Source organism: Pelecanus crispus, chromosome Z (genome assembly GCF_030463565.1).
Source record: "Pelecanus crispus isolate bPelCri1 chromosome Z, bPelCri1.pri, whole genome shotgun sequence".
Taxonomy (NCBI): Eukaryota; Metazoa; Chordata; class Aves; order Pelecaniformes; family Pelecanidae; genus Pelecanus; species Pelecanus crispus.
The window spans coordinates 4,181,294-4,325,472 of record NC_134676.1 but is presented as its reverse complement, the minus strand read 5'-3'; the positions used below and the strand labels follow the sequence as shown (position 1 = coordinate 4,325,472).

The window sequence follows — 144,179 nt, the reverse complement described above, 5'->3', positions numbered from 1 at the left end:
GATAAAAACACATCAAAGTTACGGTTTCCCTGACCTGATAACCTGCTGTGATTAAAATGTACATTTACCGAAACAAGGATTTGCTTTGGAGGTTGGCACAGAGGTTCACATTTGTGTCCTGGCCAAAATCTGTGGTGTCTGTGCAGTGAATCTGGTTTGTCACCATGTAAAAACTGGGTTATTTTGGTTTCTACTGAAATCTAAGAACTTTAAGTTTTTAGCAGCAGATCCCTGAGGTAAGTCAGACCCCAACTCCTGCTGTGTGCAATAGGCATTGGATGGCCACTACCTTTAAGGTCTGGCCTGGGGAAGAGCAGAGACTAAAGATACACATGTCTATTGTGAAGTTCAAGTGAGGTCCCACCATGAGAGCTGGTAAACCAAATTCCAGCCAAGGGACAAGAGAGCAGCCAGGGGCTCGTGGGATGGACGCTGCAGATTGCTCCAGGCACACACATCATTCTGCCCCATCCCAGTGCCACATGGAGGGGAGATGTAGCCCCTCTCCACCTGCTGATTGCTCCTGGATGGATGAAGGTTTTGACTTGTAGGGTCAAGGATGAGCATCAGCATTAGTCAAAATCTCTCAAAAGTCTGCAACGTCTTTGTGTTGGGTTTTCAGCTTGCAGATCTCTTCAGCAATCTGTCTCTGGGGGTTGGGAAACTCCCTTATAGGAAGACTCCTTGAAAAGTCTTTTGAAAGACCTCTATAATCATTAATAATTACAGTAATTTATTACCAGCCCTTTTGTACTCTTACAAAGCTCGCAAGATCTTCCCCATCAATTTGTAACAGTTCTGAGAGATAAACGCGTTCCCTGGAAATCCTATAGAATACAATTTTAATTTAAATATCTTTTCCAGTCATAGGAACTGGAAAGAAAACATCTTTTTATTGTTATGCTTAGTGTGTATATATTAAATATCTGTTTAGATCACTGAGTGTGTAGACCCTCTGTGCAAAGCAGATGTGAAGTCTATACCTGTCTGTCATATGGATATGAAACCCTCTGTAAAAGGTCAACTTGACAGAAATTAATGAGTCACTGAACAAATTCAAAGTTTCAATTTTCGATTAAAAAATAAGAAACATGACAAAAAAAGTACAACCGAAGGTTTGGATTTTATGTAACAACATATAGATATAAATTGGAACAGGATCAGAGAAAGACTCTGAGTATTTCCTCCATGAAGTTAATAAACCCTGCATGAAAAAAATAAAATACAGTAATGTTGTAAAGAGGCAGTGCAGTTTGCTAAAAATGTGGTTGATATAACGCATTGGTGTCCAGTTTAAACACACAGATAAAGTGGAGTTCAAATACACATGGAGTCCACTTACCTGTCCTTTTGGGCCCAATCCTGCACTCCATCAGCCTCTAAGTATTTCAGTCACTGAAGAAAGGAATAGAGTCTCTTTAGGAATTTAAATAGGTGAGTCAGATCATGTATGGAGATAATCTGCCAGGATATTATTTATTATTCACAACACTTTCTTTTAAACTCCCCTATTTCCTTTTATTTCCATTCTTTGTATCCTGTTATTAAGGAAAAGAAAAAGTATTTATCATGCAAAGGGGCTGTTTTAAAGCTTTCTACACATATCTATCTGACTACTAGTTATAAATGATCGCATTTGATATTATTAAATGGATTTTAAAATGTATTTATTCCCATGCCCTGGCCCTCATTTGCAGATTGAAATATTGGATACTGAACATGAAGGTGAACATACCCTTTTTGCAAACAAACAAACAAAAAAGCTCATTTCCTACCCCTGGTATCAAAATGAAGCTAAATTCAGATTTTGGTGATCCCAAAATAGATCAAGATTAGCATCTCGGTTTCAGTGGAATTGCATGGAGTGGGGCGTATTCCATACAAGGTCCTGTGCATTTATTTAATTTGCTTTTTTTCCCAGCTGCCATCATGTTAAAGGGTCTAGACCGCCTTCACCTTAGATGTACTTTACCTAATTTACATGGTGACACGGTTTTGTCTGTGCACACGACAATAACAAATCCACTAGCTATAGAGCAAATAAACCATATGGGAGGGGAAAGTCCTGCGTGCGGAGGATGCTGCTACAGCAAGGAATCAAGATGATCTGGGCTGGTTATTGTTATGATTTTTTCTTTCTTTCAGAGCTGGAGATCCCCTAGCAAAGACCTGGAAGCAGCCTGAGTTTCCATGCAATAAAGCAGCAGTGAGAAAAGCTCAGAGTAATTAAGTGGCTGACGCACAGAAGAAGCCGTTACAAAGATTTGACTAAATTGCCCATTCATTAGTAGCACGGCATGGAAGGAGAATTACAAATAGACAATAGAGCCTGCAGTAATTCAATCTAACCTTGTACTTACAGAAAACAATGAGATAATGAACAGAAAAATTACCAGCCACATATTGCATTTCGTTGAAGGGAAGAAGGCGGGGAGGGGGGGGATCGGGTTGGGATTGGGGGGATGGATGGATGGAAGTGGGGGGTGCTGGCGAGAGCGGCCTGGCACATGTAACACTAATGGCATCGCTCAAGCTGAGCAAACGTTTCTCCAACACAATCATAGTTCTCAGTCTAAGGGCCTCTGGGGAGCTGAGATGAGGCTAGATCGTGAACAAAAAAATGTAATTTATAAGGCGTCTGTGGACTGGAATTTATCATCGGATCCGCTCACCGCCGCTCAATTGATATGTAGTTGATTTCAAACAACACCCCCCAGGCGCCCACAGGGAACATTTTTTAGATTTTACGCTTGGATATATCTGTTTAACTCACCATTTACCAAAACAACGGCTGATGACAGCACAAACAAGTCACTCTGGGAAAAAAAAAAAATACACACACATACACACACGCACGCGCTCCCCTAGATAGGACTAAACCATGAGCGTTAGGGCTTTGCTGGGGGTATGGGAAGGGAGAAAGGAGAGACACAGGCTGAGCTTGAGGTGTATTTTGCAGGGAAGACCACTCAATTTTTAAGCCTACGTTGGAGCTTCCCGCTGGTCTTTTTTGCATTTGCTTCACCAGGCGAGCATTGGGCATTGGTTGAGCAGACATCGGGGCTGGTGGCTCTGGGAGGGGCCTGTGGGGTGAGGTGACCCTGGGGTGGGGGTTCAACACGATGGGAGGTTTGCAAGCACAGAAAAGGGTGCACACGGCGTTCCTTGCCTCAACAGCCAGGTGTCCCAACATCACAGTCCTGCTCATTCCTGAGGTGTTCTTGAGGTCCTCCTGGCACCAGGGAGAGGAACTGGGGCGCATCGGTGGGAGCATGGAGAAGAAAAGTTATCATCCCTGTATTTTGGTGCCACCAGAGATTCAAAACCAGCATCTTCATTGTATAAGGGATCTCATTGCCTGAGTTAATAAAGTGCTGCTACTTCCCATCTTGCAAGAGAACTTGTGAAATTCCCACAGATGAATTTTACGATGAATAACAAGAAATCTCCCCTGACTAAGCCGGTTCATATAATAAGTTTCTGTTGCATTTACTCTCCCAGAGAGGAAAAACAATGCTGACCTTAAACTATTTCTCCCAATTCCCTCCCAACATTGCTTGGAAGCCCTGGACTCAAGCCCTCTGTGGTTCCAGGTGCTATACAGACACACAGCCTGGAGGTGACCCTGCCCCACAGAGCTCACAGAGAAACCAAAAAAGGGAATTTTAAGAAAAGTAGGTTTTTTGGAGGTATCAGTGAAAGTTATGTTGTGCCACACCACAAGAAGTTCACAACAGTACGTTACCTTCTTCGGGATGCTCATTAATCAATATTCAAAATAAATACCTCAATAAGGTAAAGAACTGGTGTCAACTGGAGAAGGCATTTGGCTGCTCTACTGGGATAATTACTGAGCATGGAAGAGCCTCTCCAGGGGCCACATGTGAATTAAACAGCTGAGGTGTTATGGGGCAGGTCTCCCCACTGATGTCCTGTTCTTGTACACCGCCAACACAGAGCAAACCCATGTCACCTGTAGAGTAGGTAGGTTTTGGGGGTGCCCTAGGAACTGCTGCCTGATAAGGGATGGTGCAAGGGCTGGATGTCCACCAGGTGTGGGGAGCAGTTGGGAGGAATCAGAGGTGATGCAGGGTAGGAAGGAGCTGGGGTGGGAGGGCGTGGGACCCGGTGGGGACAGATCCATCAGCTGTCCAACATGGACTCACCTACAGCATGGGAACAGATCCACCAAGCAGCTCAGCAGCGCCCAGCCACCGGTCAGTCTGCCTGTTAGACATCACCCAAGTGCAGTAAAACCAAAGATCATTAAACAAAAAAATTGGTTTTTGAAAGGCCACAGAATTAACACTAAAGCTCAAATCCACAAAGTCAGTATCCTCTTGTCTGTATGTATTTATTTCCCGCTTACTTCTGGTTTCCTTCACGATACCAGCTGGCTTCAAGAGGGCTCTGCCATTTTCACCAGGCAGTGAATTAGTCCCTCTTTGCTAGGTGGAAAATGGGCCTTCCCGATCCCTGTAAAGGAATGGGCCATATGGATCAACCACAAAAGTTCTTTCAACTAATCAAAACCAAGAATTGCTACATGGCTCCTTAATACTGGTTGTAAATGACAGCAATTTCACCTAAGCACTTTCTCACCTAAGACGTTTCCTCCACAATCCTTGAAACGTATTTTACAAAATATTTTCTGACTTATATAAAATCTCTCCCTCCATACTGAAAAGTGTGTGAAAGGGAAACGACATATGCAGCGCAGGAGCCTTCTATAACCGATGGCTGCGGAGGCAATTAATATTCTCTCACTGCACAAAGGCTTTCTAATACTAAAGACAACAAATGATTGCACAGGATCCAAAGGACTGTGGTTAGAGATGCTTAAAATCATTTGGAATAAACATTACCCATGGCAAACACCATGTAACTTTATGAGCCAGATAAGAGCTTTCAGTAGGAAAAGCAAAAAACCCAGCGTATCAAGCTTAGAAATACTGCCTTGGGTTTGCTTTGGTTTTTGCCTCCCTTCAAAGCAATACATTTGCAAATTATGTTCGTTATAGGTTTTGTTGTGTTCTAAAAGAAAGTAGGTTCATGGCTGGATTTGTGGCAGCATGGTCTATCCTGCGTCTTAAGCTGGAGCTTGCAGGGTTTGCTGAAGTTTGTGTCATCTGAAATCACTGGGTCTGAACACTGGGGAAATCTGCGTTCCTGTTCCCAGATAAATGTATGTAACACACCCAGCCTAAACTCCCTCCTCAAAGGCATGGTAGGGTAGGGCATGGTGTCAAAACTTCTCTTCTGGGTTTAACTTTCAGAGCCCAAGATGAATGCTAGCTCTCAGTTAATGCAATAAAAGTGCAGGATTCTGTGTAAAAATCGATGAATACCCAGTGAATTTACCCAGTATATTGAGTAACCAGTAAATAGATTTGTACTATACATAATTTTCAGAGAAACTTCAGAGTAGTATTACTTCCATGTTGTCACTGTCTAGCCTGGTGTCTTAAGGAAGCCTCTGTTACCTTACTCTCCATGTGTGTGTCTCCATCTAAGTGTTTTCCTGATACATTTTTTACTGTATTTCTTTTTTTCATCTAAAATTGATAAGACAGAAATCTCTAAGACTGCACAGTCTTTATGAATTACATGAGCACAAGCAGGCTGAGGGCAGAGACCTTCTGAATATGGGAAGGCTGAAATTCATATCTTAGAGGACCTCAAGAGAGCCAACATGAGAGACCTTACAAATTCCTCCAAATACAGAAACCTTTTAGTTATGTTCATTCCCTTTTAGATATCAAAGACTGTCAATCACAGGACACACATCCACAAACCACCACATTTCATCAGTTCTGGTGCCAATGAGATAGTTGCTGTTAATCACCTTCAGAAGACACAGGAGAACAACTCAACTCTAACCAAAGAGATTTCAGACCTAAAGATGAGGAAAGCCCAAACTCACCAGTGATGAAGAAGCATTGTTATAGTTTCAAATGTTCACTTTTAATGTGTTGAAAGCTTTGTGCAAAAATTGTGGTCCCCAAACCCACAAAAACCACTTTGGACAAGGCGAGGCAACCATCTGTAGACGTATGGTGCTAGAGCTTGCAAGCTGATGTGGGGCGTTGGGATGTTGGGGCACCTCTGTTAACATCTTGTACTGGTGATGGGACACAAGCAGATCTGGCAGGATATGTACACTCTTGCTTTTGTTCTCACTAATGACTTGCAGTGATTTTTTTTCTTGGTAGCAGGCCAAAAAGGAAACTTAGCCCTTACCCAGGACAACCAAAACCAGCTCTGAATGTGGGTCACCACATTGGCCCAAGTCCACTGACCTTTATCAGAAGATCGCAGGGATGTCCTGTACCGATTCCTGCCTGTGGAGCCCAGGCAGGACCAGACCCTTTCACCACCAGGTTTCAACTGTGGGATCATCAGAATGGACATGGTTTAGTTTAGTTTAGTTTAGAATTGGCAGTGTCAGGTCAACAGTTGGACTCAACGATCTTAAGGGTCTTTTCCAACCTAAGTGATTCTATGATTCTATGACCTCAGCAAATCTTTTAGTGTGCGGTATGATGTCTTTGCTATGAACATCACCTGAGTTGGGGTTCAGATCACCTCTCTCCACTGACCCTGATCTTGAGTTAGGAGATAAAATGGCTTTTGTTATGACTTTCCCTTCTAAGTGAAGTAGATGGAAGCGCAGCGTTATGTCAGCCGTGGCATGCCAGCAGCGCAACTATTTTCACCGTGGCAAAATGCCTTTTTTCTTTCCTCCTGGATTGTGCAGTTCCTTTGACAAGGAAGGGTAAAGACCCTCCAGGGTTCTCAGAGAACATCAATATGTTTTGTATTTAATGTGCTGGCTCGGTTACAGCAAATTAAGGAGAGTGGGCCCGGTACAAGATAATGCAGCCTGCAGTTCCTCACTCCCTAGCCGAGTGGTATACATTGAAAATGATACTCCAGTGTGGAGAAATACTGCACATTACATCCCCCTGCAGTAACAGAAGAGACATTAGGCAAAGCCCTGACTCTTAATGGTACACATCAGGAAAACATCTGAGCTTGGGCCTTCAATCACAAACGCTGCAGGATTTAAAAATGAATAAACTTCACATTGTGATTCTCTTATTTATCCTTTATGCAAATTGTCCCTGGGAGGACACATTATGTTCGCTGCATGGCACGGCGCAGACCCACATTAAAGCGTGGAGGGCCACTCTTATGTAATGTGCAATCCTCCCAGCCCCTTCGTGCGGTTTGTGGTGCAAAGAGAAACAAACACACAAACAAAAAACCAGCCTCAACCCCCAAACCTAGAAATATATTCCCCATTGACTGCTGAAAATATCCCAATATTAAGCAAAGAAGCGGCACAGAAAAATCCTGCTCTCTTTTCCTGGTTATCGGTCTGTGACAGAAGGAGATGGCAAGACTGGAAAAATCTCTTTGTAAATTAAAAATATATAAGCAGGAGAAGCAAATATTTTAAACTCCCATATCTCTACAAGGTAGCAGAAAAGTTTGCTTAGACAAATATAATGCATTAATTCATATGGCCGCAACCCCTTAAAGCCAGCCGGTTAGCTAACCTTTCTGTTATTAGCTCCCTCTTCTCAATGGGACAGAGACACAATAGCGTTGATCGTCATTATTTTTCCTAGGCAAAATCTCTTGCCCCCTTCAAGCTTTTCATTATTAACACAAATCTTCCACGGTGTCCTTGAACAAGCATTCGCAAGATGACTGGATGGCAGAGAAGCAAACAGCCCTACACGTGAAAAAGGAATGGGAAGAGAGTTCAGGGACTTGGCCACAAAATTAACTGCTTCAAAAGACACAGGGAAGACCTGTTAAGTAGAGCTCCAAGGGCAGACTGCCAGGTGGGTCAAAACACCATAATCACAAATCCATCCTCTTTAACATTATCTGAGCAATTTCCTAATATGCATCCTGCCTACCCAGGCTAGAGCAGAGCAAGAGAGGGGTCCTGCTTTTAAAGTCATCTCTGTTCTAGGTAATTATGGCTGGCAAATAATCCAGGCTGAACAAACCTGTCATGTCAATGAGAATATACACCAACTATGATCTACGCTTCTGTAAGAGCTGCTTCTGAATGCAAAGATCTCATTCAGCCCGTTCTTCTCCATCCAAGTCCCACCCCAAGTAGATTCTTGGAGGGAAAGGGTGCATGACATAGGTGGCAGGCAATGGGTATGGGTATTGTTGGTAGACAGCCGGCTGAACATGAGCCAGCAGTGTGCCCAGGTGGCCAAGAAGGCCAACAGCATCGTGGCTTGTATCAGGAATAGTGTGGCCAGCAGGAGCAGGGAGGTGATTGTGCCCCTGTGCTCAGCGCTGGTGAGGCCGCACCTGGAATACTGTGTTCAGTTTTGGGCCCCTCAATACAAGAAGGACGCTGAGGTGCTGGAGCATGTTCAGAAAAGGGCAACAAGGCTGGTGCAGGGTCTGGAGCACAGGGCTGATGGGGAGTGGCTGAGAGAGCTGGGGGTGTTCAGCCTGGAGAAGAGGAGGCTGAGGGGAGACCTGATTGCTCTCTACAACTGCCTGAAAGGAGGTTGCAGTGAGGTGGGTGTTGGGCTCTTCTCCCAAGTAGTTAGTGATAGGACAAGAGGAAATGGGCTTAAGCTGTGCCAGGGGAGGTTTAGGTTGGAAATTAGGAAAAATTTCTTTACAGAAAGGGTGGTCAAGAATTGGAACAGGCTGCCCAGAGAAGTGGTGGAGTCCCCATCCCTGGAAGCGTTCAAAAACGGGTAGATGTGGCACTTTGGGACATGGTTTAGTCTAGTCTACTCTTGATTGGCTTAGAGTAGACTTGGTAGTGTAGGTTAATGGTTGGACTGGATGATCTTAGAGGTCTTTTCCAACCTAAACGATTCTATGATTCTATGATTCTATGATCGTGTCCTACCTCTGTGCATGGGGACTTTTGCTGCTGGTCAGACCGTAGGGCAGATGTGTCTCTTGGACACACTTTTCCTCTTGTCCTCAGCCTCTTTCATCATGTCTCCAGTAGTAAAAACTGGTATCAAAGGCCAAACTGCTGTATCCTATATGATAAATGGGAGTGAATATCAGAAGTAGTGGGGCCCTCCTCCCAACCTGTTCCTGTACCCCCATTTTGATCTTCATTACTAACAGCACAAGCTGCCAACTGTATGGACGTGAAGTCAGTCCCCAGTTATGCAAATGCTTCCCTGAAATCACTGTCCTCCGTTATTTCATCAGCTTTACAGGTCCACCAGCACTGCTCTCAGAAACGAGAGCCTTTTCTGCAACCCTCCACTGCAAATTTAGAAAGTAGATATTTGTCATTTATTTACTGGAAAGTAGGATATTTATGTCTGGACAACCAGGAATCTGGATAGTGAAAAATCAGCCAAGTAAGGAGATGCTGTGGTTCAACATGTGGTTTTATAGAAACAGTCTTCCAGAAAAACCTCCTCTGCTCTTTGATGAGACTGCTTGATGGGTTGGTGAAGGCAATTGCAGCGATTACCTGAGAGTTTAGCAAAATATTTGACTTTTCAGTACAACGTTGGTTAAACAAGCTGTGCCATAAGCAGCCTGGAAACCTGTTTCTGGAATCCCAGTTCCTGGGAGTAGGATATTTCTAATTTTGCTCTTCTGCACAGATTCTTTGGAGCATTTTCAGCTCTAGCTGAATATTTAACAAAACTTGTAGGAACCAGAGGCTGAAGGTGAGCAACAGATTCAAAAGCTTTTATAGCAGGATGAGTGGTTCATTTGCAAAAGTCTAATTTCCTTAGGAATCCAGGCCAAAAACATCACAGAACATTAATAGATCCAATCCAATAAATAGAAAAATATTTCTGATGTATCTCAGAACTACATCTGGTCAGGAACTGGAACCTCAGCTAGACAGACCCTTAGTCTGAGCCGGCATGGCCATTCTTTGATTATGGAAAATAATGTGAGAGTCTTAATTTTGCAGATAGCAGCAAACTGGGAGGCATTTCAAGGACCTAATGAAAAGGGCTACCAGATACTTGCCTGGTACAGCATTTGCTGTGGCCTGTTGTGGAGAGAAAGGTGGTCAGAAATACAAATGGCTAAGGAGAAAACAAGGTAAGGATAAATTGCCAGGAGAAATATAGAAGGCCGGAGACTAGACTCTATCTTTGCCAACCATTACCTGCCATCAGGTTAAAGAAAAAATATGCCATCCTTTCACAGTAAGATTTTTAACTATGTTGCTTAAGGAAATGAGGCTCATAACTTCTGAAGCTGTTAAACAGTTTCAACCAAACATGACAGAAGGTTAACAATCACAAATATATTAAGTTCTTGTAAATATTCTGGGGGGGGAAAAATAGCCAGTTAAAAAATAAAGAAGGGCATCAAGTTGTGCTCTTGTTCCCCTAGAAGAAAGGCCCAAGATGAGCTCAACTATATTATTAGACACAGACAGGAAACATGCAAGTTTTGGGAACACAGGTTTCAGAAGTCCTGCTGCTCAAGAACCAGGGTAAACGCAACCCAAGAAATCACAAACAAAAATGGAAATTTTTCATTAAATATTGTTTATAACAACATGCAGCCTACACAGCTTGAGAGCTGTTTATATATGACATAAAAACCAACAATATTTGATAGAAGATGAGGGGCTGGTTTTTGAAATTCACTGAATGGAGAGCCATCTCAAAAAACATTTCATGGCATTTTTAATTTTTGGATGCTACTCAGACATCTGAAGTGACTTAAATCAAAGTGGGGGGTAGCAGTGCAGCAATTCCCCAGCAAGGGCTGGATTCCCTGAACTTGGGCTGTATTGCATACCTGCCCAGCGTGATGTAAATTTTGGAAGTGCAAAGGAGCTGAGTGGTTCCTCAGGCATGACAAATTTTGCGCTCTTCTTCCCTCTTACAAAGCGTTCCTAGGTTACAAGTTTCTCCAGTGTATTTGTGAATCAGAATTAGCTGCTGATGTGTTTTGCACTTCATAATTTTAAAAAAAAAAAAAAAAATCTAGCTTGTCCTTATTTGTCACGCCTGGCTTCCTTAAATCACACTGGATGCTCAAAGTCTGCCCGAGCTCAAGGGGAGACAGATGAGCTCATGGAAGGGAGGTAATTTGCACAGAGCAACCGTATTTAGCTCAGGTTGCACAAAAATTGGAAATTCTGGGGAGATGGGAGAGAGTTGAGAGGAAGCATCACATATACTGAATTAACCTTAATATGCATTGATATTTTAAACACAAAAGGTTGACTCAAACCCATTGACCTGTGAGTTTCCATACTGCTGTGGTGGGAAGCGGTGCAGGAGAAGGCTGCACATGGTAGACCTGTCTGGATGTGGCAGACTCACCCTCCCTTCGCTGGTGGACATTTTTGCTTCACCCAGCTCTCATTGTGCAGAAAGCATAACTGCTGGCTTTCCTTTGTGGGACTCTTCATAATTTCTTTAGTAATTTTAATCCTATTTTGGATGCTTTGTATGCCATCCTTTGTTGCAGTCTCTTCCCTAGCAAAAATCAAGCATTTTCCATGCTATGGGAGATTTGTTTTTGTCTTAAAAGAGGTAGAAGGAAACCCAAGGCATCACAACTGAATCCCCAAAACATTTTCAATTCCCATGAAACTTCTGACATATATTAGCAAGAAACCATAGCTAGGAAATACCGTAGGTGCTCACTTTTCTGCTGAACAGTCTCCAGACAGCCAAATTCCATAGCATAGCTTGAGGGCAGCACCTTCTCCAAGGCTACTGTTCTGCTGCTGACATGGACCCACCTGGGGTCAAGAAGAGCATCCAAGGTGCTGGGAGGGTCCCATGAGGTGGTTTGGGCACCTGGAGATCTGGTGGAATTTCTGCCCTGACCCACAGGTAGGGTCTTGCCCTGCAAGACATGGAAGAGACTTCTTGCTGCACAGGGATAAATTAATTCTCCAAGGTTAGGGTGACTCTGCAGCACAGTTTTCATTGTATAATCCAGAGTAATTGCCTCCCACATCTGAAGGGCCAAAGCAAAGGCTCTTTTACCACTGTACACCCCATCAACACAAAGGACTAGCCTCTCACTTGGCACCCAGAGGTGACAAATCCCTCCTTTAGGGTCCTCTCAAGTCCTTCTCTGAGGAAACACAACACAGCATCAGTCACCATCCCCCTTTCCTCCAGACAGCCTGCTGGAGACATGCCCTTTATAGCCTTTCCTCCATTTCCCAGCAAGCTTTGCAGTAGTATGCAGAATGAGATTGACAAAGAAAACCCACCGGTATTTTTTTTTTTCGCCAACAGGAAGGGCTGGGCAAATACGGTGGTAAGGATAGAGCCAAAATGCAAAAATGCTGAGAAAACCAGAGATTTTGAACAGTAAGTGTTCTCCAACAGTGTGATCTCAGATTTAAAAAAAAAAAAAAAAAAAAAATTGGACAAATTTCCAGAAGCCCTATAAACCTAGGAGAAAAGTAAGTATGCATGACATCTTAGCACCTCCTAAACAAGCATTGACACTAATCACCCCACAGACACCCTTCCCCCATGCCCAGAAAGCTCTCTGAGAGCCTCCAGCCAGAAGGAGATGCAGAAACAGCCTTGATAACAGCCCAATGCCAAGCTGTGCCCATAAGAACTTTTATCTTACTCCTGAACGACTTCATGGGCAATACAGTTGCTTGCTCCTAAGTAGATAATGGGAGTAATTTAGCTTGCAGTTAATCCAGTAAAAATTTCCTTAAAACATCTGGGGAGAAAAGAAAACCTCATTCATTTTTAAGTAAAACCTAAAATAACCGGTTTTTTCCCCCCTTTTTTATTTTAATTTCACAAAACGATGTCTTTAGTTTTGCATCTACAGAGCAGCACTTGCTGCGGTGTCCTCACAGCGATTAGTAAGACAATCTTCTGTCTGTTCCGGGTGGCTTTGCATAATTGGGTAGCTCTGAGTTATCTGTAATTTAATTATATCTATGAGTGAAGTCTTGAGTGCTGGGGAGAAGGTTCAAATGTCATCCAGGTAATGCTGGACCTGAGCCCTGGTGCTCGCAGGGAGGATGGTAGAACCTGTGGTGGGTTAAACCCATTCTAAACACAGGCCATTCCTATGAGTAGTAAATGTGATTTTGAAGGGAACACTGTGCACACCCTCATTGATCTCTTCCTCTACAACTTCAGGTTCCTACCAAGCCAACAGGAGCTCATCCCCTTGCCCTGCTCATGTCCAGGAGTTCGTACAGTTGGTAATGAAGAGGAAATCCTGCCCCGGCGATGCCAGTGAGACTGGCTGTTTGCTGGCCTCTTGGAGCCAGCGCGGTGCTGCATTTTTGCGAGCAATGCTTTTAGTAGTCAAACATTACAGAGCTCTCTCTGGTTGGCTTTTGATTCCCATTTAAGAACAAGCCACTCCAGCAAATGGTCCTATTGACCCACCTGAATGTTTCACTTGCTCCGTCCTGCTTAGATAAAGTCCCAGAAATGTTCTGTGAAGTAATACTTCCATGGTAAATATTTAAAAAAGGGAACGCCTCTGGCCCTCCGTGCGTTCTCCATATATTCAAGATAACTGCGATGCTTTATTTTGGGAATGGAAAGTCTGTTCTTCTGCCCATCTCCTTTCCCCATTTCAAACTCCTGTTATGAACTAGCTTGCTCTTCTTATGGGACCATTAATGATTTACTGTTGCAGACTGCTGAGTCAAAGCTGGTACGTAGAGGGCTGTAGACGTGAAGGCCAGTCATGCAATTTAGCTATCACCTTTTAGCTAAATGGAGCCTTGCTCTCTTAACAAACTGATTCACAAATGGAGAAGCTGATGCTGCTCCAGTAAAAGCATTTCCCATCCTGTTTGTTTTTGCTTTTGCTTGTTTTATTTTAGTGAGGTAAGAGTGAGCCAGTGGAGCCGAATTCAAGTTTTCTTCAGACACTTGATTCTGAAATGCAGTTTTCACTCACAGCTGAGGTGCAATTATTGTGGGATATAACCAGAAACTCTGCAACCCAGTGAAGCAGAGGTATGGACAAGACACCGAGCAGGAAATGCTTTAGCAAAGTTATCCAGGAGTAGATACAGGCTGAGAGTAACCAGCTGGGCTGCAATAAGTCAAGGTATGAATATAAATCCCATGTTGGTGAGATGTGCAAAGTAGGCAAGCAGCAATTCCCTGTACCTTAATGCAAAGGATGTCAAGAAGTCCCCAAGCTCCAGAGCTGACCTAAGGACAGCTTATGACCTCCTAACTTGTCATTATTATGCAAATGTTTATTTGTTCCAGGTTTCAGCTGATAAAATTCTTGGTCAGTAAAAAGATGTGAATGGGCCAAAGGAGTGAGTAAAACAGGAACTGGGAGGTTGTTATTTTGTTCCATTACCTGCAGGCCATCTCCAAGCAGCCTGAATTATGAGATAGGTCCCAAGCAAGTGCTGAGTGACATCTCTTACCCTGGACATTTATTCCCTTCTGCTTTGGGTCGCTGCTAAGTAATTTCTCTATTTGTGGCTATGCTGCTAAGGACATAAAGCAGCAGAAAGCAAGGAGAGAGATGGATAGTTGCGGAGCATTTGGGAATCAGGCTTCTCTGGTCAAACGTCCACTCTGACACTTGGACTAGTACTTTAATTTGGAGAGAGCATCTGGACCGCAAGCAGAGCCCCAACAGTCAGGAAGCTGCGCTACACAGAATGCCTCATTCTCCAAAACCATTTATCCCTCCCCCTCCACCCGCCATTAGCCAGAGAGGACAGGCTCCATCTACGTGGTTGACTTGCTAAAGTACCTATTGCGCCTAAACCTGCCAGTATACATGATGTACGACTCACGGATAAGTATGCAAACACACTGGCAGAGACACCTGGACCTCGTAGTAAACAGCACGCTGCTAAGACAAGGCAGATGCTAGGTGGAGCAGAGGATGCTCCAGCTAAGGCAGCAACAATGAAATGGGGTTATTGCCTAATCTCGTGATTAGCGCACGGCTCCAACCAGTGTTGTCCGGCTTCAGCCCGAGCCCTCATTTGTTTCAAGTTGTTTCAGGCGGGTTGTTGTGTTGGAAACCTTTCGATTAGATTTCTCCAGCCAGCCCGGTGCTCTTATGGGAAACAGTGGGAGATCATTCCATGCATGGGAAAGTGTCTTTGCTCAGGGCAAAATGTGCTGGTTGGTGAACCGAGCTGCATTGCCTTTGTGTCAGGATGATTTGAGGGCAATGTTGAAGCTTTAACAATGCAGAAAATAAATTCATATCTCTCTGTGCGTCTTTCTGTGCACACATTTGTGAAAGGGGGAACTGCCAAACTCAAAACACAGAGGAGCAGGGGAGGTTTTATACAAAACTTCCGACTGGGTGGAAAAGCATGATTGCTCTAACCCTTCAGAGATGAGGCAAAGAGAATAGAGGATCCCTGTATTGGAGGCCACCATGCACCAGTAGTTCTAACCAAAAAGGAAAAAAAAAAAAAATCACTTCTTTGTTGGCAGGGAGCAAAAATGCACAGCCTGAACCCTCACTCAGCAGGAGCAGGGAAGGGAGGAGGGCAGCCCTCTGCAAACGGTGCAGGGATAGCAGCAGGACCAGCCCTCCCCATCCACCGCAGGAGCACCACTGGGTGCTGTGGTCCCTCAGCTTGGTGGCTTGGTGAGGACCAGCCTTGGGTTGGTCAGCAAGGACCCTGCAAGATCTCCCAATAACTGCTTTTAAGAAACGGCCACGACTTCTTCACCCACATCCTCAGCATCATCAGGAAGTCGCCGAGGACCATGGTGTAGCCTGCATCTATTTTGGGGATGCCAGAAATGGGATCAAACCCTTGTTGATGACTTTTAGCAACCAGAACAGGGCCAGAAAGCAGCGTACAGACCTCACTCTCATGTTAGAAGACTCAAGAGCAAAGAGGGCACTGGTGTGAACACAAGCCATACCACACTTCTTGCTCTGGGGGCTGGGGAGCAGGTCTGGCCCACTTTACTTACTGGTAAAGACACAGCCATAAACCTCAGTGATGCTAAAATGATTTACACCCTCTGTCTACGTGGCCTCTGGCCCTGGTCTATAAGAAGAATCTCCTGAGGTACATGGTCAAGTTTTCCTTCCTTCCTTTTTTTTTTTTTTTTAATTTTTTTTAAACCTAAAGTGAATATCCTCTGTAATGATTTTTTTTTTTTTATTATTATCCTAGTTGAGTGGTATGGGGAGAAACAGGGGGAGGGGTGCCTGTGTTTTTCCTTCAGTATGAGCTCCTAATTCCCATCCATGCTAATGGGACTGGCACGCATGCATCAAGGGGAGAAGAGACCCCTGAGGGTTCACAAAATATGCAGATGACTGGTTTTTAATGAATGCAAAATGTAAAACAAAAGAAGTATCACAGTCAAGCTGCTCATGCATAATAAAGTCACAGTGAAAAGGGAGCAAATAAATAGAAAAGTCTTCTTGGCTATAACCATCCTTAATATGCAATGGACAATTGGGAACAGCAGGCCTTCCAAAGCCCACATCATCAAATAGCAAATACATTTTGGCAACATGAAACCATCTACGACAGCATTTCTCAAGTTCCGTCCCACCAAGTTATGGGAAAAATACTCAGGCCTCTCCCAATGTATATTTTTTAGGGGAAGCGGGGAGGTCTCCCTGAGGAGGCTGGAGAGATCTGGCAGGATATTACAGCAGGGCGGTGGAGTTGAAGCCTGCAGAGAGGGGCGGATGCTCATTTTGCCTTGTTTTGGGAGGGGTTTCACCAGGAGTTCGTGGCAGAGCCATAGACAGAGCAGTCACGCTGCAGGGCAGGATGAAACAAGGGAGTCATCCCACCAAAGTCAATGCAATTTGTTCGCTTGCTAATTTGATGACATTCTGGGCAGCAGACTTAATTAGACGTAATTTGAGAAGTCCAGCATGGGAAGCTGCTCAGAAGGATGCTGCTCCCTCCTCCTCCTCCCCTGAACAAGCACATCCCCTCCTTAGCGTCTCTTTGCACTGCACAGAGCCCCTTCTGAAATGGGACTTCATGTCACTGTTGCAACTAAACACACACTTCCATGTTAGCAGTGTTATTCAGCCGGGTCCAGAAATCCAGGTCGTGCCTCCCCCTCTTTTTGTGCCAGCCTCCAGTCATTGGATCCTTATTTCCCAGTTTGACCTGCATTCTCTATTGGTACAACCCCAAACGCAAAGTCCTGCTCAACCTCAACCCAGCTGGGACAATTCATTCTTCAGTCTACTTATAGCAGCTATATAGCACGGGAACACCGCAGTCTTTGGGCTTAGCTTTGGCTTTTTACAGGAATGCGATTTTTTTAAAATCCAGGGCCTGACTCAGACATGACTGCTAGAGGTTCAATACATGTTCAGGTCTACTCTGCTCTTTGCCTTGCCCCTAACTTGAGGGAGTGCATGGCCACCTAAAAAAACCCTTTTCTCAAGAGCTTCCTAGGGAGCATCAAATGCTCAGATGGAGGGTAACATGGCCAAACCTCTCTACAGCAATAGCACTCATCACATAATAAAAGTATTGGTGAAAACACAAGGAAGGCACGCCACACCAAAATACAGTACTGCGGAGCTGTAGTTAGTAAACCTCAAAATAAAAAATGAAACCTTAAAATAAAACCCCTAATAAAACCATTTTCAGCACTCAGAAAAATCAGAGAAATGAGAATATCTGTGCTCTGTACCAGGCAACTAGGGGAGAGATTAAAGAGAACACATGTATAAATGTCATTAGCATGCTAGCAGTGATATAAAAAAACCCTCCAACTTTTAAAATAAATGAGCTGCTACAAAATAAACTACCTTACGACAAAATGTACGTAGGGGATATACAAAGTAAATTAAAAAACAGATTAAAGCAACATCTGTATATTAACATCGTCATAAAACAGCATAGTAGTAATAGCAGTGGCATGCAAAGGTATTATAAAATTATAATCTATCCAAGATGTTATGTCATCTTAATGAAACTGTACAGCCAATACATCTCAAGTATTATTCCTTTATGGTTCAAAAACATCCTTTGCTGCAGCTATGCAGAATCAGGCCAACCTCAGTCCTGGTGCAAGGGGCACGCCTGCTCACGGGCTTGCACAAGTGATACCCAAAGGTCAGCACAGCCCACTAGTGCAGTGATTTGCCTTCAAGGCACTATTTTGCCTTTACAAATCCCATTTTGCCCTATTCTTATTGTCCTAATTTGGGAGACAGAGCACAAAAACATCTATTTGTCTTTGAGCTTGCATTAGGGCTTGCCCGTAACGCAAGCAGGACGTCAGCAAAGTCCCCCTCCACAGGTGACTTCTGGAGAGGAATTGGGCACAGTTTCCATCTCTTGGCAGACATGGTTTTTCCACTGTATCATATTCTGACATACCCTTCCACTGATGTCGGTGAGCTGAAGGCTCATGTCCATTGGTAAAAACTCACAATTCACAGCCTTTTCTGTCCCTTTCCTCGCCTCTCCCTGCTCTCTCCGTAAAGAGCTGCAGTGTCACGGATTTTTTGCTTTACAAAATTTTCACCACCGCTTGTTGGTAAAGCCTGTTTCCCAGCATTTCCATGACATCCAAATGAATGCTCAGTGATCTTATGAAATTGTCTTTCCCCCAAAAACTACATAGATTTTGAAAGTATTGTGCTGCTTTCTCGGTGGGATTTGCTATTCCAGGTTTCCTACCATTTCACTGAAAAACTAAGCGGACGTCTGCAACATTGAGATGAGGGTTGCCTGGGGCAAGGGGGCTGAAAGTTTTGCCATTCGTCTGGTTCTCCTCGAACCTTGGTCCTTACACAAGGACCGTGTCAGACGGGGGAGGCCTTCACCTTTGCTTGTTTCCCTGCTTAAAATTTGGTAGAATAAATGTCTTGGATTTCCCATTTTGAGGGGAGTTCCCCATAGGAAGAGGAGATGGAAAACACCGCATGGCATAAACGGGAATCCCTGTCTGCCAGGGAGGAATCATGGGCAGACTGAGCCTATCTGCACATGACTGACTTGGTCCCGTATAGGAAACATACTTGCCTAGATTCAACCCACCTAAAAGGAGGTGCTTACAGGAGACAGCTCACTTCGGAGCATGGCTGCCCCGTCTCCATCTCTCCTTGATAGAGACAGACCTGCAGAGAGCAACTCAGTCTCCCCAAGCTCCATGTTGCCCTGAAGTCTTTCACAAAATGCCTTCAGTCTTTCACCAAGTGCCCAACAATAATGGGATTTATTGGCATGGATTTATGAATACACCTAAAAACCTCAGCATTCCCATTTACTTAACTCTTATCACCAGCTTAAAGCCACCTACAAGTTGCCATGGGAGAGTTGTGGACACTTACTATCTGTTCCTGTTATTTACCAGCTGAGGTACTGAAATAGAAATTTATGTGAGTTCAAGAGAACCCAGAAAAATTTACAGATTAAAAAATGCACCAAGACCTATTGAATACAAAGGCTGGACCTGCGGCAAGGGAGGTCCCAGAGCCAAAGGGTTTTGGAGGCTGGGAGAGCATCCCAGGGAGGCATCTCTGCACGCTCACCTTGTTCCTATATCCTCCCCAAGGCACTGAGTGTTGGTCACTGTTGGATATTGGTCTGGATTAATCTTCAGCCTGTGCTCTTTTGTTCTTGTGCTACACCCTTACAAGCAGCATGGCTAGCCAGCAAGACGGCAAAAACATGCTCATTCTGCACTTGCAACTTCCCATTAATTTTCCATTACACAACGCTATGGCAGTAGAGGGCTAAGAACGTCTCGCTGGATTAGGACTAAAATCTCATAGATATTATTAGCATCACATAGCACAAGAGTCTACATTTGCTGCTATCACTAACTTAGCACATTAATGACTTATGTAGCAAGGCTAATGCTATAAGAATTATGCAATATATATATCATAATTGCTGAAGCAACTGTGCAAGGCTAATGAGAAAGCAGAGAGCCTGCCTATGTGATACAAGCATGGAAAATCCTGATCCCATGTGCCTACTAGTCTTTACTAGTGACTTGTTTCCTTTCCAGGTGCCTTCTCCCTTGCTCCCAGAAAAAGAGCTGGAGGAAGGGGAGTGAGCAAAAAAGACAGCACAGCAGTAGGTGGGTGAAAGGGGTTGTATATCTCCTGGAAATGTGCTTCTGCACGGGTCTCGCTTGCAGCTAATTCTCCCTAAGCTGTTACCTGCAAAAGTGGGCAGAGGTGGGAGAAATGCTCCGTCTTTGAGGAAATGTGGTTTGGTTTCACCTGTTGCCCTGTAGTCCTGTGTTGGCTGGGGAAACTCCTCCTGAGCTGCATTTGGCTCAGCAACCAGCTGGAACGTCTAGGGTGGACACAGGAGAGCTGGGGAGGGACAACAGTCCCATGAGGATCTGCAAAAGCCATGAGTGATGGGGCAGGGCTCATGTCCAGCTCACGCATTAACTTTAGCTGCTAAAGCTGCTTCTGCTTATGACAACGTATTGAACCCACCTGCATGTCATGGCTGCAAACCTTGGCGAGGAGCGGAGTCGTAGCAATCCGTACCGACAATGGGAAGATCCTCACCACAGCAGGTTGCTCAGGCTTGGGCAGAGGTTTGTCTTTGGCTGGCAGCTGAGCAGTCTCAGTCAGGCTGCTGTTTGCATTAGGTATGGAAAGTTGGAAAAGCAAAGTGCTACTCACTTAACAAGAGGATTTGAATCCAGGATGTCTCCTCTTCACTAAAAGGGTGGTTGCGAGCAAACCTTGCAGATGGCTGTAACTTGGCTCACTGACATTCTGCCCTGTGGCGGTGCCTGCTAAAAAAGCACATTTCCAAAGACTCAGCAATGTGACTGTTGTTACTACCAGGCAAGAGAAACGCAGAGAAACCACCTCTCTCAAACACAAACCCAAGCTCGCAACACCAGTGGAGGGGAAGCACCCCGTTGGTGGGCTCAGTCACTCCAACACCTCCTCCATCTGCTCTTCCTGCCTCTGCAAAGACACGCACAGCCACGCGGCGCATCCCAGCCTCATCCCAACATATCCCCCTACAACCCAGAGCCTCTTTTATAAGACCTGCTGTGTGTGAGTGCCACAGGTTTATTTTTGCACAGCTCCCTGCTGATTGAAGGACATACTGAGAGCTCAACCAGCCCAGCTCTGGCTTTACCCGCGGAGCCATGCCCTGCTCATACGCCATCCACTGTGGATTTTGTGACTGTCTCTGAAGCAAATCTCTCTGCTGGTCTCTGTTTTGTTGGTGTTTTGGTTGTTTGTTTTTATTTTAATGCAATACCTCAAGCGAAATGCAGAAGTTTTAATAAGAGAGGAACGATCATTCAGTGGATTTCACTGCAGTGGGAAGAAACCAAAAAGGAGGGGTAAAAAATGGGAACATTCATAGCTTACAGCAAGGGAAATGAAATATTTAATAAGCAAAACGCTGTATGTGCAAGGAGGGCTCCCCCAGCCCCCTGCTTTCTTCCTTGGCAGAAATTAAACAACTTTTACACACCACGTAGTCTTCAGTACAGTATGCTAATGATGTCCCTGATGCCCTCTTCATCTGATCAAACTTAATTGTCTGTGTCAGGCTGCCAATTAACAAAAGGATCTCCTAGAGTACCAACTTCCAGAGCTACCTTAAAGGTTAATTGAATCATGTAAGCCCAATGCTCTGGCGGACTCAACTTCAGGATCCTATTCTAACCAGGGGTCTGTAGGGGTAACAAATAAAGGAAAAGTTTAATTGCTAAAGCAGCCAAATCTAACAGTCACATTAGGAAAGAAATGATCTTTCACAGCTCTCCCTCCCCTTTTTTTTTTTTTTTTTTTTCCAAAGCTTTGAAATAATCTTGGGCTTTTTATATATTTCAGGCAGTTTCTAGATTTCACTAGCAGGGGGTAAATAGGAAGAACCAAATTTGCTCTTCGATGCATATGCAAACTGGGTCAGAGAAGATACTCAGGTAAATCCAGAAGTGCAATTTATCCTTTTATTCACCCACTATTTACTGAAATGTTCCCCTGCCAAATACAAAGCGGCAGTGGGTGGAGGGTCACAGCACAAGAGCTGCGGAGATAGAGAAGCAACAAGCACTGCCATCACTGGCATCAAAAACCAGCTAAAGGGTATCCTTGTTTCTTCTCCATCTGCCTCATTTTTCAAGATATTCATTATTACCCATTTCTGATGGTTTCCCACTTTTTTATAAACGCATTTTTAAACTGCTTGTCTTGCCACGAAAAGAGTGTTATGGCTATTTCAAAGAGCGTGAACTGAAAAACAGAGTGCCCATAGGAAGTCTTCAATTAAAAAAAAAAAAATACTATGAATGTGAAATCACAGCCTGGAGCTGGGGTCCCCTGTTCTTTTGGGAATATTTACTTTTGGGAGAAATCCTGCCACTTTTGGACCAAGTGCGGCATCACCCCTATTTGCCTTGGTATGCCGGAGCTGAGGTTTGAGGTTGAGGAACCCCTGAACATCTTATTTATCTGGTCCCAAAAGCCAAATCTGAGCCCTTTGGGGCCTAGAAGTATACAAACCTACAGTGGAAGTGGTGAGAAATAAAGGAAATCTTAATATTTTCAAGAGTCTGAAGGGAGTGGGTTACAAGGAAATAATGAAAAAAAAAATTAAAACAGGCTGGCAAAGCTGAGCCCAAACTGCAGTATCATGGATGAGACAACTAGGGGGTTGGTGGAGGGGGTACCTGAGCTGAGTGTGGTTTCAAATTAACTCCACAAGTATGCAAACAGTCTGAGGACCAAGCAGAAGAAGACATCGCTGAAGAGGTAAGAAATAATATGATAAAAAAAGTCAAATATCAAACAAAAATACCTTGCCAGCAGGATTTTATGAGGCATCCGATGACAGTGTTTGGCAGAGTCAGCTTCCCTGGTGTCCTGGGTCTCCCCATGCTTCTCCCATCTTCACCCCAGATGTGCAGGAAAGTGGCCGATACCCTTTTTCCATAGCTGAAAAACCGAGGTGCAGAAGATGGCAGTGCCAGGAGCAGCAGAATTGTGATGGGACAGGGCTGGGGACCCATACCCCTGCCCACCATCCCTCCAGCCATCTCACATGAGGGGCTGGTTTCACCACTCCCCATGTGGAGGGGTGACCTGGGAAGGGATGCAAGGATGCTCGTGGACCATGCTACCCAACACCTTGGTGAGGATGGGTTTCCCACAACTGCTCTGGGGCAATTCCCCCATTTCCCCCAAAATAGCTCAGCAGGTTGACACGTCTTGGCCATCCCCCAGATGTCCCTTCACGTCCTGTACCATGGGTGAGTTGAGCCAAGTAAAATCCACTGCATGCACCAGCAGAAAAATGCACTGCTCAGGAGAAGCAGACGAACTACCACAGCCAAGAGCTTAGGAATGCATTTTAAACTGCAAAGTCTAGGAAAAAAAGGCTGTAAAGCTAACAAAGCTAACCCATATACCCATGGACGATATGATCCCAGGGGTATTTATAGAGCATTTATTCCTAAACTTCTTTTATTTGCAGTTTGACCTCTCCATCTATTTTTCATTTAAATATATATCACTTCAATAGTCTAGACTTGGTAAAAGTTCCCCTTGCTTAAATATTATGCTCCTCTTACACTGTAACACTGCCTTTTTGCTCATAAAAAAAATAAAATTAAAAAAATCACTGCATTCATCTCATTTTTCTGTTTTGTCTTTTCCAAGGGTACTCCGGCAGCTCTTGCGCTCTCTTGCAAGAGCTCTCTCCCCTCCCACAGCTGCGCATCGCGATGATGTTGGCGGTTTGCACTTAACTGACATTGTCTGCATGTGAGCAAACAGAAGCAGACACGACCGCCCCTCTAACAAACTCCTGCAAACTGATCTATTATCAACGGCAGGGGCCTGCTGTATCGCTGGCGGGCACAGTAATTAATTTCCATGCATATCATTGCCAGGATCGCTTACTGATCCAGGGAGCAAGATCAGAGATGTCACACCATAAATTGAGTCAGAGCCTTCACCTCTGTGTTCAGCGTGCAATTTTACACGCGCTTGACAAAGTAACAAACAGGGGGTAAAAAAGGCAGCAGTTCCCCAGGGTGATGGACGGGGGGAATTGGCCCAATAAATTGTTCCCTGTAAAAAGCAATGTTTTCCTCATTAAAAGGCAGTGAATTCTCTATTGCTTTTCATTAGTTGTGGCCTTGCTAGACGTGAGGTTTAATTGGCAGTGTGTTTACAGGACGCCGGCCCCAGAGGTGAAGGAGACAAAGAGGCTGAAAAGAGATTCTTATTTATTAAGGAGAGGTGACAGGCAGCCGCTTAATAAGTTTTTGTGCGAGTCCTGGAAGAAGTTGCACTGTGAAGAATGGCTGTGCAGGTGTAACCCCTTCTGTGCCATTGCTTCATCCGTTTTTACCATCGGAATTGAAAGTCTCCATCCTTTCCCTTCTTGCAAGGATAATACAATAAATAATACATTTTTTAAAATAATAAGATAATAATATAATAAGAAAAATAAACTTGCATTGGTTTTAAAGGCCCTGGTTGACCACTCCGCTCTCAGATTCTTTTGAAATACTGAAGCAACCTTCCCCTGCTTGGTGTTTGTAAGAGAGGATGTATTGGGATTACCCCGCTGCTTCTTATTCACAGGAGGGGAACGGATGCAGGGTCAGTCCCTCTGCACCCCGGTAAAGTGGGAAAAGCCCAGGGAAGTAGAAAAACATCCCTGTGCAGAAGGACGGGCCTTTTACAGCTGTCCTCTACAGGCTGCAGCATCAACAAAAAGGCCCTCAGCACCCAGCAGTGGCACAAAACCAGCAATAAAAAAAAAAAAAACCAAAACCCCAACCCAAACCAAAAATTCACGTACAGGAGTGCAAGGATTAAATTAACTCAAATAGAAAATGAAAAAAGGGAGGTGCTTTCTACAAGGAGAGGAGAGGCACAAAGAGGAGAGAAGAGGCTCTCCCCGTTGATGTCCAGCAGAACTGGTTTTAGCTACAGATCTGAGCTGAATGGAAGAAAAAGGCTATGACTTGGCAAGCAATGTTATCTATGACACTTTTCCCACCAAAAAGATACACCCATCCCTGAAAATTATGCATAAAGTGAAACAAATCCACATTTTTTTTTTGGCAAATTCCAACTGTCTGCCTACCTATAAAAATACAATACTGGAATTTTGTAGTGATAAAACACATGAGAAAAAAAAAAATTGAAGTGCCACAAGTTCTTGAAAAAAACAGAAAATCAGAGCATCTTCCTGTCTAAAGGAGCTTGAATGTTACAGTTCATCTCAATTTAGCAGAGAAACCCCTATGTTTACCACACAGTGTTTTGAACCCCATTGCCTGTCAGCCAAGATGTTTTTGTCTTGCTTCTTAAGAAGCATATGTAGATGTGCATCTCTTCAGCACATCATCTTCCATGCTTTGAACTGTCTCCCCCAAAGAAAAGGATTTATCATGGTCTGCATGAAATCTTGTAGATGAAGAGCTATACATAAATAATTTCACTCTGTTAACATGGGTCTTTCCTTCCGATCGTTGGATGGGACATGAAATGAGATGGATGGGCTGGAGCGGTGGTACAGACTCTGCCGTGCCGGCAAATCCAGCTTGTAGAGCAATTTGGGGTCCCCTCCCTGGGGTAAACAAATGGAGGGGCTCAGTTTCTGGGTGCTACCTAAGGTTGCAGATGCTTTATGTAACTTAAGGAAGCAAACTGCAAATAACAGCTCCAAACGATATTGCAAATCAATGCTCCAACACTTATCCCCATTTTATATTTGCCTCTAATCAACGTATTTAAGAGCAATACGGCCATCCTGGCACTCTGCAGCTTGTTGTGCTTACAAGAAATACTGGTGGAATGGGAGCCTTAAAATTAAGTAGCATGGAGTGTCCAGTAATTAATTTGATTTTTACATCCATGCTTTATTTAATGCAACTTTAAAACTATGTTAGAAGCTGGAATTGAGCAATGTAGCATGAAAATGAACTGGCCAGGTTCCAAGTGAGGCAGGGATTAGCATAACGTTAAATGTTGAGTGTTGTCCTCATCACTGAGCTCGAGGGGGGGGGATCTGATGGACGGAGAGTCCATCCACGTGCCTGTCACTGTACACAGAGAGATCAAAGCACAGTGCTATGCCATGAAAAAAGACCATCTCTGCTCCGATCCCAACAGAAAAGAAGGGAGACAAGGAAGCAAAGACTGGGCTTTGACCAGAGCTTGGGAGGAGACTGGTGTCTGGATGGGAAGGCTGGAGCACTAAGTTTGGGTTCTGATCTGGGGACCATCACACCTGCACTTTGCTCTTCATGATTCATGTTGCATTTGTGCCTTCAGGAGCTGCTGTAACAGTCCCTTTCCCCAGGATCAAATAGTTTAAACTATATTTGAGGACGATTCCTATAGGAGCTGCAACGTCCATCTGCTACATTCAGGCGAGCTGACCCCGTAGCAGCATCACTCCTCTGATTCCCATCATCTTACAGTTGTTCTGGCAGTACAAGTTCTTCAGGCTAAAGTTTGGGAGTTGGGGGACTGGTGTTCCATGGAGCAATGCAAAAAAAAAAAAACCAAAACCCAAAAAACAAACCCAAAAAACCCAGAAAATCTGGACCTTCAGAATAATTTTCAATCCACAGAAATCCAGGATAAATAGCAGCCAAATATTTCTTACCCCTCACGCTTTTCTATATCAGCCTACACAACAGTTCTTTCAACAATCTGTGAAACTTCACCACCATCTAAGACTATCTGGATGAAGTTCTGCAACGGTCAAGAAAATGAATTTTTTTTCCACTGAGTTCAGTGGGGTGGCTGCCATCTCCCCGAGCTCAAGCCACGTCTGGCACAACCTGTTTCTCCAGTCTGCTCCATTTCTCTTTCAATGAAGTGCAGTGAGAAGAGACTAAGTGATGGGAAAACTCAGTCTTGGTCTGAGCAGAAAATATATAAAAATTGGAACTGTTTTACTTGGGTAAAAAGCAGCCTAAGGAAAGCTGACAAAATCATGTACCTTCAGCAGTGATTGGCAGATTGGACAAAGCAAACCCAAGCATTTTTTGAGGAACACATCTGCCGTCTCTAGGAAAAAACTCAAATCAGGATGCATTTCAGTCCCTAAACAGAGATTTGGGGCTTGAAGGATATGAAAAACGACTCTGCACCACAATAACTGAGGAGAGACCTTAGAAACACCCAAATTAAAACCTGAGGAATTTTTGCTAAATTATGCCATCAGGGTATCCCGATTTGGTGGCAATGAAAGGAATGGCTGGGAAGCAGGGCTGGATCTGTGCAAAACGGTCCTCAGGAGTTATCACCTGCAGCTTTTCAAACCATCTGTCCCAGCCTTGATTCAATGACTGGAAAAGGACGCAGCAAAAATGTTTATCGTTCGCAGATGCCACCCCTCAAGAAAGACATGATGGCTCATACTCACGTGCAGGTTAAGGAGCTGGAGGGTTTAGGGATGCCCGTGTTCAAGCCTCCACCTCGACAGTGTAGGAGACAAATATTTCTGCAAGAAAACCAGGAGTTACAACAATAATATAACGTTTTAGCAATTTCTCCTAGAGTTTGTGTTGGTTCTTTAAGGTAACTGTGTGTGATCAGTTCCCAGTTCTCTGATACCTTGTGTGTCCCTGCTCTGCATCTTTTTGGGGTGTCGTCTTCTCCATGTCTTACCAGATGTGAATGTCTTTTGGGAATGATTTGGTCTGGTCATTGCTGTTGCTGTTTGCTGGTAAAGCACCTGATCCTGAGAAGTTGGGTGCTGTCAGATTTGGGGCCAAGGAGGCACCGGTGCTAATAATCGATGAGCTAGGGCAGCCAGGACCTGCTGCCTAGCTGGCACTTGGGACTGCGCCTGTCCACCACGGATGCTTCTGCCACAGCAAAACCCAAGACTCAAGGATGAAGGAACATCTTAATTTAAAAAGCACAGTCCCCAAAGCACAAGGCAGTGGCACTGTGATTGCACTTGGTAGTGAGGTTGTCTCAGCTAGCAGGGCTGGCTCATTTGCCCCCTGCCTCACGGCTGGCCTGGCAGGTCTGAGGGCTGTGTTTCCCTCTCCTCTTGCTGAGCACAACTGCCAGAGCCACCCAGGTGTCCTGCCTTGCTCACTTGCCCCTAAGGAAACCTTGCTTCTACATTTCTTGTGATCAAACATGGGGGCTACGCAGCGCTGCAGTAACATCCTCTCCCTCTTGTCCCACCTTCCTTCACTAATGTTGCTTCTTCATTCCTTGATTACATTAAATTCCTGGCCTTAAATTTCAGCCTTTCAGCTGCTTTTGACCTTTTAAAGCACAGCAGTGTAACATAGAATCATAGAATGCTTTAGGTTGGAAGGGACCTTGAGAGATCATCGAGCCCAACCGCCCTGCAGTGAGCAGGGATTGAACCTGTGAACTTGGTGTTATTAGCACCATGCTCTAACCAACTGAGCTAAACCCGGCTGGTCATGAGCAGATTTAATGGCACAAACTCTTCTGAAGACATTCCTACGTACAGCTTTGCAAGGAGACCATGCATTGAGTCCCGGCCCAGCAAGAGATGACCCGTGGATGGGAAAGCCATGAACAGGACCTCACCGTGTGCCATCCAGTTGCGTGCCAGCAAGCCCTAGCACAGCGTACTGGCCGCGTGTCTGCGATGGTCCACCACAAGCCCAGCCTAACCCCCATGATTGCAGTCCCATTGCCAACCCTGCTCACGCTGAAGCCAGCAGCAGCACGTCTCCGCTCTTTGGTTCCAGCCGTTGGGTTTCCTATTCCAAATTGTAAGAATAAAACCTTAAGGTATTGAGTACATAAAACGGGCCTCACAAGCCATTACTGCAGCATGTCCAACTTTTATGCACTTTTTCTGTAGCTCATATGCGTACTTAACGGCCATTAATGTTAATGTTAATGGGCGTTACACTCCAAGAGCAGCAGCAAAGGCCCCGAGGAACGGCAACCTTTATAGCACTGCTGCTTTCTTTACAGAGCATGCCCTGGCTTAAGGTTATCGAAAACTCTTCAGGCCTTTCTAATTGCGGTGAGTGGGTTTCAAAGCCAACAGGAAAAGCATTCGTTGTCAATGGGCAGCGTTCATATTATTGCACTGTCTCCAAGTCTGATGCACATTGCAGTATATCACAGGTAGTGAAGTGGAAACCTGGCATGTGAAAATCCATCAGTCATTGAGAAGATTGTTTCTTGTGGACACCTGGATGGAACCCGTGATGGACATCTTGTGGACCTTTCTTCTGGACACCTTGATGCCTGCTTAAAAAGAGACTTTTATGGGCTTCTTGAATAGCTAGAGCATTTTCTCCCAGCAGCAGCACAGTTGCTGATTGTTGGCTGATGCATGGGAGCCAAATTAAGTACACGACAGCCCCAGTGCTGGATGCATGTGACAGCGTATAAAATGTTTTTCTAAGTTATTTCTCCCACCACAAGGGGCTGGTTATTTTCACTCCATTCTTGCCCACGGCCCAGCATTTGTTGCTCCGCGTGGGTGATCTGTTCTCCAGATCTTCACGCTGATTTTAGGTTTGACCTAACAGAGTGAGAGAGGAGAGCAGGATGGTTCCTAGATCTGCAATCGAGCCCCTTCACTGGTGCCTTTGCAAAAAGCAGAGCCTCGCAGCAGCCTTCCAGCAAAGTGTGGCTCCACAGCGCACCCAGGCATCACCTTGCAAAACATCCCAGGGCTGCACCCAGCCTGAATGAAAAAGCAAAGCCCACCAGCACCACAGAGATCCTCCACTGCCCCTTTTATTCCCGTTTATTCACAGGATGTTCATTAACTGAATTAGGAGCAAAGCAAAGATACTGCTGCCTGTGCACAGGCCTACCTGCCCGGTGCTGTACGTCAGTGTTTTCCTTGGGAGAGCTTAATAATCCAAAGGAAAATCTGTATTTACAGCTGGGGAAGAGGGAATTGCTGTCATCCGCCATGACCACCCAGAACAGCCAGGACCGAGCCGATGAGAAGCCGACGCTGCCTCCAAGCTCGGCTGTACCCATGGGTCACAGAGGAGCGCAGAAATTCCCACCAGAGGCTTGAGAGGGAAAATAAACAGGTCCTTTTTATAGCATTTACCAAACTATCCCAGCGCTTACCAAAATATCCCAAGTGTCAGCCAAAGGGGCTCCGGCAAGAACAGCCTGGATCCGGTGCAGTGGGACGGGACGAGGGAGGTCAGGGTTTGGCCAGCAGCTCCATCCCGGGGCTTTGCCAAGGACATCTCCTTTGTGGCTACTCCTGGGTGAATGGAGTTAAAACTTTCTCACATCAAAAGGAGAATATCCTGTGCTTAATACTAAGATGCTGAGGGATTCCTTGACATCCAGGAAAATGCTTTTTTTTTTTTTTTTGCTTTTTTTTTTAAACCAAGAGAGAACACTATCTGGGTTTTTGGGGGGTTTGTTTCTTTTTTCCCCCATGTCTCTGAATACACCCATTAATGTTTAAGGACTTTTTTTTTTTCTTAACAAAAGTTTTAAGACAACAAGCACTAGGATGGCTCTACACTGCCACCAGTAATGAAAGTCAGGCTTGCCAGCCGGGAAGGCGGTTTAACCCCTTGGTGACACCTAGCCTTTTAATTCCCTTTGAATAGGCCTGATACAGTTTTGATGGAAAACGCACCCGGTGCATGGTTCAGAAGGCTACAGAATTGAGAGCTATTAAATACTAAAAAGACAAGGTGAGAAACAATTTGCAAAATCTCCTCTTTTTATAGACTGCAGCTATTGAGAAAAATTGAGTAAATTCCCCAGCTACCAAGACTGCAGTCTGTTTCAAGATTCCATCAATTTTTTACGGTACAATCAATATTTATGAATCCCCAAAGAAATGTTGCAAAGAGAAACATGGTGAAACATTTTCCATGCAGTTGCAAAGATGTAACACGGGGACCTAAATAACTTTTAAAATAATCTCAATGACAATCAAAGTGCCTTACATAGCCAATATGGTTTAATGTCAGTGTTTATATTAGCTCTCTTCTAAAGAATAGATGGAAAAGAGAAAAAAAGTAAGGAAAACATTTGCAGTTTAATCTCTCCTGAAGAAGACATTTTGCTATAATAAGTATTCTGTAATTTGGTGCTTAAAAATTCAAAGGAAGTATTATATTGAAAGTTCTTTGATTTTTTTTTTTTTTTAATGCATTAAAAACATTCACCATCATGCAAGCAATGGATTTTTCAGTCAGCTGGAAAAAAAAAAAAAAAAGAATTCTATAAAAACTAGGCAAACAAATCCACATTCCTTTAATGGCTACTTTAGGTTTAATATCTAAACTTATTTAAATAACTCTGAACCCTCCTGCTGAGAAATATTGAAAGTAATGGATTCCTTTGTGTGTAATCTCCATTTACATGTAGAGTTTAATTTCCCTCTGGGCTGAACCTGTGTAAAACTTGCCTTGAAATGTCCCTCTGTAAAAACACAATGTTTAGGGGGATGCTTTTTGTTTTATTTAAAATTTATTTTGCGCATTAAACGCAAACAGCCAACTCGCCTACGAGCTGCCAAAATGGTGACTGCGGTAGGAAGTTGAAAAATCAGCGATCGTGAGAAAGGGCAGTCTGCACCCCAGATGCCCTGAAGTCCACCCAAAAGCAAGCTCAGCCCCGCTGTGCTCATCACACCAGTGGGACCGGTCTCTCCGGTGATGCTGGAACCTCCAACCCCGCTGTGGAAGCAGGAGGAACAGTTTTGCTACGACTTTTCTCCAAGGAAGTCAGAGAGAGTTTGCTTTTTGGGTGGAGCGATTACAAATTTTAAGCTTCTCCCTTGATATTTGGATATCCTTTGGCTTCTTCACCTCAGTCCTGTCCCACCTGGCGCCATGCAAATTTTAGCTGTAAATGGTCAATTGTGCACGTTTTTATTTGATCGCCATCATGCCTTAATCTCCTTTTTCTTCTTTTTTTTTTTTTAACTCAGAGGAGACAATGCTAGGAGAGATCCCTGTTAATGAAACAGTAACTCAAAGCATTTAATTACCTAAAACAAAGTCTTAGCTTCGATGTTAATATTTTATTTTTAAACATTAGTGGGGGATAAAGAAGTAAGGAAATCTGATGAATTTGCAAAACACTTTCAGTGAGGCTTATTTCCCCAAATTAATCAGGCAAGTTGCAGTCCCAGCTATTTATAAGTCTAGTTAAGTGTTGCTCCCTTGTGAGGTGTCTTTTTTTTTCTTCCCCTCCCACACTTACTGAGGTGTCTCAGTTATTCAGCCTCTTACCTAGATATCTCATCCGGGGGAATCTCGGTGGGAAGATCTGGTATCTGATCTGCTTCTATATTTAATAGCGTATTTCATCATGGGGGAATATTTTACTGAAGCAACTCCCTTGAATTTTTTAATTTTTTTTTTTTTTTTTTTTTTTTTTTTACAGAGAGCTACATTCAAAATAGCAATATTTTAAAACATATTTTTGCTGGAAAACATAAAAAAAAAAAAATTTCTTCTTCCAGGAGGATTAAGCAGGATCTGCTGTAGGGAGAGGGTGGGGCAGCAGGAAAAAGGGCTTGTCCTCAGAAAACTTTGGAATGTTATTTAATTTAAAAAACCCAAAACCAAACAACAACAAAAAAACCCTCAAAAAACCAAACCAACCTCTGAAATAAAGGTACCTGAGGATGGAGATGATGAGGGAAAACATCCACAACAGGATGACCCATGGGTGCTGCACCACGATGGAGATGGGGACACCCCAGCCATCTGCACGCGCTTCTGATAAACACCAAAAAGAGTTAAAAGATCAAATGCTCTTCAACCCCACACAGCTCCCCAGTTTATAAAAATATATATTTTTTAAAATGACGCCCCTGCTGGGACAAAAAAAATAACAATAACACTACAGACTGGTTATGTGACAGAAGCCCCCCTTCTCCACCCAGGCATCCAGGGATGACTTGGCCAATGTTTAATGAGTTTACAATGTTACGCACCTCTTTATCTTTTAATCCATCTAATCAACAAAATTTCAAACAACAACAAAAAAAAGATGAAACAACAACAACAAAAAAAACAATGCCCCCAATTTGTGTTTTGTTTGACTGCGAGTAATATTCATGTCTGCATGAGGATGGCATGTAATTAACATGTCATAATCAAAATGACTAAGTTTGACACATTATAATCACTGCATGGAGATTATAGCATAGCCACAGGCGATCTGCACAGCCTATCTTAATATCATTTGCATAATGAAAGCATGGTGGCAGTAATAGCTTTTTTCTCTTGTTATCATAATTTCACCCAGGGCTGCAAAGGGCTTTGGTACTGTCAGATGTTGCCTGTTAAAAGTCATTGCGAGTTGAAGACTCCAGTCCAAGTGACCTAAGTATTTCCGTGTGAGCAATCGCCGTGTGGCTGCATGAAAATACAGTAAGATGAATTTTTTCCCTGCGATTTCCCAGAAAATGTGTGCTTAGCCTGTGTTTTGGGGTCCTGATGGAGGATCTGTTTCTCACCTGCAGAACTGGGCTGTGTTTTCTGAGCAACCCCCCAGATTTCCCATGCATTGGGAATAACAGGGCATGCTGACACAGCACCTTCCCTGAACACCCACGGAGGGTGGATTGATGGTGATGCTCCAGCCTGGCCCCAGCATGCCCACAGAGGATGCTGGTGATGGTCCTTCGCTCTTAGCCACCCACCTGGAACAGAGGGACCACGTCCAAGCAGCTCGTCTGGCTCAGGCCACCGACCGCAGCTCTCCAAAGAGATCCCAGGCTGGAAGGCGATCGCTCACCCTCAACGGAGAGTGGCACGTGCTCTGCAGACCTGCACGGTGAACCTGCACTGCTGCAATCTCCTTAGCTGGTTCCTATCTGGTGCTAAGAGATCAGCACTGCTTGCAAAATCAGCGAAATGTCTGCAAAATCTGAAGAAGGAAAAAACAACAAATCATAAAGGCTGAGAATTGACACCAGGTCTCACAGAGCCGCTCAGATCCATGTCCTGTATTCCCTAAGCCAAAAGCAGATATATGGTGCAAAGGGCTGGTAAGGAGCACCCCGCTGCCCCTTGGCATGCAGAATGGGTGGCACAGTGCACAGGGCTGTTCTTTAAACCGCAGTCCCGCTTTTGGGTCAAGTAGCTTCAGACCACATTTTGGCATCTCAAAAGGTCCCATCGTGGGAAGAGAATATCCCAGCAGCTCCCAAATTTTGTCTGTCCCCCAGAATCATAGGATGGTTTGGGTTGGAAGGAACCTTTGAAGGTCATCCAGTCCAACCCCCCTGCCATGGGCAGGGACATCTTCAACAGGATGAGGTTGCTCAGAGCCCCGTCCAACCTGACCCTGAATGTTTCCAGGGATGGGGCATCTCCCACCTCTCTGGGCAACTAGACCCAGCTGATGGCCACAATGCCTCTTCTGCCTGGCCAAACCAAACTCCTACGGACAAATACCCAATACAGGGATGCCTTGGAGCTGGACCTTGATCTGGATATGAACCTTGTGCCTTCCAGTTTTACCTTTGCTCTAGGTAACGCTTGTAGAGCTTTGTACTTTTTCAGGAGTTCACTCGTACCAGTAATTCTGTATTTTGTAACTCACAATATCAGACTTTTCTATCATTTCTATATTGTTCCAGCCAGTATACAGTCCAATCACATTAACACACAATAATCCTCTGGCAGACATTACAGCATTAGGAATTACAAATTTATCTTATAATAAAGAGTGTTGCTGTAGCTTGTGTAACATAAACATATATAATCCTCCCAGATACACTCAGAAAAGTTCCTGCAGAATTTGGAAAAGACCAGAGCCAACAAACTAAGTTATTTGTGCAGTGTCCTAGCGTCTGGGTAAAATAGTGTCATATATACAGAATTATCTAAAATTATTTTAGCATGGTGTGCTAAAATGATTATGTTAACTTATGTTCAGGTAATAGACTCAAACTGTTTGCTGGGATCCTAGCAGAGATACTACGTTGACTCTTTTTATTTAAGAGGAATTTTTATCATATCCACGTACAAAGAACAAATGTGCTTTGTGAGGTAATTTTTAAATTGCAATGGTATCAGTTAAAAGATCAGCAGTTTTCCCTAATCTGAAATTACCCAACCAGATGTACAGGTCTGTCTGTACTAAACCTATTTGTCCTTTAAAATACCAGCCTTGAGTATTCACCCAGCTAAAAAGACAGGACATGCAACATTTCCTAAATACTAAGAGAAATTATATAATTTCAGGACCAGCAAAGTGAATTACAAAATAAAATGCCCTTCATGGAAAAAATCTGCCAGTAGCTCCTTTTCCAGTATCTGCCCTGTGTGATCAGTTCAGGCTGGTTACCACCTTCCACTTCTTATGTCAGAGGTTCCAATGTTGCCCCATGCCTTCTGATGCCCATTCAGGTGTCTGAGGGCTCTGTAGGTTCATGTTGAAGGAGCAGGACCCAAGACAAAGCTCCATTTTTCTGTGCAAGTCATACGGTAGCTGCCATGGGACAATGAGAAGCACTGAGGGATGCTCCTGTCCCCAAAATTGCAGCCCCTTGATGCCTGCAAAGAATATATATTTCCTTGTGGGCAAGTGTCTGCATGGCATCATCCCAGCTCATTAGGTGGGGACCCTAAACTAGAGTTGCCCCAGCTGACAAACCAGGAACATAATGGCCTTCAAGACTGAATAATGCATCTTCTAAAACAACGAGGGTCCTTCAGAATAGGCTCAGTGGGCAGCTTGGTGATACACCTGTGGGACTTCAGGCTACTATAATCCAAAACTGCTTCTGCTCTAGTTGTGGCCACCTCATGGAGACCTCACAACTAGTTGCTAAAGAGTAAAGACCCTCAAACAGTCCCCCATCCTACGGACCCCCATGTCAAACACGCATTGTCCTACAAAGACCCATTCTTCTCTATCTAGCCACTGCTTTTTCAAACTAAAACATCTTTTGAATGACAGAGATACAAATTCTCATGTCAATCATACGTTTGTCAGTGACATCTAACACAGAGAAATGCCAGCCTATGTCTAGCGTCCTGGTAATTTTTATGCTATTTACAGCATATTTCTACCCTGCTGATGTCTGGGACATCTACACATAGATTATAAAATATTTATCTTCTCCCATAAAGGGACCAAGGAGCCATTTCCAGCCTAATTCAGAATCTCTTTTTGTAGCAGGCTCAGTGACTGTGCCCCAACAGATATTTATATGACAAAAGCACCTGGAGATCTTGACTGAATTGCATTCCACTCCGAAGCCCTGTCTCATAAGAGGGAATTCATGCTCCAGAAAACTGGTATTTTAAACCAACAAAGCCCTGAGATGGAAAGCAGCTGAGCCAAGCTCATAGGCTGTTATTAGAGCAAGTACCAGGACCTGGATGGGGCAGGATGCTACCAGGCACCCTGGGCCATACCCTACACTTGTCAGCCAGACATCATCTCATAGAAAGGCTCGGTGAAAAGCGCCATGCTGCCTCTGCAATTAGGATCATCCCAGTCCTCTGCTGAAAATACTGTGCTGTTTTCCCTTCTGGGTTGTCCCGTTCCCATACCCCATTAACAGCAGTAGACTATCAGGGAGCAGTGCCTTGCAACGCGCATCCCACGTTGAACGCACCGAGGTTTCACGGAGGAGGATGCCTGGACTCTGCAAACCTCAGCCCCGTAGGGCTGAGACACGGCGAGTGAGGGTCTCGTCACCAGTTTGGCTTCTCACGACAGAAACGACGGTGTGCTGTGCTCCCTCCCGAGGCAGCCGCCTACCGCTATCGCTGCAACGGCTTCTTAAATTCCCGTTCTTAAGTTGGACTAAAGTCAAAGCGCATCTCGCTGTCATAATTCCAGTAGTTCATGTGTTTTCTAATCACATGTTTTATGGTTAGCAAAAATGCCCCATGGGAGCTGATTAAAGGTTTATGAGAACCAAGAAAATCTGATAGGATTTGGTTTGAATCCGACCAGTTTTTTAAGTTTCCTATCCATAAGCTTTTAAGTACTTACAAGCCATTATTTCTGTCTTTGATGCAGTAGGGTGGTTGTTTTTCCTTTTTTTTTTTTTTTTTTTTCAGAGGGAGGCGGGGAAAAAAGCAACATAAATCTCAGAGCAGAGATTTTTAAAATGATTATCAGATTTGGGTAAGATTTATCTTCCTCTTTAAAAAAAGCTTTTCATATTCACAATATAAATGCATTAGCACAAAAGCAGTCTAAACTCACATTCAGAAAGACACAACCCTCTGATATGGAGCTTCTTTAGTGGAAAGTACCTGAAACATGAAAGCAGCTTAACTCTTTGCCTCCTGGGTCTTCCCCCAGACCTTGCCTTGGTTATAGCCAGAGATACTGAAAATGTGATATTTCAAGCCCTATGATGTTGCCTCAGTGGAAGGTCTTTGTTCGTCTATACCAAGGGTTTGCAATGTAGCACTTACACTGGTTGCTAGTGCACGTGATGTTGGGATGTCTTCCAAACCAGTTCCTTCTTTCCAGTAATATAGCCCAAGGCTTTTCTTGGCTTTGGATGGGAAATGTGGAAACACCACCATTTCAGCCTGTCACTGCAGTTGGGCAGTGCAACCAGCTCCCAACCAAAGATGGTTGGTAAATATTAATTCAGAGACATTGGCCCTCCACCAAACCCTTTTTTCTTTTTCTTCTTTTTGCTTTCTTCTTTCTTTCTCTCACTCAGTAGGCTTTCATATAGCCGATGGGTCTTGCTGTATGTGATGGGTTACTTATTTTCCCTGACAGTCTTGGGTGCCTCCCTTCTGATAGCAATGAAACACATTTGGTTCCTTCCAACCAAAATTATTCTGTAATTTTAAGACAGTCTATAGGAGACAGACTGCACGAGCCAGGAGGCTTCGAGTTGGACAGCTGATCAGTTCACAGCAGTAACATGGGGTCAGGATGCCTTGGTTCTGCACCCAAGCTCTTCTCTGAGCAGTTTGAGGCAAGCTTCATTTTATTTCACCTCATTTTTTCACTTACAGAGGAAGGGGTAAGAGTGCTTGGCTAGTAATACTGGTGAATAAAGACATTACAGCTGCTGAAGTGGCAGAATCCAAATCCACCTATATTATACCTATTTTATATGTTTCAGTGCATGGTAGATAGAAAGGCTTGCTGGCTAGTTTTGATCTCACCCACCTCAATTGCAATCAAGAGCAGCTTCATGCAGCTTCGCATTGGAAGCAGCCCACAAACATCAACACCAAAATTCTCAATTGAAAAGTGTTTTAACAAAAAGTAGATGGATGCAGGAGCGATATCCAATGCCAGGTACATGACAAAGAGAGAAACACCTCCATAAATGTTCAAAAGCCTTTCTCAGGGTCTGCAATACTGTCCCCTGATCAGGAACTGTTAATTTGATGTAAGTTATTAAAGCCAGATTTCTAGTGGGCATCTAGCAGGTCTTCATGATGAACAGAAATCTCTAGTCCCATAAATTCCTTTTTTTCCCCCATAAAGTGTTTAGTCCCATCCTGGTAATCGTGTGGCACAGTCTGCAAACTTCCACTTGTGCTGCTGCAGAGGAGGGCCACGACACTGCCTGGATGCTTTCCTTCTCCCTCCATCAGTGTGGGAGGGAAGGTTTAAAATTAATAGCAAAAATCACAGGGGGAATATATTTCCTCACTTGACTGGCATTTATTCCCCCCCCCCCCCCCCCCCCAAAAAACCTAATCCACCAACAAAAGCGTGCTTAAGAAAAAACATAAGACAATGGTCTCATAGGTGCACCTGGAAACATGCATTTCTGCAAAACATGGTCTTACCGTCCCTTGGTGTGTACCACTGCTCCCAGGCTCCTGTTGGTGTGTACAGACGTTTTGGGAATGGCAGCACCAAAGGAGGCTGGGTTCAATCTGCGTCATTCCCAGCATCGAAGATACAGAAATATTGAAGCTGACGCACACTCTATCCTGGCATTCAAGAGAGAGCTATGCTAACTTCTGGAAAATAGAAGAGCCCCAGGGCAGGCTAATAACAGCACTACTTAAGAATGTAAGACAATTATTACCTCCAACTGTGAAGGAGTCTGAGTAATTAAAAAGGGTTCTTTATTTTGATTAAAAAAGATTCCTTTCAGTCTGTTTGAATCTTTAGTAAAAGCCCTGAACGATATTTTTAGATGCCAGAAAAGAGACTCTGCAATTGATGCAAGATGCATAACAAACTCATTTGAAAAATTCTCCTATTATCATCATATTGTCCAAAATCAATTAATTTCTCATTCTTTCACCGACATCACTTCCTGGAGACAATGCAGGTCTAACCCAAAGCTTCCGAAACCTTCTTTGAATTAACAGAAATCCAAAATTAATTGGGTTTAATTACTATAAATTTCCTTCCCAATAAAATCTCAAGAATTTCCAATCATGCTGATTTATTTGAGTAATTAGAAAGCCATTCACAGATGTCACACTGTTAGGTAGTGTGGATAATGCGGGGTTTGCTTAACTGGATCCTGAGACCACAGTGCTGTGAAGAATGACAACTAAAAAAACTCCAATAAAAAGCGGGAGATTAAGGGAAGGCGAATGACACAACCTCAGGCTGTGCAGGCAATGCCAGCGGCTTCCCGCAGGAAACTGCCTTCCCTCCGCCATGCCTCCCTCTGTCTGCTGCTCCAAAAGAACTTGCTCTGGTCCTGGCATTTTGCACCAGTAGGTCTTGAGGGGCTTTGCAACCACCCCTGTTTTACAGAGAAGGAACCCAAGGCTCCTACAGATGAGGGGTTTAAACACGGGTCACCCAAAGGACAGGGTCAAAGCTAAAAGAAGAGGTGCACTGAAGTTTGCAAAATTCTCAGGGGGTCAGGAAGGTCCTGCTTCTCCACAGGGGAAGGTGGCGCAGACCCAGCAGACCCCGTGTCCTCATGGGCATGTCCTCATCTCGTGAACCTGTAGAACAAATGGGACTGTGTTTTCTTGCAAAGGTATTTTGCAAAGCAGGTGGATCTGTGTGTGTGCTGAGGTGGAAATCATCCCACCTACCTTCAGACACCGATGACTGTGCTGCTGAGAGCTGGACTGATCCTTCTGTCCATTTGGTGGAGAAAAACAGATTCATAGGGGTGACTCTTCTGACCTCATAGCGGTCCTTGTTTTTTCTGTGGAAAGGCTGAAGGATCAGGGTGAGTCTGAAAGAGACCCTTAATTTGGTTTTTCTTCCTACCTCTTCTCAGCAAAGTGAACCCTCTGCTCAGCTGGCAGCCAGGCTTTTCCTCGGGAGAGAAAAGTCCCTAGGTTTTCTTGATAGGACGAGAGGAAATGTCTTCATGTTGTGTCAGGGGAGGTTTAGATTGGATATTAGGAAAAATTTTTTCACTGAAAGAGTGGTCAAGCACTGGAACAGGCTGCCCAGAGAGGTGGGGGAGTCCCCATCCCTGGAAACATTCAAAAAACAGGCAGATGTGGCACTTTGGGACTTGGTTTAGTGGGCATGGTGGTGTTGGGTTGACAGTTGGATTGATGATCTTGGAGATCCTTTCCAACCTTAACGATTCTATTCTGGTTTTATTTTCATTAAAAAAAGAATCCAGCCACCAAGCCAGGAAATGTGAAATTAATTATTACTCTCCCCTTAATTGGTTTAGTGGTGGACTTGGTAGTGTTAGGTTAAGGGTTGGACTGGATGATCTTAAAGGTCTTTTCCAACCTAAACGATTCTATGATTTTCCTTTGTAAGAGTTCTGGGAGTTCCAGGAATTTAAAAACTTGGGAAGAATAACACAGATTTCAGGTTGTCCTTCCCTCCAAGACCGATATAACACACCTTCCCACAAATGGAACACACTTGATTTAATTAGAAACGCATGTCAGGGTCACCAAACTTTAATTTGGTGCTGTAAATATAAATAGCAGTTTATAAGAGGGGAAGAGCATATTTTTAAAGACTCAGTTGTGAGCTGAATCTAACAGCTTAAATCTGAGCTTTGAGAGTGAATTTCTCCCTTCCCCAATCTGCTCCCCCCCCCAATTATCTTGGGTTTATACATGCCAGTATTTGACTAATAACATAATATTTAAATACCACAGTAATCTTAGTACCATAATCCTGACACTCACAGGTTATCTTAAATAAGGGTCAGCTGAAGAACATCATGTTGTTCAGCCCCCCTGGGCTGTCAGACATCCTCAGCCATAAGAAAATCATCTTTACTTTTGGCCTGAGCCTTTAATGGCTCCGAAAGCTGCTGCTTTTGTCTAAATACATACATCGTGCAGCAGTTTAGGAAATAGGTGAAAAGGCTTTAATGGAGAGATTAGTGCTAGACATTGTGAAGCTGCAACTAGGTCGTAAGAGATTTCAGAGGTCAGGAAATTTTACGGGGCTTAAGTGTTTTGTAATGTAGTTTAGTTTGCCCCTGGACCAGGACATAGTAGATGCTTCAAAACTTGATTGGCATTGATTAAAAATAACCAGGCTAGTACTCTGGGCTAAGAGTCACTTGACAAACTCCAGCATGTGCCAGCAACTGCTCTGGTTTCTACAATCATTTTAATGGGTTGGGGTCAGGTGGGGCAGAAAAGGCATTTCTTGCCAAAAAAAGGCCACCAAAGTCAATGAATCAGAAAATCAGACAGTTAAAAAACCCAGAAGCTTTTTGTCCCTCTTGTATAGTCATAGTCTTCCTAGTCTTTGGTCGGACGGATTAGGGAACATCTCATTAAAAAATTATAAACCAACCATTTAAATAAGGTATTCATGGGGAAAGGAGGGGTTTAAGTGCAGAATGAGCCTTCCGTGTAAAATCAATGCTGTTAAACTCCATTACACAAGCTTTCCTCCATGCCTAAGTAACCACCTTTCTGATACCCACCAGAGCATAAACAGTGACCCCAACCGGCACCAGCAACAGCCAGGAAAAGAGAGAAGTCATCTTTCAGATGAAGCATTCTTAGAGGGTTATTTAAAAATGAATACCTCAACGACATAAGGTCTTTGTCCTCTCCATTGAGAAATGCTCTTTAACCTCCTCTGCCCAATTTCTACTCTCCCACTTTTGTATAATTCAGCAGAGGCCTTGAGTGAAGGCAACAGAGATGCACCAATATGGGTGAACATGAAACCAATGAACGTTAGGTCAGCGAGAAGCCACTGAAGTCCATCAACACCACAGATGCTGACAGCTCTGTGCATCCCTACTTACATGTCTGAAATGACACCTTGGTGCAACTTTATTTGGGTATAGAGAGCGTATGGATCATCAATAATCCATGCTCGATGCCTGAGAAAAGTAGTTCTGAAATTTGAGGAGGAACCTAAGCTGTGCTCATAGAGAATAATAATAGCACCTCTAAGAGTCCTGTTCATGTCCGAAGTTGGGTCTCACTTTGGAGTAGTTTCTCAATAATTTATCTTTGAAAAACTATGGATTTGATAAAAAAAAAGGATAATAATTTGCAACCCAAACTTGTAATGAGTCATGGTCAATCTGGAGGAAGACTCAATACTGAAAAAGCAGCTTGTGCCCCTCAGAGGAATGTATTTCACGCACCAAGGAGAGACTGATCCTGAACTACTGAGTACATGCCCCAGCTCTAAAAGAGATGAGATGCAAAAACTGACTGAGATACAAAAAAAGTGCTGTGGACAATTTGTGACTGGGGAAAACTTTGTACAGAGAGTAAGATCTCCTTGCATTTAGCATATCAAAGGAAAGAGATGAATGATTACTCTCCAACATAAGACCAAGAACCTGTCCTTCTCAGGGAGAAAGTACAAGATACTAGGCAAGATCTGCAAATCTACCAGGACAGGCACAACAAAACCCACAGCTGGAAGCAAAAGCCAGGAAAATCGTAGCATGGCATTAGAAATGATTGGTAATTCTAAAATTAATTAACCATGCATCAAGTAATAGCAGTGTACCAAGGGATATGGTGGATTCCCCATTGATTGATGTCTTCCAGCCAAAAGCGTGGTTGCTTCTCTGGAAGACATATACTTCAGGCAGACACAAGTTCTTGGCTCAATCGGGGGGTCACTGGACCGAGATACAGAGCAAGCCAGACTGGCTGATCCATTCTGGCCTTCATAAATCTCTGAAACCCTTCCACAGGGACTTGCCGTGGGATGCAAAAGATACAAAGGCTAGGGTCAAAGTATTGGGTCAGCCATGTACATCTTTGCCTGAGACTTCTTTCCCTCCTCCCAGCTGAGTGAAAGCAATGGAAGCTGTAGCCATCAAGCTAAGGGGCAGTTTGTTAAAAACACTGATAATGCACTTCCAGTTCTTTCTTCGGAAGAACATGCGGTTTCTCAATGTGTGAGGCCAAAAAAGATGTGTGGCCCAGTGCACTCTTGACAAAAGCATAGATTCACTGAAGCTTGCAATTAATATTTAATACCAACAAGTCTTCTGTGATGCTGTGTGGATGTAAATAAGTGGAGAGAACGTGATATTTACCCCACTATAAAACATTCATGAGAGCTAAGCTATTTACAAAAGCTAAATACGACACTGTATTTACTGTAGGTCACCTCCTAGGGTTAGAGATGAAAAGTTTTTGGTCTAATGGAAAGTAACATAATACACCATAATAACACAACCACTGTCTCGTCTGCAAAGAAATATCTCCTGGCTCCTTCTTTCTATTGCAATTACAGGTGGGTAAAGCCACTACAGGGGAAAAGAATAATAATAAAAAAACAAAAGAAAAGGGTGCCTTAAGGAGACTCAATACCTTGGGCTTGTTTTACTGCGTGCTGTCCTAGCTCATTGTCGAACGTTGTCATGTTCATGCAGGAACTCAGGTCAGTAGACGGGTATGTGGGATGACTTCACTTTAATTGAAGTTACACTATCCCAGGATTGCAAATTAAATATCAAAGTGCGTTGAAGTGATCTGGGGCTTTCCTTCTACTCCAGTGTAATTCAAATTACCTATGAAAAGGTTGCCTTGTATATACCAAAACCTGCAATCAATATACATGGTTAAACAGGACTGTCAAAACTTAAAATGCCAATACGCTGGGAGTGAACTCACTGATGCACGTCTCATAGCATTAGGCTCAGGATTTATAGACCAGTATAGTTAGGAATTTGTTTCCACAAACTAACACCCACAGCAGACCCCCCACCAGCCAGCTGCATTATTCACTATAAGTCTCAGAAATCACCAAAGAATTGTCAAAGCCAAAGCAGAGTCCTGATTTAGGAAGCATTTGGGTGAAGTTGTGTTATAAAAACTAACAAAAAAATTGCTTAAAGAGACACATTTATCTCAGAAGTCTGGCTTTTTGTTTGGTTTGACATCCAAAAGCAAGCTGAAAAATGATGTGAGTAATTTCTAAGGTGATAAGCACTTTTGGTGGAGCAGCAATAAATGGAAAAAGGCAAGGAAGCTTCAGTCTTCAGTGCTTATGAAAAGAGAATATATGTTATTGTGAGCAAATTAGAAATGGGTCAATGCCAACCTACCTCTGTTTACCCCTTACACACCTGAGTATTTTCCAGTTCATGACTTACAGATACCAGTCTTCAGCCCTTTGAAATTTTTCCAGGGAAGGAAAAATTAGGATGGGTTGTTTGTTTACCATGAATTTAAGAGATATGAAAGTGATAGACAGAGTCAAATCTAAAAATAATAGAACAGTTCAGTTGGAAGGGACCTACAACGGTCATCTAGTCCAACTGCCTACCAAGTCAAGTTGGGACTACAAAGATAACTGCCGTGTGCCTTAGAGAGGATTTTGAGAAAACAGTCATTAAAAATGGAAGTAGTAGCTAACATCTCCCCTCCTTCTCACCAGCAGGAAACCTCCAAGTAAAATGGGACCCCCAGCACATATTTGCCAACCCCCCTTTCCCTACAAATCCTTTCCCCGCAGCTGCCCCAAGGTGTGTTTTTCCAATGGACAGCAGCATCCCAGTGTTGCTCTAGACACCACCAAGTGTCTCCTCCTCTCACAGTTCCTGTGTGAGACCCTGCAGCCTTTCCACCTCCTCCTCCATCTCCAGTGGACTGAACCTCAGGAGCTGGAAGTGTAGTATACGCTGGCTCTATGGTGACACAAGCAAAGGGTCCACATCCTCAAAGAACCCACAACCTCCCATCCGTGTCAACAAGTCTGAAGTGCTAATGTATTTTTGGTGATCTAGGGGCAAGTGTCTTGCCCAAGGCCACTCCACCTAGTCAGTGACAGAACCCTAGAGAGTTCTCCTTGTCCAGTTATTAACTCTGCTCCCTATACAACCATCTATAGATCAAACCAGTGATGGAACTAGTGACAAGATAATGAATCAAGACAGTGGTCTTTAACTAAGGCCTGAGATCTATCTCTGGGGGGCTGCTCTTGGGAGTTAATCTTACTACTAATATGCTCAGTGTGCATACTTCAGGATAGATGATCTATGACTGTGCCATGCAAACCCTTTGTGATATCTACTTATTGAATTCCCACAGAGGCAGACGAAGTTTCAGTGTGATTGATGAAAGAGAATCAGTAAAAATAGGGAGGTCTGTGCAGTTTCAGAATTATTTTAGAAAAGATAGCTCACCCTACCCCCTCAAAATTTTCCACAAAAATTGGAAGATTACCCTTCATACCTGGTGTTTGGTGCTTCTTAAAGCATGCGCTGAGGAAGATGCCATGCTGAGAGGCCAACAGGAGAACTCCCACTATTAACCTTCTTTGCAGCCCAAAGGTGGTGTGATTTTGGACTCAACTTCAAGTTTGGTGACATTTTAGCCCACTGGCAACATGGTGCAGGAGCTTTAGGTAGCCTTGATGCTCAAATGTCTCATCCACCCCACAATGATGGAGGTCAGCTGGATGGAGTCTCAATGGATCTCAACGCATCCTCCAATCAAGAGAGGTTGGACAGCCTCTCTCTTGACCAAACTGCTAAAAGGGTGGGAATGAGGTGCCCAAACACAGGTATCCAGTGCTAGATGCCATAAGACTAATCAAAGCATCTCTAAGGGGATGGCAGATTGAAGACATGACCCCCAGGAGACACGTCTTGCACAGCAGCTGGTGATCACATTGGGTGCATTGAGGCATCTCAGATGTGAGTGAACACCTGGGGTTTCCACCTGAATTCAACTCCAGGCCCTGCAGATTGTAGTCCTGTCATTGCCCACACAAGTGCGATGACTGGGACAAACTGGGGGGACTCCTGGGCCACGAAATGGGTGGGGTTTACCTTTGAGAAGCCCAAGCCAGAGGAAACAACTCCCTGTTGAGCTCTGCCCTGCAAGTACAAGGGGGAAAAAAGAATATTCCCAGTGAAACTGTAATACCTGTTCCCTTGCAAGAATTACCTCTCAGCCACAATGAGTAGATTTGCATTGATTTGTTCCATGTGACTACAGGCAAAAAAAACATTTAGATATTAAAAGATACAATGGAGGAACATTTCCATTGGAGCAAAGTAACATTCACCATGTCGGCAGCTCCCATCTTTGCTCTTTGAGCAGATCTAAAAGGGAAGATCTGGACATTATACTCATTTCACCATGCACTTCATTGCTTGTATATTCAACCCTACTTAAATACATGTACAAAAGTGAACAAGAAGCAGAGTAAAGCTTTTGGAAACAAACTGGATAAAGCCGGGGTATGGGAATTGGCAACATCTATGGTGAAACTGGAAAAAAATTGTGACATGTGAAAGTGAGTACTTTTTCCACTCCCAAATAACTGCTGCTTCTGGCCCAGAACCAACTCTCCAGGCTCACAGTTTCACATCCTTTCTATGCCAACAGTCCCTAAAGCAAAGATCTTGGTTTCCAAAACTGACCAGTGAAACTCTGGCTACCTGAATTAGAGAGAGGGAGCAGGGGGCCCTATGGTGCCTACCTAAGAAGCTGAGTGGTCTAAAAGTTTGTCATTAGAAGCCATTTCCAAGAAGAAATGCACTTCTGGCAATACTGAAGAATTCCTCATGTCTATACTGATCACAACAAGATTTTTTTTATAAAGAAATGGGAAAACTTTTTAGAATATTGTAGTGTCTCATTTCAATTATTTTCCAAGCATTTTCATTTTGTCTTGAGACATACTTTATTTCATGTAATCTTTTCAGTAGAAAAAAAAAACCCTAATTTAAATTTAGGGTTTTTTTTCAATGAAACAGTTGTCAGACTGACTTTTCCCCAAAATCTAATTTCAAAAAGGTACCAAAATATTGTCTTTTCATCCAAATTTGGTTAAATCTGAGTTTTACAACCTTGAAGTTTTTAATGAAATGAAAAAGAAAAAAATCTTTTCTCCAACCTGCTTTACATACAAAGCAGCTCCCCCAAACTGAGATGTTCAAAAACATTGTCATTAGAAATACTTGTCCCAAGGTCCTGTTTTTGGATCTCGTTCCTTCCCATTCTGTTCTCTCAAAAGCTGCTCTGAAGCACATTTCCTTCTGCATCACTTTTCCCTACATTTCCAGCTGTAGTTTAGGAGAACTCGACTACAGACAAATGCTGTTGCTCTCATCATTTCTACACTTGTTTGGGAATATTCAGAGTGGGAGTTATTCACAAGAAAGGAGAAATGACCCCAAATGGAGTGGAGGAGATGTTTGGCCATAAGTGTTTTGAAATGTTCCTTCTAATGCCGACCCAGGGAGTTTCTCTAATTACAAATTTCTCTGTCAGCCACAGAAAAGCAACACTTCTTGTTTATGTGAGGTGAATTAATGGGATGCTGGTGAGGGTTTGTTCAGCATCTGCCCCAGCTGGGGACAGACTTTACCTGGGAGCAGCCCTTAAGCTGGGATTTCTGCAGACGAACCTTGGTCAAGCTATGGAGACACATGAACAAGGTAGTGTGGCACCTTGTTCTTACAGATAATTTGTGAAGAGATGATGATAAATGCACAAAAATTGGTTGCAGAGTGTGAAGGTGGGTGAAGTGCTCCACAGCCCAGAAGAGCAGCCCATGAGCTGGGGCTCTCCTGCCACATGCAGCCTGCAGAGATGATGTGCAGGATTTATTCTCACTGCTTTTCTCTTCTGCGTCTTAACCGCTCTGCAACACACACCAATGCTCTACTACATCCCGTGGGAGGGAATATTTCTCCATTTACCCTGTCCATCATCACCATTAGGTTCACGACTACCAAGTTTCTCATGCAATGAAACGTCATCAGAGGAGACAGGATGGAAGAGAAGATGCCCCAAATTCTAGTTCCACCTCCAAGATATGGAAAAAATCTTATTTTTATCTTTCCATTCCCATCTTCCTTGGTTTACTACCCCATACAAAGATGAAAGGGAAAGCCACTGCCTTTAAAAGGCTGACGACTAGAGCTATGACATTATGAAATTGATAATGCAAAAAATGTTTAAATATCCTCCCTGCAGAGCTGTGCTGAGTAAGTCAGGTAATCACTAAGGGGTGCACAACCATTTTATGGGTCATCAAGTGATAAAGCTAATATGCTGCTTAAACTCCCCAGGAGAGAGGTCTCATTTGGTTGTATCAGGCCATTACACAGGGCTGTAAAAAATGCAATTGTTTGATTTGCCTAAATACAGGTGAGATGTAATAAAATCCCCTTATTTGCCATCCCTTGCTGTGTTATGGCAATCTCAAAGCAGGGACTGACCTTTTTATTTGTCTATGAAGCACTATTCTTACCTATAGTACCGTAGAAATAAAACTTAAGTATGTGTATGCAGACACATAATCTATTAACGGTATGGCATGGGGGAATAAAAAGCAAGAGGTCTTTTCAAGATGAGGCCACGCAGATTGGGAAACACGATTTCCTCGAGTTCACACCAGTATCTTCAGGCTTGGGGGAAGGGAGGGAAGAGGATAGGGGAGGGCGGCACGCTCTTGGTTAAAAGGGGAATGGATCCGAGCATCCCAAACGCCAGTGCAAAAAGGTCAAAGAGTGTGAAATAAAAGCATTCACCAGTGCAGTGGGGGAGAAAGAGAAAAAGAGAAGGACCCCGAGAGCATTACATCTTGATCAAGGAATGACTGATAATATTCCAGCACACCATCTTTCAGGCCCCTCGTTTGATGACAAAGCACGGCCAACATCCCACATCCATTATCCGCTTCCCTCCCCGAGGCGAGCGCATCAATAACGCTCCCTCTGCCTCTCGATGCCGCGTCCCCCGTCTGCGCCACGGCGGCTGCTGAGGGCTGGTGGGCATTTCCATACAGCCCGCGCGCATCATTACAGCCCACCAATCTTTCACCGCTCGCGCAGCGGATCCTGCTGCTACACAGGAGCTGCGGTTTTAACCAGTTCCTCTCCTTCGGGGATGCTCCATCCATCCCAGGAGGGTTGCAGGAAGAGCACACGGGCTGCTCTTTTATCGCGTAAGGTCCATCTCTCCTCCCTTTACACCTGATTACAGGTGGTGAAAAATCTCTGGCATTTTGGCACAACCACCTTTCTTCTGGGTTTGTTTTGTTTTTTCTTCTCCCCACCTTTTAATTAACAAGCACCCTCATCCTGCCTAGTTCATCCAAGAGGGTGAACAGTTTGAATTTGAATGCGAACATCTTCAAACATCTGTTGCCATAATTTGGCTGGATTAACGGTCTAGTTTGTTCAACCATCTGCTGCTCTCCAAGAGCAGAGTTGGCTCCTGGCACACATGGTCCCGTCAGCCTGCCAGCCCACACCGAGGTGGGGATGGCCTCATCCATGCTTCGATTTCCTCCTGAAAACCAGCAATGGGCTCTGATACCCTCAGAAGTCAGGGGCAGGTCTGAACTCCTTACCTACCAACTCCAGGTGAAGATATATCAGTTCAGCTTGGGAAAGAGATGAGTTGGACACAACACTGGGAACCTGGTGTGGACCTTCTTGACAACATTTCAGAGAGGTGCTCAAGCCTGCAAGCACCAACAGTGGGAATTATTTTAGTCAATTGTCCACAGTCAATTATTTATGACAAATAATTGACCTTCCCCAAAGCTGCAGATGGACAGAGCTGCAGCTGAGGTGTTGTCAGTACGATGGAGATGAGGTAGACACCAAGCAAGGGGAACAGATTTGGAAGATGTGTTGGTCAAACCTCTGACTAGCATGAGGTTAAAAAGATCTGAAGCAGACTTGGTTACCTGCCTGGCTTCTCAGCAGCCTTGAGCGACTCCCAGAAGTTGCTTCTGCATCTGCATTTTGCATTTATTCAGGCCAAAAGGGTGCAGCTTCAGGTGTGGTGGGCATCAACATGGAGACGGGAGCCACCTGGCTGGAGCTGTAACAGAGGCAGCTCTTCCCCCTCTGCCATGCCCAGTCCAAAACTAGTTTGCCCCTACAGACTGGAGCCGGCAGTAATTCCCTTCCTCCTGACTGTTCCGCCTGTTCATCACAAGTGACCCAACAAGGTGGCTGGTGGTGGAAAGCAGAGCACACCTAAGAAAAGCAGCAGAAAGCTTTTCTTCAAATTACTGGCTCAAATCCCAGCAGAATCAGTGGTGGGTTTGAAACTAGATCAGCTAAGTTCCAGGCAGCTTCGTGAGCTGCAGGAAAAGATTACTTAGGTTCAACTCCTTTGAAAATGAAATCTCAGCAAATCAGGAAAATTTCTGTCTCACACAGAGTCTCCAATTAATTTCTGGGATAAATGGATGTGATTCCAGGGAAATCAGCTGGTAACATCTGTAATGAACCTTTGACAGTGTTACAAAATAAATAGGGATTTTTTTAGAGATGAAGCATCCACTGTAATGAGAGAAAATAAAAAAGTTCCTAAAAACATCCCAGACCCACCAGGTTTTGCTTGGGTTTTTTGGGGTTTTTTTTTTTTTTGGTTTTTTTTTTTTTTTTCTCCAGAAGGAACGAAGGGGAGCTCAGCCTGTTCCTCCTGCTTTCCCTATCACAGGTTTGCACTGCCTCAATGCCACAATCAGAGCCAGGACTCAGCCGTCACACCACCAGATCTACAGTCACCAAGTCTTTCCCCTCAGGCAGGAAAAGATAAGATATGTGGGACCGAAACCTGTGCTTAACACGGAGGGGTGAGGGCCAGACAGTCTCCAACCTGTCGCCTGCTCCCGGATGGGCTAGGAGGGAAAGGTCAGCTCCATCAAAGCAACCAGCAAAGTAAGCCAGTTAATAGAAAACCTGTTTCTAATTGCTTGCTGTATTATAGCTACACCTTCAACCACCTGAGACCACCAGGAACCCATTCAAAGCCTTGCTTCCTAGCTTACACATAAGCCTTTCATGTTTTATTATAACCCTGCCGATTTTTTGCTTTCATTTATGTGCGGGAGAAAATGGCTGCTTTGCTAGCCTCAACACACAAGGGGACTTTTTTTAGCCTTATTTCCACATACATTGCTTCCAGAAACCCCCAGCAGATCCCCTCCGGATTCCTGCACTCTGATGCTCAGCGCACAAACATCTGCGTGTGACACACCGCCAGCACCCTCGGGAGCAGCTTTTTCATCCTTTCTTGCTCCACATCCACGTGGGTGACGAAACCACACCAGTGGTCTTCGTATTTTGGTTGTGCTATTTTTAAGTGCGGTCTATTATTTAAGTCCCCTACCTTCGCGACTGCAGCAGCTGCCAAGGCGTGGAGGACATCCTCCAAGGAGCTCCTCGAGAGCTCTCCGTACCAGCAGCTCTTACCACGGCCTCTCGCTCATGTCCAAATCCATGCAACCTCATGTGACACCATGTGTGCTCCCTCTGTCCCATCCCAGCCTCATCCAGGTCCCCCATGACGTGAGTCAAGCAATGGGTCAGGAAAGGGTTGGGATGCAAAGCATGGGGAGCAACCAGACCGGCCCCAGCGTTCCTCTCCCAACTCAGCCCCACAACATTTCAGCTCTTGCCCATCAGAGTATGACCGTGGGGTTTTAACTCCCGCGTGAAGCACCGCGAGCTGGCCGTGCTCTCCTCCTCTGCCCCAGGATCCCAACATCTGGGCTACCCGAAAGCCCCATATTTCTTTGGTGGGATGACAGGTCCTGGCCAGGTGTGGGAGGGAATTGCATCCTTTCCTCAGATGAGGTCCCTGGCACCGAGCACCTGTCCCCTGCCTGATTCGCCTTTCCCTTGACAGCCTACACCTCTGACAGTTAATTCCTCATCACCGACTATTAATATTTCATAGCAGCAGTCAGCCCCGGGAAGCCACTGCGACGGCTGCTTCAGAAACACGGGCGGACCATCCAGATAGCCTGATGACTAAATGGGTTAGGGTCACTCCAGCATCACGGGGCATTTTTTTCGGCATGGGTCAAGGTTACGGCAAGGGGCACGCACCGGCAGCAGCACCTTGCCCTGAGTTTTCAGGCAGACGTGGTGGGAATGCACCGAATTACAGCCAAACCCAGCCACGCTCAGTGCTTAATCCTGGCTCAGCTGAGCCTCAGCCACCTTGTATCAGCTTTTTCTTTTTTTTTTTTTTTCTTTTCCCTGTTATTTAAATGATTTTGAGCAAGAAAGTAGGCCATGAAAAAGGGGGTAGCATTGTTTTAATAATTAGCAATTATGATCGCTGCAATATTAATTGCATATTTCCATAGCAAACACCCCCCTGGAGGGGAAAAGTGAGCGGTGGTTAGAGACCGCCGAAGCCTAAAACTGGAATTCTTGGGAACAGGGAGGGGAAAAAAAGGGAGAGAGAGAATGAACTTCTTACATTCAAGTAAATTACTACAGGGATTCCTTAGAAACCTTTAATTAGCCCTGCTCTGCTGTCGCATTGATTGGTCTGAAACTCATCAATTATTCAATGGCAGTGGCTCTTTCTCGCTCTTCCCCCCCCCCCCTTCTTTTCATCCTTTAGGTGGAAGAGCCTGCTCTTAACCTGCTGGGGCGTTTCTGTTTCCATGCCATCGAGCCACGGGCCAGGAAACTCGGCTTGATTTCCAACCTCCAGCCCAAACCCGACGGGGACCCGGTCTGACCGGGGTTCCGTGCCCTTGCCTCGCTGGGGTTGTCTCCCTAGCAGGGCTGGGATGGTTCAGAGGTGGCCCATGATGGCTTTTAGGGATCCTTCATCAGCCCTGGCTGCCTTCCAGCTCAGGTAATTGCACAGGAGCCTCCAAAAGCAGGTTTTTTTTCTGGGGACAAGGTGCTCCTCATGCCTGGCATCCCTGCAAGGTGGCTGTCACCAGAGAGAAAGAAGGTGTCACGGCTCCTCCTGAGTGAGGGCTGCATTTCCGTGTGGGGAAAACTATTTTGGGGAAAGCAAGAAAAGGAAATCCAGCAGACAGCCCTCATCAGCTCTGGCAAGATGGGGCTGACTTGGACATGTAGGTAATTTCTCCTCGGCTAAATTTGGCCCGGGAAGTTTAGAGTCACGCATGCAAGGCACTATTTGCAAGTTATTACTCCCACCACTGGTTTGCAGCTGGGAATCAGTGACACCCATCCCAAATTGGCCACTTTGTCCAAAAAAACCACAGTTTCCGCATGTTCATTTTTCCAGATGAGGCACAGCCCTCATTAGCTGTCCCCTCTCACACCAGCACTGTCCCAGCACCGCCTTGCCAGGCTGATTTATGCCATCTACCCAGTCGCAAACCCTTCCTCGGTACGTGTTGTTTGGCTACCGAAAGCACCCCGCACCTTGCCCTCCCAGCAGCAGCGAGCCACGGCAGTGGCTTGGCTGCGGGGCCAGAGCATCGCAGATGAAGATGAACTGCAACGATCAAAATTCATCCCCGGCTGCCTTGCGCTATTTAAACTGTTAGGAGAACAGCTTTGCTCCCCATGTGTGTACACATATTAGCCTGTGTATTTTTCGATCCCACTTATCCCCGGGAATTTACTCTAAAGCTGGCTTTTGGAGACCCCTACGTATGATGCAGCTTCACAGACTGCACGGCCGTGCTTTGCCGTTCAGCGATGCCGGCTCCCGGAGCAGCAGCCGAACGGTAGCGAGCGCCTGCTCACGTTAGTGCTTAGGAAAGAGATAAACTCGCTGGGAATACAGGGTGCAGACCGAGGCGGGCTTAGGTTTTTCAGGCTTCGGTTTAAACTGCAAGCCTTTCCTTGCATTTGTAACGTTGAAAAATGTTGGTTAGATATGCAAAATTTGGTTGGTTCCTAATAGTTTTTTTTTTCTTTTAATAGACGATATTTTAATTTAAGTTAAAAAAAAAAAATCCCACTCTTTAATAGATGAAATGGAGCTGTGAGGTTTTTTTTTTTTTTACTTTTCCCAGGCTGAACTTAAGTTTTCTGTTCCTGCTTTTCCCCATGCAACCATCTTTAGACTCATAGGAAGATAAGATACAAGATAAAGGACTTCAGGGGAATGAAAATCAATAGGGAAAGCACAAAATTTCAAGCCTTGACTATGTGGGTGGCTCCAAAATGTGCCAGGGGAGAAGCGGGATGGGCAGCGCTGCGGGCTGGCACACAGGCAGCTCTCTTGGGCCCAGCAGACCCCGGTCCCCATATTTGCAACAGAAGTGGAAAAACTGAAGCCATTTTCATGAGGAAGAGCCCAGAATTACTTTTCAAATGGTTACTCACCTAACTGAACGCAAACCATTATCATAAACGGCGATGAGCAGCTTTTCAGAGCGATGAATTTGTCTGCAAACGGGGTTTGGGTTTTCCCCTGTCCAAAACAAAACCCTGAAGAGACCTAAATAATATTGAGAAGAGGCAGAAAATTGGCAGCTAGCTTTTCCACGCTCAAAAAAGTCCATTTTCAATGAAAACCCCTTTGTTTCAGGGAATCCCAGCCACCTCCCGTGCCTTTTTGTAGTGCTACATTTGTCTCAGCTTCAAGGAAAACCTGGCAGGGTGCACAAATTGCCCTGGAAAATGGCTTGTCCAGAAAAGACCTCTCACCTTGTAATGGAAATTAGCTTGGAAGGGTGAGGATGATTTCAGGATAATTTACCAAGAATTAAGCTAAAAGTGGATGTGTGCGATGTAGGAGAAAAATAAAAGTGCCAAACCTGGATGAACCCTCCAGGCGCAGTGCATCTGTGCTCGTACCCCAGAAACAGCCATATTTAAACCAATGGGGAGAGAAAATCAGGGCAGAAAACTCCCTTTTGCACAGATGCTGGTGAAGATCAGAGCCACCCCAGTGCCTGTCCTGCCCAGGGCACCCCGCGTCCTCCCCACCCACCATCCGCTGTCCCATGCACCAAGTTGAACTGTTCTCCCTTATTTTCTGACCCCTGAAAAATGTTGGAGAAAAACAGTTTGTCCAACCCATAAGCAAAGTTCTTTATTTTTTTCTTTTAATATTAAGAGTTTTTAGATTAAAGGAATGTTTAATTTGACCCTAACTGTTTTACTTACATTCTTTTTTTTTTTTTTTTTTTTATCAAGACAGCAGTAGGGGCAAGGGCTTCACATTTTCAAACTAATTTTAGATAGTCTCAAAATACTGTTTTGAAATGTAAATACCCCATTTAGACTAACTTATACTGATGCTTTACCTGTAAATTTTTTGGGACACATCCCTCCCCTGACGAAACGTTTAACTTTATGCCACTTTGTGATGGTTTTGTTCACCCCAAAGTCCACCTTTTGACATGGGCATGATTTGTGTTCTCCCTGCCTCCAGCTTTCATTCGCCTCTAATACGCACCAGAGTTTCCTTTCAGTTAAGTTTTTTTTAAAATTTGCTACTGCAAACAAGGAGAGGAATGAGTAATTCGCGTTGGCAACAAAAAAAAACCAAACAAAAAATTGAAATTTAGGGTGTTATCCAAAAATAAGACTTTTGGTACCTCAGGGGAGCCCATACCCAAGCAGCGTGGATGTGCCTGGAAACCCTGGGAAGGTCGGGATGGTCCCATCGGGTACCTCAAGGTCCCCCCACTCCTACTCTCATGTTCAGGGATAGCTGCAGAGAAGTCATTGCTCTATACAGGCAAAAAAAAAAAAAAAAATCCAAACCAAACAAAACCTGAACCCCTTGCCCCAAGAGGGGGATAAGAAATGATCTATTGACTATGAATTTCATTTATCTTACCACCTTCCTCGGCTTGAGCAGTTGCAACAGCGTCGCTCGCGATGCGTGTACACATATTAGCCTGTGTATTTCCCATCCTACTTATCCCCGGGAATTTATTCTAAAGCTCGCTTTTGGAAACCCATAAGTAGGACATAATTCGGAGGATTTGATGTTCTGGTCAATGTTTTGTCAAGTAGTTATTTTGCAAGCCCTGATATAGTGGAGAAAAATGTCCTTGAAAAAAAAAAAAAAATATATATAATTTAACTTATATTACATATATGTAAAAATCAGAGCCATGCAAAACACAAACACCCAGAAGCACACAGGACATTTGGTTTGCCTATCTATGCCAGACAAGCACTTTGAGCCTATTTTACCCTAAAACAGGCACAAACGTGTTCCCGTGTTCAAGGCAGCTCTTGGAGCTCATGCCGGGCGACCAGGCACAACTGTGCCACCCACAATTGGCAGAAATGCTGCCAGTTAGAAACTTTTTTATTATGGATAATAATTTCTATCCCACTATTGGAGAGCTGGAGCGCACACGTTCATCCCATCACCCGCTACGGCTGGTGGGACACGGGGATTCTTCTGTACCCTATGGTAAAACCCAATGTATTACTATTAAAAGTCCCCATAAATATTCTTACTACAAGCTTTTTGAAAACCACTGGATTATTTTCTCTAGTTTTGATGGGAGGAGGAGGAAAAAGGTGGCAGCTCTTTCCTGGCTCTCCATGTCCCACCACCCTCATCTGCCCTCTGAAAGCTAGTGAAGGGGAAGAAAAATTGAAAATAATACTTCTTCCTCATTTTTCAAATCTTGTTTCCCTTCTTAATTTCAAATACAGGTGGGATGCATTGCTGTTTTCTGTGGATAAAGGGGAGGGTGCTCAATTTCTATCTAAGTCATGATACTACATGAGAATTAACCAAAGAGAACTGATCAAAAAATTAACCAAAAACATACTTTCCCCTTGACCAAAAAAAAAACCCCAAACCTCTAAGGTGTCTTAAGAACAAGTTGTATTTTCAGGGGAAGTATTTAATTGGATTTTTATAGGATCTGTTGAAAGACATTTGCTTCAAAACCATTTTTATCTTTGCTGTTATAATTTAAATTCCTGGCTTAAAAAAATTTCAAAAGTCAGAATTTTGTGATTTTTTTTTTCCTCCCTTTTCACTTCGCAGTACAATGTAATTGTTAGAAATTTATATTTTCAGTATTAACTTTTCTGCTATTCCTCCACGAAATATATTCTGGGGGTCCCCAGGGTGAAGCTGGGGGGAAAAGAATGGGGTATCTCAAGCCTCTCTGGCAGCTGCCTGCCTCTGCCTGATAGGATGCTGTGAAACCCCAGGGGTACACAACCACTTGCTTTGCTGGATCTTGTCCTCGATACAAACCCCAAAGCCCTGCTCTTGCTGCAGGTCAGCTAATCCTGGTAAAAAAAAAAAATCTTATACATGGGGATGGCAACAGGCGAGCCAGCCCTGCAGCTGTGGGGCAGAAATCAACCACTTGTAAATTAAAGTTCCATGGACCGAGGAAGGTAAATGCAAGCTCTTGAAATCCTTACCCCTTACCAGAGAGGAGAGTGAGAATTTATTTGTTGCTAATTTTTTTTTTTTTAAATTTATCACTAATTTTTTTTAATCCCCTGATCAAGCCACCATTGATCCCAACACTTTCCATCGGCATCACTAAAAGGTAGCTCCTTCCCAGGAATACAAGTTTACACCCCGACTGCACCAAGGATTGCACGGGCTATGGGCCCACAAAACTTGCTCAAAGGCATTTAGAAGGCTGGAAAAAGGGCCAAGAATGAAAATCATTATCTCGGCCCCCAAGGAAACCTTTTTTCCTCGGGATCAGCCTTGATGCTGCAGCCTTGTGCCGCGACGCAAGAGGGCAGGGACCGAAACTCCACCTGCCTCGCAAATTTTTTCCTTCCGCTGGTGGGTTTAAGGCTGGATCTCTACAGTACATGAGAAAAGGCTTTTTCTGTTGATTTTTTTTTCTTTTTTTTTTCCCCAGTTCCCCCTCTATCACTAAAGCAAACACCCATGCGCGCACCCCTGCCTTTAAGAGAACGCTGGTTACTTCACCCCTTTCCTCCCCCCCCCCAAATTTCAAGGAGAACGTAGAGCTCATTAAAATTTAATGCCATATGTAACAAAGCAAAATGAATATTTAATTGGGGCTTTTATGTGAAACCAGATAACAAAACTGGTTACGCACAGGAAAAAAAAAAATAAAATTAAGCCCCTCTAATGTTTGATAAAAACTGGTACTGAAGCAGTTAAGCTATTGGCAACAAGCGGCTCCTAATAAACACTCAGCTAATTCTGTAGGAAAAGCACTAATTAGAAAAGCAATAATAATCGGTGTAATTGCTCTAAATTACCCTCCTCACAGAGAAGTGTGTTTGGATACTGAAACGCAGCTGCTCCTGCTCCATCCAGGCACTCGCAGCCAAGGATGCTCCGCTTTTCTCTGCTGCCCTCTCCAGGTCCAGGAAGGTGGAGGAGCTGTCACCTCTCACATCCCAGGGAAAGGCAGGGGAAATCCCGCACCCTGGGCACCCTTGGGTGTCCCAACTTACCTGGGCTCAGCCTGGGATCCCTGGTAGCATCACCTGGATGTCACTGGCTCCGGAAACCACGGCATTGGGCTCCAGAGCTGGGATTGGGGTGGCTGAGCTGATGCAAGGTGGGTTGGTAGGTCCCTCTGGACATCCAGCTGCTTTCCAACCTTAATGATTCCTAGTTTTACTTTCATTAAAAAAAGAATCCAGCCACCAAGCCAGGAAACATGAAATTACTACTCTCCCCTTAATTGGTTTAGTGGTGGACTTGGCAGTGTTAGGTTAATGGTTGGGCTGGATGATCTTAAAGGTCTTTTCCAACCTAAACGATTCTGTGATTATTTATCTGCCCGAATAGAAATGGAGCGTAGTGGTTTGGACACATTAGACAGGCCAAGGTTGCTTTGACACTGCTTATAGCATTGTAAGCTCAAATGAGAACACAGTCCTGGGGCTTGGAGCAAGAGCTGGGGAGCAGCATCGCTCCTTGGGGCTTGCCACCCTCTCCCCATGTCTCCTCAACAAGGGGACCCACGGACACGCAGAAGTACCGAAGGGATGAAACCCACAGCTCTCAGATACCAAAACACAGCGGAGACCCCAGAGCTCAGCTCTCGATGCAAACCCAGGAATATTAACTCCTCTCCGCTGCACGCAGTGCCAGGAGGAGAGGTGGAGGAAAGACCACGCGAGGACCGAATCGGCCCTTCCTCTGCAAGGGCTTCGCAGTGTTTTATTTTAAAACTCATGGTTAGGAAGATGTGGACGCTGAGGACACTGTGTTTTTCAAGGTTCAGATTACAGTTCGATTTTGGGCATTAGGAGCCCCCAAATGCTCCCCCATGCTGTATGCAGAGCATTGAAATTACTAGCATAAACGATGCTCTCTTGCGTGATACTTTCGATTATTGGCAAATTTGTTTACGCAAACTTGAGTAACAATGAACGGAATAACAAACTTTCATTGATCGCGTGCCTGTACCAGCCGGTGAGGTTGCGCTAGGGTTGATAACCAGTGTTTTCAGAGCAGTAAATGACCTCCCCGTAAAGTAAGGAGAAATTAAAAGACAAGCTCAGAGTGACCAGAGAAGGCCCGTGTACAGCTGGGGCTTTAGCCCAACCTCACTGGTTCCCCCCAGCTACAAAGCTGAGCTCTTCCTTCACCAAAAAAGCTAAATTAGCTGCAGACCGAGAAGCTCTGCAGTTAGTTACCAACCTGCATACCTGCACGAGTGAAAACCATCCTTGACTTGGTGCTTTGGTGACATGGGTGCTTTGAAGACAAATAATCCCATCAGCATCCTCTGGTGCCTCCTCCCTGGTCTCACCTGCTTTAACAACACAGATTAATTTAATGCAACAATACTTCAACTGTAACCCAGTGACATGCAACTATTAGCTCAGAAAATAGAAATATTCACCTGTCTGGGCATTCTGCAACCTTCACCTGGGAGCTTTGCCTTTCTTGGTGCCAGGTTGGTGACTGCAAGATCAGAACATCCCTGTCCCCGGGTGACTGCGGAGCAGCTTCCAGGTAGGGTTAGCTACAACCAGCCCAAAGCCGAATTCTTGCTCGCCGATGCCAGGCTGGCCAGCACCTGGGAAAACAGCCCCAAAAATTTATTTTCTACTGGTTGTGGTCTGAATATGCATTTTGCACTGCAAAGGCCACACATCGTGCTGTGCTTTCATGCACGCTTCGCTCAGATTGTGTAGACCTTACCGGCAGCAGAGTTTGTCTTCTATCATATAAAGTTATTTTTTTATCACTACATTATTTTATGGTTTGAGCGGCTTTCCCAAATAAATCTGCATCAGCTCTGGCTGCTGCAAAGTCTTCAATAAATAAAAAGGTAGGTGGATGTCCTTGGGGTTGGGGTTTTCCAGGCTGGTGGCGAGGATGGTGCGGCAAAGCCCCGGCCAGCTCAGCTGAAACAGTCATTGAGTTCCCTGTTGGAGCTTGAATCTACAGATAGCAGACACACGAGGACAACACAAAAATGCTTTGCAAAACTGGCCCCAAATGGTGTGATATCTCGATTCACTTCACTTCCAGCAGCTCCCACGGCTGTAGAGGAGATGGTCGTCTTTTTATTTAATTTCACTCATCTCGATGCAACCATTACAGAGGAAATTATTCCAGGAACAAAGTCAAATGGTCAGAGCCGGTCCCCAAATTTTGTCTTTAAGCAGAAATGCAGAAACCTAAAGCAGTTCCTTGGAGAGGCAAATCCCTCCTGAGCTCGGTTTAATCCTCTTACTTCGGTGATGCTACTCATGCCGCACCGCAGCCTCAGAAAGCGGACAGTCACGCTCCAAGTTTCCCTGTGTAATTACGTTGAAATCCTCGTTGCTTCCATGCATGCTTCAGTGTTATTTATATTGCTTTAACGATCCGTTAAACAAATACTGTACTTTGGGAAGTGCTACTTTGCTTATGAACAGTTACAGTTTCTCCAGCGGCGCTAACCACAAGGAAGAGGACAACGGTGCAGAGCTGGCTGGGAGTAGGGGCTTGGGGCTTTTGGTGGTGTGGGGAAGGGCTTTTAACAATATTAACATAACCCTTTCTGGTTTTGTGTATTTAAAAAAAAAAAAAAATTTAAGGACATTCGGAAGGTTTTTTTTGTTTGGTTATTTTAAGAACAACTTTCTCTAGTAACCCAAATTAATTGCAACCTGATCACACTCAATAGGGGATTCCTTCCTTGTAGGATTTTCTCAACTGGAGCCCAATCCTGCAAATACTTCCAGAATTTTGGTGCATCAGACAGGCTTCAGGCAATGAAGTATATCCCATGAGCCGACCTCACCTTCCTCATTGCAGACACTATGCGTCCAGCCATGCAGATTGAAGCACGTCCCATGATGACTGTGTGTTTGGCCAAGAAGGGAAGATGTGGCCCTGGCCCCTGTGGCAAGCAGCCTGGTTCTTACCTGTCCTCAGCCCTAGGATGGCCATGGGGTGGGAAGGAGCCCAAAAATGCCCTCCCAGAAAACTGGAGCTGTGCTGGGACCTTGGGAACGGGGAGCAACAGGTTTACCCAAAGAGGGTCTTCGATGCAAGAGGCACGAGGAAGGAAATCCCAATGCAAGGGAAGAGATGGGATTTGGGCGTTACCCTTCAAAGGCAGATTTCATCTAGGTCAGCAGTGGGATGCATCGGGCACAGAGGTGCCTTGCAAGTCCATCACTTCAGCCCATGATTAATTTAATTTAATTTTTAAATGGCCTTCAGTTGATCTTATTTTATCCTTCAAGTTTGCTGCACACATTAGGTGAGCCCCAGCACAAGGGAGGAGGGTGAAAAGGAACCAGAAGATAGAGGTGGGCAGAGACCAGCCCATGACAAGGAGGTGGACAGAGAGGATCTGGGGACATCAGGGGGACCACAGGGACCTCCCCCAACCCTGGCAGCATTTGGGGCTGAGACCCCACGAGCGCTGGCAGCAGCTCAGGTCTGCAGGAGTGGGGGGATGGTTTTGTGTTCCACCTAATTAGGGTGGCCGGATCTGCCTGAAACACGTGCCGGTACTTTCATGTGCCCATTCACCCTTTACTCCTTTCCAAAGTGCTCTCTTGTGTCTTAAGACCTGTCTTATTGTGTTTGGTCTGGCAGAGTGGAAAATTTAATTTTAAGCTAATTAGTTTCTAAGTTGCCGAATATCCTCAAATTACCGGGCATCACCTTTCCCAAAGGGGGAGAACAACATAACTCACCTGTATCCAACATTTGACACTGCTGGAGTCAAGAGCACAGAAACAAAGGATCCGCAATTGCTTATTGTCTTGGCTCAAAGGTCGAGAGTCGTTTATGACAAAGGTCTAATTAATAGTTTATTACCCGTAACTGACCACAGTCTCTTTTGTTGGCATTTAGTATTATTAGCTAAAGGTTTACTTTGAATGCAGAATAAGGTTATCTTTGAAATCAACTTGTCCGGCTTTCCTTGGCCTTCAAACAAGGCTGCCCTCCAGCCCGTCGCTGCCGCATTCCCTAAGCATAGGCCTATTGGTGTCAGCAGCTTTTCACCTGACACCAAATCATTGATGCGCTGTTGCTCTGATTACTTGGTCACTGAAAGGTCACATGGATATAAATACTTTTTTCCAATTATTCTCATAAATGGGCCAGTAATCATGCAAACACCAGCCAGCTCTTTAAAGCTAACAACAGCAGCCATCACCATCCAAATTTAGTATTCCAAGATCACATAACATGGGGGTTACTCCACCAGCATGCAATAGTTCTCAAAATATTATGTTGGGTTTTTTTCCTCCTTGCTTTTTTTTTCCCTCCCCTTCAGTCCTTTGAAAGGCACCAAAAAGAGAGCCCAGACATTGGGGTGTGGGCCTTAGGGGTGACAACAAGCCTCCACCCCATGGTTGGTTTCAGAAGGGGCTTTGGGTGGAAGTGGCACCCCATTTTCATGGCACTAGCCCAAAGCATCCTCTCTCCTGGCTGGTGATCCGAGCTGATAGAAAGGGTGGGGCCATCCTAAGGGGATTTGGGGAGGGAAGGGGCAGGAGGGGCTTTACACTGAGCAATGTGGCACCCAGTGGGTGTTTTTTACCTTCCGTATGTCTCCGCACAGTCATTTAAGAGTTTAAGGGGCTTACAGATGAGCATTATATATAATAGGTTGGTGGAGATGCTGCCGATTCCCATTTGAGACCTCCTGCTGTCGTCACAGCGCGTTGCGCGAGAAGTCGGGTGGGAAGGGGCTGGGCAGTGCAGGCTTGGGGCGCAGCCCCTGCCCCAGAGACCTTTCCCATGCTAAAAAAAGCTCTGACCTCCCCGTTGCTGCCTTGGTGCCATTTCTGTACATGGGATCTGCACAGGGCAGGAGGAGAGAAAAGTTACTCTAAGAAAAAAAAAAAAAAAAAAATTCTGTGCTCCCCTCACCCTCATTTTTCAGGTAACTTCATCTTACTTCTTGCCACAATATCTATTTCCTTAGTGTCAGATATGCTACAAGGTCCCAGTGACAACACTGATCAGTGCAGATGTACAGCAGATTTTCCATTTGCTGACAATTAAAAAGGATAACATAACTGGGGGTATAATAGCAAAAAGTATTAATAAGTTTAAGAGTTAAATTGGGGGTCGAACTTTTTTTCAACTGGAACATTTAAAAGCATATTTTTCCCCAACAGAATTAAATTCAAATTAAAAAAAAATATTTTTAATAGAAAGAGTTATTTTGCTTTGAGAGTGTTCCTTTGAGATATTCCCTAAAGATTTTCTTAAATCCTCCTCCTGTGACCCAAGCAGTTTGGCAGAACAGATGCTAAAAATCAAAGAATTGGAGTTATTCATCAACAAGAGTTTCAGTGAAGAAAGTTACCCCAGGTTTGCTTTAACACAACACGCTGTGGATGGCTGCATCTCCATGGCACATGGGAAGACTCACGTCCTTGCCCATTCCGGCAAGCCCTGGGAAGATGCTGGTGGTATGGACAGAAAATGCCATTTGTGCTATGCAGAAAGGTGCTTGCTCCAAATGGCGGTCACTGGTGGGTCTCATCCTTTTCCCTGAGATGTGCTTTGGTACCAAGACTTCTCCCGCTATTGATGACTTCTGTCCCTTGTAAAACAGCTCCCCAGTTTTGCTTCAGGAGCTCTTCCACTTGAACACCCCATGGGAAGCTCCTGAATTCCCCATTACATTCATCCATGTCCCATTCTCCCTCTCCTCCTGACACCTCCAGCCATGGCCCAAAGTAGCGCCCGTGGCTGAAGGGACCGCAGCCGGATCCAGCACCACTCGCCAGAGCAACCATGGACAACCCAGCCTTCAGCCATACCATCACATCCCCTTAGACAGCATCTCCCTTGCAAAAAAAAAAAAAAAAAAAAAAAAAAAGTTCTCGGAGATGCTGATTCTTGGCAGAGGCGATCCTCCAAGCGTGCTGGGCACTTCACGCTGCTCATCGCATCATGGCATCCCTAAAAGCGGTACCTAAACACCGCGCGTGGCCTTTTCCTCTGCGGGAGGGCACAGAGATGCTGTTGGTGAGCTCTCCCTGGGGACAGGCGACATCGTACTTCACCTTGGGAAGGCCACATCGCCAAACCATGCTCCATGTTTCAGAAATCCCCGGTGCGCGTTCAGCACTGGACGGACAGCAGTGCTGGCCACCACTCACCCATTCCCGGTTCTCTGCTGCCATCAGGTGGATGTTCGATTTTATTCAGGTTAAAGCTGCAAAATCGCAGTGTATTTTCCCTGGGTTTAACCATCTTGGCCACGGGCAGTAGATTCCCTGGCCTTTGGTCACACAGGCAAAGCCATGGGAGCCTGGAGACATGGAAAGATCCCTGATATTTTCCCCCTTCCCAGGAACAAGCTGATTTTGGACACCACAGGGAGCTGGCAAGACCCAACAGGCAGCACTGTAGGGTCTTGGTCTTGTCTCTACATCAGCGGTCTGGATCCAATCCCACCTGGGAGACTGGCATTATTTATTGCTCCCCTTAGCCAGCATCTCCCTTGCAAACGCCACCGCAGGAGAGGCAAGATTTAGCAGGATTTAGCACTAGCACCCACCTCGGCATGACCCCAGGGCCAGGAGATTTCCCACGCACGTTTGTTCAGGAGTCAGCAGTCTCCAGCACAGACGCCCAAGACAACACAGGGCAGGGTTTGCGTTGAGCAGGGGACCGCAGCGTTTTGGAGATCTGCTGGTGCTGAATGCGCTGGAAGTGCAGTTGCTGGCAGAGAAAGAAAAGCAATGCACATTTTAATTTCCCAGCCAGCTTTGCCGAGATAATCATCCAGCAGCCAAAAGCTACCACAGACAAGGTCCGCTCCTATCTAATACCACAAATGCATCTTCTTCGCAACGTGCCCTCCCACATGACTTCTGAGAATTGCTTCAAACCACAGCATTTGTAAAGCGTTTTGGAATTGTTTTGCACTTCCCGCAGAAAGCGGTAGCTAATTTAAAAGGTGTAAATGACTATTTTCCATGCCACAGCAGCAAGCACCGAAAACCCAGAGTATTATCTCAGCACTGAAATTTGGACAGATAGCAAGCTCGTGCAGAAAAATTTTGGTAGGTTGATGGAAAAGTCAACCAACCTGATACTGCTGAGACGCAGGATGCTGCCAAGATGTTCGGTGCTGATGCAGTGTGACAAGAAGTGTCACCTATAACCCGGGCCAATGAGTTATTTTTGTACAGTAGTTAGCGACAACGATCCCAACTCGTTCACTAACCTTGCACGGGGCTATACAAAACAAGCGCTAGATGTGCTGCTTCCCCATCACCACTGAGCGTCCACCTCTGGTGCTTTATTCCTGGATCTTCCATTGCATTTCAACCCCTTCCATCGCAGAAGTCCCCAAGGAGAGTTTTCCCACTGATGGCATCTCCTCTGCATGCTCGCTCCCTGGCTGGCCAGTAGATACTGGTTCACCAGTGGTGGACCAACCAGAAGAGAAATATCAAGCTCACTTTGCAGCAGCATAGTGGTGTGGATCTTCCTTCTAGGTGGCCCTAGAAGATCCTACAAGGCTGAGCATCCTTTGTTGAATGTGACCTAAACTGGCGAGTAGGTTCAAAAGGCCAAGGGAGGGGAGAGGCTGGACTGACAACAGCGGCAGGCACAATTGCACAAATTGAAAAGCCACAGGAGACGTTTTCAAGTTAGGCAGAAAAAACACGAAACAGCAAATCAGGATATTGAAGAAGGTATCTTAATTTTTCCCAGTAGATGTTGATCATCCACAAGTTGTGAAGCACTTGTCTTCCCGTCTTGGTGGCAAGAGGAGGTAGGAAAGCACAGTGACCACGGCGCAGGAGCCAGCACCACTTCTTGAAGCACCAGCATCTGCTGAGCCACAAGCAGAGCGTGGAGAGAGAAAGAGAGAAGCAGCCGCAGAAGCTGGCTCCTACTTTCCAGGTATACAAAGTGCCTGTGGCCTGAAAGTCCTCTGTCAGCTCCTACTTTTCCTCTGCCCCTAAAGTAGATAGGATGCTCAGGCGTTGACAAAAGACTATCAGCAGAAAGCAAGGTTAAAAAAGCAATAATTCAGCCAGTTAACTGCCATCGCTGTTCCTTCCTATCTCTGCATTCTTGATAAACAAATTCATAACAAGATTTTACTGCTCCATTCCCTGGAGCAGGCTATTAGTCTGTCGTTCAACATGCACTACCAGTCGAAGACGAGCTCCCACAATACAATATCCCTTCAGATGATCTTCTTTGCATTCACTATGATGTAATTATGCTAATTATCCAGCCAGCTTTAATATCCTCATATTTTCCAGGAGGTTTATGATCAAACCTGTTCCTTTAATTTACTTTCTCTGCCATTGGAGCCGGGGTGTTTTGATGCGCTCTGCCACACGTACGTCTCTCTGCGGGCTGTTACGGCTTGTCAAGGCCACGGGGAGCTTAGACATAACTTTGTCCCAGCTGACAAGAATTTTAAAAATCACTTCTCCTAACTAGCATTTAGCCAATGTTTGATGGCTTCTCCCATCTATAACATTACGCCGATAATGGCCGTGCATTTCAAGGTTTCATCTTTTTTTTTTTTTTTTTTTCTTTGCAGCATAGTAAATTTCCCAGGAAACCTTCACATATTTACCCTTCCACTTGTAATGAAAGCCCTGCCTGTTCGATTAACATTTATCTGTGGGGGGAAAAAAAACCCCACCAAACCCAACCTAGAAATTTTGGAGGCCAGATCCTTACAACTAGCATAAAACCGATGCATATCATAAAACCAATGCAGCGACTAAGAAGTTGGCCTTTCGATGTCTGGAATGAATCGCTTTAAGTAATACATATGAAAAATATCATTTGACATAAAAATCTCATTACCTTCCCAACAGCCTGAAAGACAGCATGGTTCAAACCCTACCAGAGTGGATGATAGAAAGTCCTTCTCGTTCAATGAGTATTAGCTTACTTAGGAATATTTTCTTTCATGTTTATAAAGTTTCAGTGCAAATGCTCTGCAGAATATGGTTTCATTAGCTCTTTCATTTCAAGTTTTGCTGTGTGCTTTCTTTTTAAAAAATAAAATAAAATCTGAATTTTCATGGCTTGGGGCTACCACAAATTTTTCTCCCTCTCCCCATTAAATGTGATTTAAATACCAAGAGCAGTTGGCCATAATCATAATAAAATAATCACACATGACCCAGATCCCTTTTACAGAGGGTTTTTTGGTGAGCATCATTTCCATATATTCCTGGTGTGTGTGTGGTGGCTTTCAGTACTTGATAATTTGAAACTGTTTTACACAAACTATTTCCTGGGTCTTTTTTCCCCCCTCTGTTACTGTTTAGCTGAATTGCCTCTTACCATTACCTGAGAAAAATTACGTTCTTTGTAATATTTTATAGATTTATTCATGGGTTGTCAGAGGCTTCGCATCGCAAGCTCGGTGGCTCCTTGCAACAGCCCCAGTGCAGCTCTGGAGACATGGAAATGGTGTGGTGATTTCTGCAGAGCCCTGACCAGCACCAGAGCTACCCACAACTGGGTGCATGGATGGGTGAAGGTCCATCACACCTCTTTAATTTTCCCCTCTCATACAGAAATACAACTCCAGAAGACTCCATGCAAGCAGGTGGGAAGAGGGGGAAGCAGCACGCACGTTCTCTATGTACAGTTGTTTCACTCACACTGCATCTTATCTTCAAGTGACAGTCTCCACCTAATCCCAGCCATTTCCCCATGCCATTAATTCAAAGGGCAGAGGGTCAGTCCTCCACACCAAACGCAACCATGAAGCTGCTCAGCCCAATGTTGCATCTGCCCTCAAGGCTTCAGAGATGGGACACTGCTTGGAGAAGATGTGGAAGATGACCCATGATGCATGTGAGAGAAGGAAGCACCTCAGTTCCTTCGACTTGAACGAGAGGACCTAGCAGCTGACCCTGGAGGCAGAGGCACCTCAGCAATATTATACCAAGCCTCAACGTACCCTTCTCGCCTTTGTTTGAAATTGCCAAATTCTTACCTTGTAGAAACAGTTGCTAATGACCCACCAGGAAGACCTTCAAGTGGAAGAACTTCCCTGACATGAAGGGTGTGAAAAAGAGAGCCTTAGAGGTGTGAGGCTTGGGGAAGGAAACAAGATTAATCTCTTGGCTGAATTAGACACAGTCTTAGACAAAAATGCAGGTAGACTCTGAAGGAACACTCTTCCCTGGAGACCTAAGCTGGGTCAGCCATGAGGAGTCAGGTTTCCCCTGTCCTCCCACCACAGGCTAAGAAAGCAGATGAAGGAAAACAGATGCCCAACCTACAACCAGGCACAGGGACAGAATAGATCTTAACCGAGCCAAGGGGGAAAACCAGGCTGCTGGCTCCACCAGGTATCCCAGAATAGTCAAGAAGCTGCAACACAGAGAGGGGGAGATTCAGTTAGCTGCTCCTAGGAGACCTCTCTTCCCTAACTCTGACCTCTGGTACTACAGGGGAAGAGGAGATAGTGAGCAAGGAGACTTGTCGGGCATCCCAGCTCTGAGGAGCAGCATTTTAGAGTCGGGATGAATCAAGTGGACAAGTCTCTGTCTCAGGAGGTCAGGGAATGGCCCAGATGGATTTCAGGGACCTCAACAGTTTTTAACCAGACGGTGATATGAAGACTGCCTCCAACCTGCTTCAGAGACTAGAATCATCAGAGCATCATCCTGTCTTCCTCAGAGCTTCACAGAAAAATAGCAAAGCTCAGGACATCAACTCCAGGAGAGTTCAGCCACGCACTCTGAAACACCAGAGAAAAACCCTGGGCATGAACCTACTGAAAAGCAGAAGCATCAATGTTTCCCGGTCACATGGGAAATAAGCAGGCTGGGTTTATTTACAATGGGCTAACCCCACATCACATGCACTTGAAATAATTTCAGAATACATCTCCTACCTTGGGGGGAAAAAAGCAAAACTCCGCTCAATTCATCTCCTAGAGCGTTCAAGGACAAGCAGAAGGGGAACTGCTGAGACAAGCAAATCCTGTTGTCTTTACACCAAACCCACAGGGAAATCGGGACTGCCTGACAGAGGAAAAGGTAATCTTTTTGATATAGCAAACAGTGGTTGACAGGCCAGAAAGCTTTGCATGAATGCCTTTTAAAACAGCCCAGAGCTTTAGGGCATGAATGTGAAATTTCTGTGTCTACCAGGACTCTATTAAGGCTACTGAAGGTGCCTGTATGAGCTACTCCAACCAGAAAAGATGGTGTTTGCTAACACTAACCTGGGGAGAGACAGGCTTTTCTTCCCAACCACCGAACAAGTCTTGCCACAGCATGAATGGTGACCAGGTGGTTGTGGGAAAGTCTGGCAAGAGAGCAAAGAGACTGCAGCTCCATCTGGGAACACCTGAAGCGAAGCTTATATATGAAACCTCATGTGAAGAACAAAGACCATGTGCCCAAGAGCGACAGACACCATCTGACCAAGGTGGTTGGCTGGGATGTCAACTGCAGAATCAAATTTAGCATAGTGGACGCCTTGCCCATAGGAAGTCAAGGTTGCCTTGCTAGGGAGTCACAAGATGCTCTAACAAACTCCATACTTGCAATAATACATGATTCAAATTAAGCTTGGCACCTACCTGAGACCACAAGGTCTTACCTGCAACCACTGTAAGGTGTCTTCGAAACATGTTTTTGTGGCCTTTTTCCAGATTCCAGCTGGCCTAGGTTTTGTGAGACCTACGGTTTTGCACAAACCATCTGAAGAGGGGAAAACGACACCTCTCAATGACGCAGGTCAAGAGATTGCTTCCCCAGGTTGTAAGACAATGAGGCTGGAGAGTTAAATAATAGCATAGCACAGACAATTTTTGGAAGAAAAGACAGTTCTGTTAGGAGGCAGGGAGAGGAATGAAAACCATGAAGGGGTTTAGAAGCAGCCTGAATTCATACAACAGCTCTGAGAAAGAGAAATGCTCACATCCAAACAGAAGTTATTGTGCCGTATGTTACAACAGCTGGAAGAGCTTTACAACTGAATGCCCACCCTATGTGGAGAGAGTCAGATCATTTTCATGTTATATGGGAGAGGAAAATTCAACGTGAGAAATATTCAGTAGAAGAGTTGTCAGAAAAATTTAATTTTGATATAGCTGGAGACACATGGTGTGACATAAGCTCAGGGAGGTTCCCTGGCCAGAAAGATGACCAGGGGACCAACTTGTCTGCTTTGCTTTTATTCAACAGTCCCATGTAATCAACTCTTTTCCACATAACGTTTAATCTCTGTCAAAGTGCCTGGCTTTTTTTTTTTTTTTTTTAATCCAAAGCAAACAAAATTTAGTGGCTTCGTTTGTGTAGATTGAAAACTATCATTAGCACTGTTCAACAAAGCCTTTCTTGATATTTTAAGTTCCTTAAAACATTGTCATCAACACAGGTACCCCCTCAGTTTTGTTTTTTGTTTAAGAGTAGCAATTTTCAAAGGATTGAGTTATTCTCGACGCAACACTAAAGCCGAGGTGCTAACTTGCTTTTGTTCTTTCAGACTTCTTCCCTCTTACAAGGAACAGGTTATATTTAAAGCCCTGCTAGCTGTGAAACAGCATGTGTCACTGGTCATTCTCACCCACCTTCTCTGTGAGGTGAGAAGTACAGATTGTTTATCAGATTGCTTTAGAAGCACGCATTGAGTTGATGCCCAAGGTCAAATGAGCTTGCCTTATGTCAGGAATCAAGGTCAGCGAGGGTCCTTGAGCCTTGTGAAGAGTAGCTTTACCCTTACAATGAGCAAGGACGGCTTGTAGTAGTGTCACATCTGCAAATTCCAAGACTACCAAGAACAAAAATAGTCGGTCAACTGATGTACAACTAGTTTCATAAATATCAACACCTGTTTCTCATCATTTTGCCTCTTTGAAGAAGATACTTTCGTATTTCAGCTGGTCAGAAGGCCAACCCCATCTTGAGTTACAGTCTGGTCACAGTACCTCCACCACTGCCTCGTTAACTAAGGACAGAGGAGCCACCCCGATGGGTCTCACTGGGCTGAAACGAGACCAATTCCACAAGCCAAAGGAAGGGGGACACGAAACAAAAAACACATCTCTCTAGTCATATACAAGTCACTTCAAAGTTTCCATGACTCAGAGCTATGGGTTGCCAGTGGTGGTACCCAGTCAAAAAAATATTGTGGCTTAGTGAAATCAGCCCGAGGCTGGAAGGCAGGAAGATGCGGTTTTAAATGCTGGCTCTGCTGCTGCAACATTGGGTAACAGCAACCAAAAAATTCCCTAGGAGTTTAAACTTATTTGAAAGTACGTAGGATTGACACACACAAGTACCTGAGGACTCCAGCAAAACAAGGCCATAAAATACTACCCTCTGACCGTACTTCTCCGCTTTCCATCTCTACACAGGCACCGTTCCTCAGGCTAACTCTGCCCCCCTTGGCACTCCTCCACACAAACTTTTAACAGATCATTTTCCCCCTACTCCTCCATAGCTGTGGAGGTTTGACGCCCGCGTTGAGAGAACCTGATGCCTCTGCTGTAGAAAAGAACCCATGCAAGCACCTTTTATGGGAGTGAGGCTGAGAAAGAGATCTCCCACTTTTTTTTTTTTTTTAACCTCTGAAATTACGATCACGTTACCTCTATCATATTCGCTATCAGTATTTCATCCCTTTTTAATCTTCACACTTTTAGTTCTTTTCTGTGGAAAAGAGGCTCTAAAGGGACTTGGCTTGTGATAGAGCTGACATTGCCTTGACCACATGAATAACAAGAACACAAAATACAAAAAAGATCCCGGACTCCTCAGTGAAAGGCCAGGTTTCCTCAATGCCAGCAAGATCACGGGACATTTAAGAACATCAAAAGAGGAGGAATAGCTCCTGTACACCTCAAAAGACGCATCTTAGAAATCATTAGTTTTAGAATTAGCTCAGTCACAGCTGGGGAAAAGTCTCATAGCCAGAGCTCCATGGCTACACACACGCCAATATTAGCATCCGATACGTGAATTTTAGGTTGAGCTGGAATTGCCACTTAAAGATCCCATGACACGGGAAGAAGTCCACCAATTCCTCCCTGCTCCCCCATTGTTTTAATCCAGCTACATGTTCTCTTCACTAGACATCTTTCAATGACAGCCTAATATTAAAGAAATACAAATGCATTTCAATACCTAGCTAACTCATTAAGCTGGCTTTTGACAAGGTCCTAGCAAACTTAGCCTACCAGCAGCCTCTGCAAGCAGACTGGAGCTCCTCAAGCCAGCATCTGAACCGCAGTCAAAAAAGTCAGTTAATCCATTGCCATCTGTCTTCAATTTGTTAGCCACCCAGTTGGACATTACAGTCCCAACATTAGCAATTAGTGTGGCCAGCGCTACCCACTGCAGTACTAATTAACAGCACATTAGTTCTTCTAAACGTACCCAGATCTTTTGACAGCACCAGACATGGGGCACTGGGGGAAGGCAGGGGGAGAAGCATCTTTGCTTACCCTAGGTCAGAGATTCAACTTCCCAAAATCCTGCTCATCCTCCCAATGTCAGGATAAATCATTCTTTCTGCTCATTTAAGTGTCTCAGTTCTCAGAGCATGTCCAGGGGAAGCACTGGATACAAACAGATCCCACAACTTCATAGCGCCTTTTGATTCCCTAACAAAGGCAATGCTCAAGGGTTTTGACTCCAAATGGTGCCCGCTCAAGCGCAAACTGGCCACAGCTCTACTGACAGCAGGTAGAGCTCAGAGAGAACACACAAGTTACGGTCATTATCATGTAATTATGGTATTACTACAGCAAAGACTCCTGTTAGTCCCCCTTGATTTCAACCAGATGATCAGAAATAAAGTCCGAGAGGGCACGTGTGAACGCACACATGACAAATGGGGACTACTGAGCTTTAGCTTGTGCCCTTGGGGATGGCACCAAGATCAGAACTGCCTTCCCAGATCCACCAAGTTCATGTCTTACCTCACACAAAATTAATAATTCAACTGATGGCTGACCTGTTTTCAAGTGCCTTCACTGGAGACAGGACACCTTTGCCACACTGTTCGGCAGCCAAACAAAACTACACAAACCAACAGCATCTGTTGATGCAACAAACTAAAAATATAATACACATTTGTCATCCAGTGTTCTACACTTGAAAATAAGCCTCTTCGAGCTTAACTGCAACTAGGCTTCGGTCCATCAGCCAGGCAAGTTTCAACCCAGCGCTCTCAATCCAAACACAAAATATTTAGACTGTTACTTACACACTAATTCCTTTCCTACCTCCCCCCTTTTTTTAAGTAGATAACTTCGAAGCTGTTTTTTCCTCCCCCCTTCTAATATGACTTCCTGCTGTTGGCAAATAAGCATTTTGGAAAAAAATCCTCTTTAATATTCTTCCTCGGGGCCTCAGAAAAGCATAGTGTTTTCCCCACATTTAACAAGCATGGCTGCTGTTTGTCATGCAAAAATCCACTGACTTTGGATTTCAGCATTTTTGAACAAAATCAGGAGACAAAGAAGTCTCACAGAGTTTCAGTAAGTCAGACTCTCTGTTAAGTCCCTAAAAAACACCCCAACCTCCCCCTTCCCAAAAACCTACAACAAAACACCTCCACTCCACAGGATGAGATGTACTATTTGCTGCTGAGGAGCACCTGAACACTCCCATGGACTGCCGGAGCGTTCTCATTTTAAAAAAAAAAAAAAAAAAAAAAAAGCAAAATTGTCTTCCCCAACATCAAAATTCATGTAGATACTACAGCAAACCTCTTCCCACAGAGGTTGTGGGCTTTTTATTGCTATTTATCTATTCGTAAGACTGCTTCTCCTTGCGGTCAGGTAACAGTCTCTCCCATCCAGTGCCAGGCTGCAGGACAAGTTGTGTCAGTTCCTCAGTCCTGAGCTCAAGTTGCTTCTCAAGGGACTACACTGAGCCTTTAGCGTTGACAACAGCAGAGACGCAAAACTAGATCCCTGCTCCCCTCAGCCCAATTTCCATTAAGCCTGCTCCTGTGCTCCAGCAACTCTTTCAGTGCTGTAACAAAAGGAAAACTAGTTTTACGATCTTTAACTAGCGGATACGTATCAAGAGCGTTCCGATAACTGGTAAGGGTGCTTTTGTGACCACGTATCACTGCTGAAGCTGAGCGTCAGCCACTCTTTCATTTTTTTTCAGCTCCACCACTTTTCCTGTTCTACTAAACCTCAGTGTTTCTCAGCCCTGGCTCTTTGCCCATTTTAATTTCATGCACTGCACAAACCTCAAAGTCCGAGTACATTATGAAGATATTTTCCCTCACATCAGTACTAACATCAGCGTTGCTAATAGCTGTGGTTTTCCCTCCCATTGGACTCTCAGACTTCAGGAGCTGTAAAAGAAAAGATAGCGTACTTGTCTAAGAAGGGGATCATTGTTCCTAAATTTCCAAGGCTTAACTACAAAAAGAGGAGAGAGAGTTTATGTTGGCATATGAATGTACACCTCAGTGCTGTATATGCAACTCTTCTGTAAACCAGGATCCTCTTAGGTATATCCAGTCTGGAGGTGGATGCTCTCCAGAGCAACCACAGTCCTTCCCAACCCACAGCCTGCCTCAGTGCTTGACAGTCTCCCATACTTCTGAGAGACTGCTTAGCTCCTCAGATGCGTGACAGTCCTCATCCAAAAGACAATTTCATTTGTTCCCCACTACAAATCTAGTTTTTTCCCAGATCCTCCTCTACCAAAGTCAATGCTCTTGCTATTCAGCAGACCGCTTACAAAAACACACAGCAACTAATTCTGAAGTCCTTTCTCCATCTTAAACAACAGACTGGGTAGTGAACGTTCATTCAACCTTCAAGTGGACTCTGTTGACCTCTTATCCATCTACACCAGCAGCAAAAACAAGCCCAAGCTTCATCTGCCTTTGCTAGCTTTGGAACGAAGCATGTACAGACGCACAGCACAACTTGGCTCAGGACCGTAAGAAGTTTCCCTAGGACCTGGACCTGAGCTAACATCCCCTCTGATACTGCACAGTCCTCCTCCACGTGGCGTTATGCAGATTTCCACCGGCTCACACATCTCAGCACTGCCTGCACCACTGTTCTGTGGCAAGATAAATTTTGCTTTTCTCAGAGCTTCAGTACGATTAAGTCTTGCTCCTCTCCTGAGAAACCCGCCCCTGCTGCCTGAGGCTTTTTTTAACCACAGGCTCCATCAGTGATTCCACAGGAAAAAAAAAAAAAAAACCCATCACACCAACACCCAGCTGTGAAAGCCCTGGGGAGTCCATGCTGAATAACCCCCACCCAAATCTCAGCAGTTTAAGCACATCTTTTTCTCAGCTTCACTCTGTGAATCCTACAGATCAACTCTTCAAGGACATGCAACACAAACGGAGAAGACGGGACTTCTGAAGTGCTTCTAAACTCAATGAGTTTTATTTCCATTCATGAATCTAGACAACCTAAGCTTACCTGTACACTATTGCATGCCCAACTGTTTTGTGTCTCTGAAGAGTTTGGAGTGTATGACACTTAACCCTGGGGAGTCTGCAATTCCCTGGTCCAGAGCACGGCTCTACAGCTTGACCTGCCTCCACTCCAGCTTCCTTGTAAACGGGCTGCACGCTTGAGGCTCCAGCCTCCCTGCCTTGCTACTCCTTGATCAGAGGTGACCAACCACCTAGACAACTCCTCTCAAAGATTAAATAAGAACCGATGGACAGCACCCACCCCTTTACCCGATGATAAACTGCAACTGCTGGCAACCTAAGTTTTATGATTTTCTATGCTGGGTGCCACAACAGTTGTTCTTGGAATTTTACTTCAAAACAAAAAGGTAAGAAAGACTTTAAAGCAAAGACAAGTTTTAAAATCAAACGGAATTCGCAGCCTCAGGTACACATTCCTCATAAGCTCAATTAATTCATGAGGCATACATAAATTTTTTATGATACCTTACTGCAGCTTTAGACAAGCAAATAGCTAGATGCTGTTAACACAGAAAAACCCAGGAGTGACAGAAGCTTTGTTTCAACTTTCACTGTTGCAAATTAAAAGAAAAAAAAAAAAAACACCAAAAAAACCAGTAGGGCTGTAGCATATATGTCCATTGCCACTTTGGATCCTATTCCAAAAAGAACAGAACAAGCAACTGGGCTTTACTGAATCCATTCTGACTAGATCTTCTGCATGGGGGAGAAGGATCAAGAGCATCAAGGTCCGACATCTTTACATATCCATTATTTGTCATTCATTTTTCTTCTGCCAACTAACTAGATTTAAGCCTGATTACAGTTAATGAAACAACAGCTAATGTAACATCAAAGGCTGTTCTCAGCTTTGAAGCCCTGATTCCAGTTTCCGTAGCTGTGACAATCTAGTACTAGAAACTTACTCCACAAACTGTGCTTTCCCAAGAGAAGAAACAGTAACCTTACTTGGAGAATTTTTTTACAGAAGAGAGATGGAAAAGACCACCAACACGACTGAAGGTTATTTTTAAATGGCCTCCTTTAATACAGTTTATGATGGTTCTTTACTAGCCAAGCTTAAGTGGTCAGGAAAACACACATTTCATTAATATTTTCTTAATAGCAATAAACTTTCAGACCAGCTGCAATTTAATTCCCTGAGCAGGTCCTTCTAGAAGCACTTTCTAATACAGCTGGCACCTTACTTGCGATATGTGCAATTCTTCTAACAAAGCCAGTACCTCACTGACTCTTCAGAGCTAGTGTTGAAGCTTCAGCGTCCCCAAAATTAGGTTATAGTCAAAATTGTTTTGGTAAAAGGAACACTGCTTCATACTCAAGTAAAACACTGTGTGGGTGGAGTATAGTGAAATCCTGTATTTCACAATATTTTAACTCAAAACCCAGCTGCAGTAAAATTTCAGTTTGCAATGCTAAAAAAAGCCGTAACCACAACGAAGTATGACAAGTTTGAAGGTTAAAACAAAACACTTACAGTTCACTGTGCCAACAATTTAGAGCTGCAGATGATTATCAAACCCCCAAATGTCACACCCTCCCACTTCAACATGAAAAGTCAAGTTGGACACACAAAAATATAAAGCTTAGTGAAATACGGTAGTTGCAATTTCTAGTTTTTACTGTGTAAATTAGTTTCAAGCTATTATTCCTAAACATCTAAGCTAAATACTTTGATAGCACCCAAGAACTTTAGGGCAGATATTTATACTTTATGCACTTACATCAGGCACCTCAGCCAACAGCCTAGGCTCTCTACCAGAGAGCAATTCAGAGCCCCAAATTCAGACTTTACCTCTCCCTGCTGAATCTGAAGTTAAACTATTTACACTGTCTGCCTGCAAGCAGTCTCAAGGAGTCAAGTCAAGTTCTGATTAAGCACAACATCCCGAACAAGAAAACACCACCGCTCTCGCCATGTTCTAGATTTGTATAACAGCACCTGGAAGCCAAAGGACTCTGTGCAAGACGCTGAAGTAACAGCGGAGAATTCCTGCTGCGGAGAGCTTACCCACCTAGATAGGAAACATGCACAAGGGAAGGGGGAAATACGCAGAGGTGGTGTTCTACCATCAATTCTCACAGTTTAATTAAAGCCGCAAGACTCCAAGCATTTGACATTGTTCTCGAAGCCCCAGCCCTGGAAGAACTTCTACATGAAACTGGGTTTTTCTTTGGAAGGGGGAGGGTTCTGAAATGTCAGCTCAGTGCATCCAAGCTGCTAAAAGGCAACTCAAAAATAATTTTTAGGCTCAGTTGTTTACATCAACTACCTGATTTTTGATTACTGGGCTTTGGCAGTACTATGAAAATCAAGCTCAGGCAGGGCTAGTGACAAGGGAGAGAGAACCCAGCCACACGGTATCCCAGTCCAAACTTAAGGCAACGGTTACATACAGAGTTTTTCCAGCTTCACGATACAGATAAGCAGCTGGCTATCCACACTTAAAGTATCTCCAGTTGAGTACTCCCTGCTTGGTAAGTATTTTATTTAACAAAACAGCCTCATAAAAAAAAATTCACTTTTCATTTGTACTTTGGACATCAGTACTTTGACTGGCAGAGGAGAGAAGAGGGATGAAGTCACATTCCTTACGTACCACAGGCATTCCACATTAAGATGCTTGAGCAGGCACTGGTCAGATTTTGAGGAAGAGCAGAACAGCAGTGGGATAAGGCAGAAAGGCACTGGATTAAGAAACAGGAGTAGGTTAAAGTTACTCAAGAACTGCCAAAGGCATTTAAATGAAATACAGGCAAGCAAACATTTCGAATGCAGATAAGTTCCCTTGTTCCACTAAGCTGTGGCTGAAACAGTAATGGCAGGAGAGAATATTTTAGTGATACTAACAGAAGTCAAGAAAAGTGACTTCTACACAGACTGAGATGGCCTTGCACATAGGCAGCACCACAGGTCCACAGATAATGTCTGCAGCGTCCTTGTACGCTACTTGGAAGCGTGCACCAAAAAAGGGTACAGTCAAGGTTATGACAATGTTCAAGGCGAAGCAAGTAATATTGCCAAAACTGAAAGAACACATACAGAGATCCACAGTAAGGAGACTACAGAATTAGGTCACCCAACTGATTCAAGTTGCAACCTGCTCATAAATGCAATGGAGTCTTTCACCCAGACAAGTCGCTCTTATCTGTTTCACAGGTGAAAGTAAACATCTGAGCTAGTAGGACGTAATTTGATTGTGATAGGAAAAAAACCAAAGCGCAACTGCTTTAATAAAACTTAATGTGGAATAGAAGTCTGTATCATTAAACACACACAGATCCAGAACATCCACGTTAGCTGCGTAAGGAGTGATTTTAACATCTAAACTACACCCTTCCAGCCACAACACGCAGGACACTTGTGCCATTTATTTGGGTTGGTTAGAATGATTCCTAACCTTCAACAGCAAATATATACAGCAATTAAGAAAAAAACCAACCATCATGAGAATTAAAACTTTTATTAGTGTATTCACATATTAGGCAAATGCAACACGCATGAAGCTTATTTCTTAGGTTCACAAGTTCTACCAATACATTAGTCTACTGGTAAAACTAGCACAAACTGGTAACTGCTTTGCCAATTTTTTTTTTTTTTAAAGGTGTCTGGCCCACTTTTTCAAGGCTTGATTTTTGGTATTGCTTTTATGCCCTAGTCATTATGGCATAAAAATATCCATCACTATCATCAATTCAGTCAACTGATTAAAAGCTGTAACACTGGCCACATTTTTGTTCTCAAAGCTAAGTTATCACTAGCTGTACTTACAAAGTACAGTACTAGTGTAATGGATGAAACAATGGGAAAAACAGACAAAGGCAATCCTGCTACTGCCACAATAACAAAAGAATGACAGACAGCTAGATCACAAGATTGTTAGTAAGATGTATATTTTTCAAGTCAGAATAACCCTTCTATACAGTTTCCCAACCCTTCCCCAACCCAGACTTATTTGTAGAATATATTTCAGAATATTTTTAATATGGTGCAGCTGTAGTGTCCAAGGGTTCACAATAACATGCACTGTCACGAAGAACCTAGAAGTCCTCCTTCGCTGGTCATACCTCAGCAACCACTATCCTAGAGGTTTTGCAGAAGCAACTACTTTTAATAACAAGGCCCATTATGACATAATGAATGCGTATGATCTGGTATGTAAGTAAGCTATACAAAGCCACTCAGATCAGAAATTTAAATTCTGTTACTGAAATATGTTAAGAAGCTGCATCTATTTAAAACCTATACGAAAGAGTCTAGTTTACCCTGGGAAAGGATTTTTCAAGGTATTTGGCTCCGAAAACTAAAAACCATGATTTTTAGCGACATCTGTTTAATGAAAAAACTACAGATGTAAGGGGTAAGCCAATAACCTTGTGTACTTAATCCAGTATCCAATGCTACGGTAAATTCTCATTCCATGAGAAAAATATGCTGATTTCAATGATTCCAGGTACAAAAAAGTCCCAAATTACATCACTGCCAGCAATACTGCTGGCAACAGATGCATCAACTCAGATGGGTAGGGAAAAGTAGACTCCTAGTGTGATGGATACTCGGAATTTATAATATGAATTCATTTTAGGCCCCATTAAGCATATAAAGTGTCTTAAGATTTCACAGATGAATCTCAAGACATTTCTTTCCCTTACAATGGAGGGATTTTCTTTTTCTTTAAGAAGGCAGCAAAAAGTTAAGCTTTTCTACAAGGAAAGTCTGCTTGTTATGTTTAGGACAAGTCGAAAACCTGCTTATATAAAAAAAATATAAAAGAATAAAGGAGTTGAGTCTTGGAATTTTATGAGAGATTTGCCCCAATCAAAAAAACAAGTTACTATTTATGGGAACTAAAATGTAGAACAGCACAATACTGTGATATTTGAGATCGTGATACATTACCTGTACATATACTTAGCTATTCATGTTATTGATAAACCATTAGGACACTCAATTATATACCCAGTAAAAACACCATTAAGAGTCTTTAGAACTGTCCCTTCTTCTTTCTGAAGAAGGCATTTCTATACACTAAATTTTCATCTAGTATCAGAGTATAGGAAACAGAATCCACAAGGTGCTTTAATTGATGAGACCTCAAGTGCTGTTTTTCTCTTTTTTTTTTTTAAAAACCTTTTGGGATAGTAAACAGTTCATGGGGACCACACACAAATACTACGACAGACGAGCTGTTATATTAAGTCTGTTGATTGGACTCGATATTTAGCCCACTGGTAACGGAGGAAGGAGTTTTACGACATGCTGGAGCAGCGTACTGAAGGGGAGCCCATCTGAGTCAATACTTTGTCCAACCATTGTAGAGGTCCATTCAGATGAAGTTCAATCCAGCAAGGAGTGCTTGTTACTGTTTGCCGCCTAGAAAATAAATAATAGCAAAGTCAGAAAGCAGCTTGGGCTGCCATAAAGTCCATCATACAATTAAATACGTTTCCATCCTTTCTACCGCACAGAAAAATTAAAAATCTGCAACCATTGCCATAACTGTCACTAAGCTTTTTTCAGACAGTCTTTGAAGAAAAAAAAAAAAGGCAACAAAAAATCCCCAAACACCCCATATCTATAAAACACATCAATAATTACATGCTTGTCCATAATACAGTGAGAATATTCTGCTCTGGAGAATAAGAACTGCAGCGTTTGTTTCAAGTGCCACACCAAAAGCCTCGCTTCTAAAAAGAAATTCAAAACTGAAGATTGTCCAACCAATGTGGTGTTCACATCACAGATAGCTGCGTGCAGCTGTATCTCAACCTTCAAAGAGCCTGCATGCATAACTGGGTTTGAATTTTGTAGACAGCTTCTGAGAAATACAGAATGGAAACGCTTGGGTCTGCACTGTCAGCCTGGCCAAGCAGCACAATATTACTGCAATTGTAAGATCTGGTTTTTTGGAGCAATTGACAAGAGAATGTAAAAGGAAACTGCTAGATGTTGTCAGAAACACTACGTCAAAACACAGTGTGTGGTTATACTGTGCTAACTGATGCTATCTCAAAGCAACACCAAACTTTATCTCCCATTTCCTGTAATCTTACACTTCTACATGTGTTTTGTACTGTAACATCCTCACACAAACAATTTAAGGAAAAATTGTGTTTCCCTTATCTTCTATATAAACTTGCCTGTAATTTTCCACAATAGAAGCCCTTAATTAAACACCATACAGAAAGCCTCAGTAAAGCTGAAGGACTGATAACCATAAAAGCTTCATTCACTCTCCCATATATCCTTGTTTCAGAGACCTGTTATTCAAAAATCTTCCTTCTCATCTCCAAAGTAAAGAAATCAGTATTGGACATACTGTGCCTGAGAAATCCTGTTATTTCACCGTACCCACTCCAGGCATGGGAGTTTTCCCAAACTAGACTGGCAGGACTACTGTTGCTAAGCCAGTTTTTCCTAGTAATTCTAGCTATCCCAAAGTCAAAGCAAGGAGCCATTAAGATTCAAAGGCAGCAGATTCAAAGGCAGACACAAACCCAGCCCCTTCATTTTTACTGCTGGCACTGCAACCCTTCGCTTTAAGGAAATCTGTTTATATAAACAGAGGAACTGAAAAGGCAGGAAGATTAAGCCAGTGAGAGGATGGATTTCAGAAGTTGTCTGTGGTTTCACATTTTCTAGGAGAAGAAAGTGGCTGGGGTCTGTGCTCTCTCAGCACTCCAAAAAACATTGTTATCTTAGCCCCGAATGCCTATGCCAAAACAAAGTGATCCAATAAAAGAACAATCTAAACCACAGGAAATATAACTCCATTTAGTCTCAAATCCTCTCCCAAAGAAGGAAGTTCATTATTCCACTGCTGTCAACTCCCCTACAATGTGTTCCACAACACACTTCCTCAAAATTTTATAACTGGTTCTGTTCAACAGCCCTGCCTTTGCACTACACCGGCAAAAAGTTGGTAAAATAGTGACAGTCACTTAGCAGCTGTCTCAAAGCTGACACTCAGCCTCTTCTACCCATGGATTTCCAGTTCATGTATCACTAAGTCTCTTTGCTGTAATTACCCCTCCTTAACTTTCTTCAGAGGATGATCCCAGCCCTGGATAGCTCCTGTGTTAACGCGAGCACTCGATTGCCAATCTGAACTTCTACCACCATCCTCAACTCAAGCCAACATGTATCAAGCAGAAAGCTTTAAGCTATTTTGTCTGCCAAGCTTATAAAATCTACCACCTTGCCATATCTACACCTCTATGCACGTATGCCATATGCCCAAAAATGTAAGTAAAGCTTTGGCTTTGCCAAAGCCTGTTCTATGCGAAATGTTTTTGACATAATAATGAAGCAGAGAAGTTTTAACAAGAATGACAGATTTTACCCTGCTTCCTGGCCTATTTTGACAATTCAGACTACATTCATATAAATTCAAGGTTGTGTTTGCAGGAGCAACCTCTTCTTGCTTTAATCACAACTGCAGCATAACCTACAAGTTTTGTGCATCAATAATTTATTAGCACCGTCTTAAACAGAGATGCAAAGGAACTAGTTCAGCGTTATGGCAGCAATCGGTTTCTGTGCTGTTCTGGCAGTGTTTCCGTTCCACTGGAGCCTTTTCAACCCTATGATCTCTGAAGGGTTTATAGACTACTAACAACCCACATTCTCCCTCCTTAGAAATAACTTTACCAAAAGCCTCCCCACTGTTATAACCCAGCGCTTACGCCACATTCACTTCGTCTCCATATAATCTCTCTGATTAAGCCTTTCTTCTGTTCTGATTTGAATGTTGTATTTAATTATGCGTAAGTGTATACACACTCCTTTTGAGCCAAATCCAACAGTTCTTTAAACTTGAGCCAGATTCGTTCTTGTGTACCTCCTCCTAACAAAGAAGTACCAATTTATTCCATTACTCAAATTTCTCATTTCATCTAATTAGGCTTTTACAAAATTGGCTTCTTTTAGCCCAGAAGCCTCCCCCATGCACTGATGCCACTGTTTACATATATATATTTCAAGAGCAGGTAAAAGAATCAAAACCCCAGGATTTACAGTGGAACCTATATGCCAGTATTCAACTTCAGAAATGATACGGCTTTTAAAAAAAATCATTATGTATTGCAATAGGGTATTGATGTGTCAGACTTCCATTCTTTCAGTGGAGAATTTCTAGAGAGGTTTAAGGGATTTCTTTAAAACCACATCTCTAGCTCTCCAAAATAATGAAATCTTTAATACCGCTCAGTTAGAAGACAATGCCTTTTCTTCCCAAGTTCCCATACTACATTAAAAACAGGCATGGTCCTCAACTACAATTCTTAGTTTGTGCTAATAGAGAATACAACTGGATTCTATTCAAAAGCAGATAAAACTATTTTTTCCACTCAAAAACCTGTTTTTAGCAGTTTTACTACATAAACACAGTCATCTTACTCCTGGCAAAGTTTTTTCCACTACAAGTTCCAAAACATTTGCCATCCCTTCAGTGTGTGCTCTCCAGCTGTTTCATTCTGCAGGAATGCACTCCAAGTGACTCCAAGTCTTTCTGTCAGGTACCATCAGCTGCATCCCGCACCACAACCTAACAAACTCCTTTTACTCCATATAGAACAGGACAGAGACCAAGACGACTGCACGTCTAACAAACAGCAAATAATCTCATAGCACGAACTGTGAAACTTCTAGATGTTGTCAGTGGTTTCACCACAATAAGCAAGCAAGCAGGACTGAGTGAGGAAACAGAACTTTTGACAACAATCCTTGCTCAACAGCTGACTTCAATGCAACACGAAAATCAGTTTACTGGTCTTTATGACTTCGGAGCTCCATAGCTGAGGGGGAGAAAAAGGAAAATATGGGTTCAACTTACAGACAGCACATCTACAATAGCAGTAAGAAGCCTGTATGTATGGCACTCAAGCCAGACAGAAATAGTGTATTAGTGAAAGAGGAAAAATTATTAAATTTAAATGCAAAGGTTTTTTTTCTTACCTGTATTCAGCTCCCCATCCTTTAACAAAACTCATTCTTATGGTACACATTCTAGTAAGCTGATAAACTGCTTCAAAACCCTGATTCACAGATTGAGCCAGAAGAGCAGCAAATTCTTGGTTATTAAAGATTTTTAGATTGCATCCTATAAAGGGAAAAAAAAAAGTCAAAAGGGTACAATCAATGAATACTTGTGTTTGCTACACAGAAGCCCGAAACTATAAAGAAACCACTTCTAGGTATCAAAAGGAAAGCAAATGTCATCCAGTGAATACATTCACTAGACATTTCTGCCTGAGACCTTTGGTAGGCTACTAACCTGGTGGAATTTTGCACACAGTTGCAGGATGCCAGCCATATCTTTGATTACAGTTGGGGCTCTGAACAAAAATTGCGCTATCGCTTAGGCACTCAGCAAAAACTTCTCCACCGATGTAATAGAGACGTACTCCCCTTCCTGTAGCAAAATTCAAAGGAACTCTAGTTATGACATGACCCAAGCAGATTAACAAACAAGGGAGTATTTTGTTTCAGAGAAGGCCAAGGTTTTTCTTTACAACAGAAACAGAAATCAATTATCCACAGGACCACACTGCTGGGCTGACAGCTGTAGCAGGAGCAGAACACAATTAACTTGCATTTTTCTCCCACGAACACACAATATTTGAAGGAGAAGCAGAATAATTTTTCATCAAGAGTGAGACAGAATTTTCTAGTCATGTAACAGCTTTTAACCAAATCCAAGTCAGGAAGCAGTGTTCATTACCAAATAACTTTTTCACTTAAAGAAATACCAAAATTGAAATAAAAGGATTAGATTCAACAAAATTGAAACTTGTGCTGTATGTGAAGTAGCACAGGCCACTGTGGCAAAAAAAGGAAAACACAAGTATACCACTTCAACACTGTCTGCTTACATGCACCCACACTAATTTCACAACCCACTGCATACCCCTTCTCTGTACTACTTTGACAAAAACAACAGGACTTCACTTAGCCCTACTACAAAAAAAAAACCCATAAGAAATCCTATTGCTCACTTTTAAATTGTGATCTTGTCCTCTCTCTCCGAGTGCAAAAAAATCTGTATGGGTTATTTCTAGCACAAGTAAGAGAAGTCATGTACAACTGATCTCCCAAAGAAAACTACTTATAATTAACAGGTCCTCTGAAGGCCATAGCTTCTCTTCCCCTTTTTCTTTAAAATTATTTTTTCAAACAAAATGCAAGCAGCTCTGTAAAAGAGTGAGAGCTCCTTACATTTTTTGGTTTTCCTCATCATTGACCTTTTTCATCAGTCAGCACAGGCATAGCCTGGGTTTCTGCACATCTAAAATTTTATTACAAGCATTTGGATTTGGCATAGAGGGAGTCAGAAGGTTCTATTAAAGAGGTTGAACTTTTTTACTAAAAGTAAAAAGAAAAAAAAATCTCATGAATGTTGCTAAATAAAAGAATTCAGAAAAAAAGAAAAAAAGTAGTTTATTGAAGAACTTCAAGCCAAGATGCTGCACTGCGGAAAACAATATTTTTTTACTAACCACTACAAAGAAAATCTTGATCATGTCGAAACAGCGTGTTATCTCAATGGCAGCTTTTCCCATTTCAGAAAAGAATTCCAGAAGTACTACCAATGTCCATTCTGCATTTTATAAATTAGAATAAACTAAGCAACATATTAGTATTTTGCAAGTGCAGCTTAAATTTCAATTATAAGCAACTCTGAATATAAATGCTACCCAGGGCACAGCGGTCCAATGAGGAGCCTGAACGCCAAAAACCTGCCCCCGGGATGCTTTGGTGCATCATCTTTTTCCAGAAGGCAAAGAACAGCAACGTGAGCAGCAGAAATCCCATACAGTTGAGTGGCTTCCTCCTGTGCCGCTCTCAGCCGACAGCTGTGTGACTGCTGCTGCTGCTGACTTAGTGACTACTGAGGAAAGGCAGCTCCTTTCAGCTCCAGCCATCACTACATCTCTTCCCAATTGCAACTGGCTGTGGTAGCAGAAGCTGCTACGTTTCTCCCTGGTTTCAGAAGTGGTGACCTCTGTGTCTTTCCTCTTCTGTCCTTAGCAAGAGAGACCAAGATCTCCTTGGCAAGCCTTGAGGCAGAAGTTCAATGGCTGGCTGCACAAGGGTGAAAGGATCCCACCACACAGATCTGCCCATCCTACCTGGATCATTCCAGCTAATTTAATGGCTAAAATGAAATTAAATAGTTAAAAGATGAGAGATTTTTACCTATGTGTCGCCTTGTCATTTCCACTGTAGCATTTCTGTTTACATTGGAAAGCAGACCTAGACAAAATCGTTCTGAATTTGATGGATCTGTAAAGCCATCTACGGTCAGGGAAGGCTGTGATGCATGGAAGGTTTCTCCCACTCTTTGATTTAATTCATAATATGCTATTGAACACCAAAACGCAGGCTCCGAGTAAGTAACTGGTTGCAAGTCTAAAAAAAATTTTAAAAAACAAGCTTAACACAGAATTTGAGGCTGAAAAGAAATCGATCTGCCCTGCTATTCGTCTCTTCCAGAAACGACAGCAGTAGTCTCCTCAAACTACTCAGATTATATTTTGCTTGCTGTCATTTTTACCTACCCCAGTAAACAGAATGGAATTCAATATTCCACACAAGGAAAGGAGGAGGGGAAGAAGGAGTGATCTAATCTGACCACAGCTCATGTAGTTCAGTGCTTGCATTTTGCTCGGTAAAATGATTAAGCTAATGTTGCTGTGAGTGCCAGACGTTGAGACATTTCAGTTGCCTTTCTATAACTTGCAAACATTTTGGCAACGTTAAAGAAAAGATTAAACTATCAAACACTGAACCACACAAAGAAAAAAAATATTAATATGAAAATGATGTTCCCTTGTATTACACTATATCTTATACTGTCTCTTTATCTAAAAGCAGCTCTAAGCTCCTTTTATTCTCCCCTACCAGAGCTCAGTATCTTCCCTGTGCATCTTCAGCTTTTCCTGCATGGCTTCCCCTTTTTACCTACCCTAATTACTTACTCAGCTTTCTGAACAGCATTTTCCTGTCACATCCATTCCTTAAACAAACCCAAGGGAATCTGATCTTCCTGAGGCATTTATACAGACACACAGCAATGGCACCTGATCAAAGCAGGTGGGCAACTCATGTGGGAGCAACAACTGCGTGCTGCGGTCACCGGTGAAACAGAACATGAGAAGAGCAGCAGAACGCACATACAAGGGAGACAGCAAGTCTGGGCAGCACTATGGATAGGCTAACGTCCTTTAAACTATTTATTTTATAAATGCTATTCCTGCACACACATCTGTATTATCCTTTCTCTTTGCTAGAAGCTCAACAGTTACAGAAATAGAGTAGTTATTAACAAATTATTAACCCAGCCCTATTATGTTTATCATCAGGAAGCCAACCCAAAAGTCTCCTCCTAATACAGCTCTTACTTTTTTAAAGTACACCTTCATTTTTAATGTAATTATATATATAAAGAAGAGTCATCACACACACAGAAACAATTAAAAGTAGTTCCAGCTTACCCAAGCTATGATTAACTGGGGAGAGAGTACTAGGAGACAGCTCTGCTGGAGATCCTGTTGGAGCAATACAGATTGTTTCAGAGCAAATGATTCTTATTATTTTAGGTGGGTAGGTATGACCATTATCTAGATACAGTTCTACATTAAAATTCTTTGGAGTACAAAACCTCAGAAATCCTACAACCAGTTTTCCAGCATTTCACATGCTTATTCTGAATTAAGATTACATTTAATTTTCCAGACTCCTGGGAACCTACCCCTCCTGGTAAAGACTCGATTAACATCTTAGTGTTGTGTTTGGCAGAGCTCTCACTTCATGCACATTCTGTGAACATATCTTTATTTATGCACTTCTCCAGTGAGAAGGTAGTTGACTTCTTCCCAAATTCAGTGAAAAAAGCTAAGAAAAAGTGGACGAGACAATCAAGATATTACCTCTCTATTCTCAAAGGAGAGGGTTTATTTCTAGAAAAGAACAAGCTGGATTTCCTCATTTGAGGAAATTATGCTTTCCTGCAAGGAGCAAGGAAAAAACTCAGGAAAACATGAACTCTCCAACACAATTTGTGCACTAGTAGGCAAAATACAGAGAGGCTTTGCACAGAAACATTCCTACAATGACTGTTGATGTCAGGCTTTTTTAATTAAGGTACCTATTGTCACATAGTGGGAAAATATTGCAGTTCTTACAGAAACTAGTGCAGTTGATTCCAATTAACTGAAAAAGGTTGCTAACATTAGCTAACCAAACACACACTCGAGTCTGCCAGCACATAGCAGGAGGTTCTTATCCAGCACATTAACTGTGCTTTGTCCAAGTCTAAAGCCAACCAGATTATGCAGAAACCCTTTCATACAAAGGCACAAAATGTTTAATGTTTCTACTACTCTTTCAGTAGAGCCTTCCATACAAGAATTAATTTGAAACATGGCAGAAGAGGTAAGGTTGTCAGACTTAAGAGACAGGTTCTCAAAATGCAGCATTTCTGTAACTTCTTTAGGCCAAACAAAAATTTTGCTTCAATGAACCTGTTTCCAGAACGTAAAGTTAGGGGTAAGTTGAAACCCGTCAACTATTAAAATCTATTTTAAGGCTTTCTGGTGAAGTCTTAATTAGACCCGTATGCTTTTTTCACGAAACAAATGAAACGTACTTAATATGGCACAGAATGTTTTAAAAGCGTTCCCTTAGCAAAATATTATTTTGTTCATAAAAGATTGAAAGTGGTATTTTGAACAGAAAACCCCAGGCTGTGCAGAGGGCTACTGCCATCATCGTTCGGGCTGAATTCATGCCACCATGCAGAGGGACGACAACCAGTGATCCCAAGTGTCGTGGTTTAACCCCAGCTGGTGACTGAGCACCACACAGCCGCTCGCTCACTCCCCCCGCAGTGGGATGGGGAGAGAATTGGAAAAGTAAAAGCAAGAAAACTCATGGGTTGAGATAAGAACAGTTTAATAATTGAAATAAAAGAGTAATATTAATAATAATAAAAAAAAGAATACACAAAGCAAGTTATGAACAATACAATTGCTCACCACCTGCTAACCGATGCCCAGCCTGTCCCCGAGCAGCAGCACCCCAGCAACTCCCCCCAGTTTCTATACTGGGCATCATGCCATATGGTATGGAATAGCCCTTGGGGCAGTTTGGGTCAGCTGGCCTGGCTGTGCCCCCTCCCAGCTTCTTGTGCACCTGGCAGAGCATGGGAAGCTGAAAAGTCCTTGACTGGTGTAAGCACTACTTGGCAACAACTAAAACATCAGCGTGTTATCAACATTCTTCTCATCCTAAATCCAAAACACAGCCCTATGCCAGCTACTAGGAAGAAAATTAACTCTATCCCAGCTGAAACCAGGACACCAAGTCTTGAAAGTAGTGAAAAGTAAGTGTTACCTGTATCCATGCTTTGGTTCAACTGCTGGTCACTCGTTTCTCCATCTTCACTGATATATCCCGGAGGTGGTGTTTCTGTCAGAAAAAAATACCCACCTATTGGTTCAATGACTGGGGAAATTTGTAAGAGTTAGCATTTGGGGGACAAAAGTCCTCAAGTCTTCACGAGCTCCATATAATACCAGAATAGCGAATTAGAATTTCATTTTGCTGTCCTTTTTTCCTTCCAGTAGGACTTCAAACCTGTTACTTGCCTTATTGCCTATGTAGAACGTATCATCACTTGTATGCCAGTCAATTGCTCAAATATGTTATATAATTAACATATAATCCTTGTTTGTTCCATTTAATACAGGATACTTTCACTACAATGAGTAACAATTTTGCAATTGTGATCAACAGCTTTCACATTTAGTAGAATTACAAATGAAAAAAACCATCTGGTGACTTCTACAAAAAAAAAAAAAAAATGTGAGCTGTCTTTATGTAGTATAACCATCAGATCAGATACCCTCCTACGCCTTACAGAAGTTGTTAGATTTAAAGGTTATTTTTCAGTTCAGTCCCCAAATCCATTTTTCTTCAATACCCAACAGTTGGTTTCACTCAGTGATAACTATTATCTAACTAGTTACACTGTACAAGCTCTATCATCATTACTTCCAAACTGTATTAAAATGGTCATCTATTCTTTTAACTAGCTTTCTGTAAAGATGGAGTTTCACAGACCAAAGTAAACTCAGCAACAAGTTTGAAGCATTCTGATACTAGAAACTGTCTAATTCCACAGAAATATCTTCAAAACCCAAGAGAGTACAGTTGTTCCCTTTCTCCATTCAAAATGTACTTTGTAATCCAGATAATGAGTTAACCAACTGCCTTTCAGGAAATAATTTTCTTTGAACTGGGCAAATGCCTTTTCCTATATATTAAAGGCAAAACCTGCATTTCTTTAGTGAAAGTGTTTGAAGCTAACTATCTCTACAGTTGCCTTAGAATGGTCTCCAAGACATCCAAGAGATTAAACACATTTAATTACATTATTACCAAACAGCAGAAATTTAAAGCCTTTGCTTGAGAATTAAAATCAAATGATATCAAGTATCATGTCTGAGGTTTACAGCAATATAGTACAATCAGTCAGCAAGAGGAAACTAGATTAAGTCAGTTGATTAAATAAAAATGAACCGAAACAATTATATCTTTGGTTCATTCTGTAAAACCAGTGTGCTAAATATAGATGTGACAAAATTCAAGTGAGAATTTGGAAGGAAGATGAAGGGAAATCTTTACTAGCAAGAAGTATGATGACAAAAATCACACTTGTTTTGAACATTTTTATAGAATTTATTGTGATAAAGCAGACTCCACCCATTTCCAAATCATTCGTTATAGTTAAGCCCACAGTCATGGTAAAAAGTCAATAATTATTTCCAATCTAACCCATGCCTCCTGTTTCCAGTTGCTAATCTAGGCTCTTTGGCACAGATTATTTTCCATATCTAGTCTCTGGCTGAACAGAAAAGATTTCCTCCACCTAGTACTATTAATACTGTTTCAGGGTCAGAGGTTGAGCACCACCACAGCTGGAAAAAATGCCCAAGTGCACCATTAAAAATTCTTAGCAGAGCTCGAATGCTGCCAGAAGTTTGGACAATGCAGCTCAGCACATCCGTAACCTGAAAGGGAACGCGCAGCCCCAAAGGCCGTCCTGCACCTTCACAATCGCCATCTTCCCAACCTCTCTGTAGGCCAAGTACTGCGATAGTATTGCGGTGCAAAACTAGCACGGCCGTTAGCCTGGCCTACCGCTAAAGAAAACGGTTCTCTGAAGCAGGCTGTCAAGACACACAAGACTTATCAGAATCTAGCTAAGTATTCAAGATTAAGTCAGCAAGGTCAAATAAAGTAAGATGCCATGATATGAATACGACAGGAGGGTGTCGGTGATAAAGAGAAGGAGGCAAGGTGTGGTTAGCTGCGTAAACGTTTGAAGATCACGTGAATACCCGCAATCACCTTGAACAGATTTCCTGCAAATAACTACCTAGAGTTGCTTTAGCTCATTTCCATAGCACTGGATGTTCAAATGGTGGCTTTCCAGTAAGTGGTTTGCAAATGCTAGCAAAAGCCCTCAGATTGAGTCAAAAAAGCATACATAAGTTAAGAAAGCAACACCAACTTCTAGCACCTTTAAATTGCTCTTTAAAGATCTGCTGTCCCTAGGTGGCAACAAATGCAGCACGAATTAAACAGATGAGATCAAATTCACTGAAATTTTTTTGTTGCCATTTCAATTCTTGAATGCATTTAAAGAAAATGTGAGCAACATCCTGTTTAAGACACGTAGATACAACTTGTACTTTGCACATATTTGAGTTTCAAGGAAGTCCTCTTATTCTTCCTGAGAGCCCAGATCTGAATTTTCAGCTTGTTCGTAATATAGCTGCATTAAACATTTATGAGAAAACTTCAGCTTTGCTTGGTTTTACACTCCAGGCAACTTCCTGAAGAGATAGGAAACAGGAAGTTGGGGCAGGAAACAAAGGTCACTGATTTTGTTTCAATAAGGGTACAAGCTTTCGGGTGCACTGTAGCAGATTAGTCTTGGTATTTGTTTTGGGGTGGGGAAGAGGCAAAGAGGGGCAAGAGGAATTCTTAAAGAGTTCAATATTGTTAGGTTGTTCTTTCATACTAAAAAGACAAAACCATATGCACACAACAGTAACAAATACACAAAGCAGACCTTGATCGATTGGGAACTACAGATCAAAACACTTTAAGTCACTGTTTTGCAGCTTGCAGTTTTTTCCACGTACTACATGTGGTGAGACTGAGAAGGAGTTTACTACTCAATCTCCAATAAACAGCATTTGGCAACCCCTATACGTTTGTAAAACAGGCTTAAAGCATAAGGTGAAGGTCTACTTTGTACTCATTAGCATCCTGAATCTTGAATAAGCTACTGAAACCAAAGTAAGCTATTGTGAAACCACAGCAATGTGGTTTCACACAAGATTGTGTTCTGCAAACAACAGTGTTCAGGTATTTCCATTGGAATTAATACACAAAATCCACTAGGTTAATTTATTGGTGCATCTTTCAATTAATTTGATCACTTAGGAGGATGAAATTACCATCTTTGTTCCAGTGGCACAATGTTAAGTGTACTGTTTACAGTGGGAGTTAAGAAAAATACCTGGTATGTAATTGCTCTGTGGTTCAATTCCAGCTGGAAAGTTAGTGTTTTCAGGAATGGAATGGGTATAGTCATCGAGAGGCGGAAGCTCCGTTAGAATCTCAGTGTGCCGTGGCACTAGTACGGGAGGCAAGACTGGAAAAGCAAAATTCAAAGCATTAGTAAGACCCTCAAAATACACACTTCTGCGAGCTAAAAGAGGGGAAAAAAAAAAATCTAAAAAAAATTAAATTTCTTCAGATGTTTTGAAATTTTCTGACTCTCAGTACTGCTAATACTGCAATTGTACTGCTAGCTACTGGAAGAAACATATTCCTGAGGTGCCTCTTGAATAAGACTATGCCACACTAGCAAAGGTAAGTCATCTCTGTTCTCCTTGTCATCCATGACCGTTCTTAGCCAGCTGGAAACTGCTAGCGGTACTGGAAGTGTTTATCAGGTTATTCAATACACTTGTAAAGTAAGGATTTTTCAGTACCTTTACTGTTAAAAACTTTCAGGGGATGGTATTCTCAAAAGCTGTACCTCTAATCATCGTGTACTTCTGGCAAGAGAAAGCATCATCTTTCTCTATTTTTCATTTAAAACATTATGCTGAACAAGTACGCACAGATGCTGCTATAGAAAATGAGAAGCAGTCTTCCTACCTGGTGTCTCCACTCTCTGGTAGTGGTAAGGGTTTACACATACTTCATCCTTTTTAAGATTAAAAGCATATTCACAGTTTTCAATTGCTTTAAGTTCATGGTGACTGTGAAGATCTGGCCAGCGCCACAAACGACAGTAAATAACATGCGGTAATCCTTTACGATGAGATACCTGTAGACGGCCATCGAGAGATCTATATAGGAAAGATGTTGAGAAGCGTTTACAGACTGCGTGCTGTCTCTTAATCGCTCAAGCAACAGTGTACACACATGGGATGGGTAGTTTGTTTATTCTCAGAATTCAGTGGATCGACACTCTTAGTGACATTTATACTCTTGTTAAAAGGCTTCAAATGTGATAAAAACGATGGTATCAAGCAGTGTCTTAACTTATTTTTGAGCTGTTCAAATTATTGCCAGTGAATTTAGAGTTCATTAAAAGCCACTTTACCGCCAACCAAGTATTTAGGGTGATTGCTTCATATACATTTTTTTTAAATGCAGAAGATGGTTGTTTAAAAAAAAAAAAAATCACACACTTAATAGTCCCTTCCTCTGCTAAACCTCAAGGCTTTGCTGTGGCATGGATGCTTTACAGCTTTAAGCATAAGAATTCCCACAGGACTGCAAATAAGCCTATAAGCAGTCAGCTGCCCAAGTGATCCACATGGCAGTATAACTGTAATGCAAAAAGCACGAATGCATATCTTGTAAGGGCTGTACAGTTTATCTTCTTGACTTCATCTGCCTTGCTGCCAGCTGAAAACGTTTTGCTAGTTTTAAGACAGACTGCATATGCTTACACAAATGCAGATGTTTATGATTGTTATGGGATGGGAGACAAACCTCAATACACAAATCAAGTAATGTGACATGAAAAAATAAAGACCCTGTTTAGAATTTGCCCACCATTAACTACCGAAGAATTTACAAACAATTCTTTAGTAGCTCATATCTGAGCCAATTAGCAAGATTTAACTGAAAGCCTGTGGCATACAAAGCAGTTTAAACACTTTGTAAGATTAGGTCCAAAGAATTAAGTATCCCAACTTTGTTAATATAAATAACCAAATCACATTAGAGCTTGCATTTTAACAAGTCTTCCCATTCTTTCAATGGCACTGGCATGAAAAAGGAATATCCCAGAATTAGAGTTTCATTGGTCAAAACATCAGCTGAGAACACTTGAATTTCTACACTGGCAAGCAAATATTTTAAAATGCTGTACCATGAGAGGCCTAGGAAGCATTTTAGTCTATTTTACAGCTAAAGCATCCCATTAAAGACCCTCCAAAGCCAATCCCTCCCACAAGATTTCTATGATGCGAGAGAGGGCAGAATATTCACCTGGTTTGTTCAGAGAAGCTGTAAAGGCCTGTTGTATCCCACTGATCTATCGTGTTTGGTGTACTCAGTCCCCAAATTTCAGAGCAAGTGCTGTGCATAAATTGAAAACAAAAACAAAAAATTGATATGAATATGGAACATGGTTATTCAAAACACCATGATGTCAAACATGGAAAAATGTACAGAATACTTCCTTTCACATAGAAGATAGAGCATCGTTAGACTTGCATTTAAACTGACATCTCATGCTATATTTTCTATATGAAGGAGGCTACCAAAATGGAACACGTGATTCAAGGTAAATGATAATGTTTTTAAAAGGTGAACAAGTTCTCTGGTTTTAAGTAGTCAATACAGTTGTAATGTTCCTTAAAACAGGCAAAACTTCCTCAGCCTAGCTCTTAACAAAATTCAATTTTCAAGGGTAGTTTCTGGATTGGGTTTTTTTGTTTTTGTTTGTTTTTTAAACATAAGCTTCCCTAAGACTTCAAACAAAGGCCATGCGTATCTGAAACTGAACATCACAATCTAACTTTCAGGTACCACCACTTCAGCATTAATCTCATTCTCCATGCACATACTAATTTGCTGCTTTTCCCAAAATGGGGAAATTCAGATGCTGAAGAAAAACACATTGTAGCTGATACTTCTCACTGTTTTCTGTACTCTCCTTGATCAAAACCCTACATATTCCTTCCACTGTATACAAAACACAGAATGTTTAACACAGTTTTACAGTACAGTATTTTAAATCTTAACTATAGAATAACAAAACTTTAATTGCTAAATCGAGCAGGAGGAAAGACAACTGCTTCTTTACCAAACTGGTTCAATGACAAAATCACAACGGTAAAGAAAAAGGAGCCTCCATTGATAGGCACAAACTAAAAGCAGCAGCAGATTTAAGTAAAGCAAGAAAACAGCATGGGTTTCTAAACCGGCAGCACATTTTCAGAATCATAAATCAAGCTCAGCTCTGTCACGGACTTGCTCTGCGACCACTGAAAACTGACAGTTTGTGGTTTACATAAGTAACACACAACTAGACTCCCCACCTCAGAAATGAAGATAATTTGGTTGACGAGCAACTTACAACTCCGCTCCCTAATTACAAAGCCTGAAGTTTGACTGGCTGCTACGTTGGCTTTAACATTAATAGCCTCAGAAAAGTTGCAACAGAAAGAAAAGAGTCCAAGTTCACCAAACTCCTGGTTTTCAATAGAGGCTTTGCTATTTAAATTTAAGCTACTAAGCTTAGCTGATACACTCAGAAGTTTGGATTGAGTGTTCAAGGGAAGAAAAGTGAAGCAGGTAGTTTTGTTTCTCGTCCCTACGTGAGGAAAATTCATTAGTATTATGAAACTGAAGAGCAGACAGCACAGCACTGTACTTAAAACCACTTTCAGGGCTGACAACCACCTCAATTCCACGGTGACTTTAATAAAAAGTAAGTGTGGGCTACTGCCAAAAGGAACGAATGGTTCTCGTCCCCTTCTTGCCTTGCCCCGCACACCTCATTTCTAATGCCATCCCAGGGAGGCTGAAGCGTCTGTGCAATTGAGCAGCAATCCAAATCAGTGAACTGGCTATCTGACCACAGAACATGTGGCTGAAAATTGATGTTTTGAGTTACTTTTCAGCCAGATCAGTTGTTCTATTCACTGTCTAACTGCACAAGCACTACAAAGGAAGAGTGAGAGTGTCACTTTGGATAGCAGCCTGCGTTTATCACAAATGAAACTGTTGAATAAAATATGGCCTTTGACATTTTACTGATTACGGACACAAGTAAAGTCTTGTCCTAGATGACTTTTTGTCTAGTAGAGTGCAGCAGAGCCACACGCGAAGGCCATTCTCTGACGTACCTCCAGCTCTTCAGAAGAGCCAACTGTCCTGAACAAGTTACATCCACCTCGGACACAGGCAGCATCACAGCTCTCCAGAAGCACAGCGGGCAGAAGAGCGATACCGACCATCACTGCATCAGTAGAGCCTGCAACCTCTCTTTTTCATATTCTTAAGACACCTCCAGGATGGTGGTGGGCTGCCAGAAGCTACGTAAGGATTGAAATAGTTCAACACACAGGCAGCCTGTGGGACACCAGGGAGCATCCCCGCGCTGTACTGTGTCCTTAAATATGCACCACTACTGTTGGTAAGACAGATCATCACACACATTAAATGAGAAGAACAATCAGCAGACACAAAGCCTGCTGCATATTAATTGACACAGTCAGCTCTGACAGCTTACTGCCTTTGAGCAATGGATCCTTCACACAAAGCAGTGCTCCAGAGCTGATGCTGTCACACAGATTACACGTTCCCAAAATTGTGGGGTGCATCAATGGCGTAAATGTGACATGCCACGCAGTTGCCACCTAAGACTTTTAAGACGGCACATGCAAAAGTAAAAATTTTATCGCCCTTGACAAAGCACAATGAACAGGAATAGCATTTTATATTGCCAACCTCTTCTCCCTATAAATATGCAAACTATCTAAGCTGACAGCTTATTCCATAACCTACGGAACAACAAAGAGTATCCTGTAGTGACTGTGTGACGGAGCCACGGCTTGCAGTGAAACTCAGGATACTAAGGAGGGAGGGCAGGCCAGGAGGTGTAGAAAAAGTGATCAGTTAGAGCAAAACTGCTCCAATATTCAGCAGCTTACATGATATGCCATCTTCCAGGACGTATGTCTGCATAGAGCTCAGATTAGTATCAGTGTTTTACTGGCTCATCTACACTAGGACCATACTCCAATTCCAGTAATCCATAATCAAACTCTGAGAAGCCTGCAGGAAATCATCCTGTATGACCAATAAAGTCAGCTCAACACAGCTTTTACTGTTCACTGGAAGAAACATCTGAGGAAATAGTGGTCTCCCCACTCTCCAGCTCACGTAAACATCTACTGCCCAAAAGATGCAAGACCATCCCACAGCACGTCACCCAGACAGTAAACTAGGGCTCTTAATATTCACGCACGCACACCAAATCAGAATTAAATTCCTCACAACCATAAAAAGCATACTTCATACACAGCACTTCCATGAAAGGCCACAGTATGTTGATTCATACGCAAGCAATAGCGTGACGGAGGGCAGACACTCCTACTCATCCCAGAAACATAGTGGCTGGAAACAAGGTGACTGCATTCTGAAAGATGTTTAAGCAACCACTAAAACCACCTAAAAAGGGAGACAGGAGGTACAGACTTTTTAGTGGCACAGAATTACTGCCCCAAAATAAACAGGAGGCGTTCTCTCCTAAACCTACCTTTCTGAAGCATCCCAAATCCCTTGTGAAGGGTCCTTCTATGCCTCAGTCCATACGTGATTCTGGAAGAATCAAGGACTAACATCTGCACTCAAAAGTTAAGTCTTGTCTGGAAACATTCCCAGGCCCTGGAACATGATCATGTACGCTAGAAAGCAGCTAGGACATTCGCCAGCACTGGGCCATGCCGATCACTGTTCTCCCACACAATTCCCAGGTTTGCGAGTCGCACGCCACCGGGACCGCTCGCACGGGGCAGTTCAGATGCAGCCACCCTGCCCTGGCAGCTAGGAGTTTAAGAGTATGGAAGGGGCAGTCCTGAGCCAGTTGGTCACGGTGCCCAGGAACGTTCCCAGGCACATTTCATTTATTAGGAGGAAGGCAGCCAAGACATATCACCATTTCACCTTTAGTAAGCAGACTGCCCTCAAACCCAAGTCTAGAAGCACACTTAGGGCTTCGTGTTTTACCAAACAGGCATTTTTGGTTTTGAACTCACTGTATACTGCAGCGCTGGTAAGCCATCACTGTTTCCAAAATATACTTTGGCTTCTGCATCCAAGCTGTACTTAAATCTTTCCTGTGTAGACAGCACTTAAATACACTCCAAAATACAAGCTTAAAGCTAATATACTTCCTCCCACCAGAGCAGACACTTCCATTCCAAGGAGCATTTTCACTGCTGTTCTCAAAACAATTTGTCTGTTGACAGAAACGAGGTCAACTAGACAAAAGCTAGTATTTTTATCTTTTCAACACTAGCTTAGATTAGCAAATCACCATGTTCTGTGGCCTCTAGCACTCCCAGAGCAAGCTTGCTTGAATACTAGACTGCTGCTTTTGCAGACCTCACAAAATAAGCGAGTTTATTATAGGTGACTTCAGGGATATAAAGCATCAAATTGGCTCAGTTTCCGAAGTGTTCTGAAGTTCTAACAAAAGAAAACGATTTCCTAGGGAAAGGAGAAATGCTCAAAGGATACTTGCAAGGAATAACAACTACTCTTTGAGACCCAGGGATTTTTAGGGAAAAGTCAAAGTCTAGCAGACATCTGGTTAAACTGCTGCACACTAAACCTGGGACAACCGAGTCCCGCAATTCCTATCTCGGGAATGACCAGAGGACTGATGTGGTAAAGAAAGGGTCAGACAAGTTATTACTGGGTGGAATCGAAGCTACTTCCGTCGGAGCCTTTCCCTAAGTAGAAAGGGTTGCAAGAGTTGGCGTTTCAACCTGACTTTTCATCTGCTTATAAGGAGCAGCATCTCAGATGATATTGTATAATTCTGGCAAGAAGAATCTTTAATGTGGCTATCAGCATGCAACAGCACACAGTATGCCTTCACTTCTTCCATTTCATCATTTCCTTTAACAGGAAAGTCTGAGTTCCAAAAAACCCTACTCTGGGCAAGAAATTACCTAAACAGCAAAGAGCTGTAGCAATGCTTCACAATTTTGAGACAAAGTGCCAAAACTGCCTGCCTTTATTTAGCAAGGCAGAAAATACTGACACACACAAGAAAAATGTGGACACAGGATAAACCTAAATATCAAAGATAACCAAAAAGTATTTGTATTGCCTAGTCTACGTATCACAGATGATCTTCCCAATCAGCAACAACAGTGCAAAGTATCTTAGTGGAGTAACAGTATCTGTAAGTCTACTGCAAAGCTGGACTATCAAGTCCCTGTTCAAATACAGACGAATTATTGATCTGCCAAAGAACAACAAACATGGACAAACGTGGTTTGTGCCACACTCATGAGTAAGCAGTACAACTGCCTGCTTTAATGTATTATATCCCTACTGGAGGAATCAAAGTCCGTACCAAAATCCGTAACAACCAGGTATGAAGTACACGGGATGAAACAGTCTAAAGTAACACACTACAGTCACATTCAAGAGTCCAAAAATACAGATGGACATCATCTCAACTGGAACACACTGCCCAAAAATAGATTCTTGTATTTGCAATGTGATTAGGCAGCAAAGGATGCTGACCCATCTAGGCGAAAAAACGAACAGGATAAGGCTGAACAGGATAAGATGACCATTGCCAACCAGCACATTAACGTTAGTCTGTGACACCATGACCTCGACTTAGTGAGCATAGAAAGCTATTTGCATCCTGGCTTGCGGTGGCAGTAATTCTGAATCAGAAACTTCAGTAGTTAGAGATGCAGCTACACAGAACAATCCACAGTCCCCTCACTGATGTCCAGATGCCAACTAATCAAGCCACCTCAGGTTGGTACTCAACCTAGCCCGCTTAATTAAGTTCAGTTTCTCAGCACAGTTAAAAGCCAGATGTACAGATTTGTAGATCCAAGCAAGTACGTGCAAGTACTGTCGAAACAGTCATGACCACAGCATCAAACGAGCTGGTGCCTACGCATGGCACTGCACACAGTCCAAGACACCCCTGCACTTTTCCCCAAGTGTATTTGCAAAATAGAAGATACAACCAGGGATAAAGATGGCAGGTCTCATCAATAATACTCAGTTTTATAGAGATGCTGGTTTACTTGAGATTATAGTTGAAAGAACCCGAAGCCAGCAGAGTTTTAAACAGTACCCTACATGTCCCAAAGCTGTCACACACATGCTTAGGCTGTAGCTGTATATTACAGGTTGTTGCTACTATGAATTTATTACCAGTTTTTACTGAGAAACAGAATGAACACCACAACTATCCTACCACTAACGCTATTTACAGTATTGGCAATGCTGCATGCTCTAGGTACTTTTTGTACTAAATGAAGTGTTTGCAACAAGTACGACATCAGATGAAAGCAGGCAGAACCACTTCAAAGATATTTACATACGAAGTACCAGAAACTCTATACAGAAGTTGTTAAATACTGTCACAATCCATACCTAACTACAATTGTCCTTTCTTCTTCAAAGTCTTGCAAAGAAGTAGAACAGCTCTAAAGGAGCTAAAAGGCAGAGAGTTCAGTTGACAGTCTCCTCTTTACCTGAAGTGGTAGCACTAGAAAGACGACAAATAAAACCTGAAATGCAAATTGCACCACGCTAGTCAAAGCCCATATTATACAGAAATCATTACAGAATGGTCTTGGACATTTAATTTGCATATTTGTGAAGTATTACACTGAACCCCTAACATTTTTCCTGAATCTTTCATATCTTTCAGAATCTACAGCCACTAACAACTTTGCAAGTCCATGTTCAAGGAAATCTTCTCCATTTGTCATTCTCCTGCATCTGATAATCACAAGCCTTTCTTCCTCCGAATCTAATTTGTCTGTCCTTATGTTTTCTGAGGCATTCGCAGTGCTGGAGCTGTGACTGAAATGAAAAATAATTTCTGTAAACTGTGATAGTACCCCATTTATCTGTTTTAAAATGGGAGACGAGAACAAAAGTCAGTTTTCAAATTCTAGAATTCTCATGCAAATTCTTCCCCACTGATGCGAGACTGACATTTGTTGTCACTCACATTTTCACTCAAAGACTGAGCAAGAAAAATGCAACAACAACAGAAAAATGATGATGCTTTCACTTGAACTAGAGAAACTACTTTGCACACAAACACTTTTACACCAGCCTAACATTTACAGAACTTATTACCTTGACTGAGATTTTGTCAAGGGGGCAGAAAAGAGGTGCAGAATTTGTTTCAAGAGCTACACCAAACTATCCAAAATGGACTTCCAGCAGTAAGAAATGGTCACTAGATTCATGGAATTCCATTTTCTCACAACAAGTGGGCAAATGCCATTGCTTTAACATTGCTTATTGCTATTTCTGTAGAATTTGCCTGAAAAAACAGGTTATAGCCAAAACATTGAAAATCTATACCTTGCACACTAAGTTTGTTTGTTTTAAATCTTGCTATGTAAGATCTTAGATCCAGCACTTCACACATCAACATACTGAGCAGGAAACCAAGGCGGGAACACTGCTATATTGACTTAGGCTCTGGTTCATCACTGGTGTAGCTGGACTGAAGTTGGACTCCTGTGAAGACACTGTCCATTACTCCACTGATACTAACTTTGCGAAAAGGATTGACTGATGGATGAAAGAACAGAATCCTTCCTCTCATACCAGTTATCTTCTTCCTGGTGCAACTGGGGTTCAAGAACCCGTAAAGCTGGGAGGGAGATACACCAAACCTTTGGAACTAGCTCAGAGAGGCTCTCAAAGGCAACAGTAACAGGAAAAAGTGATTTGAAAGGCTTAGGTGCAACACAGATAAATCAAAGTCAGCAATTAAAAAAGTTCATTGGCTTACACACAGTATTGTATTCAGCACAGATGACAGGTCCTACCAAATCTGCCTGATCATGGTTTCCTTAATTCTGGGTTTCAAATGAAAGCATATGTAGCTGCTTTTACATTCTGAATTGACAGTCCTTTCTATATACGGGCAATTAGCATTTCACCCTACTACAGCCTAAAATGTCTATGTACTAGTCAGTAGCAATCCTAATTATACTGCCTGTCTTTGCAAACAGCACCTCAGCTAGCTGTATAACCCAATTGTCTGAACAAAAGCGTACTGTAAAATGTAGTTTGGCTGACCTAAGTGTCTCAACTACTGAAATGTATGTTGCTTATAGTTTCTTTTCCCCATGCTGGGGGTGGCAGGGAAAAGGTTATCTGCACTGTGCTCAGAAAATATTAAAGAGATCTGCAATAACAATGCAAATGTTACTTTCTTGAGATATCTACCCTACTCCTCTTCAAATCCTACATCATTTTGCCTCCCTGCAGAACTGAACAATCTTTTTACTTGCATCTCCATCATCCCATATTACAGTGACAAAACGCCATCCACTCACTTAAATGTACATAACCAGGCATACACATTCATCAGATGGCACGACTCAAAGCTGCAGCAGTTCATTCCTGCTTGTGAATGATGTGAAGTAACACAGAGGTCCTGATCTCATTTTCTTGCAACAGAAAACGTAAAGATTCAGTAAGTCAGTTTGAAATAATGATTTTTCTTCTAAGCACCTGCTAGAGGCATGAGCTAATATCTTGACCAATGCTGAATAAAAAGCACAAGTATGAATTCCCCTTAAAAACAATTTACACAGATTGCAGTGGCATTCATCCGTAAGAGGAGCTGGACAAGATTCTTCCATGGAAACCATTCTGTGATAGACACTGGGGTAGAAAAGCAGACCCCTAGGAAAGTTCTGTTAAAGGGTAGTACTAGCAACCAGAGTAAATGGATATCTACACGTGGTAAGTACAGGTGGGCAGTTAAGTTTGCTAACACATTCTCCCATTCTTTAAAGGAGAAACAGAGCCTGTTAAGTCTAGGAAAAGGATATTAAGTAATGGCTAAAAAAGCCCTGACTCTAGAAAAAGAAAGCTGGTACAGAACTGAAAGCACAGGTTTCTCTCTCAGTACAAACTCAATGAAACAATAGTAAAACTGGCAGCTGGGGCACTCAGCTCCCACAATTGTGAGTGCTTCCCAAGTGTCTACAACCCCTTCAATTTAGTTTTATTTAAGCAATTGGTCTTATATACATAACAAAAAACATCTTGTTTACCCTCTCCCCCAGAATCCAAAAGCAGGCCTTTTTTCTTCAAGCATATGCAACACAAAGATTACTTGCTCAAAACAGTAACTGTACTTTCTCTCCCTGCCTCCCTCCTCCCCACACACACATTCAGGACATGCTACATCCAAGGAAGACATGTTTATGTACGTGCATATTTAGTGGAATATAAACCAGGAACCATTACACAACTTCTCATAATCAGAACCCTTTTATGAATAAAGTTTACATAGAGTTTTATACAATACATTCAAAATCATTACATCAAATACAAAATACAGCATCTGAACAGAGGAAAATGACTTCAGTAACCTTCCTTATAAATGGATGTATGCTAAAACATTAACACATCAAAATAGCCAGAAAAGCAGGAGGCACAGGATACAATTAACCTCTCTAAACACTGTGGGAAAAGAAAAAAAGTCATCGAACAACTACCATTTACTTCAGCTTATACTTTAAGGATGTCCACAGGGGATGCAAAAGTGGAACGTGAGATACAAATGATACTCTGTTATAGCCTAACATCTGAGCTGCGCATTGCTCATTTCACAGCCAGTAGCTAGTTTCTTCCAGTTTTGCAGAGTGCCAGGCCAGCAAGTCATCTTGATGAACAGTATATGCTTCTGTTGCCTTTTCTAAAGGCACACTTCTTCCTGGTCACATGTTCAACAAACTGCCTACAAAGGCAAAAACACAGATAGAAGGCGGACCTCTTCAAAGCACTTTATCCTCCTCCCTTCTCCCAAATGCTGACGTGCTAGCCCAGTGCTGTCAGACAAAATAAAGCAGCCAACAACAGCGGTGCCTTTATTTTTCTCTCTCCATGTTAGGGGATGCTGGAAGGATAGCACCTCAAAGTTCAAGAGCAATTTTTCCAGGATGCCATGGAAACCAAGCAGAAGTAAAATATTTATTTCGTCTCTTGTTGTCCATATGGTCTGCTCAGATGCATGATCTTATCACGGAGTCTTTTACTCTCTGTTCAAAGTCAGATGGAGAGCAGCCTGCAAACTTGTAAGCTACTAAATGGCAAGGTCAAACAGCACAAAGATGGTGTTCAGGACTGAGAAAGAAAAGGCATGCAGTACAGCTCGGCCTCGCTTAAGAGTCAGCAGGGAGCTGGCCACAAGTCTTACACTAGAGAGACTGAAGACAGGGAGCATGCAAAAGCAGCCTATGGAAATCATGAGCTAACAGCTTTGCTGGGAAACTTGCCCTACAATTCCCCACTCCCAACATAACACCACAGCTTTCAGCAGCTGCAATTCGTATCTCGCAAACTCTGAAGCAGTCTTACTGAAGATAAAGATGAACCACAACACAGATTTACTCCCCCCAGTCATATGTTCAAAAAAAGGCCTCAAAAAAAAGTGACTTCTAAATGCCCTGCATCTAGCAAGGATGACAGATGTACAACAGCATTCACAATGGCAGCTCCGCAGACACTAACCAGGCAAAACCAAGGAAAAAAAAAACCAAACCACCCCAACAATAAAATAAATAAATAAAAAGACTATCATGTGGACCCACAAGCTCTGAGGACATGGATGTTTGTACTTTAAGATGGCATTCTTGAAATAACTTGGAGTTCCTACACTGCTTTCATTTGTTACGCTACTATATCTGATAAAGTTTTCTGATTGCTGTACTATTTTGCAGTTTCTCACAGTATCTTCAGAAATATAAATACAGCACTTCAACTGAGATAACGGTTTGCAAGTTTGAAAGCCCCATAGCCAAAAGTACCATGTTCATTACATGTCTGAGCGAACTCATGTTGAAGGTAAGTTATCTGTATTTCATCTGAGAACATCACACCTGAAAATGTCCTCAGACTTGCTGACAAAGAGTTTTTCAGAGAACACAAGACCACCACCTCCTGAAAGAAATAAAGATCAAAACTCTATTATTGGAGTAGAGGAAGCATAACCAGGAACACATGCTCCAAAAACGTCCATTTAGGAAAAGAATCAGAGCTCCGGATAGCTAGTGAGATGTTGCACTACATCATGTAGCAGGCAGCTACGAAGCAAGTATGTTCAGCAACTCAGTCTAGCTGAGGAATCACCATCTGTCCTCCACTCTCATTATACCATGCCTGTGAAAACAGTTGATCAAGCAATTCCTTTCTAATATTTAAATTACCACTGAAATGCTCCAACTAAAGAGACAGATGACTAGCACGGTCTTCCAGACCGGGAACAATGTCAAGCTGTTAAATACCTTTCTTTTACTTACAAGTTACATAAGGAATGAACAACCTAACAGATTCATCTCAATGTCATTTCACACCACGCGTGTGTGGTTACTTTTTCTTTTTTCTGTTTTCTATTAGTAAGCAATATCATGCAGTGGGTTAAGATGACACCCAATGCAGTTTCACAGATTAGCGTTCTGTATCATCCTTAACAGACCTAAACAGAATCAGAAGTATCAAAGGACAAAGTACCTTTATAGGAAGACATATCCATCACCATACTGGCTGGTCTATCCACAACAAATTGGTTTGTTAACAGCATAGAGCAATCTCACAGATGATCATAATTTCAAAAGACATAAACAGAGCTCGGCATACACATTTCAGGACTAGCACCAGATAGATATTAAAAAATGACCTTTATCTCAAGTTCTCTAACCGCTATTAGTCATAGTAGGTGCAGTGAAAGCTTTTCCCACAAGGTAACACGTACAGCTACCAGGGGCTAAGTCAAATAATTTTTCTCAAGTAGTCCGTCATTCCCCAAGTGGGTGAGCGGCTGATGCTACCGCATGAGTGGGCTGTTTTGCAACTGACGGACAGCTGAAAAAAAAAAGTGACATTCCAACTAACCACCTCAAACTAGTGGGTATTTGGGGTAGTGAGGGGGAGGGATTAGCTCTGCAAGACATTTATCCTGTCCATGTTCCTTGAAAAATATGCCAACTCGGCAAAAAGCTTACTCTTAGAACAAGAGTTACAGGATCTTTTAACACCTCATTTCAAACTGAAGCTGCCTCAGGACAGCTTCCCCTGTGAATTACACACCCACCTCGAGAAACCCAGGAAGACAAGTGAACACAGGATATATAATGAAATTTATATATAAGTGCCCAATGCAGGGAAGCCACTAGACCATGCCAGAATGATCCCTGTTGCAGCCCAAGCCATGTATACCTAGCAGAAAATTGGTGAAATAGAGAATACATTGAACTTGATCCACGTCCAAATGAGAGACTATCTCTAAAGATGAGGGATAGGAAAATTCAAAGAAACATCAAGTATTATATAACTAAGGCACGCAGCGTTTCCTATAAGATATTTCAAATGAAGTTAAGGTTTGAGCCATAGAGGAAGCTTCCCCAAGCAACGTGTCGAGGAAGAGAACTAAATGGTACTTCAGCCCTGTTACATAAATACAAAAATTAAGTCATACAACAATGTTACCATCACTCACAACAATGCCACATTTGATGAGAAAGTAAAGAAAATTCACAACTAGCAAGGAAGCCATAAAAAGGCTTGAAGAGTTTCAGTGTTCAGATACAAGAAAGCAGTATTCTATTTTTAAAATTAACTTAGCGCGTTTGGTGAGATATTATATTGCCTTATGTGCTCAGCAAAGGCAAAATCAAGAAAGCAGCTTAATAGCCAAGGTGGCTAACTACAGGCCTCTGCTCTCGGGCCCAGAACAGAATACAGGACTCCACATTAGATACTATTGACAGAAAATCTGAGCATGCAGGGGACACCCCTACAACAAGAACCAAAATTTATTTCCTGAGCTTTGTTGCCTAGAGCTAGACAGAAAGAAAGCGTTAAGATCACGGACAAGTCCCGAAGTCTTCGGCATCTTGCTCACGATCCACACCCAGAAGACGCATCTGAAGACAACGTCCACGAGCGCTCTTGCCTCACATGCAATTGCTTAACAGTTAAAGCACTTTCCCAGGACATCCAAGAGTTTCTTGTCCACACTCCACCTAGCAGGAGTCAACCCTGACCTACCACCATCTGCCCTCTGCTGAGGTGGCAATTGCCTTGCTCTCTGTCCTACTGCAGCCAAGAAGATCAGAGTTTCATAGGCTTGAGGAACATTAGCGTTCAAGTAAACGGTTATGTGGCTTTTTGCTGCAAGGAGAGCTGCTTAAACCCTTCCTGGAATGTCTGAGGCTATTGGCCAAAATGTTGAAGGCTTCCCACATGATGAACAAAACACGCTGACGCTGGGCTCCAGTAAAAATGTCCTCCTATCACTGAACAGACTATTACAGCATTTTAACGCGGCTGCCACCAACACAGTTTGCAACAGGCACAATCACTTTAGCAGGCCTGTTCTCCTACTACATTCATCTAATTGAGACATAGAGGGGACAGCAAAACACTGATTTTTGGTTATTAACTGTGCTTAGACAAGGCACCAGTCTGCAAGACAGGTACATAGGACACATGCAGAACATTAGACACTCAAAATTTAAATACAAAGGAACTAAAAAGGTATTTTCATTATCAGCTTTATGTAATTCATCAGAATGGACACACTTGAATTCCCCCCCTGATATGGCCCTTAAGTTTATATCCAAGTCTCCCCCACTGTAACAGAAGGGGAGATTTATTACAGGAATCTTCCTGTAATAAAAAGACCTATCAGTAAGCTTTGGTGGTTGGATGCTGCACTGCTGTAAGCTTACACAAACACAGCAAGGTTCAGAAGCAGTTCTTGGAAAATGTAGTTGGAGTACATGAAACAAACATTTGAGTCGTCTACTAAAGAAAAAAAGGTTTTTCAACCAAATACCCAAGAGTCAAACACCATTTCAAACACAACTTTCCATGCCACAAAGCAGAAAGATTCCACATTCTTTGTTCAAAATTTCAAAACTACAGCATGAGTTAAAATTATTTCAAGTATCAACAGAGGAACTTGACTTGAAGCCTCCCACAAAACGAAGAGGAAGTGAAGATCAGTTCTGGGATGTAACTCACCAATTCAACTAAACAGTAACTTTGAAATTCTGCATTTAAGCAAAACTCAGAGTTTGCTTCTTTTGCATCAGGTTTTTCTCTATCCAATATCTAAGAAAAGATAACCCAAGCATCCAAAGAAATGGTCAGTTTACCTACAATTACAGGCAAATGCTCTGAATGAAAGCTTTCAATTCTTGACCTACCAAAACTTGCTTGTACCTTTCAGAATAAAAAGCCACAATTTGGGGGATCTTTTCTGAACAAACGTTGAAGTCAGATTACTATGCAGCACTTGTCCACAGGGATTTCCCCAATCTCATTGTTCTTCTGCCAAATTTGAAGCATATGCAGCGAGAGGTGGAACTTACCCCAGCTCCCAATTGTTCTCTTGTATCCTGCTGGTCTGCTTCAAACAATGCAGCACGACGGAAGCCAGTAACAGTTGTTCATGATGATACTACGGCATTGTATACTGTAAATTTTAGAAGTTTTCCACCGATCAGCACTGCCACCAAGCCACAGTAAGTGAAGAGAAACAAGCAGTAGGCAAGACATGGGAAATTACTTTTATTAAATTAGCAGGTGTAGATTACAAGCAGGATTAAATCAGTAGGGAACCTGTTAACTAGCTATTTGTGATCAAAGCTGCAGCAGTAAGAGAACTGCAGTATGTTGTTTATCCTATAAATTCCTCCTAGTCTAACAGCCTCAGCTACAAAATTGGGAAGTCTTTCCTGTAAAATTGCTCTGGTTGTCATAAAACATTCACATTAGTAAAAACAGCGCTCAGGTGTTTTGTTACAGTACCAAGAAAACTAAATTGGCTGACTTCTACAAAAGAAGAATATAATGAGAGGAATCTTTGCCACACTGAATAGTTGGCCTGATATAAAGACACTAATTACCACCGTAAGCCAGGGAAAAGTTTAGCATTGACTTAGGCTGACTGAAGACCCGATTCCTTTATTGGAGAAAAATAAGCACTATTTATGAGATAATTTGGGGCTCAATATTGACAATAAAGCACAGTCAATATGTTTTTCTTGAGTGACCAACATGTCTTCTTAACGGTACCATGAATCGTCAGATACAGATACTATCCTTCCTAGTTAGAGCTGTGTAGCAGGACCACTGAGCAGGTAAGTTGCTAAAGTAATCCCCAGTAGCTATTTTTCATTTGCTTAAAATTCAGCAGCCCCAGCATCAGTTGTTAACCTGCCAAACAATTAATGGCATATAAAATCAAGCAGGCTTTAACAGTTATTTTTGATTCTGACTCTTCCTGCTTCTTACCATTAAGGCAATCCTAATAAGGAGCAACTGTAACTTGAAACTAAAGAACTTCCACAAATTCCAACAACTTTTCACCCCTAAATTTGCTTTCCATACCACTGATACTCCAATGGGAATAATTCCTTAAACTTACACTCCCTAACCAAGTAATTCAGCTTATACCAAGGAGGTGAGGCGGTGGCATTATCACATGCCTTACAAAAATTCACCTCAATTTAGACTGAGAAATGACAGCAAATTAAAAACTTGTAAGGTTACCTGGGAAAAACCAGCAGAGCCAAGGCCAGAATCCACATCCTCCGAGCCTTTATCCAGTGCTCCAGTTAGCATACAACATAGTTCCCAAAATTCAACAATTTTCCCTCCTGACTCAAGAGGCAAGCTCCTTTGAACTATGCAGCATTTTGCTATCGGCTAAGTATCTTGCACATTTATATTTTTACATGTTGACCTACCTCAAATGACATGTCAATACTTTCTCCTTGGCACACCAACTCTGTAACAAATTATGTGGGTAAGTCACATGGCTTCCTGAATTGCACGAGCTTAAAAACTGGCAGCCCTAAGTTTCTTTGTTTAATACTCTTAACACTTCCGTTCTCAGGATGACATCAATACTATAAGATGCTGTAGCCTGAACTATGTCTACACTAAAGCTTAACCTTAGTTACAGCAATTCAGTCCTCAACATCAGCCACAGCTGTGCAACAAACCAAGCCAGCAGTAATGTTTTAGTATTTTTAATAAAACCTCACTCAACCACACTTGAACACAATCACTACTCTTAATTTCAATCAACACTGCATTACAATGCTAGAAAACTTAAGTCTTCAAATTCATCTTCTAAAGAATGACTTACCTACACTAGAGCAAGGCCCCAACTGTTGTAATATGCAGCTACTGACACACATATATTCTTCTATACACACATATCAGGAATAAGGTCTTGCTCCTAAAGTGGCCATTCAAGTAGGAAGTGTTGGTGGAGGAAAAATATGCTATTAGAAAAAAAAGCATTATCTTATGCTCGTATTAATCCTGCATCGTACCCTATGTATCAAATACACTGATGCTATGAATCAAACAGGAGGAAGCAAGCATAGTTTAACTTGAGGCTTTAATTTTTAAGATAGTTTTGTAGTTCAAGGAAATGTGTAAGAGTAGATTTCAAACAGATGCACGTAGTTTCACCAACACTGTCTTACTGATGGCTCACCTCAAGTTTGGTAATTAAATTTCATAGACTTGAAGTCAAACTTGGCATGAATTTTTATTTGCCATTGTATGTCCATGCAGCATCTAAGGGTATTCTGCAACCTAGAATTTAAGCACGTCATTTTACATACATATATATAATTAGGGCCAGATTCCTTCTGTCTACAAGGACACCATCCTGAACATTTGGAAACTAAGAAGGGCTGGACCTGTTTATCTTTGGGCAGGAAGATGGTCTTGGAAAACCAGGCGCTGGTTTCTGCCACCCCAGCTCCAAGAAAGACCCCAAGGAAGTTAGTGCAATCTCTCACAGCACTCTTGTTCTCTCTCTGCACACTAATCCAGACTGCACAATACAGCACTACAGAACATGGACCAGTTGAAAGTTTCTTTCAATAATTTTACAATGACAGCTTTCAACACAGATTAAAAGACACTGCAAAACATCAGAAAAACACCCCCAAACTCAGCTGCTTTGCACTCGCCACTTTCAGCAACAACAGACTGTTCCTCTTGCAGGATCATCTCTTCACATTTTGTGTTCAGGCTATGCAGGTGGACTCTATTCACCTGGCAAGCATCTGCCTGTCTGTTTGCCAGGCCTGACATTCAGGCTGCACACCACCATTTACTAAGAGGAAGTCAGGAAGCTACACAGCAAGCTGCTGGAGGAGTACCTACACACGGGGAAAACTATGAGATGAAGAGATGTCACACACAACAGGAAGCCACTGCAAAGCACAGCATCATTCTGTCCTTACTGCCCTGCAGAGGCCAGAGCCGGGTGTGACACACGTATGAAGCTCCAAGAACTGCCTTTAGTCTATTACAGAGAACGTAGAGAGAACATTTGAGTCCCACCATAATTATGGGACTGAGAAGAGCAAGGGCAATTTGATCCTACTGCTGCATCTTTCCAGTGAACACATCCAAAGTCTTCACAGCACCAGCTATCACAAGGACGATCAGGGGATTTTTGAAGCTAACCTTGGCCAACACTCCCCAAAATCTCAGCCATCTCTTGCCATACTTCCAGGAAAGATCTCTTTGGCTTTGTTCTAAAGCATTATTTTTATTGAAATTCCAACCAGAGAAAAACAGAGGGGGCTCTGCTTCAAACTCAATAATCCTGTCATGAGGAAAAAGGAGTCAGCTTATCAACAGACAATTTACAAGCACGCTCTTCCTGTAATCTCAGCAATAAAAATGGTGCTTCAGTGTATTCTGATGTACTGTCTTAAATATCTATACTTATTTTAGCAAGCTTAAGATGTTCAACTCTAGTCTTCAAACATTTATAGAATCAATTTACATCTAAGTGAGCGCATCCAGACTGAAATACCCATAAGCTTTCAACCTTACACCGTAAGAATCAGAGACCAAGGCAACAAAGGGAACCTTGTTTACTACAGGCCGCCTGATTGAGGGAAGCCTGTTGACGAAGCCTTCTTACTCCAGCTACAGGAGGCATCGCACTCACAGGCTCTTGTCCTGCTGGGGGACTTCACCCACCCCAACATCTGCTGGAAAAGTAGCACGGCAAGCTGTAGGCAATCCAGGAAACTCCTGGAGAGCACTGAGGATAGCTTCTTAAGCCAGGTAACAGACAGCCCTACCGGAGGGGATGCGATATTGGACTTGTTGGTCACCAACACAAGTGAGCTAATGGGTGAAGTCAAGACTGGAGGCAGCCTGGGCTGCAGTGATCACGCACTGGTGAAGTTTGCAGTCCTGAGGGATATGGGTGAGGCAAAGAGTGAAGTCAGGACCCTGAATTTTAGGAAAGCAAACTTGCAGCTGTTCAAGGAATTAGTCAATAGGACCCCCTGGGAAACTGCCCTCAGGGACAAGGGAGCAGAACAGAGCTGGCAGATCTTTAAGGGCACTTTCCATGGAGTGCAAGAGCTCTTGATCCCCAGGTGTAAGAAATCAGGCAAGGAAGGGAAGAGACCAGCATGGCTGAGTCAAGACCTGCTATCCAACTAAAGGGCAAGAAGGAAATGCACAGGCAGTGGGAGCAGGGACAGGTACCCTGGGAAGGGTGTAGTGATGGGGTCAGGACGGCCAAGGCAGGGATGCAGCTGAACTTGGCAAGGGATGCAAAGAATAACAAGAAGGGCTTCTACGGGTATGTCAGCCAGAGAAGGAAGGCAAAAGAAAGCGTACCTCCCCAATGAGCAAGAGTGGCAAACTGGTAACAACGGACAAGGAGAAGGCTGAGGTACTCAACAACTTCTTTGCCTCAGTCTTCACTGGCAGCCTCTCTTCCCACACCTCTCGAGTGGATGGACCGCAAGACAGGGACTGGGGGAGCGAAGTCCCTTCCACTGTAAGACACCACCTGAGGAACCTGAATAAATGCAAGTCTGTGGGACCTGACAAGATGCATCTCAGAGTCCTGAGGGAACTGGCTGACGCAGTTGCCAAGCCACTCTCCATGATATTTGAAAAGTCACGGCAGTCAGGTGAAGTTCCTGGTGACTGGAAAATGGGAAACATTGCATCCATTTTTAAAAAGGGTAGAAAGGACTGACCTGTCAGCTGCACCTCTGTGCCTGGGAAGAGCATGGAACATATCCTCCTAGAAGCTATGCTAAGGCATATGGAGGACAGGGAAGCGATTCAAGACAGCCAGCATGGCTTCACCAAGGGCAAGTCCTGTCTGACCAACCTAATGGCCTTCTGTGGCGGAGTGACTACATCAGTGGACAAGGGAAGAGCTATGGGTGTTGTCTATCTGGACTTCTGTAAGGCCTTTGATATGGTCCCCCACAACATCCTTCTCCCTAAATTAGGGAGACATAGATTTGATGGGTGGGCTGTTCGGCAGATGAGGAATTGGTTGGATGGTCATATCCAAACGGTAGCGGTCAACGGCTCAATGTCCAGATGGAGATCAGTGGCAAGTGGTGTCCCTTAGAGGTCCGTATTAGGACAAGTACTGTTTAATATCTTCATCAGTGATATAGACATTGGGATCAAGTGCATCCTCCGCAAGTTTGAAGACGACATCAAGCTGAGTGGTATGTGTAGCCTGAGGGACGGGATGCCATCCAGAGGGGCCTGGACAAGCTCAAGGAGTGGGCCCGTGTGAGCCTCAGGAGGCTCAACAGGGCCAAGTGCAAGGTCCTGCACATTGGTCAGGGCAACCCCCAATATCAGTACAGGCTGGGGGATGAAGGGATTGAGAGCAGCCCTGTGAAGAAGGACTTGGGGGCACTGGGGGATGAAAAGCTGGACACGAGCGGGCAATGTGCGCTGGCAGCCCAGAAGGCCAACCATGTCCTGGGCTGCATCAAAAGCAGCGTGGGTAGCAGGTCGAGGGAGGGGGTTCTGCCCCTCTGCTCCGCTCTGCTGAGACCCCGCCTGCAGCCCTGCGCCCAGCTCGGGGGCCCTCAGCACCGCACGGGCATGGAGCTGTCGGAGCGGGGCCGGAGGAGGCCACAGCAATGATGCGAGGGCTGGAGCAGCTCTGCTGTGAGGCCAGGCTGGGAGAGCTGGGGGTGCTCAGCCTGGAGAGGAGAAGGCTGCGGGGAGACCTGATTGCAGCCTTTCAGTACTTAAAGGCTTAGAAGAAAGACGGGGGCAGACATTTTAGCAGGGCCTGTTGTGACAGGACAAGGGCTAATGGTTTTAAACTAAAAGAGGGCAGATTCAGGCTAGATAAGGAAGAAGTTTTTTTATGATGAGGGTGGTGAAGCACTGGCACAGGTTGCCCAGAGAGGTGGGAGATGCCCCACCCCTGGAAACATCCCAGGTCAGGTTGGACAGGGCTCTGAGCAACCTGATCCAGTTGAAGGTGTGCCTGCCCACAGCAGTGGGGCTGGACTAGATGACCTCTACAGGTTCCTTCCAACCCAAACCATTCAGTGATTCTACATGCTTTGAGGACGTTCTTTATACATAGCAATTATCAACTTGTCAGCTATGATTAAGAATCAGTGCCCATCCCCAACTTGAATAGTGAATTATCCCAGCTCTGCTACAAACTAACATACAGTGCCCAGTTGTGTTCCTGGGAAAATAGACTTCACCTCTGTCTGGATAACAATGTTATTTTAGGATCTACTGTGCCAACCCAACTGCCAGCTGTTGTCCTCTTAGCTAACTCGCTCATAGCTTAGCAGCAGACATTGAGCACTCTCCTAAAACAGTTTCCAGAGGAACCTTCCCCACCCCAGTGTAATTGTTGAAATTACCTGTCTCCTATGGCTTTAACCTGAGAAGGAACAAAAGAATTTCTGTCTTGCTATGCTCTGAGGTAACCTATTTTGGGGAAGATCTTAAAGCTTGAAAGCAATCTATTCTAGAAGCCACATTCGCTTGACAACTCTGCTCTACAGGTGATCAAAAGCATCCCTAAAACTAGGTTACTGCATGCAGCCATGTGATCACTTTCCTGACAAATATTCCCAAGGAATTAAAAAAAAAAACCCAACATGCTAACCAGTAGCACAGATTATATTCAGGAAGAACTGTGCCCTTTCCACCTAAATTAGAAATTACTTCTTACTCAGTTATGTGAAGAAAAGAGCATCAAGACGTTATAATTTTAAAAAAGATTTGTTTGCTCTCAAACAGCAGTTCCAAGCCAGTTGTCCCAACTTTAAACAGGTCTTTTTTCTGCCTATTTACTTCTGCAGTTAACTCCTTTGTAGACACTTCGATCAGCACTACTAAGGTCCATGTATGGAGGCTCATATTAAATAAAGAGAGCCAGCCTTCAGAAAACAATTTTAACATGTGCCACAAGCTATGCCTAGGCTGCTTATCTTATCCGTAGTGCTAACTCACAGCAAGGAATGAAGAAAGGGCTGCAGGACAAGCAAGCGAAAGACTAACACTCGCATAATAGAGAAATTCATAGTTTCTTTAGAGAATTTTGACCATGACAAATGGTCTTGCCCTCACGCGTTTGATGAACTTTCACCAGATTCTGCAGTTTTAAGTATCTGTGTCCTTGTTGAATACATCCAAAATACAACAAAATTAAGATGTACTGGATTTATTTCCTGGATACTGTAAGCAAGTATAAGAAAAGATGTCAAGTGTCAACAGCATTAGTCACTTTAACATTAAGAGCAGCCTTTTAGGCTCAGAAGTCACATGGAAAAGAAACTCCTGGATATGTAGATTTTTGCTTCACAAAAAAAACCCCAACATTGCAGCCTTCAGAAGCAGTCATATACCGCTACATTTTTACTTTCTTAAGGAAAAAAATATTAAAAAGGTATTCTGAACGCAATGCTTAAATACCACCACCACACTATTTCCTCAGGAGAATCCAGGTGTGATTAATAGCAGTTTAAAAAGTTACCAACCTTCACTATTAGCTGAAGTGAAAGATAGCCACAGGTATGGCTTTAAAGTATTACTACTTCATCCTAACAAGCTCTAAAACTGCAGTGTTAGTGAAATTGGTCAGTAACTAGCTCCTAATTTCAATGCCAACCAACTACTTCACTTGCAACTGTCTGCTTCGCATTCCCAATACTCCCTCACAATCCTCCACATTCCCCAAACCATGGAACCCATTGTAGGGTTTCTTCTTTGCCTCTGGATGGTACAAAAATACAGAATTCATCTCATATTTGAAGCAGAAGCCAGGTGCTTCAGAAGTCTAATTGTTGAATGTAAATTCCACAAATCAGCTACATTCTTTAAAAAACAACGGCAGGATTTGAGGCTCTCTTGCTATCGCTCTCTAACTCAGAATTGGGAGGCTGCAGAAAACAAAGCAAAAATAAGCTTCTGAAAACCACGAAATGTAGCACAGGGATGCTATCTTCACGTTAAGCAAGAAGGACAGAGGGCACATGTAAGACTACATTTTCTACACACATATTGAACTGTTAAGCAAGAAAAAACATTTTTCAGATAATACCTTCTAAAACTCTAATGGCATAGCAGGCTGGAAAGCAAGAGTTTGACAGTATTAGCCTTCTCTCTGCGCTGGAAGCAACTGCTGCATTTCGCCTAAGACTCTAAAGCACTTGCATGGTACTAGCACCCCAACAAAGAATCTCTAACTTGGGATTTAAGGAAGTTGGTCTTAAAACCTTACTTCAGCCAGTAATCTGCCGGGTCACTTTTCATCAACATTCAACATCGCTTTGCTTTTCCGCTGTAGTTTCCTCTAACATAAAGCAGCGATAAAGTTTGCCTCCTCTGCAGAAACTCAGCACCTCTCATTAAAGCTAAGATTCAAGTGTTAAGTACTGTTCCACATATAGTATCAAAAGCAAGTTTACATAATAACTGCAATATAACTGCTACTATTAACATCAACAAAAAGTTTTATCTGTTCAAGAAGAAAGTTTGTGAAGTTATCAATCAGGAAGTTGTTTGACGCTGTATCAAACCCTTCTACAGTACTGAGAAGAGTACACAAACATCTGGAAAGAGAAAATAGAGGTATACTGTTATAAAAGTGTCTTTTAGCTGCCCCCTTCCTCCCAACTACAAATAGCCTTTGTCAGAGCATGCATGAAAGCTACGTTCACTATGCAAAGCTAAAATGAATGAAAGCTAGAGATGCCAAGACTGATGGGAGGCACCCATCTCTCCTTTATCCTCCCGCATACACCGCAAGAAAAAAATAAAAAGGTGCACCTATACATTGAGTGATCTCATGTGCCTCAGTTCAGCACTGCATCGTGCAGACCACGTCAGCAGGAGAACGGGGAAACTGCCAGCAAGGACATGAGGTACAGCAGTGCTCTGTGGGTTCAAGAATGGGTAAGCGAAAGCACAGTGCGAGATGGAATCTTCTGGGAAGAGTGAATGGGTTATGACATGCAACAAATGAGGACTACAGTTGTACCTAGGGAGTATATAGGCAGGTCATCTCCATTACTACTCATCCTTAAGATAAGGTCCTAATACAGTTGTCACATTACCCAAATGCTGGCATGGAAGCAGAGTTCACCACCTGATACAGATGTACCCAGTTACAGATCAGGAAGGACACAGTCAGTTCTGCATTAGTTTTCAGATATGTATCCTCTAGAGGAACATAAGCCATCACAAAGGGGTCTGAACTCAACGCTTCCCTAACTTTTTTTTTTTTTTTAATTTTAAAAATACAGGAGCTACAACAGCCCGGGTCAACATTATCCCAAACCTACTCCAACTAAACTCTTTTCTTAGTTGCACATTATCAGGCATTTTACAAAGCAACCACATTTTGCTAAGTTTTATTTAAAAGAAGCAAGAAGAAAGCATAAAGCACATCTATTCTCTTTTTAAGACAGAAAAAACACACAGATGATCACACGAAAATACTGAAACCAGTGATTTATGTTTCCTCACTTTGGATTCCAATACCCTGTATCGTCACCACTAAGACAACTTTTTGAATAATGAAGATAGACTATGCATATGCCAGTTGACTACTTACTACACAGCACGGTTTGGTTTGTTAAAGGTTTGGATTTTAGCTATCACTGGTTACAAAGTATTTATTTCAACAGAACAATCCATGTTAATAAGGAAGAAACTGATCCATTAGATGAAGACTTATATAAATGGATGGTCGTGCTCTGTTTCTTCACCGACTGCTTCTTGTGCCCCATTTGTGTCAAAACTGCAAGGGAGACCATAAAGACAGGATCTTAAGATCTACCAGGTTCATTCATATTTTCGAAAAGTGAACTCACGTGCCAACGTTTAGTTTCAGGATACACAGGGATTATGCGATTAGAATCCCACTGGCTTGACGGGAGGATTCAGCAAGATAACTACAAATTACTTAGAGGGCTAGTGTCAAAAGGACCTCTGTACTTATTTAGCCTCTGCTCTAGATTACTGACCCACTTATGAAGAGCTAAGCACCCCTGCTGCGCGATGCCAACACCCACTCCATCTGTTTGCTTCTGCTTTCTCAGAACCTTCTATCAGTCTGCATAAGAAGTTGTGTTAATTACCACACGAGCAGCTTTTGCGTAGTGCACACGGTATCAGCCTCACTTAGTACGTTGTCACCTTGACAAACAGCGCGGAAACAGAACCATCCGAATCGCAACAAGATTACTGATGACATACAGTAAGTATATGCAGATTTCTGAAGAGGCAATTTAGTTCAGCTTTTGTCCAAGCTGCTCTCACTTTTGCGAAAAGCTTGTTAAATGTTTAGCTCTTTTATGTTTCAATGATGAAAAAGTACACAAAAGTACTGTATCAAACTCTCTGGAAATCTCCAAGGAGACCAGAAACTTGTGAAACTACAAGTGAAACTTCTGTTGAGGGAATAATGCAATACTTGCAAACAGAAGCATCCCACAACACTTGTCAATATTTACACTGAGTTAAACAGTATTAGTAATTAAATCTAAAGCTAGTGGGGGGGGGGGGGGGGGGGGGGGGGGGAACCACACAGAACCAAACACAAAAACCCTCCCCAAGCAGAAGAACATTTGGAAAGTTCGCCCAGCTGTCACATCAGAACTGCATCTCAACAGCTTAGCACCTCAAACTTCCTGCTGACTAGGAAGGAAAAAAAGTTTTAAATTCAGCATTTTATTATTTATCCCTGCTGATCTGCAGATCTTTAAGACCTTCATTAAAGTGGGGCTCAAGCAGCAGTTTCAATTACTAAATCCAAGAACAAGTATCTCCCAAAGTCATTACAGTACTGAGTTGACATTTGCTCTTTCTTGGGAACCCAGACTACTGCTGTCAAAGTGAAATAATATCAACAGTCCAAAAGCCAACTATGAAACTCAAGAATTCTGTATAGCACTGCTGGCAACCCTGATATCCTCTCCCCCCTTAATACCAAAGCCATTTCTTAGTTTAAAATTAAACCTTGTATAATGCCAACGCCACTTGAAGAGCTCTCTAGCTACCAAGCTTACTCCTAAGGCAGTCAAGAAAAGTAAAACCTAAGTCCAGTCCTTCTTACAGCTGACTGGAAGATAGATGAGAACAGTACATCACAGCCCAGCAAGAACTGCTGGTGACAGCATGGAGGCTGTAGAGTGTAACAGAGCTTCGTATTCTGTTTTAAACAATTATTTACTAGGACTACTTTAACACCAAAAGTCATGCAAGCAGGAGGAGATACTCAAATACAGACCACAAGGAGACTAGGAAAACAATTATATACTAGCATGCTGTTTGTATCTTCTAACATCATCTGCAAAATTAAATTTTCACAATTATTCTTCTGAAGTAGCAATATTTACTGCCCCAGTACCCCTGCAGGAAAGCTCTAGGAATTCTCTCCAAGAGCTCTAAAAGTTAGATACACATTTTATATCAAGTGGATGGCATACTTAGCTTCTGTCAAATGAAACGCCTTCCAATTAAGCATTTTGTCTTTGTCATGGTAAAGACTTGCTAAATACATAGAGTCATCTCACGTCAAGTCAAGAAATATATATCCCTACAGGTTTCAATCTTAGTCTACTGATATACGCCAAGACAAGAATGCTCTAATATTTCATTTCTGATTGTTTTCCAGCTGGCAAAAGGAAGAAAGCAGAAGGGAAACACAGCAAATTTTGGGACTGCTCTAGGGAAGAAAACACAAGCAGAGGGCAGCATTAGAAACAAATTTGTGAACAGAAAAGAGAGCACAATTAACGTAGTCATTCATTCAGAGCATACTCATGCTTTTCCCAGACAGCTGTGTCAAATCTAAAAGAGAATGCTAAAACCATTATCAGATAACACCTAGAACATATTTGATGTATGGAAATCATTACTGACACCAGTCAAATCTAGCTTGCGCTATGATTAATATGAAGTTTAAAAGTAGCTAGGATGAATGAGGTAATACAGAAATTAAGGTCATAAACCAGATGCAGTTTCTCTCCTCTAAAAATTATTTTAAGTGTCGAGGGGCTAAGTGCCCAGAATATTCCTGTGCCACTAGATCCTCTAACTTTTGCACAAAAAAACACACCTGTGAAGCGATTTGATACTTATGTCGCACATAACAAGCTTACACATGCACCTTAGTGGGATTTCTGTACGTGAATTGAGAGCAGACTGCATTGTACTTACAAACATAGCCCTTGCCTCTCGCACAGCAGTTGCTATGAATTAAGTTGAGAAAGTTAAAGGGGTAGAATGCAAGTCGTTCACCTAAATGTACATACATGTAAGGAGCAGAAGAGCAGTTCTAGAAAGACTCCAAATTATTCAATAAAAAGCACCTTCATTAGCCAATAACAAATAATTACAGTAAATAAGCTGGTCTTCAGACAACCTGCTTCCAAAGATAAAATTTCCCTTCAAAAGTGAGAATGGATGCAGCTTGCACAACTTAAATGAAACTACCGTATACAACTGAAAATAATTCGATGACTGAAGTGTTGACCAAGGAAAAACTAGTCTTTTTTTTTTTTTTTAAAGTGGAAGTGTAGGTTCAAGTATGCCCCTCTGATTATAGACAGGGTTATTAATTAAAAGCATAAGGCAGTGCTACAAACTAAGTCCTGTGCTAGGCACCACCAGAATACACAGAAATTGAAATCTACATAGTAATGAAAATTGAAATGTAAAGTTATTATTAGAAACTGTGACTTCACAAAGCATGTGATTCAGTTGTAAGCAAGCACTATGCAGAACCAAAATAGGTTTTAAAGCATTTTTAAAGAATCAAAAGCATGCAACTGATTTTTTTAGTCATTTGTTCACAGGATAGCCTAAACATCCATTTAGTCATTTCTTAAGTGGTTGTAACAATCTCAAACACAACAGCACTTACCTTGGTATCGTCACACATTTTGTATTGCAATTCTGAGTGGTAATTGCCTTCTCAAGCTCATCCAGCTGTCCTGTTTTCTTTAGCTTCTTGACCAAGCTTTTCACTGCTTTTTCACACCACTTTTCCTCCTGACCGTTCTGCTCACCACCACCAGCCCCTCCAGAGCCACCAGCAGATTTTTTCCACCCCAGAAGTCTCTTCACAACTGGTGGAGTGAATGGCAATATGGATGACATGACTTCACCAGACAGAACACTCAGCAAGCAATAAATTAGAGATTCCCGTCTGATCCCTAAAAACACAAACCAAAACAGACACATTAGCACCGAGGTTTCGCACGAAACAAACACCTTGCTTAGGAACTTTCATTACCAAATGCCATAGGACACTGCATCCCAAAACAAGACAGCTAGTGGTTCAAAAGTAGTCTGCATCACCGTTATGTACTTCATCAATAAAGTTAAAATGCAAGCCTGTTGCAGACTCTCCAACAGTGTGGCAGACTAAGAGTACTGCTGGATTAGACATTTAATTTTTCCTCAAGTCTTTCCTGGCTAAAGTCAACTCCAGAAAATACAGAACTTAACTTGAATCTAGCTTTGCACCTAGGCTGGCTGGTTATAGTAAGTTATTAAAATCTTCCACGAGTGACTGACGAATTGCATACACATATATGCATGTTCTGCCCATCTCCAAATTAATTAAGCAAAACTGTGTTTGGAATGTCATTTAGTCATTATGGCTTGACAGAAGTCTTCCAACAGCCAGCCATTTCACAAGCCTTTTCTCATTTTTTTTTGTCCTGTTTTAAATAACTACCAATTTTTGTTCCACTAGGGACACCAATTTGAAATTCACTCATAAATTTGGTAATAAGCTTATTCCCATCTTTCAATCTAGAGTTCAATGACCTACAGATGAGGAATCTTCTCAACTGGCAGTACTTAAAATCATCAAGTCTTTCAAAATTCATTAAAGGATATTTAAAATCTTAGTTTGCAGGCACCAGAGTAGTAGAACCGTCTGTTTTCAATTTTGATAGCCTTTCATTCAGTATCAACTACCTGATCAGGATGTTTATATAAAATGAAAGATTAGAAGGGATGCTGAAACTTGGGCTATGTTTAGCATTCACTGCAATTTGCACTTCAGATCATTTAAGAGAAATTTAGAAAAAACATCTTGGTTTTGCAGCTTCTGTTAGGCTAGTTTTTGGTATTAAAACATAAGCCCCAAATCAACCATCTTATTTCAGGCAGACAGCTGTTAGAAATTGCCTGAGGACGTAGCAGTCCTATGGATAGGAGCATGACACCGAAGTCAAAACCAGCCTTATTTCCAGGCAGCAAATGGGTATTTGAACTCCAGAAAGTTACCTTATTTCCAAGCTGTACAAGTTAGTGCAGCCCGCTGAAAATACCTTGTTTTAGCTAAGAGCTAACACTACCTCCAGGCTACTCGATTTGAGCTTTCAAGGCAGCTTACATGCCTCTCCATCCTGCACAGGTGCACACCTCACTTCTATCCAAAATACACCGACTTCATCTTACTGAAATTTCCCATTTGCAAAACAGCATGGTTGATTTGAAATACTTCAAGAAACAATATTCATGGCTAATTTATGCCTTGTCACATCTTTGCTGTTTCAGGGAGGACCAACAAGTCCACAAACACCAGATTAAATTCTACAGGTAACTTTAAATCATAACTTTTCAACTTCCACAAAACAGAACATTCAGTAAGAATGATATTTCAGTTTCAACTAAACTATACCTCCATACACCAGCTTCTGAGAACACCTAAAAATACGACTAAAGCAAGAATTGCAGTTTTCTGGGATCAAGGAGACAGAGGTTCCAATTAACAGGGACTCAAGATTAACACTGGTAACTTTATGCAAGCGATTCCAAGTAATCTATCCTAAATGAGAGAATCATAGAATGGTTCGGGTTGGAAGGGACCTTTAAAAATCATCCAGTCCAACCCCCCTGCCATGGGAAGGGACATCTTTCACTAGATCAGGTTGCTCAAAGCCCCGTCCAACCTGACTTTCAACACTTCCAACAATGGGGTATCCACAACTTCTCAGGGCAACCTGTTCCAGCGCCTCACCAACCTCATCATAAAATATTTCTTCCTTATATCCAACCTAAATCTACTCTCTTTCAGTTTAAAACCATTGCCCCTTGCCCTGTCAGTAGAGGCTTTGGTAAAAAGTCAAAGCATTCATTTTCACACAGGACTATAGATGAAAAGAACTTTTATTCTTTCAATAACATTAAATTATTACAGAATTATCCCCAATATTTCCGACTGCGGGTTTTGCAGCCTGCAAAAGCTTTGCACTGGAGCCCTGGCCGCAGCAAGCACAAGAAAAATAAATTTAATACCCAACATTGTCAAATTAAACACTGAATAGGACATTTGGGGAATAGTTTTGTAGGGAGGCAAGCCAATGCAACAGCTTCCTGCCACAGGAAGCCCAGGACTCCTTCCTTCCTTCCTTCCCTGCGGCACCACCACCACCTCAGCACCAGTGCCGACACCTTTCCACATAGGCTCAGCTAGATAGCCAAGTAAAAACTGATCAAGTTTGGGTTTTTTTTTTTCCTGAGTTAGTTCTCTTTCAGGTTAAGAAGTTGCACCGGCTCACATGTGGTACTGTAAGTACTGACGCCGGTGTCAGGTGAGTTACAGGAATGCGGATGGAGGACTCCAGCCCCACCACTGGTGTTAGCGTTGACTGCGTCGCCAGAAATGCAATCCGGGCATGTACTTTAATTCAGATAATCTATTTTGGTGGCAAAGCCAAATTAAGCAGTCTTACTTTCTTTTCCGCGCGTTCCAAACCGTTCGTGGGCCTGGGAGTGAAATATATTAGACCCCTGATCCAGTAGACTGGGTAGCTCCAGAGATGAAACAGGAGGCTTGCGTGGCCGCCGCTGTTTTAAGAAACACTTACACTAGGTTTCTGAAACAGGGAACAGAAGCACCCCCCAAGCTTTTTAAAAAAGACTTCAACATTTGAGCAAGGCCAACATTAGATGCTTCAGAGGCATCTAATACAATACGCAAGAAATACAAAAAGACCAAACCAAAGAGGATAGCCTCTTTTGCTTCAAAGATCACGTTTTAAACGCTAACAATTGATGGTGTAATATCTGAACATTAAATTCAACGCTGACAGATGTAGGCAACCAAGTGCCACTATCATTGCTTATCCACACACCAATTCTTCTCCCGTTTATGGAGCTCACTGACACATAATATACGTATTTCCTGTTCTTTACCTTCAAATTCGACACCTTTCAATGCCCCAGAATACTCCTTTGATTGTCAGCCTTATAAAACACACACTTCAGTAGGATCTCATTTACCACCAAGGTAAATTGCCTATTCTTCCAGGCCCTCTAAAGATTCTCAATGCTTTTATCTAATTTTTCAGCTTTACAATATTCCTTGTGATAAGGTGTCCAATTTTGCAGTATTCTCTCCCTTAAGACATAACACTGATCTATATATCATTTTCTGTATTCTCTGGTGCTCTTTTTTCTTTTTTTAAACTAATATTTGCCTTTCTGCTTCAGATGCACATTGAGTGATTTAAGTCTTGCAGCGGGAAGGAATTTAGAAACCCCACACATTTCAGTTTTTCTTTATATTTGAACTCTCATACTATTTTGACACACTCAAAGGCAAAAAAAAAAAAAAAAAAAAGAGTCTTTCTTTTCCCATTTCCAGAAGACTGTAAGCTCAGACCTAACTAATTGGAAATTTCTAGCTATTATACTTAGTTTTAACCAGTTCCCTTACAGATGTGTGCTCAGCCAGCTTCTGTAGAAGCGGTTAGAAAGCACAGGTTGATCTGCTACCCCTGTGAAAATTAGCTTGCTTTTTTAAAAAAAAAAAAACAAAACAACACACAGGGACACACTTAAAGAGTCCTTTATTACAATGATTATTGCAGCTTAGCAGCTATTTAAAAAAAAAACCAAACCAAAACCAAACCAAAAACAGACTAAGAGTCTGGGAGGCTTAAACTAACTTCTTCCTTCTAGCTATTGTTTTGCCACGTCAGGGAATTGCCAGGAGTATCAATAAGAATTTCACCAAGTTATTCCCGTATGGCCCTGTATCTTTCAAAGGCTGGGCAGAGAGAATGTGACACAAGTAGGACAAGACTTCATTCAGCTTAATGCCAATTGTGATGAGTCCTCATAGGAGAATATTTCAGCCAGCTTAATTTATCTAAAAGCGGTACTCTGCTCCAAGCCTAGAGGAGGCCCGGCAAAGTGCAAGGCATGGTTAAGTTGAATTCTGAGCAATTTCGATAAATGCAAATTATGCAAGGAAAAAGCAGCGATAAAGAAATTAATAAGAAATACCCCACTGGGTTAGAGGAGTGGTGCATCTAGCCTAGAGCTCGGTCTCCAAAGGTGGCAAAAGGACACGCTACTCAAGGAAAGCACCTGAGCCAGGCTGTTTTATGTAGCCCATTCTCCTCATTCACTAAACTGGTACAGCAGGAAACTAAAGGCTACATTCCTACCTATTCCCTTTAGCAGCCTGTCCACAAAGTCATCTAAACGCTTTTTGAACTCTGCCTCCACAACCTCTTGCGGCAGACAGCACCAGAGTTTAACTGCCCACTAAAGAAGTACTTCTAGCTGTTTCAATCTGATCTCTTTCTAGTATCAGAAAGTGCCCCTTGTTCTGCGGCTGCAAGCTTGGCTGAAGGACTGTTTGTATTCATCTCGTCCACCAGCTTCATGATTCTGTACATTTGAATCACGTCCCTCCCTCAAATAGAGGGCTCTCAGCCTTTTGTCACAAAGAAAGTATCTGAAAACAGCTCATACAGTTTGGGAAGCTCCTCTGGACAGATGCCAAGCCTGAAAGCTTTACTCCTTCAATTAAATTACAAGTACTTGAAGACATTGCATAAGGACTGATCTAAAGACCACAGAAAAATTCTATATCAGTCTACGGTTACCTTTTCACTTATCTTTTTGGTCATATTATCCTAAAGCTCTCAACATTATAATTAAAATAAAAAGTACAAAGACAGAAATCTACACCTCATGAGGAATTTGGAGATAGAAGGTGGCTAGCACATGTCTGCTGCTGAACATCTGGCAGGAGCTCAAATAAAAATGAGGAGCCCTATATTTGCGCTGGGTTCTATCTGTATCCACCTAGACAGTCTCAGACACCATGTTTATAACCAATGGGTTTAGGAGGTCACTGTTGCAGCTCATTTGTGACCAGCAAATCCCATTTCAGTTCATCACCTGTAACGCTTTTGCCTTCAAATTGATTCAGTAAAAAAGGAGTTTTGATCTTTGCTCCTGAAGAATCATCCTCTCATACACTGTCCCTGTTGACACTGGCCTCTTGCTAAAAACATTCCTCTAGTCTTTTTCCTTGTATGCTTGCTTCATCCACAAAAAGACAGAATATCTTTTTTCCCCAAATGCACCCAGAAAACAATCTTCACCAACACTGCAAGAAACATTTCCACATTGTTAAAATGGCCACAGATTAAAATACATGCTAAATATGTAATATGTCTTCTTCCTTGCAACAGATTTTGTGATTTCCTTGTAGTCTACAGCCAACCATCTCCAAAAACTGAGTACTCGCTCACGGCCTTTGCTTTTAAATGTGCTTTGCCATTGCTGGTTCTCTGCGCTCTCTCTCCTTTGCTCACTCTCTTCTACTGAGGCCCAACATCGTAGCCCAGATCTGATCTTTTACCTTCCTGTGTACTATTCCCACCACAACACACCAACATGCTGGGACTCTGTGAGCAACTGCAGGGAGATTTTCAAGACCCCTTTCAGAGCTCAGCTGTAGTTGAGCTACTAGCATCAAGGCAGCAGTGCAATACAGAGCAGAAAAATTCCAGTATTTTATCCCTTTCCACGTTATCTGGAGTGTGCCTTAAAACTGCAGCTTTGAATACTCAAGGACTACACACTCTGTCACCTGGAGAGGTACGAGTGTTTCCTTAGATTGCTGGAACATAGGGAGCACGTGCTGTTATTCCCAACAGATTAATACTGGAAAATTTACAAATGGCCTAACTTTGGTGGTATTTGTTTTATCTCTGCCCCCATAGTGTATCTCTGCCTCCTGATGCACACATGTTTCTATAGTTGGTTCAACAGTGTCATAGTTGGCAACTTTTAAAGTCACAGTTTGAGTCATGTCTGCTATTATTCCATTCTACTAGTTCTCTGGAACAAGTATTAAATATTAAGCCCATGATCCCAGCAATAACTAAACATAAAAGATGAAGAAAACCTTAAGGGCAGCATGCTAGCTGACTAAAATCTTCAAGGGAAATTTTCCTTTCCTGAGCGTCTGGAACATACTATAAACACACTGGTGCTACCAAAAATATCAAGTGATTTCTGGCTAATTTATTCTAAAGCCTTATGCAACATATTTCGTATCAGTCTGCTTATTCATCTTAAACTTGAAATAAAGAAATCTGATCTCTCCTGGTTTTACTAGAAGTATTCTGGCTTAAAGGAATTTCATTTGCAAGAGCTCTTCTGGAATAAAGAGGACAGAAGTTAAGCTCCTGAGGAAAGAAGATCGAGGAAAATAATTTGTGGCATTTGAGAGAGACTCTACAAGTTCATTTCCTCCCTATTTTAGCCCCATTTAAAAAAAAAAAAATCACAAAACAGGCAATGTTTTTTTCATTAATTCTGGAATTTGGACAAGATTCTTTATCAATTTCACCAAGTGTACAGGGTTTCAGATCTTTTAGAAGAGGAAGGACAATCCACCCTTTCCCTTCACATGCATCCCTGCAATATTAGTTGCTTCAGAATAAGGTAACATTAATTGAAGCACAGTCCATTTAAGGCAGCATCGAGCCCTTACGTTAGGCTAAACAATACTGAAAGTTGAAGTTTTAAAGGGCATAGCTTATGCAGTATGCCTCCTATATTAATCCAAAGTCATTAAGACTTAGAGAAACGATAAAACAAGTATTTCATCTTGCATTGAAAAGAAGCAAAACAAGACTAATTTATGATCTGCTTCTGGATCCTTTAGGCTGTGTTATTCCAAACAACATGGAGACAGCTTATTCTCAGCAGAATATGAGAAAGTTCTCCCTGATGTTAACGACCTCACCTCGCAAGAAACCTGAATTCTGTATGAGGTTCAAACTAAAATCAAAGCCAAGCCTTTCCTCTTCAGATAGAATACACTCTAGTCAAAGCACTCAGTGGAACAAAGAGAAGGCATTTCACCACTTCTTTGCACCCACAACCCCTCCAAAAACTGCCTTTTGAGATTCCAAAAGGGCTAATTCTCTCTTCCCCTACATGTGTGTATTAGAGACACCTGGTTTTGCCATACTGGAGAAGCTCAAACCTGCTGCCACATACACACTTTTCTGAAGAACAACCACAGAAGAAAGTGAGATGGTGCCCATCCTTCTCTCCTCATATTCAGGTCAGAGTCTACAGCTTCGAGTATTGCCTTACTGTTTTTTGGCCATTTGGGGTCGTTTGCTTTGGGGAGGGTGGGGGTGGAGAGCTGGAGGGAGGGGAATCCAGCCCTACTACTGAGCAATGCCCTCAGATCCACCCCCCAGTTCAGCTTTTCAGCCCACTAGGCCAGCAGTGGGGAGTGGCTCTAAAGAGCTCCCTCCCAAGGGAGTCCATCTGGCCCGCGGCTCCATCTGGCCAGCTCGCAGGCCAAAGCTGCGAGATGTAAAGCCAAGGTCCCGCTTCAGCTCTGACACCAGCCGATGAAGTTCAGGCAGGCTGCTTGTGATCTGGGGGCACAGGAGGAAAGAAAATTCTTCCTCTGGGTCGGCGTTAGAATGAGGATTTTGTAATGTGTCTATACACAGAATCAATTTACACATTAATTTTTATTAGGCTCTAGCATTGCAATGCATCTTGAAACTCCGCATAACTGCATTATCTTTATACAGCTCATTGAAAACAGAATTAGCCACCTACTTTGAAAGTACGCTTTTTTCCTCTCACTCATTTCATGAAGTTCGATTATGAATCAAATGAGAAAACTCATGCTTTTCATACACAGAACTAAAATAAGCATGATCATGATGTTATGAAAACTTCAGAAGCTGGATTTTTCTTCAATTACTAAGAACTACTGCAAATTACAGACAAATGTAATAATGAAAAGCTATATTGCTATTAGAAAATTAGCACACTGTATGAACACATGTATTCATAGTACACTAAAATTGCATGCAACTGGAGACATGAGAAAGAAGAAGAGATGTTAATTTTAGTGACCTTTGGTTAAACTACTAATAGGACCGACGTATTTTAGCAACTCTCCTAGAATTACAAAAGAGGAAAATTACCACAACTGCAGTCGGCCAATCCACCTGTCTCTGCAAAGCAGCAAACTCAGTATTATGAACAACCTCACAGCATTGCTCCTTAAAAATAAAAGGCCTTAATAGCCCCGCGAAAGCACCGAATAAGCACTCCAAACCACAGCAGTTTAAGCCCTTCTCACCTCATTTGTTTTGACTAAAATTTTCCATGTGTAACAGGCAAGCGTCAGTTTCATTATTTTAGAAAATAAATACTCCTGGGCTAAATTTGACAGGAATACTCACAGAACTGATTAGCAGGTACCCAGGTACCCGTTTCAGCTTTTATGTGTACAGCTTAGCAGTTTCTCCACTTTGTTAAACCATAACTAATTGTATTTAACTGCAACAGAACTAACTGCATTTAGCAATTAGTTAATGCAAGTTCACTTTCAAAACAGGCCGAACGTAAATGTTCCTCAAAGAGGCCAGCCCCTTGACAAGCAGAGTTCACTCAGCGCTGAAGAGTGTCTTACGTTAAGCTCGTATTGCTCCAGTGTAATTAAATCAAGCTTGAGCCCCAGACTAAACTGATAGGAGACCCAGGAGTTGCTCTCTCACGGTCTCTTCTTGGTCTTACTTCATACTATGGCTGTCAAACACCCATAATTGTAATAAAATTTTATCTGGAACGAAGCCTTACTGTTCGTAACACCGTTTCTCTAGTGGAAGGGGAGAGCAACGTTTAGGAAGGTTTTCTGCAGTAGCCAATTTCTTCTAGCCCAGAGAGTATTGAACACAGGGCTGCCTGTGCTCTCCATTCTATTACAAAAAACTAATCCCATCGCATGACCTGCAGCAATTCAGTTTAACAAATCAACAATTACAAATATTTTGGCAAAGTAAGCTTAGGTATTGTTTGCCTCTCGGCACAGTTCACAACCAGTTTGTGGCTTTATGATAAAAGTCATTAAATCCAATCTGAAAAGCAGAATTTACAGCTCACTTAGCAAGTCAGGCCCATAAATGGATGCTTTCAATTACAGGGCATTTACATGCACAATCATTAAGGCAGTGCTGAATACATTTGAAAACTCTAGAATACTTTTTATAATAATTAAAACTTTGCGTACTGTTCTTTATACAAACAAAACTTAGGAATTCTCTTCAGTCTCAAGCAGAGCTCAGATTCATTGTTATCCAGAACCTACTACAAAGCTTGTTCTCCCAGTACTTTTGTGGGAAAGGGATTAGAGAGATGGAAACAAGTTTTGTTTTTTAAAGTTGCTCTCAGTAGCAGAGATTTTTTTGAGCTCCAATAAACTCAATTATATCAACTGGTGCTCAACAATTCTGAAAGATCAAGTGGAACAGGAAGATGGAGGAGGACCCAGGAGCACCTTTCATTTGGAGATTCACTGTGTAATTCAAACTTATTTGATTCTGTTCATGAATCTAGCTTCTGGGTAGAGGAAAAGAAGAGATCAGTTGAGAGGCCAATTCTTTTAACCTCATTTTTTCAATTGTGGTGTTCTTCTTATCATCAAACAGAACCTCAGGGAAGTTGACAAATTATTCTCCAAGATGATACTACACACCCCCAGCTTCTTCCATAAAGAAAACTGGATCTTCAAACACTTTCCTTCATTTTGGTGACTGTCAGGGTAGTCCGAGTCTGACCCACACATCGGCAGAACAGCAATCAACGACCAGGTGACTCTATTAAACATCCTGATATATTGTTAAACATGTGCTCAGACTCGTCTTTTGAGTGAAGTTTAAACCACCTTAAATGAGATCATCCCCTTCCTCTTTTTCAAGGCATTTGTAACTAATGTTATCTTTCATCATGATAGTGCTAAGCAAATGGGAGGAAGGGACTTCAAAAACCTCCCCTTTACTACATTCTCATTCCCCTCTAATTCACTAGAGCTTGTAAATGTTAAAAGTTTTAAAGCTACGCCTCAGAACAAACACACACACAAATAATCTACTCGTGCACAACGCAAGCTCCAACACTGCGATAAAGTACAGGAAAGTCTAAACAGCAACCTTGTTCTGCTAAGAGAAGCCTTTTGCCTTAACAAGAGGGTTTATTTTCCTCCCCCCCCAAAGTCTGGAGAACAGAGCAAAGACTAATTAGTCTCTCACTACACAGTCCAGCCCCCACAGAAATAATGTCATGAATCAGTCTGAAAGTACAGCTCTCCAGGCTAAGAGAGGAACACTTAAGAACAGACAAACCTGCTGTTATGTGCAGTCTCCTAATAAGCTGTCATTATAAACTTCTTGCTACAGATGGAATCTGGCTCGTTTATAGCCACGAACTGTGATAACACGAGCGCCACACGCAATACACATCAGTTGTGGCATTCACGAGCAGCATTTTCAGAAATACTTGTCTGGTAAACCCAGTAAGCAAAACTTTTTCCTAACGCTATCTAGTTGTTTATAAAGTATTTGAAAAAAGCACACCACACATGTTGGTTTGGGGGTTTTGTTTTCTTTTTTTTTTTTTTAGTCAAAAGCTGTGACGGACAACCAAAAAGACATGAGATTAAGCTGCAGCCTGAATCCCAGCTGTTGAATTCAACAGCTCTCCAAGACTATCACAAGGGCTCTTCACCCACTCACTTTTTTCCCTTCTTTTATTTCTCCAGAGCCAAGACTAAAAGACCGCACTGTGTCACACTTTTTCTCTTCCCCTCTGCTCCCCAACAACAAAAAAAAATTTGCAACTAGCAACTCTACAACTCCGCAGTGACACCAACTACTTGTACTTATTGCAACGCAACTTCTCCCATGTGCTTATCTAGGTAGATGAAACACTTAACAGATGATGTTTGTTTACATCTTACAATGCGTAGCTAGCTACGGCGTTAAAACCAGTGCCATGAAGAAAAACCCCTGATCTCAATTCCCATGTACATGGCTCATGTAGGCAGCGTGTGTTTCACATCCATGGCTCTGGATTAGGAGAGGAACAGACAAAAGGGCACTGGCTGAAGCGAAGCCTGCAATCCTAAACGCTTCTTTACAACTTGCTCCTAACTTTCTCCACCACCCCGGCACGAAGTTTTTGCACACCTGATCTCTGCAAGAAAAAAGACACCGGGCAGAGAGGGAGGGGGGAAAGAAGGAGAAGCAGAACTTTTGGGGATTTTTCTCCCCCCTCCCCTCACCCCCCCCAGACACACAGCGGGGCACAAGCCGGCCCTTCCCACCCTCCACCGCCTCCCCTCGGGTGCTGAGCCGGCGGAGGGTGGGCGGCGGGGGGTGACAGCGACCCCCCCCCCCCCAACCCCGCTTCCCCTCACGCAGACCCCGCCAGCGGCCGGCACCAGCCGTGTCCCCCCGCGGCCCTTTCCTCCCGCCGGCAGACCCAGCCCTCCCCAAAGCCCCGGGCCTCCGCCGGGGCCCACCGCGGCCGCCCGCCGCCCTCAGCGCCGGCCGCGTCCCACCACAACAAAGGGGGAGGAGGGCGTGGGGAGGCGCCCCCCGTCCCCCGCCGGGACCAGGCCCGTTCCGTCGCCCCCCGGCCCGCACACAGCCGCCGGGGTGCCCCTTCCCGAGCAGCGGCCGCCCGGGGCCCCCCCTCCCGCGGTGCGGCCGGGCCGCCCGCCGAAACCGCCCCGGGACCAACCTCTCCCTCAGCGAGCTGCGCGGCCGCCCTCCTCCCCCAGCGCTGCCTTCCCCTGCGCGCCCGCCCTCCCCGCGCCCATTGGCTGCCGCCGCGCCCCGCCCACCGCCGGGGGCGGGGAGGCGGCGCATTGGCTCTGCCACCCGTCACTTGAGAAAAAGCGGGTGAGGATTGGGCAGCGGGCGCGGAGGCCCCGCCCGCGCCGCCGATTGGCGGATTGAGCCGCCAATCGAGTGCCCCGCGGCGGAAAAAAAAAAAAAAATTGAGGCGAGAGAGGGGGGGGAAAAAAAAAAGACGCGAGGCGAAGGGAGACGGAGCCGGGTGGGCGTGGCTGCGTGCCCCGCACGGCGGGGGCGGAGCGGCGGCGCTGGTTGGCCGCGCCCGCTGTCGCTCTTCGCCCCAAGCGCCCGCTAAGGGCGGTTGATCGGGAAAGGCGAAGCGGGACGCGGTTTGAGTGACGCGCGGGCGCGCAGGCGCGCTGGCGGCGGGAGCGAGCGCAGCTACCGGCCCTCGTAACCTTCCGCGCCGGGCGCGGGGTGGGAGCTGAGAAAAAATAGTGCGCAGCTTCCCGCCAGAAATTACCTCAGGTCCCGCGGCGGGCCCGGCCCGGGGACACCTCGAGCGGCCAGTGAAGCCATAACTCGATCGAAGTTTAAATGCTCCTTGGGCGAGGGAGGGCGAAACCTCTTCCCTCAGAGGGCCGGTGCGGGGCGCGACGCCCCTCTGTCCCCCACCGCCGTGGCCTGAGGGCGGCGCGACCCCGCTCCCCTGGCCCTGTTTCCCTGATCTTGTCCCAAAAGAGATTTAAAGTGCCCAAGGCTTCGTCTCCTGCAATCGTGCGCGGCTTCAGGCTCGGCCGGGCCCTGCGAAGCTGCAGCCATCCTGACGGTCCCCAAAATGTGATGCTGAGATAAGGCCACCCTGAGGCCCGCTCCACCCCCGGGGCTGCCCCCCTCATACTCAGTGGCTCTTAAGGGAGCGTTTTTCCCCTCAAGTCATTGGTTTGTTTTTCTTTTTTCGCGACTGCCCTCAGTAGACTTCACTGCTTTAGCCACCTGTGGTGTGGTAATGATGTAATACTAGGACGAGATGTAATACTAGGACGAGAGAAAATGGGCTCAAGCTGCGCCAGGGGAGGTTTAGATTGGATATTAGGAAAAATTTCTTTACGGAAAGGGTGGTCAAGCATTGGAACAGGCTGCCCAGAGAGGTGGGGGAGTCCCCATCCCTGGAGGTGTTCAAAAAACGGGCAGAGGTGGCACTTTGGGACATGGTTTAGTCTAGTCTACCCTTGATTGGCTTAGTGTGGACTTGGTAGTGTAGGTTAATGGTTGGACTGGATGATCTTAGAGGTCTTTTCCAACCTAAACCATTCTATGATTCTATGATTCTATTCTAATACAACCAAATTCCTGCCCCTAAATAAATGCCCGGCTCACCACAAGTCAATCAGAGCCTGCCAGCAGCCCGGGACCCGCCAGCGCGCAAAACCCGCCGCGGCCTTGTCGGCAGAGTTCCGCGCGGTGATGCCGGCAGCTTCCCCGGAGCAGGAGCGGGAAGCCACCAGATGGGAGTTCAGTGGGGTTCATTTGGGGTTCCTTTGGGTGAAGAGGTCTGCTCCTGCTTTGCTGGTGGAGATGCTCTGGTTTTTCGCGTCCGCTTTTTGATACTTTTCCTCATTTCCACCCCCCCCGCCAACATCTCAACTGCAGGCCACTTCTACACCCGAGGTCCCACCTCACCCCCGCTTTCCAGAGGCACGCTCCCCTTCCAGGCTATGCTACAGAGAATAGAGTTGACTTCCCAAAGGCTGTGACCAAATCCCTGAAGAGGTAAAAGAAATACCGCACCAATATCCGATAACTTCAAAGACACCTAGGATTTCTAAATGACTCGGCACGATCATCCCTGGCAACATCCCAGGCCAGGTTGGACGGGGCTCTGAGCACCCTGGTCTGGTTAAAGCTGTCCCTGTCACTGCAGGGGCTTGGGCTGGATGAGCTCTAAAGATCCCTTCCCACCCAAAGCATTCTGTGATTCTATGATTTGGGGTTCCTTTGGGTGAAGAGGTCTGCTCCTGCTTTGCTGGTGGAGATGCTCTGTTTTTTTGCATCCGCTTTTTGATACTTTTCCTCATTTCCACCCCCCACCCCACCCCGCCAATATCTCAACTGCAGGCCACTTCTCCTACACCCGAGGTCCCACCTCACCCCCGCTTTCCAGAGGCACGCTCCCCTTCCAGGCTATGCTACAGAGAATAGAGTTGACTTCCCAAAGGCTGTGACCAAATCCCTGAAGAGGTAAAAGAAATACCGCACCAATATCCGATAACTTCAAAGACACCTAGGATTTCTAAATGACTCGGCACGATCATCCCTGGCAACATCCCAGGCCAGGTTGGACGGGGCTCTGAGCACCCTGGTCTGGTTAAAGCTGTCCCTGTCACTGCAGGGGCTTGGGCTGGATGAGCTCTAAAGATCCCTTCCCACCCAAAGCATTCTGTGATTCTATGATTTGGGGTTCCTTTGGGTGAAGAGGTCTGCTCCTGCTTTGCTGGTGGAGATGCTCTGTTTTTTTGCATCCGCTTTTTGATACTTTTCCTCATTTCCACCCCCCACCCCACCCCGCCAATATCTCAACTGCAGGCCACTTCTCCTACACCCGAGGTCCCACCTCACCCCCGCTTTCCAGAGGCACGCTCCTCTTCCAGGCTGTGCTACAGAGAATAGAGTTGACTTCCCAAAGGCTGTGACCAAATCCCTGAAGAGGTAAAAGAAATACAGCACCAATATCCAATAACTTCAAAGACACCTAGGATTTCTAAATGACCTGGCATGATCATTTGGGGTTCCTTTGGGTGAAGAGGTCTGCTCCTGCTTTGCTGGCGGAGATGCTCTGGTTTTTTGCATCCGCTTTTTGATACTTTTCCTCATTTCCACCCCCCCCGCCAATATCTTAACTGCAGGCCACTTCTCCTACACCCGAGGTCCCATCTCACCCCCGCTTTCCAGAGGCACGCTCCCCTTCCAGGCTGAAACGGTTTCTGCGCTCGGTGACGCAGGTGTTATGATTCAGCGTCTTTGGGCATGTATCCCATCTCAACAGGCTTGGGATTCTCAGGAGCCAGGTGAGGCACCGCTCCCAACATTTAGTGATAGATGTGGACTTGCCGAAATCTCCCTCTTGCCTCGCCTGTGCTTGGATTTTCCGAGCTCAAAGCGGCCATTTAGCTTATTCAGGGTTTTTTTTTTTTATTGTAATTTTTTTCCCCCAGTTCCATCAGTTTGAGATTCAAGCTGGTCACAAAATAAACGCAAAACGGAGGAGATATCCGCTGCAGACAATGCAGCGCTGCTAACAGATTACCATCATGTTTTTGAAAGATAAGGAGGTGTTCCAGGCATGTTGTACCTGGAAACAGATACAGGCTGTTCAGCCAGCACAGCACTTGCTTTGTGGAGGTTTCGCTGCGTTCAGAGAGAATTTCTCCTATGAACAGCAAGTTAATTAAGCTGAGTTTTTCTATGGCTTTGTGTCGGACGTTCCCTTCACCTCTCCACTGCAATAAATCCACAGACCCCCTCGCCTCTTATATTCCCGAGGCTAACTTCTGATCTAGCCAAAGCTCCCTTCCATCTCCCCAACCTACTTTTACTGGCTTGCCGTCTGGGCACAGAGCAGCACATGCTACGGCTGGTTCAGGGCTACGCGTGTGCTGGCTGGCCAGCTGCCCACCGGTCCTCTACTGCCAAGGAAGCCAAACAGTGCTGATAAGGGCTGAGCCTTCTCTGCCTTTCTCCCGGGCGCAGCGCTAGGAAGGTTTCTCTTTACTAATGCAGCCGCTGCCTGCCGTGAAACTTGACAGACCTTGTATTTCCAAAAGCTGGGTGTCCCTGTTAGGTTTGGTTGAAATAGGTCAGAAGGTCGACAAGCTTATCTTGGGGGACTCAGACAAAAAAAAAAAAACAATTCACATTTGCATAAACCTCCTTTCTTTAGGAAAGGAAACGGCAAGCGGCAGGAGAAATAAAGCAAATGGAAGAAGGCGGCGTTGGGGCTGCAAATCACAGAGCCTAGAAGTTACCTGAGAAGCATGGTTGCCGTGGAGAAGCCGGGCAAGATGTGCATCTGCAACTTAAACACCACTCTAGAAAGGGCTCCCAGCCGCACAGCTGCAACTGCAGAAATTGTACCTGATCTGGTAAAAACAAAAAAACCAGCAAAACTCAATCCCCGATACCACAGCTGGATACTACAAACTAAACCGTGTAGCTCAGCACATTTTGGACATTAGTGGGTAGGTACAGGTGGTTGACAGTCCCGTTTGGATTTGAACCTGCAGTGGAAAAGCATCAGCATCTCTCGCAAGGTGGGTTGCCATGTGTCAGAGGGATCAGCATCCTCACAAACAGCGGTCAGGTGCAGAGAGACAGAAACAGCGCAGTGGTATTTCACAGTCACCTGTCTGCTCAAAAGAACAAGGGAAATAATCTAAGAACTAAAGACAACATGACGAAACGGTAGCTGGCTGTGCTACAGAGAATACAGTTGACTTCCCAAAGGCTGTGACCAAATCCCTGAAGAGGTAAAAGAAATACAGCACCAATATCAGATAACTTCAAAGACACCTAGGATTTCTAAATGACCCGGCATGATCAGATATTGCTACGTGAAGGTGGAGACAAGTGTGAAGTGCAATGCCAGCAAAGCAGGGCTTTGAGGCAGCGCAGATAGTTTTTGCATTGAGGTCATTACCACCGATGTGTCAAAATGACCTGTTAAACTGAAGAGAAAAAAACAAAAAAAAAAAAAAAAAGAAAGAGCTTTGAACAGAGTTGCAATACATAAAGATCGGCCAGCGTGTTCAAGACAGGAAATAACGTATGACCAAAAATGACCATAAATCCACGGAGAACCACTGCTAAATGCTCCCAGATTTCTTAGCTCATTCTACTGAAGCACTAGCATGCACTTCAATAAGTGCTTTGTCTCTTACATCAGTGACTGTGGCGCTGCTTCCCTGCTTACTGTAAATGCCATTTGAGTGTGTTATGTTCTCTCTAATCTTACGTGAAGGTAGCTTTCATCATCCACAACTCTGCAAAAGATTATGAAAGAGAGAATGGCGCACAAGAGGAGCCGGGCCTGGAATCTGTGAGAGGGAGAGATTCCCTTTCATGCTGCATTACTTCATGGCCAAACGGCATGAAAGCAGCCTCTCCGCGTCATTGTAGGACCGCCTGCCACAGGGGCACAGTGCAACACTTGCAAAAACTTCCCCCCGTGTAGGTAACAGCATGAAACTAGGATTGAGATTGCGTCTCCCCCAGCCTTAGAGGGGTAAATCCGGGTTTAAACCACTTCTCCTTCCATCACGTCAAGTTTGGAAGCAGCTTCGCGGTGTATCCTTTCTTGTAGCAGCACGAAGAGGGTTAAAGAGGACACCGCACCATGCCGTTCCCATCGCATCATGAGCGTGGCGGTTGATTTTTGAGACAACTAACTGCTGGCGTACTGTCCAAACAGGCATTATATTAAAGTGACCAGAGAAGAGCTTTGACATCATTAATGAAAAGGAAGTTATTGCATGAGGCATAAAAATCTCCAAAATGAACAGGAACGTCTCCTCAGTCATACCGGCATAGAGTAGATTAAATATGGGCAAAGGGCCAAGTACTCCTCAAAACTTTAAAACAAGCTGTGACTTAAGGCTGGGAGTAACAGCAAAATACATAAAAAGGCATTTCATATTTCTGCTCTTCTATTTATCTTTTCAGTAATGAAATTTCTCTGCAATGTTGAAACTCAAATCTGTTCACTACCTCTTCTGAAATGCAGAAGTATGTTTCCAATATTGCATAAATCACTGTCGCTTCAGACTGGGCTGTTAGGAGATTTCAAAGCAAAGCAAAAAAAAAAAAAAAAAAAAAAGAAAAAAAGGGAAACAGTCCCCCAGTTCAAAAACATTTGACAGCCCTTGATGCAAGCCTGCTGTGTCTGTCTTATACCCTTGTCAAAGTTGACTTAAGAAATAACTAGTATTCAAAATAATGTGCTAAAAGCAAAGATACGCCTTTCTGACCCGTCGTAGTACAAACTGGTTGGTGTTTATCTTACAAAGTATTTATCAGATGGAATGGAGTTAGGCAGTAAGCCTTAGAAGTGACATCTCCCGTAAGAAATTGATAACACAATCAGAAGATACATATAATCTGCTCACATTCCTCATTTGAACTGTGTAATTCTGATGAGTAAATGACTTAACTACCTTAACTTCTCTTGATTCCTAGTGCCTATTTGCACATAAACCCAGTTGCCCTGAGTAACCAAAAGCAGAGTGAGTTGAGAGAGACAACTTCGGCGTAGTCAGACAAGCACTTGAATTCTGAATTCTTCTGAGGCTGCGTTAACTTGCTTTACTTTGCGCTGAAATGGATCCGGGGCTTTCATACAATCGGGCAGTAAGATCTTGCTACAGGAAAATCCCGAAGGCCCGGATCCATCTAGGCAGCTTGGCAGCTCGGATGCGATCACGGGTGTTACACGCAAGGCCGGTGAACTCAGTTTCGTACGAGCCTCCCGGCTTCAAAGCCTCATTTTTACGCCTAACTTTAGGCGTGGTCAGCCACCGCCAATGAACGGCAATGTCTTAACGCTGCTTGAACTCAAAACACTTTTTAATTACGCTTGGCTGGCAGCGGAGGTTGCAGTTAAGCAGACTGCGGAGCCTCCGAGATGGTTTTGCAGGACCTCCCTCGGCTCCAGCAGCGCTTCGCTGCTCCCTCCCCAGGTACAGAGGGGCCGGGGCTCCCCGTGTGAGCTCCCTGCGGGGCCATTTGGACGTACCCCCTCCCCTCACTGCTGCCTAGGGGATGTCCATGCACAGTCGCCAACAGAAACTGGCTTGGCTTCCCTCTGTTTGCCTGATTTTTATAGATCAGATGCGTTTTGTCTTGTCAGCGTTCCTGTTTTTTCTCGGGTTATCCCTCTGTCCTTTCTTATTATTCCAAATACTACACCATTCATCTGCCTGCATCCTTTATTTTGGATTAGTTGATTAGAAACGCATTTATGCTAACCCCAAATAAGCCATCATTAAAGTGAAATAGCCTTGTTTACAGGGAGATTTACACGAGTTTATCTTTACTGACTTAAATAAACAAGTGTAATTTGTGAGTAAGCCTAGGGGACAATAGCTTTGTTTCTGAATTAATGGTAGGCCCTGGTCCAGCAAGGATTTGTGTACATGTTTAAATCTGTGCAGTGAATAAGCCAGCTGAAGGCAGTGGGATCAGTCACAGGAACAAAATTCAGCATAAATGCAAACCTTGGTATGATTAATTTTTCTCTCATCCTTATTTCATTTTTCTGTTTGCTTTTCCCAGCAAGCTGAAATTAATTCATTACAGCGAAATCTGCAAAATAAAAAAAAAAAAAAAAAATAGTTTGTGCCTCCCTAGGAGGGATCAAAATAAACCAATTTATGCTGTGATCAGTTATTGCAATACAGTCTGTTTCTGTTTTACACTGTGTAAGATGCACTATGCTAATTAAGCATATGTTTGTATAGATTAGTCTCAATGAGATTTACCCCAGTTTTCTACACCATCTGTGCAAGATTGGTAGCCGAGTTGGAAGTGATCTCTGTATATATTGTCTATATTAGTTGATGAAGTGTTTAGAATCCTTTGAGGTAAAAGTTTTTCTTTATGTTATTATTGGTCTTGCAAAGCTTTACTTACAGATTTTGAGCATTCTCGTTGTGCTTTCAAAAACTAGTGGTTTATGACAATATCTTTTTAAAAGTTATTGTTATTCTGATGGCCAGAATAGATCAAGCAAGAATTCAAAGAACCTGAAAAATCCTTTCTTGCTTAGTTTTATTTAGAGATATAAAACATATATTACTGTTACACAGGTGAAGCGATCACCAAAGAAAAATGTTGCCATAACAAAAAAATTAGGCCTTAAAAATATACTGGGACTTTATAATTACAAAACCGTCATGTTGTTTATTTCAGCTCTTGGCATTTATCGTGATGAATAACTGATGCAAGAAATCTCTATCCTTCTAACAACGCTTGAAGCCAACCGATAGCTTTTTCTGTGTAATCCACAGGGAAGTCTGTGTTAGAGCCTCCATCCCTGGCAGCCCGCACGGCCAGGGAAGGCAGGCTGATTCCTTCAACGGGGGTGAAAGAAGAAGGAGCTCTTTGGACAGCCCTGACGCAGTGACACTGTGACAGCCATCATATTTACAGAGGATGTTGGGGAGAACCCAAGGAGTCCTCCCTGCCTCTGCTGTTTGCTGTAAGAGTCAGCTGTTCTTTGTCCTCTCCCAGCTTGGGATCAAGCTGGTGCAAGAAGCTGGTGCTGGGCACATGTCCTCTCTCAGCACAGCAAAATCCACTCTCTGCAAAAGTAAGTTTTGCCCCGTTGAACTTAGGAAGTGCCTTTCTGGCAATACAGACCAGCTTCCCACCGATACGTGGGAGGATATTGTCCTGATGCCATGTTCTGGCTGCACTGAGAGGGCACTGAGAGGTTAAAAATCAACATTTTACTAGAGTCTTCGAATTTATGACTAAGATGGGCCATTACAACCATCTACTCTATGTTATTCATTTCAAAGGCCAAATAATTGCCCCCACAGAATCCTTTTTCGAGCCCATGACCTTGGCAGCTCTGAGCTATTGCGTATCAGCCGTGGAAAAGGCAGCTCAACAAACTTGTGGTAGAAGGGATCCGCCAACTGCCTGGTCAGCTGGTGTGGTGAAAATGAGCACCTTGCTCTCTTGTCTGTAAGGGATCTGTTTAGCTTCAACTTCGTACCATTAGATCTCATTATACCTTTTTGTTGGTTTTGTTTTGCTAGACTGATGTCTTTACGTGGAAATCTTTATCGCGTATAAGTATTTGGCGATGGGGAGCGAGTTGCACCTCAGTGTTTTTCTTAAATATATGAACTAAACTGGGTTTCTTTGGTCTTTCACCGCAAGGAGGGTTTCCAAATTTCAACACTTATCCCAAATCCTCATGACCTCTACAATTTTCCTTTTTGAAGTATGAACACTGAAACTGTGGACAGTCCTTTAATATATTTACAGTGCTGTTACACTTCTCTGCCTTTATTCAGTTGTCTTGTGCTTATGGATTCAAAGGCCCCATTCCCTCTGCTATGTAAAACTGGGAATATATGCTCACAGTGCTTTCAACAGTGACCTGTGAATCCTTTTTAAAGTCACTGCTTTCCAAAATGCAGTCCCCACTCTTAAAGTTGAGATGTGCAGCCTTGATTCCTTGAGACAGCTGTCTTAAAACCCCCAATCTGAGTGACTACATTTACTGTGCTGTGCAGGTTGCTCTGTAAAAGTAATTTGTCAATATTTATGAAACATGGCAGTAGGAAAAGACTCCCAGCTTACAGCCACAGGCAAGGGCAGCTTCTGATTTTTCAGACCTTAGCATTTACAGGTGAAGAAAGGTCAGACAATAATGAGGTCTTAAATGCTTTAGAGTAGTATTGCTGGTGAAAATGGAAATAGAGAGGTATGTCTTCTGATAGATGCAACCAAACAAAATCTGGAACTGCAGTCTAGCTAGGTTAGCTTCTGCACGCAAGTTTGGCACAACTGCAAGCAAACATATTACAGATCGTATAGTGTTAAGCACCAGAGATAAGGAAAGCAGGGCACATAGGCTGCAAAAGTCAGATGCAGAACTTAATCAGCCTGTTGATGCATGTCACAGCAAGGAACAGGGCAAGAAAGAGCTACAAAAGATAGCTTTAAAATTTTTTTAAAGCCTGAGAAAACAAGGAAGATGCAAGCCGTGCACAAATAAATAGAAGCAGCAAC

General features: G+C 43.3%; 1 protein-coding gene across 5 annotated transcripts; it reads right to left on the bottom strand.

Annotated features, from left to right (window-relative positions):
* Positions 1 to 79,258: 79,258 nt before the first annotated feature.
* On the bottom strand, positions 79,259 to 134,364 carry SMAD2 (SMAD family member 2). Of its 5 annotated transcripts, none has more exons than XM_075727236.1 (11): positions 134,326 to 134,364; positions 122,363 to 122,654; positions 95,365 to 95,454; positions 94,018 to 94,211; positions 93,371 to 93,505; positions 90,172 to 90,246; positions 88,272 to 88,325; positions 86,974 to 87,186; positions 85,052 to 85,189; positions 84,733 to 84,877; positions 79,259 to 81,150 (listed from the first exon to the last, which is right to left on the bottom strand). In XM_075727236.1, exons 2-11 carry the CDS (start codon positions 122,596 to 122,598, stop codon positions 81,027 to 81,029), a joined length of 1,404 nt encoding a protein of 467 aa, XP_075583351.1. In that variant the 5' UTR covers positions 122,599 to 122,654; positions 134,326 to 134,364; the 3' UTR covers positions 79,259 to 81,026. The 5 variants fall into 5 exon arrangements, with proteins under 5 accessions (XP_075583351.1, XP_075583355.1, XP_075583353.1 ...); XM_075727240.1 differs by lacking the exon at positions 134,326 to 134,364 and adding an exon at positions 130,657 to 130,687; XM_075727238.1 differs by lacking the exon at positions 86,974 to 87,186.
* Between the last annotated feature and the right edge of the window lie 9,815 nt (positions 134,365 to 144,179).

Bases quoted from the DNA above. Each gene is read 5' to 3' on its own strand.
- SMAD2 (XM_075727236.1), bottom strand. From the start codon at position 122,598: ATGTCATCCATATTGCCATTCACTCCACCAGTTGTGAAGAGACTTCTG. The intron at 90,247-93,370 runs GTATTTTTCTTA...TTTTTCTGACAG, and splicing joins ACAGAGCAATTACATACCAG to AAACACCACCTCCGGGATAT. The intron at 85,190-86,973 runs GTAAAAATCTCT...ATTTTGCTACAG, and splicing joins AATGACAAGGCGACACATAG to GAAGGGGAGTACGTCTCTAT.